This window comes from Amia ocellicauda, chromosome 2 (assembly GCF_036373705.1).
Source record: "Amia ocellicauda isolate fAmiCal2 chromosome 2, fAmiCal2.hap1, whole genome shotgun sequence".
Classification (NCBI taxonomy): domain Eukaryota; kingdom Metazoa; phylum Chordata; class Actinopteri; order Amiiformes; family Amiidae; genus Amia; species Amia ocellicauda.
In genome coordinates, this window is record NC_089851.1 from 17535114 (window position 1) to 17657009 (window position 121896).

At 37.9% G+C, this 121896-nt stretch overlaps 1 protein-coding gene across 2 annotated transcripts; it reads right to left on the bottom strand.

The window, feature by feature from the left end:
• Nucleotides 1–71661: 71661 nt before the first annotated feature.
• alkal1 (ALK and LTK ligand 1) lies at nt 71662–119670 on the bottom strand. 2 transcript variants are annotated; one of them, XM_066719684.1, is made up of 6 exons: nt 118834–119670; nt 117367–117644; nt 88858–88911; nt 87356–87439; nt 86527–86602; nt 71662–72348 (listed from the first exon to the last, which is right to left on the bottom strand). In XM_066719684.1, exons 2-5 carry the CDS (start codon nt 117632–117634, stop codon nt 86538–86540), a joined length of 471 nt encoding a protein of 156 aa, XP_066575781.1. In that variant the 5' UTR covers nt 117635–117644; nt 118834–119670; the 3' UTR covers nt 71662–72348; nt 86527–86537. The 2 variants fall into 2 exon arrangements, with proteins under 2 accessions (XP_066575781.1, XP_066575791.1); XM_066719694.1 differs by having other exon boundaries at nt 87356–87436; nt 118834–119516.
• Nucleotides 119671–121896: the final 2226 nt, after the last annotated feature.

Consider the following 121896-nt stretch of genomic DNA (forward strand, 5'->3'; position numbering starts at 1 on the left):
GTCAGGGGTTGGCCCTGCATGGGAACACGGGGCACGCTGTGATTGGGGGAGATAGTCACGGGGTGCGAAATAATAAATAGGGGTGCCCGGTGCCTGCATGGTAGTTGTAGTGGCAGTAGGAGTTGAGTTGTAGTGGAGTTGGTGTTGGAGTTTAGGAAGAGTTGAGTTGCAGTTGGAGTAGTAGTCAGTGTTAAGAGTTTGTGAGCTATAGTCAGTCAATGAAGTCACTCAAGCCTGTTCAAATAAAGTTCCTGTTTGGTTTGCAACTTGCGCCTCCACTGTTATTGCTGCACAGGGTTGTGGACCTGCAACGAGAGACGGGAAAAGCGGTGCTCGTTACACTATGTTTAATTGTGTTGATAAAACATGTCAATACTTTGAATTTGTAAGTTTTCAAAAACATGAAGGGAAGAATACAAAAACACTAAAATGTGTTAGGGTCTTCTTTTCTCCAGTGTGTTCCTCATGAATTCATTCGTAATTCCTTTGCAACAAATGCTGTTAATCACGTGTACAAATTGGGACTGGCTATATGAATAAAAGCAAACAAAATGTATGGATTCATCACAATTTTGAATTTTAAAATGTGTTTTTTCTTTGCAATAATCATGTTTTCTTGTAAAGAATCATGCTTATTTACAAGCTAATCACTTGCACTTCATGTTTACAGCCAATTATTTTAAAGTCATGACTTATTCATGTTATTTCCTAATGAACACTGCATGATCAAACAATTATAGTAAAGTCTTTAGTCAAGGGGCAAGAATGTATACTGAAATACGTGGGTATAGCTGCTTCATGCTATGCTGTAAGGGTATACAATTATTTTGTTTTAATGTTAGCGCATATATATATATATATATATATATACACTCACCTAAAGGATTATTAGGAACACCTGTTCAGTTTCTCATTAATGCAATTATCTAACCAACCAATCACATGGCAGTTGCTTCAATGCATTTAGAGGTGTGGTCCTGGTCTAGACAATCTCCTGAACTCCAAACTGAATGTCTGAATGGGAAAGAAAGGTGATTTAAGCAATTTTGAGCGTGGCATGGTTGTTGGTGCCAGACGGGCCAGTCTGAGTATTTCACAATCTGCTCAGTTACTGGGATTTTCACGCACAACCATTTCTAGGGTTTACAAAGAATGGTGTGAAAAGGGAAAAACATCAAGTATGCGGCAGTCCTGTGGGCGAAAATGCCTTGTTGATGCTAGAGGTCAGAGGAGAATGGGCCGACTGATTCAAGCTGATAGAAGAGCAACTTTGACTGAAATAACCACTCGTTACAACCGAGGTATGCAGCAAAGCATTTGTGAAGCCACAACACGTACAACCTTGAGGCGGATGGGCTACAACAGCAGAAGACCCCACCGGGTACCACTCATCTCCACTACAAATAGGAAAAAGAGGCTACAATTTGCACAAGCTCACCAAAATTGGACAGTTGAAGACTGGAAAAATGTTGCCTGGTCTGATGAGTCTCGATTTCTGTTGAGACATTCAGATGGTAGAGTCAGAATTTGGCGTAAACAGAATGAGAACATGGATCCATCATGCCTTGTTACCACTGTGCAGGCTGGTGGTGGTGGTGTAATGGTGTGGGGGATGTTTTCTTGGCACACTTTAGGCCCCTTAGTGCCAATTGGGCATCGTTTAAATGCCACGGCCTACCTGAGCATTGTTTCTGACCATGTCCATCCCTTTATGACCACCATGTACCCATCCTCTGATGGCTACTTCCAGCAGGATAATGCACCATGTCACAAAGGTCGAATCATTTCAAATTGGTTTCTTGAACATGACAATGAGTTCACTGTACTAAACTGGCCCCCACAGTCACCAGATCTCAACCCAATAGAGCATCTTTGGGATGTGGTGGAACGGGAGCTTCGTGCCCTGGATGTGCATCCCACAAATCTCCATCAACTGCAAGATGCTATCCTATCAATATGGGCCAACATTTCTAAAGAATGCTTTCAGCACCTTGTTGAATCAATGCCATGTAGAATTAAGGCAGTTCTGAAGGCGAAAGGGGGTCAATCACAGTATTAGTATGGTGTTCCTAATAATCCTTTAGGTGAGTGTATATATACATGTAAATATTGTAGCGATATCTGCTGTATGCTATATGTGTGTTCGCCACCAAAACAACAAATAATCGGACCAAGTCGTGTTTCCTGCAATAGGCTTTATTTTTCAGTACAGCTTCTTAATGCAGAAACACCTGTACACATCACTTCCGTCCTGGCCTGCTTCTGTGGCGGCCCCGGGGCCCCTGTATATGCCCTGTATATACATTAACTACCCCCCCCCCCCCCCCCACCACACAGACATAATCAGCTCCAGGCATCCACAGTCCCAGATCTATTAAACGGTATATTTTACTTATATTTCACCATGAAGATCTTGCAGCCCACCGCCTGCTGCATAAATTACAGTCATATTTTCTTAAAAAGAACACTTAGCTTTCAAAACTAAGGTCCCGCCTCCTAAAGCCAAATAAACAATCAGAGGAATCACACACGCCCCCGGAGCAGTTCTGACCTATGAGCAGAGTTGTTTTTGTAAACATCTCTTCACTGATTGGGTAAATGACTTATGAAAGGCGGGACAAAGCACTGAGCGCTTTTGACTGGTTAGAATAATTTAAATGAAAAACCCGGGAGGAAGTAACACAGGAAACTGGAAACATTATGCAGGCAGATCGGCTGTAGGAGCTTCTTGGTGAAATATCAGTAAAATATAGTATTCAAATATTTACATTTTGCATAGAATTAATACTGGCACTGTTGGTAGGTGTACAGAAAACATTGAATGTTTTGAGATATCTCGAAAAATATATGCACAAACCTTTTTTAAAATCCTTGTATTATTGCTCGGTATTGTGATCTTATTAACAGTTACATTTTTCCTTGTTTTCTTGTAATCTGTTTATAATGTCTGTATAGCGCTTTGAGCACCATCAAAAAAGCACTGAATAAATAAAGGTATTATTATTATTATTATTATTATTATCATTGAATGCAGTGGAACGCGTTGATGATGACCCAGCGGACCCGTGTGTGACTCGATTCACAGTCACATTGGGGCACCGTTTTTAGTAGTACATCCCAAACAGCATGAAACCCCTATACCCACGTATTTCAGTATACATTCTTGCCCCTAGACTAAGGACTTTACTATACTTGTTCAGAAATACCATGCATAATGTACGATAGTTTACTATAATGATCTGCTCATGCAGTGTTCATTAGTAAATAACATGAATAAGTCATGACTTTAAAATAATTGGCTGTAAACATGGAGTGCATGTGATTAGCTTGTAAATAAGCATGATTCTTTACAAGAAAACATGATTATTGCAAAGAAAAAACACATTTTAAAATTCAAAATTGTGATGAATCCATACATTTTGTTTGCTTTTATTCATATAGCCAGTCCCAATTTGTACACGTGATTAACAGCATTTGTTGCAAAGGAATTACGAATGAATTCATGAGGAACACACTGGAGAAAAGAAGACCCTTAATAACCATGAATCATAATGAATTCAATCCCTCTTACTCGCTCGCCAGGGGGTTGTGAAAAACATGAATTAATGTGTGAAGACATGATATATATATATGATCAACTTCATTTTTTACAAATTAATTCCATATGAATAAGAGCCTTTAAACCGTTATGAATTCACATACTTGAATTACAAATAAATTTCATCTGAGTTCAGAAGAATTACATCATGTATTCATGTGTTTTTCTTGTGTTGTACTATCGGAATTCATGAGGAATTAATGCCCACTATTCTAAAGTGTTACCATTTATATATATATATATATATATATATATATATATATATATATATATATATATATATATATGTATGTATGTGCCAGTACCGCAGCCCAAAGGTGGGGGGCGATGTAAAAGTGTATGCAGGGTGGGTGAGTCAGTTTGGGGACTCTGTCTGCCTATCTGTGTGTGTGCATGAGTGTCAATGTGTGTTAGGTGTGGGGTATTATTGTGTTGGGTTAGGGGGGGTTGTCGTGGGTATTTGTGTCTGTGTGGCTCCCCTCCGTCTCGGGGTGGTGCAGCCGGAAAGTAGTGATTGGAGGGGAGGGAGTCACAGGGAGTTACTGAAGATGTAAGAAAGTTAATTAAAGAAACCATTGAAAATAATGGGAACATCAAAAACGCAAGATGGCACAACAATCAAAAACAGAGATGTGATTATCAGAAGAGTGGAAGAACTCTACCTCTAGAAAACCTACACTACCGGTCAAAAGTTTTAGAACACAGTTTGTATAGAAATGTAAGCAGTTCAAGTCCAGTGAATAACCTGGAATGATACAAAGGTAAGCAGTAAACTGCCAGAGGTAAAAAAAAAAGTTTAGGTTACTAAAAACTGAAAAATAATGTACATTTCAGAGTTATATATTGTGTTACTACAACCTCTTAAGCATTATTTGGCAGTGTTACGCGCAGCTCCTGTGCACAGAAGTTACACTGTATTCCTACAAGGTGCACATCATTTGAAACGTATTCTCCTGGCTGCCAGCACGTTTCATTCTCAGACACATCCGATTTAGTTTCCGTGTCGCCTGCTGTCATTCAGAGCCCAGGGGGTAAATGCGCAGTCAGCTCCGAGTGGGGGAGGGGTCTCATTCAGTCCTGTGACATTCAGTCACAGATCACTCAGTTTCCATCTGATTTATTTGCAAATAGGCTTGTTTTCTTCAGAACAACCTAAGGATGATTAATCCAGTATTTATTATTTTATGTTCTATCAAACGCAGAGAAGTTCAGATTAAATTATGTAAAATCATTGTGTATTAGTACACTTTGAGCTCTCTATGGCATGAAAATCCCAGTAACTGAGCAGATTGTGAAATACTCAGACCGGCCTGTCTGGCACCAACAACCATGCCACGCTCAAAATTGCTTAAATCACCTTTCTTTCCCATTCAGACATTCAGTTTGGAGTTCAGGAGATTGTCTTGACCAGGACCACACCCCTAAATGCATTGAAGCAACTGCCTGTGATTGGTTGGTTAGATAATTGCATTAATGAGAAATTGAACAGGTGTTCCTAATAATCCTTTAGGTGAGTGTAGTTGTTCTATTTATAATGATTAAAATATATATATATATATCAATTTACAATTGTATCCATTCAACAGTAAGTAAAAAATGCTCTGAAATCAATAGGAAATTAGATTAACCCTGTTTTCCTTTTCTTTTTTAAATGCATATGAAAAAAAAAAACAAATCTCCACATCAATAACATGCTCTTGTAAGTAGATAATGTTCCGGCATGTAATATGCTGTGCAAACAATTATTGCCTACAGCTTTAAACATATTCAGATCTTGGGCCTGTCCAGTCATCCACATGAGTTTCACAAGACAAAGTTATTAAAAAAAAGAATCAATGTGGCTATAATTAGAAGTGTGCAGAATAAATGGTTCAGTGATTTTTTTTTTGGTTTGTTTGTTTGCTAATCACAGCAGTGTAATTTGCTACTCATAAATTCTTTATGATTATCTAAAATATCAGTTTTTATATATGAAGATAATAAGAGTATTTATTCATGTTTCTGTTAAAATAATTCAATATTTTTAGATATGAAAACAGGTTAAACAATATAAAAATTTACAAATTATGCATCCTTTGTTTTATTATGCAAAGGCCATTAATGTAAAACTAGATATCAAGAGTCTGTCATTGATAATCATTTTTATGTTAATGTGAATCCCTTGGGAATATGCCAATTATAATACACTAGTAAAACTAGTAACTAGCCTGTCCAATGCACCTGTTTTTAACACTAACATATTTAAATTAGGGGAGAACGGTGGTGCGGTGGTTAACGCTGCTGCCTCACAGCACCAGCACCATCTATCTCTCCATTTTCTAATTTATATACATTGAGTATGTGTCTTAAAAGTGGTATGCATTGATTTAATATTTAATTCAGTTCAGTTTGTCAGATTAATTTAATATATGCTTTATCATAATTACAGTATATCAGTTCTAAGAGATTTATTTAATTATGAATAATAGTAATAATAATGTAATTAGTATTTAGCTGATATTTGTGGCTTAGTTTACTCACATTCAAAATCATAATTGCATTATAAATTAAAAGCAAATGTGAAAAGGAGATGGCAAAAATTATGTAATATGTATATAATGCAAACAATACATACATATAACAAAACGTAGTCCAGGATACAGCAAATTAATTTAAAATGTACTTGGTATGTGATTTGCTATAGAGGACAGTGTGATGTAGGATTGTCCTGGTCACAATAGTGAGAAACAGAAACTTCACTGAATCTACAGGTGCAGGCTCCCACATGATCATTGTATGCCAGATTAGAACACCAACAAAAACATTCTAATAACAATTTCTCTGTCAGACTTACAAACTTTGCTGAAATTTAAATCTGTATGTAGGTTCAATATTTTAGAGGAGGCAAAAAACAAGTGATAGGCAGAAAGATGTCAAATACTTTTGCATTTCTCAGTTTCTCTGCATTCCACCTCTATTTACGTAATCCACCATATTCCCTATAGATTTTCAAAAAGTAAAACAAATATTCTCATAGAAACCATATATATTCAGGCCCATCGACAGTGAGGGGACAACTGGGAATGTTGTCCCAGGCCATCGGCCTGGCCTGGGTGTAGGGGGGCCTCCTCAAGGCCTCCTATGATTTGCAAAACGAGAACAATTTTTTTACAGTAATTTGTCTTGCATAGAAATTGTAGTATGATATGTGGTGTACATATAAACAGTTCAATGAATATGTATTTTTATTTTTTACATCATGGGGCATATACAAACTTTCAGTTTCACCTAATTTGTAAAATGGTTTGATCTGCCATCCACTGAGCTAGGAGTCAAAGCAACTTGCAAGGCATAGGAAATGCCAGCAATTAACTCCAAATCAGGAGCACTGAAAATATAAAAATAAAATAAAAAGAACATGAAAATTCAAGTGCTTCTGTTCTGGAAGGTGTTGTTCTCCCCCAATACTTTGGGGCTGGGATCATTCCGACACCTGCCCCAACAGAGACCCTGATTCTACTGTGGGGGAGAGGACAGACTTTTCATAGTCTCCATAATGGCACTCAGAAACCATCTCCCTGGAGGCCTTGGCCGAACAGTCTTCACTGTTTTTCCCGTGGCTGTGGACACAGTAACTTCAGGTTTGTCTATGGAAACTATGATTACTATCACGGATTTAGACCATGAAATGCTAACACTTCATATCTTTCAAGTCGGAAGCACTGCCCAAGGGGGGAGGGGTTCTGTGCACTTCTGTAGGAACCCGATCGAAACGTCACTCAAAGCTGCCACTGGCCCCTGTGCTCGTCACTCAGAACAGGTCCCTTCCACTTCCTGTTCTATAAAACGTGATATCAGCGCAGGTTCATCCTCTTTTGCCATTTCGCCAGGACTCGAGAACGTGAGCTCTCTGTGTCTTGTCTGTGCATTAGACCCTTTATTATTTTTTAACAATTATTCATTTGAGTGGCTTCAGGGGCCGGTTGCACAAAAGGTCTTAAATGCTTTTAAGACAATTTTTTAGGTCTAAGACTTAAATTTAAGTCCAAAATAAATAGGCCTGTTGCACAAAAAAAAATCTAATCGGTTTGGTCTTAAATTTAAGTCAATTTTTTACACCAGGCTTAAATGGGGAAAAATGTATCTCTTACTATAGAAACTGACATGAAACTAACATGGCAGCACATATGCCAGGTAATTTAGAATTTTTAAATGAAGGGGTATTTCATCGAGAGAGGATATTTAAGGACAGACCTTCAAAACCTCTTCAGAATTTGCAAGTAAATAAGTACATTTCCTCTTATGTAGTCAGTAAAACAGATGTAAAATATGCAATATATATTAATAATTGTAACTATACAAATAGGCCTACATTAAAATTAGTATTTGTTTTAAACACCACTCAAAAACAATATGCATATTATGTGATGTAGTTATATTTTTAATATAAAAAGTGCTTCAACTATTATTTCAGATGATGCACAGTGAGGTGTGTCTATCTGTGTAGGTTTACAGAAACTCACAGTAACTAGAGGCTTAAGAAATGTAATGAGCAAAAGCAGAAAGTGTTCGCCCCCCTAAATGTGGTTATTAAAGGTAGATGTCAGCAAGTTGTATGTACACCTGTGTTTTCTTTTTAAAGTGCTTTGGTGAAAGCAACTCTCTGAGCATTTAAAGAAACCCTGCTGAAGTTGCACGGAATCGTCAGGATGCCATGGCGTGGTTTCCTGCATGTTTCTATATAAACGTAGTATACACTTTCTATTATTGATTGTACTGTATTTAAACCTAAAAGTAAAACTAAGTACTTTTAAAAACTAATTTAAAATTATATTTACAGTGCGCACTAAGGCGGGGTTGGTGGAATTTGCGCTTTATTTTTTAATTACCCGTTTTCTTATGATTAGTTGCTCAACTATCGCAAGTATTTTATCTTTGGTGAAATTTATATTTTTTAATTTACAATCAGCCATTTTGTTTTTTCCATTCTTCACAAAAATAATAAGACCAGACTTTGCGGCTTAGCAACATCAGGTAAGCCAGGGATAACGTAGGACCTGCGAGGTTTTGTTTCATGCAATGGTATGACGGTATCACGAGGTCTTATGCAAGTCCAATTTCACAGGACTTAGACTAAGGCTAATACTTAAAGTAAGACCTTTTTAGTGCAACTGGCCCCAGGGCTATATTTGTACTACATTAGTTATTATTGATAGCTAATCTAACTCTGTTTCATCCATGCTCCGGGGCTCCAGTTGCGCTTTCGGTTTCAGTTTCAGCTACAAATACAACACTTTAAAAATAATAGTCGTGTTTACAGTGAGGGAAAACAGTATTTGATCCCCTGCTGATTTTGTACGTTTGCCCACTGACAAAGAAATGACCAGTCTATAATTTTAATGGTAGGTGTATTTTAACAGTGAGAGACAGAATAACAACAAAAAAATCAGAAAAACGCATTTCAAAAAAGTTATAAATTGATTTGCATGTTAATGAGGGAAATAAGTATTTGATCCCCTATCAATCAGCAAGATTTCTGGCTCCCAGGTGTCTTTTATACAGGTAACGAGCTGAGATTAGGAGCACTCTCTTAAAGGGAGTGCTCCTAATCTCATCTTGTTACCTGTATAAAAGACACCTGTCCACAGAAGAAATCAGTCAATCAGATTCCAAACTCTCCACCATGGCCAAGACCAAAGAGCTGTCCAAGGATGTCAGGGACAAGATTGTAGACCTACACAAGGCTGGAATGGGCTACAAGACCATCGCCAAGCAGCTTGGTGAGAAGGTGACAACAGTTGGTGCGATTATTCGCAAATGGAAGAAACACAAAATAACTGTCAGTCTCCCTCGGTCTGGGGCTCCATGCAAGATCTCACCTCGTGGAGTTTCAATGATCATGAGAACGGTGAGGAATCAGCCCAGAACTACACGGGAGGATCTTGTTAATGATCTCAAGGCAGCTGGGACCATAGTCACCCTGAAAACAATTGGTAACACACTACGCCGTGAAGGACTAAAATCCTGCAGCGCCCGCAAGGTCCCCCTGCTCAAGAAAGCACATGTACAGGCCTGTCTGAAGTTTGCCAATGAACATCTGAATGATTCAGAGGAGAACTGGGTGAAAGTGTTGTGGTCAGATGAGACCAAAATCGAGCTCTTTGGCATCAACTCAACACGCCCTGTTTGGAGAAGGAGGAATGCTGCCTATGACCCCAAGAACACCATCCCCACCGTCAAACATGGAGGTGGAAACATTATGCTTTGGGGGTGTTTTTCTGCTAAGGGGACAGGACAACTGCACCGCATCAAAGGGACGATGGACGGGGACATGCACCCTCAAATCTTGGGTGAGAAACTCCTTCCCTCAGCCAGGGCATTGAAAATGGGTCGTGGATGGGTATTCCAGCATGACAATGACCGAAAACACACAGCCAAGGCAACAAAGGAGTGGCTCAAGAAGAAGCACATTAAGGACCTGGAGTGGCCTAGCCAGTCTCCAGACCTTAATCCCATAGAAAATCTGTGGAGGGAGCTGAAGGTTCGAGTTGCCAAATGTCAGCCTCGAAACCTTAATAACTTGGAGAGGATCTGCAAAGAGGAGTGGGACAAAATCCCTCCTGAGATGTGTGCAAACCTGGTGGCCAACTACAAGAAACGTCTGACCTCTGTGATTGCCAACAAGGGTTTTGCCACCAAGTACTAAGTCAAAGGGGCCAAATACTTATTTCCCTCATTAACATGGAAATCAATTTATAACTTTTTTGAACTGCGTTTTTCTGGATTTTTTTGTTGTTATTCTGTCTCTCACTGTTAAAATACACCTACCATTAAAATTATAGACTGATCATTTCTTTGTCAGTGGGCAAACTTACAAAATCAGCAGGGGATCAAATACTTTTTTCCCTCACTGTATATAGTGCCTTATATATTCTGACTGCTTGCTGTGTTGGTTTTTTGTCCACAGGGCTTTTTCTTCCATAGCAGGAGCGCTAGCAGCGGCAGTGAAATCTGAGGCCCAGCTGCCCGGCCTGAGCCTCAGTGTGTTGTAAGAGATCTCGCCTGCGTGAGGTGCTCCTCCGCTGGCTTGCACCCACACTACAGACCACGACTGCGGCTAAATCCACAGAAGAACTGTGGTTAGTTCTCCAAGATGTTTGGGCGAACCTACCTGCCAAGTTCCAAGTGCCAACTGTGTGGAAGTGTACCTAGAAGAATTGATGCTGTTTTGAATGCAAAGGCTGGTCACACCAAATATTGATTTGATGTAGATTTTTCTTCTGTTCACTCACTTTGCATTTTGTTAATTGATAAATATAATCTATTAACATGTCTATTTTTGAAAGCATTCTTACTTTATAGCATTTTTTCACACCTGCCTGAAACTTTTACATAGTAATGTACTTTTACATTCCCATTGAGCAGATGCACAGGAAGATTCTCCACTTCGCCTTCGAGGGCCGAGTGTTCGAGTTTGCTGTTCTCCCCTTCGGCCTGTCGCTACACCACTGACTTTTTCCAAGTGCATGGACGTCGTGTTAGTCCCTTTGTGTTGCCAGGGGGTACGTGTCCTCAATTATCTAGATGACTAACTGGTTTAGAAGAGCCCCTTACGCAGGTACAGTTCCTTGGACTGCTCCTCTATTCCATTGCCATGCTCGCCACACTGGCACCAGAGAGAGTTGCCTCCATACACAAGTGCCTCTCCCTCTTCCGACTAAGATCTCGTGTCAGGATGTCCCTTTGCCAGAGGCTGCTGGGCCTCCTGGCGGCTGCATCACAGACCCTCCCCCTCGGCCTCCTCCAATTGAGGCTACTGCAGTGGTGGTTGAGGTCTCTCAAGATGCATCCTCACTGTGATCGAGCATGCCGAGTCACAGTCACTCCGGTGTGCTGGAAGGTGCACCGTTGGTGATGGAGCCCTCACAATTTGACCCTCGGTGTGCCCCTGGGGCCAGTCTACCACCTCAGCCTCCAAGCAAGGTTTGGGAGCAGTCTGTGACAGACATAGGGTCCGAGGCAGGTGGACAGAACCTGCACGGGCCCTCCATATTAACGTCCTGGAGTTACAAGCAGCACTCTTTGGACTGTCTCATTTCCTGCCATTCCTACAAGACAGACATGTGCTGGTTTGGATGCACAACACAGCGGTGGTCGCCTATATCAACAGGCAAGGATGTCTCCAGTCGTGCAGACTGTACTGTCTAGCACACTGTCTGCTTCTGGGGGTGCAGCCAACGTGCTAGCTCACACATTGCCGCTCTGTCTCCTTTACACTTTCCCAACATTCTCCCTTCTCCAGGAGAGAACGAGTGACAGTTCTGCTGATAGCCCCATGGTGGCCTCACATATTCTGGTTTGCAGACCTGATCGCCCTCCTCCGCGGAGAATCTTGGCAGCTCCCAGTGAGAGCGGACTTGTTGTCCCAGGTGCAGGGCACACTTTGGCACCCCAATCCAGACCTCCTGCAGCTCTTGGCCTGGCCCCTGAGTGGGAGCATTTGATTGCCTGGGGTTTGTCAGACGCGGTAGTAGCCACTATTCAGTCGGCAAGAGCTCCCTCTACGTGGTCGCAGTATTCCTACCGCTGGCGGACATTTAGCACCTGGTGCCAATACGGCAGTCAAGACCCAATTAATTGCCCCATTGGGGTCATATTCAATTTCTACAAGATCTGTTTGGACCAGGGCAAGTCCTCGTTCACACTCAAAGTGTATCTGGCGGCCATCTCTGTATGTCATGTCCGGATTGATGGTGAGCCCCCTCGGTCTCATTTCTTAGCTGTGCAGATTCTAAAGGGAGCTCAATGGCTGCAGCCTCTTTGCACCCCTTCACTGCCCACATGCCGCCTTGATGTAGTGCTGGATGCACTTTTCCAAGCCCCATTTGAGTCACTGAACTCAGCTGAGCTGAAACTAGTGTTCCTTAAGACTGCGTTTTTGCTGGCAATCACCTCTGCAAAACGTGTGAGCGAGTTACACGCCCTCTCTGTACACCCATCATGTCTCCGTTTTGCAGGAGATGGCTCCAGGGTCACGCTACGCCCTAACCCTGCGTTCCCCCCAAAAGTGCTGTCTCCATTCCATGTCAACAGACCTATTGATGGCTTTCCATCCTCCCTTCTCTTCGGAGCAGGACAGTCAGCTTCACCTACTCTGCCCTGTGCGGTCCCTCAGGTGCTATCTGTCCCTGTTAACCCTGTGAACCGTGTCTTCCCTTCCACCGGACTATACCTTCCAGTCGAGCACCCATGCGAGCTGCTCCTGGATTTGCAGACAGTTCATTCATTGTGCACTGTGTTGTGGTGGTGCATGTGTCTGGCCTGTACATCACTCTGTATATATAATATGTGTTAACCAGCAGGACTGTGGCTCCGTTCTGAAAATGTGTACAATGGAGCCAACTCCCACTGTTCCCGGTTGATGGCGCTCGAGTTTTGCTGCCTCGCTCTGGCTGTGTGCCATAGAGCAAGAATCCGCTGCTACTGTCATCAGCTCACTGCCTCCTCCCTTGTGACGATTTTGTTATACAGTAACCCCTCCCCCTTGGGCAGTGCTTCCAACTTAGATATAGATAGGTTGCGAATGCAACCCCGGTTATTTGAAAAAAAGAAGCACTGCCCAAGGGTTGCAAGGTCTTGCAGGAGTCATAGCTCCCAGCAAAAGAGGATGAATCATCACTGACATCACATTTTATAGAACAGGAAGTGAGAAGGGACCTGTTCTGAATGACGAGTGCAGGGGCCAGCTTTGATAGAATGACGTTCAATCGGGTTCCTACGGAAGTGCGCAGAAACCCCTCCCCCTTGGGCTGCGCTTCCTTTTTTTCAGATAACCAGGGTTGCATTCGCAACCTATCGGTTTACTTACTAATAATCATTGGCGTTGCCATGATGAAGACAAATCTCTTTGTTATCCAGAAAGTTATGACACAATACATTCTGACAAATTTGAAGAACAATATGCTGGGTTTTGACATCGGCCATTATTTGTTAAGTTAAAAAATGTTATATGCTTATATGATAGAATAAATCTGGAAGAGTGGTGTGTATCTTACTTATACACTATGACAACACACACATAAAGAAACATACAACTGTGATTTTTAGACATGGTTCTACTTACCCTTTTACTGTGTACATATGCAAAGAATAGTTTTAAATCCAATTTATTCATTGATTGCCACATAAGTTCTTTGTTTCTGTAGACTGTAACAGTTCATTCAAATATGCATCCATGGCATTACTGTCAGTCTGAAACCTCAAAATGTCAATCAAGGCACCCCAAACAAAAATATCTAAACAACAGTTCATCTCATTTGTGGGGGACATGTGTTGACATTCCACAACCTATTTTAAGTAGACATGACAACTAGTTTTGAATAACTGACATTGAGACTGAATTGTGTGGAGTGTCTTTTCCTAGCCATGAATACATACATACATACATAATACAGGGAGATAAAGAAGGCTCTTAATACAGTAGCATAATTTTTAATTGGACAGAGGCATTTGTCTGTGCCAAATGACTTGCTGTGAAACAAGAATGTAGCCCAAAGCTACTCAAGTTATTTGGTAAACATGCATTAAAGAGGAGAATGATTCCTTCAGCAAATCACATGAGAATGGCACTGCATTTCAGTGTCTCTGTTTTAATGTTTGAAAGTGTGGTTTGGTGTGGTCCATTTGACATCCACATTTGAGCTTTAGCTATGTGATGAAAGCTGTAGAGTTTTAAAAACCCACCTGATTTAAATGAAATGTATTAAAAAATAGCCTGCCAGCCACAAACGTTTACCATACAGTTGCTGGAGAAACAAACTATAGTACAGAAGAATGCATATTATTTATTATTTATGTGCAGCAGTTTTCTCTCCCTAACCTTTATTACCTGCTATATAGGCTGGATACGGCTATGTTTGGGGAAATCCAAACGTAGAGCCAGCAGGTAACTATCAGAAGAACAACAACCGAGCTGACATCAGAAAGGGATGTGTGTTGGAGGCAGCGAAGGTCACAGCAAAACGAAACAATGGATTACAAGTGGCAATACGAGACCAGGGCGTGACGGTGTGGATTACGTAGACTTGGAAATCAGCAGCCGGAGTAGAAGGAAGGGGCTCTCCTGGGCGATCTTGAACTTGATCCTTGAAATTAGAGACAGTTATAGAAACAAGAGACCTATGTGCTTTCACTTTGAATCTTTATTTTGCACATGCAGAGACATACACGTTGATGCTTTATTGAGTCTCATTTTATCATTGACAGTTAATTGCGCTTTGCACTTTATTGTATTTTATTGCTGCCTGAGCTGTCCTCTCCCTTCCGGTATTGACCAGTGGAATAAGTACTTACAGAAAGAAGAACACAGTGAATGACATTAGTCAAGTATTTTCTATGTGCAAAGGGATTGTAATTCATATAACCTCACCTGCAGTCCTGTCTGGAAGTCCTGTTGGTCGGCTGGGGCTGGTTCGGGTTGTCTAAGAGAAATGGAAGCAAGACTAGAATATTTAATGGTAAAAAGTGACCTATCGGAACTATAATGTATCACACTAAGACCCCGTTCAAAGTTATTAGGCCGGCCCTGGGCCGCCTCAAATTTAGTCCGGCATTTTTCAGACCCCCCATTCACACTTGCGGTTTTAGGTGGCCTAAGTGCGTTCACATATGCGGGCGAAAAGCCGGCCTAAACGAAATGCATGCCGGGAATAATCAAATCTGCTCAAACAAACCAGTGACGCAGGACATTAGGTCTGCTTACAGGTGTATGCGATGTATTTATAATCACAACTTATTAACATCGATTGGCTATTGTTCAGTTCTATATTTTATTTGAAAGTAATCTTAACCCTTTGCAGCCTAAGCTTTAATAATTAAAAATGTGCTGGTTCAATGGGGAATCTAATTCATATATTTCCCTTATTCTTATCTTATCTTCGGTTCTACAAGTCGAAAAGTGCTGTTATACAATTCACCCGAAAGCAAAGCACCTTTATTAGGACATCTGCATTAAATCACAAGAAATCGTATTAGTCGAAATCGAAATTAGTATGCAATCATATGCATGGAAAGCAGCCTCTGTGACGCGTCTATAGTTATAATATCCTCAGACAGCAGCTATGTGCACTTCCTGCGGTTTCTGTTTTAACTTTATCTTCCACATTGTAAACAGCGCTTTCATTTCAACCTAGTCTCAATCGTTTCCTCCAATGCCGGCATTTGTGATTGTACTGCTCAGCTCAATATAATCGCATTTCGAATTGGATATTCACTGATTTGAATGGAAACCTGCTTCGGTTAAATTTATATAGTTTTAAAGCAAAATTTGGATAATTAATAAAGTTATGGTCCCGTTCACAATTTCACAATGCAATTTCCACGTGTAAAATGCATACTGTTAAATTTCAGACTTCAGTCATACTTAGTACACGAACAAACAATAGCAAGTTTACCAGCTACACACTTTTATTTTAATCGACCAAGTAGTTTGAACTGTTTACATTATAACTCATTACTTAGCCTAGACTTTTATAATGTACACTCACCTAAAGGATTATTAGGAACACCTGTTCAATTTCTCATTAATGCAATTATCTAACCAACCAATCACATGGCAGTTGCTTCAATGCATTTAGGGGTGTGGTCCTGGTCAAGACAATCTCCTGAACTCCAAACTGAATGTCTGAATGGGAAAGAAAGGTGATTTAAGCAATTTTGAGCGTGGCATGGTTGTTGGTGCCAGACGGGCCGGTCTGAGTATTTCACAATCTGCTCAGTTACTGGGATTTTCACACACAACCATTTCTAGGGTTTACAAAGAATGGTGTGAAAAGGGAAAAACATCCAGTATGCGGCAGTCCTGTGGGCGAAAATGCCTTGTTGATGCTAGAGGTCAGAGGAGAATGGGCCCACTGATTCAAGCTGATAGAAGAGCAGCTTTGACTGAAATAACCACTCGTTACAACCGAGGTATGCAGCAAAGCATTTGTGAAGCCACAACACGTACAACCTTGAGGCGGATGGGCTACAACAGCAGAAGACCCCACCGGGTACCACTCATCTCCACTACAAATAGGAAAAAGAGGCTACAATTTGCACAAGCTCACCAAAATTGGACAGTTGAAGACTGGAAAGATGTTGCCTGGTCTGATGAGTCTCGATTTCTGTTGAGACATTCAGATGGTAGAGTCAGAATTTGGCGTAAACAGAATGAGAACATGGATCCATCATGCCTTGTTACCACTGTGCAGGCTGGTGGTGGTGGTGTAATGGTGTGGGGGATGTTTTCTTGGCACACTTTAGGCCCCTTAGTGCCAATTGGGCATCGTTTAAATGCCACGGCCTACCTGAGCATTGTTTCTGACCATGTCCATCCCTTTATGACCACCATGTACCCATCCTCTGATGGCTACTTCCAGCAGGATAATGCACCATGTCACAAAGGTCGAATCATTTCAAATTGGTTTCTTGAACATGTCAATGAGTTCACTGTACTTAACTGGCCCCCACAGTCACCAGATCTCAACCCAATAGAGCATCTTTGGGATGTGGTGGAACGGGAGCTTCGTGCCCTGGATGTGCATCCCACAAATCTCCATCAACTGCAAGATGCTATCCTATCAATATGGGCCAACATTTCTAAAGAATGCTTTCAGCACCTTGTTGAATCAATGCCACGTAGAATTAAGGCAGTTCTGAAGGCGAAAGGGGGTCAAACACAGTATTAGTATGGTGTTCCTAATAATCCTTTAGGTGAGTGTATATAAAGATGTGAGCTAGCGAAATGTAACAGTACATTTATGGCCATAGATCGATATGACATTCAAACAATACAGAGACAGTACTGTGTGCTGCAGCACTGTAGCTGTCTTGGTGCCCGTGTTTACTCTGTGTTTATTCTGTTTATTCCGCGTCTCTCAGACACGCGTCTCTGGGGGGCGTAGCTTGAGTTGTGTCACACGCTGACGCTTTCTACCCGTCCCAGGGCCCGGCGCGTTCACATTTACATTTAGGCCGGCATTAGGCCGGGTCAAAAGATTTAGGCCGGGTCAAAAAGCGGGACTAGTTTTGACCCGACCCTGGGCCGGCCTAAATCTCAAGTGTGAACGGGGTCTTAGCTGACTTTGGTTTGTTGTGCTGCCGCTCAACCTGGAGGAGCAAGGATAAACCCATTATTCACTGCTGGACTGTGTTGTGTGTAATTGGTACAGGGGATTTAAATTGTGATATTTTATATGGTTTTAGTTGATTTCTATTATTTATTTTCTTTTGAGTTTGGGGTAGCATTTTATCACCATGGAGTATTAAAGGCGGGTTTTATTTAGGTTATAGCATTATTATTTCCCCTGGTAAAATTGTGCTTATTGTGTGTGCCAGGTCCAGCCTCTGTGCCCTATTCTTGGTTCTCAAAGTGTACCAAATATACCTGTTCATACTTACCGGTGCCTGTTGTGGTGCCTGCTCAGGAAAAAGTCACTGGTTTGCAACAAGCTCCTTCCCTCACCATAAACTGAGGTGGCATAGTCGGGTTAACATGTACATACTGATCACCCTTAAGGTGTGACATTTTCACACACAACAGTGTCACGTTGTATCGAGAGTGGTCCACCACCCAAAAGACATTCAGCCAACAGTGGTCCTGTGGTTTGAAACAGGTCGTTGATGATCCGGGATCCAAGCTTGATCTTGATCTCAATAGTGTTGTACGAAACAGATCACGGCTCAATCTGAGCTCAGATCCGAGCTCAAAAATTAACCTGCTTTTGATCAGGATGAGAGCTTGATCCAACTTTTTAAAATGCAGGAACTCTGTATACTTCATCTAGTTCACCGGCGTGAAACATGCAGACCACAGGTATGTAAAGACAGGCAAAAACCTTTAGAGGTTTTCCGGGAGGAAGACGTATGAAACCTGTATAGATTAACAGCATGAAGCATATTTAACCTCAGACATAATTGATCCTGTTTTAGGACCTACATCGAAGTGCAGTCATGCCTTATCAAAACGTTTGAAGCTGCATTTAGCGTTGAGATATTTTGAAACCGGTAGGTTTCAGCAAATAGTATAGTATAGTATAGGATAACTAACAAAAATGTGACTTACAATATTTACAAAGATTTGCACTTTCAAATAAACAATATAATGTTGAACCATGCATTCTGCTTTTGTGTCTTTATGGTGAGGTGTAGTTTGTGTTCAATTAGGTTTGTATTTATTTAAATTATTGTAAAAAGTTTTGTAAAAGCTCTTATTTCTCCAGCACCCCCACTGCAAACTACTGTAGCAACTCCACGGCTGTGCAACGCTTTGAGAAGCGCCCCTACACTCCATAGTTTTAAAAAGCTTTTAAGGAACTCTCTTACTCTTAGTTGCAAGTTTTTAAAAATACTCTTGAGTTACTACTGCTGTGTTGCCTGTTTGATCTTGTCTGTTTTGACTGTTTGCCATGGAGCCCTATTGGGTAAGAGAAAAGCACATTATACATACAATTGATTATTGGCTAATTATTATTATATAATTTTTGTAGTTGAGGAGTTAAAGAAATGCACACCAGTGCAATAAACTGGAAAGGCTGTGTACTTTGTGAGGTTTTAATGGATCCAATGTGCCCTGTCCTTGATGGATAGCTTTTCAGATGAAGGGCTGAAAATGATTGTGTCGCATCCAGTGGCAACAATAAGCAGACTGACATTAACATGCATTGGGAAACATAGTGAACAACTAAGCTTATTTAATTAATAAAGTCATAAGCAATAGCACAGTATAGTTTTCTGAAAGGTTTGCGATTGTCATTGAGTCATTAGAGTGGTAGATGCTCAAACAGCCGCACAGAGCGGAGGATCAGTGGAGCCAGATCCTGATCTGCTTCCTACCACGCCTTTTCATGATCTGGAACCTGGATCCGGAGCCTGGATCCGATCCTGTTTTCTGATCCTGTTAGTACAACTGGCCCCTGGTCTGATGAATCCTGATTCCTGCCATTTCACGCTGATGGGAGGAACAGGATATGGTGAAAACTGCAGGAGTCCATGGATCCATCCTGACAGGTATGAGCAATGCAGGCTGGTGGTGTGATGGTGTGGAGTGTGTTTTCACGGCACACATTGAGACCCTTGATACAAATTATGAATTCAGATTGTTAATCTGCAAAGTGGAACTATTTTAGGTGTCTATTATGAGTTGCAAATAATTTTCTATTTAAATATATTTTGACCATCAAAAATAATAAAGACAAAACAAATTTAATTAAATCTTAAAGCTTTATTTGCCTTGCTATTTGTTACACTTAAAAATAGACTGTGCATGTATAAACTAGACACACACTACAGAGTAAATGTGTCAGGATGTGACTTAATGGCTTATTTAGGCATTTGTCAAGCATTTACCAAGCAGCTGAACTTCTTGGCTGAGAATTCAAAAGCTGTTCTTAGCATTTAAAGTCGAATCAGTCAAAGTTAATGTCTTCCAAATGTTTGCCTTGCTGGTTTTTGTTCCAACCTAGGTTTTAATTACTTCATTGAATGGTATATTGCTTTGTTAGGACAATTAAGGATTCAATTCAGCAATTAAGACCTCAGTTGGAACAAAAACCAGCAGGGCAGGGGGTACTCCAGGACCGGTTTGAAAACCACTGGAGTAGGATATTGCTGCAGACACGGAGACATTGGAATGTGGGAGGAGTAACTGTCAATCATTTTGTATGCAGCCAATCACTTTGCAGGAAATGCTTGTCAATTACTTTTTATGCGGCCAATCACCTTCTTCATTTGTAAGCAATTCAAGGAGGAGGGAGAAAAGAATTCTTCCTTGTGTTAGATCAGATTACATGCTTACATTCTGTGTAGCGCCCTGGCTTTAAGGGTGTATTTGCAACGGTCAGCTACACTGTGTCCTATTGACAGGTTACAAATAAAAATGTTAAATTACTGTATTTGCCTGGCACCCCAGAAAACCGTTACAATGTAATATAATGAAATATGATATACAATCATGATCAAGGTGCACATGACATGACGCTTATTTATTTTGTACTATTATTATTATTATTATTATTATTATTATTATTATTATTTTAAACACTTTCTTGCTCAGGATGCATATGATTAGCTAACATTGAACTTGTTAACGTTACTTTTGATGAGTTGAGTGTTGAAATACATCATGCAAATGTACGTCATTACATAGTATGTTATAAGCTAATTTTCTATTATAAATAAAATAAAATCTTCTGGTTAATATAAGATATTCACTTCTGGTCAAATACATTTTTGCAACAGTGATAAGTCTACTGTAATGAGATATGAAATATCATATTTTAGATATGTCTTATTACAGTTCACATGGTGAAAGTATTTATGAAAGATATTTATTTTGGTAATTGTTATGTATGTAGTGTTTTGTCAGTAAGCATTGACAATACTTTTCAACTACCAACTCTCTTTCCTCAGTTTCATATCACCATCAGGTCACCTACAGAGACCCCGTGTGGTCTAAGACTCAGTGGTCTTGGGTGCAAATGGGTTATACCACTGCCCATTCTGCCAGCCACGGGTATTCACGGCTAATACTAAGGTGTTTACTAAAGTGCATTTGCTGGCACACAAAAATAATGCAGTTTTACATGGAGGTATGTGTTCTTTTCATTGTATTTTCTGTACTGTTGTTCTTTGGGTGAGATATAGGTCTGGAGGTCGCTGAAGTAAATGTCTTAATAACAACATTGGAGAACAAAATGTTCATGCTTGTTCTGGGTGCACTTAATTATACAGTCCATCTACTTATTGTGTATTAGGTAAGAAATAATATGAATAACAAATTATTGAAAATGATTTCTGAATATCTGCGTTGCATGACTTCCATAATATTTAAATGTTTAATTTTGTAAGTTATTCATTAGATTGTTTTGATAAGGTAGTCATTAAATAGATTAATGCTGTAAGAGTTGACGAGCTAAAATAACTTATATAACTCCATAAGACATACCAAGTAGTTACTATACTATAAAATTAAGTGCCACCTTGTTTTATACTGTAACCCACTGAGCAATCAAAATTGACTGACTAGATCATTTTATACCTGTATTTATTATTCTTGCAGGAAACTGGACTGTTTTCAGAAACAAAGTTAACTTAAAACAGAATTAATAACACTACATGCCTTGTACATTTTACATGTACACATGGATAATAATGTGCGATTACAATTTTTAGGACATTCCCCAGCAGCTTCCAGGTTCAGTAGATTGCGGAGTCTTCATGTTGATGGTAAGTGATGTGAGGAAAAGCAAAATGTGTCTGTGTAAGATACTGTTGATGCATTACTGTATTGTTGCTTTGTTTCTTCAGTATGCTCTTCACATGACTCTGGAGGAGCCGTTTTGACTTCATAGCTGTAAGCTTTCAACAAAAAACTTTGTGACTTTATTTTCCACTCCTAAACATTAGTGTTCATTTGAATTTGTTTGTATTTCTCAGCATGACCTTCCCACCATCAGGAAATGGTGTTGCTTGATTATGATGGAAAATGTCACTCTTGGGAGGTATGACTTAATATTAAACTTTACTGTTGTTTGATATTAAGCTCACATTTCTCTCTCATTCACCCACCCACACCTTTTTTCTTTCTTTCGCAAAACTTAGCTTTGGCAGAAGATTTGCACACTGGGCCCCAGAAGTCCTTAATACCCAAGAGCAGGAGACACAGGACTCTGCCAATGAGGTAAGTTGACATGTGTCTAGTGCCATGCAATCCCAACATAATATAGAGGGTCAGAACATGCTTGAGCAAAATCACTTCCTAGTAGTGATGACTTAGTGTAGTCAATTACTAGACTACATGAAAACCAGTTAACTATTTCAATACAAAAAAACACATTCGTGTAGATCTTATAAACTTATATAATATATAATATATATATAATATATATAATTTGCGATTGACGTTTATTAATGGTATCGGTAAAAATTGAGGAGCGAGCTGTTATTCCTGAGCTAAAACAAAAAAACTAAAACAACAAAAATGGGTACAGCTGTTGGCTAAAACAAATACATGTGTTTTTGACTTTTGGTATTTTTTGAGCAGCATTAATGAGCAGTATTTTTTTTTTCTGCTTTAACACTAAAGAATAAATAAGTTTGTTATGTATTGGGATTTTTTTAAGAAAAGACAATTACTTATACTTAAACTAAAAAAACTAAAGGTTAAGGGTTAATGTGCTAATTTTTTTATTTCATGTAGTACATTAACCCTTAAACAAAAGTTTTATTTGGATATGTTCAATAAATGTCAAGTAAAAATTGACATTGTTTTTTTTTGTTTTTGTTTTTGTTTTTTTACATGCAGGTATTTTTTTTTTTAATTAAAATACTATGGAATAAATACATAGTTTTGATTTACATAAATCTGATGCCAGTAATTAATGTATATGGTATGCTAGTAATGTTAAACTATCATGCTGTGTATATTTATAGTAGGCCTGTGTGTGCCTTTTATTTTTGCAAAGTAAGAGCAGCTGGACTCTAATTAGGTTAATCAAATACATGAAAAGTTTGGATCACGAGTATTCGCATAGCAAATTATTCGAAATTCCCATCCCTACTTCCTAGCAGAAATATTAACTTATTTTCGTTGTGTTTGGATCCTCTTTTTATGAAGGAGCCAAAACTGATGAGGGATCTCCACACTGCATACAATTGGGTGAAGGAGAACCTTAGGCTGTTCTGTGGGAAAGTGCTGGAGCCTGATATCCTACAGATGGAGGAAGAGGACTAGAAAAGAGTCCTCCAGGAGGTTGAGGAGACAGAAGGAGAGGAGCTCATCGAGGGCAAAATGCCAAAATTTGAAAAAACAGAAGATATGGAAATGTTCCTTCTTGAATGTAGTGACAGACGACGGCTGTGCATTAACTGCATGTTGCTCGCAGACCTGTGATAGTTGTTACCTTGACACACACAAATGCACACACACATACACACTGTATTATATGAACAGTAATGGTTTAATGTTCAGCTAATAAAAGCATGATGTTTTTCATGAATGTGAAATCAGTCCTTTTATTTAAAGGATAACATTGGCCTAACATTAGTTATTGTTTCTGTTAACTAAGCAATGCACCGTGCTTTAAGAAACACTTAAAGTAGCGTATTTTTGATTGATAATCTTTGTGTTTGAACTAGCTACCTGACATAGTGTATAAAATTAAAACTCATTACTGTGGGCTCACTACAATTTAGCAGGTGCAATTAATGTGAGTTAAGCTATTTCTAGCTTTCTGATGTCAAAAGTGATTTGGCATGCAACATGCAAAGTGATTGGCTGCATACAAAATGATTGACAGTTGCTCCTCCCACATTCCAATGTCTCCAGGTCTGCAGCAATTCATACTTGCAACTATGAGCCAAGTTTAATTCACCAATAATAATGCTACTGCTGCTGATGGTTATACTAATGACACCAGTTATGAATTTATTGCACCCCACATCCACCTCTGCCACCCACTTAATACCATAATAGAAGACAGGCCATCTTAACAACTGAGACATAGAGGAGTTCATATGTAATACTATTTGATTTAAAATGACAAATAAAATACAAAATTACACACATTAAAAAGACCAATAGAATAGAGAACAGAGACAAGCCAATCAAACACTGTGTGCTTTGAGGTTGAGCATTACCTGCTTAACTGATAGGACTGAGAGACTATTGAACTGTTGATGAACTGAGGAATTATTGAGTTTTGTATCTGATAGATGTATTTGCATTAAATAAACATATCTGTAGTTCAGTTTTAATACATTTGAAATGCTTGTGAGCCATTCTATTACTCTTGTCTTGAGTACAACTAGTCTGTGGCAACTGAACAACTTCTCTCTAAATAAAATCAACTATTTGAAATTGCCTTGCATGAATAACAAAATGACTATGATATATTGTACTGTTATGCATCTAACTGCCTTCAAGGACTTGTTGTGAATATATAATCATATAATTTACAATCACATATGAAAAATAATGGGTGGATGTTCAAATTACTTTAACTGCTCTGAGGTGAATAAATATAAATAAATAAAAACAGATGTCAACTGAAATAAAAGTGAAAGCAGAAGAAAAATATACATCAACCAAATCTGGTCATTGTAGAAATCAATCACCATTTTCTGAGTTCCCCTGGTGGGATTAGATTACACATCCTCTCTCGTCAAGATTCCCACTCGCTATTTGCTGCCTAGTCCTATGAACCCAAGAGACAAGTTAAATAAATTGACTGACGCCCACCTGCAGCTCTAAAGGAATAGAAACAAGATACTTCGAGAAGACTCTCAGGGATTCAGATGTTTTCAAAAGGATCAGCTTGTCTGTCTTTCCATTGTTCAAAAATATTGTTGTGTTCTTTAATAATGTGATGTGAAAAAAAATATGATGAAAGAGGAATCACCTGTCAGAACTGTGATAACAAAACTTTTCACCAGGAGAAAGTAGTTTTTTTCTTTTTGTACATGGTCTGAAAATAGTCTATCTGTAAATTCTTTATCTAATAGCATTAGAATCCAAATCTGAAGTAACTTTCAAATTCATTCAGACACTTGAATGAAGTGTAACTAAAAGTATAATTTTTTTCTCAATCCAGTTTGGCTTTGATAACATGGTAGAGGTGCTTCCTATAGTACTTTAATGGGTCTGGATATTGTGATGTCCAAACAGGAACATTCATTGTACTGTCTCTGAAATGTCAACATTTATTGTAATTTTTTGTGATATAACAAACATACACAGTGGTACATCTTAATATACTACATACATTATTTTGTTTATGAGTAGTTTAGAGAAAATAAAGAATCTACTAATCCGTGACGTTGTAACATTTATTCCCCTTGGACTCGCAACAAACTGGATGATGGAGCTAAACACTAGGGCAGCAGTAGGATCTGACTGTTTATATGAGAATATGGGAACCCATAATATCAATGACCTGTAAATCTACCAAAACTATTTTCATCCAGCAGTGGATGGTTATGGGCTGATAGAGATTGTTCTCAGCAACAGCACAGTATTCAAATGTGCTGAATATGAAGGTCACTACAGATGACTGAAATTGATTTACCTCAAAATATGGATCTGTCATCTGCACATATTATTTTCTTTGTGATGTTTTGTTCATCTGAAGGAAATTGAAACAAACTCATTCTGTCAGTTTTTTGATTGTTTTTGCAATGCTGACATAAAGAATGAAATGGACATTAATGTTCAAACAATGGTAATGAAAAAGTGATTCATGCTGGAAAGTCCATTTTCCACCAAATTTTAGCTTCTTGACAGAGGACACCAGCTTTAATAATTAAAATATCCTGGAATATTTTGGAATCCTCTCATCTCTCAATTGTTACAAAGTCACTAGGAGTGTAAATATCAAATGGCTATGACATTTTTTTTCAATATAAACTTCACTCCCCGCCCCTACCCCAAATATATTGCTGTGCTGCGTTACCAAAAAGTTAAACTATTGTTTCATCTGACCACAAAACATGGTCCCAATTGAGTTTCAAATGTTTTTTGTCAAACTTATTTTTTTATGGACGTAAACCAGTTGTCTGAGGAATCAAAAGCACATTTTCACTTGGTAACAGTATGCCATTAACACAAACAACGGTATAGAATCAATGGACTGGCAAAATATTTGTGTTGCCTTGTGCGATATATAAATAATATATCTTAAGCAAAAAATAAATAAATAACACCATCAATCTCACTCCTGAAGAACCACTTTTATGCCATATGGGCATAATATGTGAAGTTTTGCCAAATAACTACACTTTAGTAGCCCTTGGTCCCTTGGCAAATATAAATTGAGTAATTGAGAGTTACTAAAGCAAATATGACATATCTTGTTAGCAGGGATCCTGGTTTTCTGAACAAAAACTAAATTATATGAATATAAATTCATAATTCAGAAATACACATTTAATTTAAAATTATCCAATTAAATCAATCCTTGATGTTACTTAATAATAGGGTGAACATATTGGTTTAATAAACTATACACTGTCAAATCAAATAAATAATATTATGTACATACATCATACAGTATAAAAATTAGAAACTATTTTATTAGAATAGATATGTATTCTATACTATTTAATAGCCTTTAATAACCTGAAACCTGAGACTGGAAATGCAGGAAATATGAAAAATATACTGATCTATCATATAGTTTTTCACCACTCAGTTTGTTACATTTTTATTAAGACTTCTAAATACTCTTACACCAGTCTTACAATTAAATTGATTGACTGAAACTAAGAAAATCACCAGTTCTCAAATGAATTGCAAAGTAAATCATTAAAATAAAGGTCTGTTTTAGATATTTATTTTGATGTGGTGTTTCTTGGCTACATTTATGTCTCACGCATCCAAGCTGGATTTCCTTATCAGTCAGCACCTCTCTGCCACCGATAGAAATATTACAAATACAAAACATTACAAGGTTATATCAAATTAAAACCATACATGCCCTTTAGACTGTGCTTTCTGTCTCTGTGCTCAGGTGCTGCACTCCACTTTTAGAGTTCAGGAGGGCAAAAGCTGATTTAGAAATTCCCTCAGTACTTCACTGCAGTAATGATGATCATTTATCTGTTCTCTCCCTTCGAGTTGCTGCTCTTCACCTCATGACAGAGGAATACTCTGTAAAATCCAGCTGCATCCCAGATTTGTCTTTTTGGTTTTACTGAACAGATGTGTAACATCTAACATTTCACCCAGTTAGTTGATTATAACTCATAAAACAAAAACAAACAAACATTAAAAAAAAGTCAACATAGAGCAACATTTCCAAACACTCCAATACTCCTTACCCCGTGGATACAGTTCATTCCTAGAATGATTACATTTTAAAACATACTGTAGGTCAGTTATAAGATGGTATCCTCCCTTTTCCCCCCTAATGGTTGAGATTTTGAGCCAGTTGAGCATTAACATTCAGCCAATATGGATACCTTGTCAACGGCCAGGAGGAATTCTTTCTGTATTCATAATCCTCTTACCGTTGTAATCACTGTCACACAATTAAGCCTAAATAGAAGTAGAATGCCAGAGACTAATCAAAGTGATGAACCGATTATTTGAAAGTTCACATTCTGCACTGCCAGTCCCATTTATTTAATTTGTGAGACAGGGAACCAATGCTAGTTCAGTTACAGCTGTTATTAGCCCAAACTGCTTCACGGCCCTCAAGGCCAAACTGCAAAAGAGGACCTGTCTTATACAATAAGACACACACTTCACAGAACACAATATTAATTCATATACTTAATTTTGTCCCCCTTAACACAAAAATAGTTTTTAATAGAAGACCATCTGCATAAGAAAGATCTATAGGACACGGATGACAGTGATTAAAGAGGTTTTATTTTTCATTGGAAAATTTTTGCTGCTTTATAATAGCAATCAATCAATTTTTATTTGTATAGCGACCTTCACAGGGTAGCCACAGAGTGCTTTACAGACTGGTAAACATACAATAAACGTACAGCAAAATAAAATAATACATATATAATAGAATAAAAATAAAAATTGACCATTAACAGTTTAAATGATCTAAAATAATGTCAATGAAAATTTAAATAAACCATTTGGCACGGAGGAGAGAAAAACAAAAAACTCCTATGGATGGCATGTAGGAGAAAATAAATCTCTGGGGGTCCACGGCTTAGGGCCTAGGCCTTGGACACACAGCAGATTAGTGTTTCTATATCTATGGTATTGTTAGGATTTACTGACAAATATAATTTTGTGTCGTCTGCGTAACTGTGAAAGTTAACATTATGTCTTCAAATTATTAAGTTTGGATTTCTTAAGAAGTGGTTTAATTATATATTTTAAACTATTCTGGAACAGATCCTGAGTATAATGAGGCATTCATAATTTCGTGTATTAGGTGAATAATTAATGGCAGAGATTGTTTTAGTAGTTTAGTGGGTATAGGGTCTAGTGCGCAGGTTGTAGTTTTCATTTTGTTAATTAAGGAGACTAATTCCTGATGATTTACTGCGTTAAACGAGTCCAGGGTAGGCAGGGACTGTGAAGGGCTGCATGCATCGGCTGTAGTATTTTTCTGTGTTTCCAATTCTATTTGTTTTCTAATGCCGTTAACTTTGCTATTAAAATGATCCATAAAGTATATGACTCCATATTTGAATTGTCTTGAAATCCTGATATTGCTGATGATTGCTACCCTTAGTATAGTCCTACCAAACATTAAATATCAGATCCCAAAGGTTAAGATGGTCAAAAATCCAAGTATGGGTGAAAATTTGATCACTAATTTTTACTTTTGATTAACTTAGTCTCACAAGAAAACAATATCCTTCACAAGATGTTTTCAATTATATATCAAATTCTGATTAATGCATCACTAATGCAATATGATTATTGTTTATTCCATGAATATATTAAAACATTTGTTTAGCTTATTTTCTCTATGCAGTGTGCTGTTTGGATTCAAAGTATGTAATCATTGAATCTGGACATTATATTACTTGAATGGTAATTTGATTAAGAGCATAATTAAAACTGAGTTATGTCTGGTGGGGTTGCAGCTAATATGAATTAAATTTATATTGTATTATGATGTCCTACCACCATACATTTTTAGACTGATCCAAAGTTATATTTGAACTTTAAGGATAAAAACATGGCCCCTAATTGATTACTTATATATTATAATGAGAGAATACAAAGTAAACACTGAGTTTTTACACCTGAAAAAATAATTATTTTTTAAAATTAAATAAAGGGTTATTTTGATAGAAAATCATCATAGACAATGGTGGTTTTTACATGCAATTGCATTTTAATCATATATTTATGATGTGTCACATAGAAATGACGCATGGTGGTGCTCATTCCCATAGCTCAAGAAAAATAAATACTTAAGTGTTATTACACTTTGGTGAAGTACAATAAAGTGAGTGCTAATCGACCTAATTAGTCCCATAGCAAACAAAATGTGACAGTCATGACTGAGAATGTCAATGCAGGACGTGATCAGACTGTGTCAGCAAAAACAGTCCGTCAAGAACTACACAGAGAGGATATTGCAGGTGCGTAAACCCCTCATTACAAAGACAAATGCACATTTGAGAGTTCAGTGGTGCAAAAACCATTGGCACTGGTCTACAGAGATGTGGAAAAACTTGATATGGTCAGATGAGTCATCCTTCATCATATTCCTGACAAGTGGGCGAGTGCATGTTTGGTGACACCAAGAGAACGGTACAGGCCTGACTGCTTGACCCCTACAGTGAGGGGGGTCCAGAGACTCTGTTATGCTGTGGGGGGCATTTTCCTGGTATGGTTTGGGTCCACTTGTCCCCTTAGAGGGAAGGGTCACTGCAAATCATTACAAAGTTATTCTGAGTGATCACCTGTATTCATCCTATGGTGAAACATCTCTATCCTGATGGGAGTGGTCTCTTCCAGGATGACATTGCCCCATCCACAGGGCACGAGGGGTCACTGAATGGTTTGATGAGTATGAAAATAATGTGAATCAAATGCTATGGCCTTCTCCCTCAACCCAATTGAACACCTACGGGAGATTTTGGACCAACATGTTAGACAGAGCTCTCCACCACCATCATCAAAACACCAAATGAGGGAATATCTTTTGGAAGAATTGTGATCCATCCCTCCAGTAGAGTTCTAGAGACTAGAATCTGTGCCAAGGTGCATTGAAGCTATACTGGCGGCTCTTGGTGGCCCGACACCTTACTGAAATGTTTTTCATTTGTCACCCGTCTGTATATATATGAGAAATAGTGATACATTATTATCTCTGAAAGCAGCCCAGAAGGGCCATGGAACTGAAGCTATTATTTTCAAATGTAGGCACAACATGCTATGAAACAATAACTTAATAAAACCTGACCTGATCCTGACCTGCAAATCCAGAGGCCAAAGCTCCACTTCATAGCAAAATACATCTTTGATGTTTGGATGGGCTGAGAAGTTTGCATTCCAGGTGATCCAAATCATTCCTGCATTGCTAAACTTTCATGGTATTAAAGCCACTTTCATGTAGAAAGGCAGTGGGAGTGCTCACATTCTCGCAGTACTTAAAGAAGAGACACTTTGGAGAAACAAGCTGCTTATGCTCTTATGGTGCCTCCTTTAAAACAATTTCTTTTCAATCAAGTTCAAACTGTCTGATTTGCAGTCCAAGATCTTTTGGATTTAATACATCAAGAGGAGAAACTGCAAAATACTTTAAGCTTCTCCCTTTCACTGAGAGGGAAGTTTTGTTTGATCTGTGTTTGAAGCAGATGCACCACTTAAGTTTCCTGACTTAAACAGGCTTACTAACAGTAACTATCAGTTGGAAATTTGCATATATTATGATTTTTAAAATGTAAGAAATTAATCACTAACAAACAAATTAGATTTACTGTATTTTGCAAGCAGGAACTGCATGTGTGTGGGTTTGACCCTTTTAAGAATGTTGATCATTACTATAAATTAACATAATATTCTCCATAAATAAGACACAATTATTCATACAAAGCCTTGGGGTTAATGTAACGAGATTAACATGTTGACTTTTGCTATAACATTACTCAAGGGCAAATTTATATAATATGGTTTATCTACAGCCACAGAGAAGATAACTTTTGGGTACAGAATACCCCTCTCTCTGATAGGCATGGTGCAAATTGATTTTTCTCTCTGGTTGGTATTTTTATTTTTGCCATTGGTTTTCTACACAAAAGTATTTTAAATGTGAAAAAATAAAACACAATGACAATAAAAATAAGGCTGGATCTCATCTAAGCTATACAATCCAAAGTGTTTAGTAGATATTCTCCAGTGGACATCTTCATATATACACTAAAGAGAAAAAAGTCCTTAATATAAGCAGCTTTTAAAAATGTAACATTTAAAACTTACCAAATAATGGTGTATGTCAAACTTTAGCATGAAAGCTCTGTCTGGATGTGTCGTGTCATAATATCCGGGATAAGGAAAACTATGAATCACCAGATTATGTCTTTCCCATGGCAACTTGTATAATCAAATATTTTTTTTTTAGCTCCAATAACAGAAGAGATTAATCCGTAGTGGAGATTCCAAGTAAGCAAATAAAAAAGTAAATCTGCAGTGATCACTTTGATCACCTGTGCTGGTTGTATGTAGTGGCTAATGTACAGTAATAAATGTTACAGTGTGTGTATTCGCAAGGTGTAATGTGTAATAATTGCTGCGACAATGTCCAAATGACTACAGTCTACTGAAAAATAAATACTGGCATAATAATTTATAGTGACATTTCTGCATCGTCTGTGGCCAAAGGTAAACGATCTGGAGGCACCTGAAACCCAAGAAATACTAGCTACAAGTAACTGTCTACCATGTATAAAGCTATGACGTTTTCAACATTTTCAAGTTTGGACTTTACAATTAGAGAAATCTGCAGTTTAAAAATAAATAAATATATTTTGTATGATTGTGTGCTTAATCATTTGTATTGTGTTGTGCTAATTGTTCGGTTTTATGTTAAACTGCAGTTTTTTAAATCCAATACCTAATACAAATATCTGGACTGACTATGGCAGCATATAATCAGGATGTGGAACTGGGCATTGTCATTTAGCATCTGAGCACTGAACATTTTAATTTTATTTTACTGTGCACCATTTGTGAACATTTCTCCTTGCAAAAGGTGAAAAAGTAGGAAGGTTCACGAAAATATGTCATGCATAAATATTTGCGTACATAGTAGTAACTTTCTTATTCCACAATCTGCACAAAGTATTTCGATTTTTCCTTTGGAATTATATGGGGTGTTTAAGATACACACTATAAAAACATGTCTGATTGAGGTGAGTGCGTCACCTACAAAAAAAAAACTAGGCACACATTTATTTGTTTATGTTACACTTAATGTCTACATTAATAACCAATATATCCAAACATGATTTCTTTATGCATCCATCCATTGTAAGTATTCAGTTTTTCAGATGGAATTTCCCTAATCCCATCATAGTATTTGTTGCACCTAAATTATAGTAATAATAATAACAATATACTGGTTTAATCTGTGACTTGCTGTGCAAGCATTTTTAGTTGTAATTGTTCTTGATAATTTAATTTCAAAATCCAACAGGTGTGTCTGTAGCTAATCCAGCTCAACTAAAAAAAGTAACAAAGAAATTAACACATTAAGATCTGACTAATTGGAAAAATATAACATATTTATGATGAGTAGTTGTGGCCACTCAATAAATAAACACATGTAATGAATTATTGAGACTGCTGTCCCTGCAGATGCGGTATCAGATTCTCCTCAGTGTGTTCGTGTAGGTCATGAAAAACACTTACTTGGTTACATTGGACATTATTCTGTTAATCATTCTTTCCTTTTTAATTTTTTTAAGTAATGCAAAACAATGTAGATCCAATACAGTTTAAAGCACATTATTCTATTACAGTGCCCTTTAAGTGTTCACATTATTGGCCCCTAAGTGGATTACAAGCAGCAAAGGTCACAAGCAGTAAATTCCAATAATACTTCTTTGAAAGTAACAACAGAAGCATTGTATCAAATGCTACACTGCAGATTTATAAAATGACTTTTGTATTGTTAATTGCGAAACATACTTGTGTATATATTTATATTTTTATTTATATATGCAACTGTATTTTCTGAATACAAATCGCTGTGTCCTCAGAAAACTCTCAAATTCCCTCTGATAAACTAGCATGACATTCTTAAAATTAAACTTGAAACAAATAAAATACACCAACCTGAAAAGCCATTCTATGAACTAAAACTAACCTTAAAAGGCTTAAAATCGCTGAATAACATTTTGGAGGACCTCCAGTTTTTTTTAAGCATAAATAATCTTACTCTGTATATTCTATATTATAAAATATCTCTCCAAGTTAGTTAGTGGGCTGGGTAGGTGGGGTGAGTGCAGCAAGCAGCAACATTGCAGTGAATATATTTGCTATTAAATAAGTTCCTAAACTGATAGTGTTCCAGCTTTGGCCTTGCCATTGAAAGTAACTAGAATTGAAAGTGTGTTAAAATTGCCTGAACTTGTGTTGTGCTCCATTTTGGTTGATAAAATTACTGAAGGACAGAGAGGCCTGGAAGACATCAGTTTCAGTATATATTTTATATCTGACAGTTTTATGATAAGGCAGAAAAAAGATTACTGTCAAAGATAGGAATAGTTTTCCATTACTACAAAAAAAGAACATATACCATAATATGTTAGGTGAAAGTCTTTCCCATTTCCACAGCATATTAATTAATTTATATTTTAATTGAAACAAATTAATTCACACCAATTAAGGATTGTTTTTAGTAGATGCATACAGTAACTTGCATACCACTTATGCTATTAGAAGAATATTAGCAATCACCATTTTGGTAAGGAATGCTTCAGAATACTTTATTATGCACCACCCTTGACCTTAATGACCCCCACAATACTTTTGATTCATGCCTGAAGAATGCTGTGATATTCATCTCATGGTGCAGATTTTGGTTCGTGTAAGGATTGGGTCTCTAAGGTCCCTACCTGATTTACTGTTCACTCTGAAGATGTGTGAATTGAGATGGATGTCAAGATTTTGAACAGGGAATTAACATAAATATTGTATTGCTGTTTTATTGCCTAAATCACTTATTTACAATCAGTTTTGTGATATGGCGTGATTGTGTTGTAGATGTACTACTGTCCTGGGCCCTAACCATAAAGTGTACTGAAAACTCCCTTACAAAAATGAAATACATATTTTATAGTATATACTGGTAAATATATTATAATATATTGGATACACTTCAAAATACAGGTACATTAAATACATTGTAATTACATTAAATCATATAACCGGGCCAGTAATTAAATTGTACTATTACTACATTTTACATGACATTAAACTTAACTTACAGTGTACTTAATGCAGTGAATACATTTAAATGCATGATTACTATCTTGTTTAATTTGTGTTATGAATAATATTGAATTCCACTTAGTTACAAATGTCCCCATTATTATATGTCAAAGTATATCACCTCTCAATGAAAACTTGTGTTTAATCCCATTTTAACTTAAAATTTGTAACTTAAACCTCTGTTATATTGTATAATTATGATTCATTTTCTTAGCAGACACCCTTATCCACAACTTACACTATATCTCCTTGTTTTATAGATACAATTACCCATTTATACACCTGGGTTTTTACTGGAGCATTCTAGGTAAAGTCCCTTACTCAACCTGTCACAAGCTCTCTGACATCTGATTGGTTACTGGCCTTTAGGAGGCAGGACATATATGATGCACCTGATTGGGTAATTTGTTTGGAATTCCAACACTTTGGGTTGTCACTGTGCTTAGTCTTGCCTTCAAAAAGTATATTTCAGTAACCAATCGGATGTTGGAGAGCTTGTGAGAGGTTTGAATGATTTTAAACAAGAAACACATGGCAATGTTATGCAAGCAGGCGATCGGATATAAGATCTCCATGTGGATGCCCATTTATTTCATGGTAGTTTGCCACCACCACATTTTTTTTCATTAAAAAAGCAGTGCTAGAACGTATATCAATCTACTATCAGTCTTAGTTAGATAATATAGATATATATCAGTTTGAAAAAAATGACAGTAAACAGGTAGGTTGAGTTCAATTACAAAAAAATATATAAAAAATAGTGCAATGTGTCAAATGAGCAAATGCCTACTTATTGTATGGTAAAGGCAGGGCAATCAGCCATTCTGATTTGTGTTGGCTTTGTGTTGGCTGCTCCAAGTGCTGTGTGATATAAAGCAAATGAGTGTAAGTGTGTGATATCACCAACCATGACTGCAGCAGTATGATGCATTGTGATTGTCTCTTTTAATGTACTTTAGTATTATAATTTTCAAACTTAATGTGTTATGAAATGTGATTCATGCATTTCACTGCACTGTAGCAATAATGCAACATTCAAATGATGTATTCATTGTTTGAGGCACTTATCTTTTTTTTGTGACAATGGTTTTCCACTCTATACAAAAATTTGCTTTTTTATGTCTGTAAGTGTACAATAAACTAAATTAATCTGACAGCAAAAATGGAATGAGGGACAAAAACAACCTGCATATTTGTCTGTTGCCTTTGCAACACGTGCACAGGCATGATGGCTGTGCTCTCAACATTAGATAAGAGTTTCAGTGTGGCCTAGGGTCTTCATCTCTAAAGCCTATGACATGTAGCAGTAATTTAATATCTCTCAGTAAACGGCTGGGTTCCACCTATGACATGAGTAGCAATTATGTGTGAATTTGGGGGAAGTACTATAAAGATTGATGACACTGCACAGACATGCAACACATACAGTGCTTTTTCACAGTCCATGGTCTTTGGCTTTTGAAAATACAATAACCGTGTGTACCATTGACATTAAGACCTAGTTTTATTGGCATTTGGAAACTCCTTACTATCAAGGTTTTTGTAAAGCGTCCTTTGTAGTGTAACCACAGAGCACTTTACTGATTGATAAAGTCTACAAAAATAAACAAATTTTAAGCAATTTCTGAGATTACAACACCAGTGACATCTGCAGAATCTGAAATATGTTTCTCCACACTGAAGAAACACAATGTTGCAGGATCCACTGAACGCTTTGGCCATGCTGTCAATAGAGAAACTGCTAATCAAGGAGCAGCAGTGCGTATGTGGTGCGTAACATTGAAAGCATACTATGTATTACAATTTTTTAGAGCATTGTCCCACCTATTCTAAAATTCACCAGCTGCTACTGCATTACATACAATGTAATGATGTTCAAAAAGCTGATCAATATGGCAAATGCTGTAGTATGTGAAATGTACCTACAAACCTACAAAGTTTATAATTTAATCTTCTCTTCTCTTATGTGGTCATCTTCTAAGTCTTTTTAATATATGTATTAATATGTAGTATATCTTTGATCTGATTTTCTTGCCATTTTAACATTTTTTTCTTACAGTGATGTCACATATTTTGGATTGTTCTAGGATCCATTCATTTATTTTTCTATCTCTTCTTGTTATTCCAAGCACACATATTGCCATGCTTCTTTGTGTCATTTGCAGTTTCTGTAAGTATATATATATATATATATATATATATATATATATAATGTATGTGTGTGTGTTTAATAGATTTCCAGTGTTTCCTGTGCTTATAATTGAGATTTAAAAGTTAAATAAAGGCAAACCTAACATCCTCCTTCAGTTTAACCTCAGGAACCAACTGCAGCACATACACACATCATTTAATTAATTAAAAGAATCCTTCATTTATATGTTTAAACTCTATTAATTTTAAATGGATCAGATCAATAAGGACAATGTTGACAGTTATATATTTGCTTTGTTTTGTATCCTTCCTATACCAAAGTGTATTTTTATTATTTTCTCTGGGGCAGCTTTCTCTAAATGCTCTAAACAAACAACTGTATGAATGGCAAGGCTTGTGTACTGTACATAACATTTTACTAAGATAATTTAAGTTTCTTTTATCCCCCATTCATGGTTTGAAAATGTATAACTGTCCTGGTGAGTTAGTCCTGGAGGAAACCATGGTTATGGAAGGATGGATTTTGTTTTTTGCAACATTCTACAAAGAAATTGGAGGAAAGCAATTACTTTTTTTGTTTGTTTGTTTGTTTTCAAAAGTTCATGAATCATTTACAAGTCTAGTCAATCTGTTCTGATTTTATACATGAAAAAAAGCTAATGTTTATAATAGCCTTGTAAAGTAAATTTCAGTTGGCACACCAGACTATAAATTTCATGTAATTGTGTTAGGGCCCTCCCACAGGTCTTCCCTCACTGTTTGTGCTGTCTCTTTCCCTGATCTTTCTTATTTGTCTCATTGATAAGTGATATCCTCTCTTGATTAGAAGTGGGAATCCCTGCTCATCTGATACCAGAGGTTTTCCTTCTCCTCTCCTCTGAGAATGGGTTTTATCGATGTTCTGGTAATTCTTTTTGAATGTTTGCGTAGGCTTTCACACTTGCCATCTTCTCAGAGTAAATTGTTTCTCCTTCTACTGAAGACAATCAATGAGTCGTGTTACCTCAATGGGACTGAAAATGATAGAGTATTGATCTATAAAACCCAAAAGCAAAAAGCCCATTGATGAGAGCGAAAGATAACAATTTCCACTTCTTGGGATTCACTCTTTTTTCAGCAAAATATATTTTCCAAGTATGCAGTTCAGCAGAGGAGGTCATCTGTGAAAGGATGTAGACTGTGACATGATTAAGATTTGTTGCCTGCTTAGTGTAGTGGATAGGTCCTATGTCTCTTGAAGAGGAACATTTCATTTGGGTGAATTTTAATATCTCAGATGTTTATTTTTCAATTTGTATACATGTTATTTTGAATCAATGGACATTGAACTTATTATAATCTTATATTAAATTATTTAAATAAAATGGCAACAACTAGGTATGCATGTTTGCATCATCTAGAAAATGTATTTAAAATAATCTTTAATTTAACATTTTAAATTTATTTAAAAGTATTTTTTTTTCCATACTGCCTCCAGGTTGCTGCTGGATGTGGTATAATCCTAAAATAATGGCAGTTAAAATTAAAGGGTACTTTAAAATACTTATCAAAAATGGAAAATTGCATTTAGATTATGCAAAAATCTAATTTACAAAGACAAATATAACTGTGGATACATTTTAATAGAATTTTACATTTTCATTTTCTCTGATGGTCTATGGTAACTTTATTCAAACCTGATGATTTTGCATACATAATTTCCCTTCCCAAGAAAGTTTATTATGTGATAAATTGCAAGACAAATCTGTGGTTTACTAAGTGGAAAAAGAAGAAAACATTGAAAGAGAAATCTAAAGTTAACAATTGTGAGACTTTAAAGCTAAATAATTATTAACTATCGCTCTACATGTTAGTGATTTTTACTGCAAATCAGATTCATCTTTTAAAGAAACAAAAACAAAGATGTTCATATATTCTCAATAGTCAGAAAATGGCAGCTTTAACTGAAAATTTTCACAATAATGAAGACGTTATTGTGTGAGTTACATGACTGGATCACCACTGGTGATCGGTGAGGCAACAGTAATTACTACTCATAAATCTGAAATCTACATCTTACGGTCAAAGCAGATGTGTATCGCTCCAAGGAGGCAGATTTGTAAAACATAAGATGCCACAACTCAAAATCATACTTCTTCTTTATTAACTCAAAGATGGAAGGAAAGTCAAGGCACTAAAACTTAGTTACAGGACACATACATAGTTCTCAGATAAAAAATACAGTGAGGGAAAAAAGTATTTGATCCCCTGCTGATTGTGTACGTTTGCCCACTGACAAAAAAATGATCAGTCTATAATTTTAATGGTAGATGTATTTTAACAGTGAGCGACAGAATAACAACAACAAAAATCCAGAAAAACGCATTTCAAAAAAGTTATAAATTGATTTGCATGTTAATGAGGGAAATAAGTATTTGATCCCCTATCAATCAGCAAGATTTCTGGCTCCCAGGTGTCTTTTATACAGGTAACGAGCTGAGATTAGGAGCACTCTCTTAAAGGGAGTGCTCCTAATCTCATCTTGTTACCTGTATAAAAGACACCTGTCCACAGAAGAAATCAGTCAATCAGATTCCAAACTCTCCACCATGGCCAAGACCAAAGAGCTGTCCAAGGATGTCAGGGACAAGATTGTAGACCTACACAAGGCTGGATTGGGCTACAAGACCATCGCCAAGCAGCTTGGTGAGAAGGTGACAACAGTTGGTGAGATTATTCGCAAATGGAAGAAACACAAAATAACTGTCAGTCTCCCTCGTTCTGGGACTCCATGCAAGATCTCACCTCGTGGAGTTGCAATGATCATGAGAACGTTGAGGAATCAGCCCAGAACTACACGGGAGGATCTTGTTAATGATCTCAAGGCAGCTGGGACCATAGTCGCCAAGAAAACAATTGGTAACACACTATGCCGTGAAGGACTGAAATCCTGCAGCGCCCGCAAGGTCCCCCTGCTCAAGAAAGCACATGTACAGGCCCGTCTGAAGTTTGCCAATGAACATCTGAATGATTCAGAGGAGAAGTGGGTGAAAGTGTTGTGGTCAGATGAGACCTTTGGCATCAACTAAACTCGCCGTGTTTGGAGGAGGAGGAATGACCCCAAGAACACCATCCCCACCATCAAACATGGAGGTGGAAACATTATGCTTTGGGGGTGTTTTTCTGCTAAGGGGACAGGACAACTGCACTGCATCAAAGGGACGATTGACTGGGCCATGTACCATCAAATCTTGGGTGAGATCCTCCTTCCCTCAGCCAGGGCATTGAAAATGGGTCGTGGATGGGTATTCCAGCATGACAATGATCCAAAACACACAGCCAAGGCAACAAAGGAGTGGCTCAAGAAGAAGCACATTATGGTCCTGGAGTGGCCTAGCCAGTCTCCAGACCTTAATTCCATAGGAAATCTGTGGAGGGAGCTGAAGGTTCGAGTTGCCAAATGTCAGCCTCAAAACCTTAATGACTTGGAGAGGATCTGCAAAGAGGAGTGGGACAAAATCCCTCCTGAGATGTGTGCAAACCTGGTGGCCAACTACAAGAAACATCTGAGCTTTGTGATTGCCAACAAAGGTTTTGCCACCAAGTACTAAGTCGAAGGGGTCAAATACTTATTTCTCTCATTAACATGCAAATGAATTTATAACTTTTTTTGAAATGCATTTTTCTGGATTTTTTTGTTGTTATTCTGTCTCTCACTGTTAAAATACACCTACCATTAAAATTATAGACTGATCATTTCTTTGTCAGTGCGCAAACGTACAAAATCAGCAGGGGATCAAATACTTTTTTCCCTCACTGTATATCTACTTGCACAATATATGGCGCGGGCAATCAAGCAACTTGTGCGCCCTCCTCGCATTAATGTGGCAGTGGACCCCTGATCCTACAGGAGCGGGGCCACAGACCCATTGTAATACAACATTATATACAGCTGGCTAGTCTGACACTAGAGTAGCCACAGCTGAGCACAACAAAAAATATAATGTAGGCAGCAAGAACATTCATGCTGCCTCCGTGCAGCACAGGAGCAATCTCACTCAACTGAACAGTACAGAGCGGCCAGCTCCACTGTGCTGTCATAATATATATATCGTTGGGTGCAGGAAGCAGATCATGCACCCTCTGTGTAACACGGGAGCAGTTGTCACCTACTAGCAAAACTAGATGCAGAACAATAGTGGCCTCTACCATTACAACAATATATATACACCACGGGGTCCCTCCACACAACATGGGAGCATTGGCCGCTTGCTCCACTAGCACAGCTAGGAGCGAGGCCACACCAGCTCTACAATGTCATGACAATTGAACAATATACATTGTGGGTTGCAGGAAACAGTTAATGCACATCTCGCGCAACATGGGAACAATAGCCACACCAGCTCTACCAAAAAAAAATAACGTCACAATTAATTATATACACCGTAGGGGACAGAAAACAATTCATACATCCTTCATGCAATCACAGGAGCAGTTGCCTCCTGCTGTTTAGCACAGCTAAGGCAGGGCAAAGGCAGCTCTTACGGTGTTGGGATACATGAACTATGTACACAGCGGACAGCACTACATCAAGGCGCCATGCAGGCAGTGAGGGGGTGCGAGGAGGCCATAGACGTCGAGCTCCCTTCAGAACCTGCACAGCCAGAAAATGAGACCCAGGGGGCTTGCCATCGATCCGAACATGACATGTGGAGATGGCCGCCAGATGCACTTTGAGTGTGAACAGGGACTTGCCCTGGTACAACAGCTTCTGTAGAAATTGTAATATGACCCCGATAGGGCAACTGACTGGGTCATGACCTCTGTCTTGGCACCAGGTTCTAAACATCCGCCAGCGGTAGGAGTACTGCGACCTCATAGAGGGAGCTTTCGCCGACTGAATACTGGCTACTACCGCATCTGACAAATCCCAGGCCATCAAGTGATCCCACTCAGGGGCCAGGCCCAGAGCTGGAGCAGGCCTGGGTTGGGTTGGTCTATAGAGAAGAGCGTGGTAAAAACTCCCAGGTAAAAACTGCCGCAGGGGCAACTTGGGACCACTTTCTGGTCGCCCAGGAATAAGGACATTAGTCACACTCTACTGGGAACAGTAATGCAGAGAGGGGAGGGCAAATGGCACTTCTACCCTCATCTTCAACAATTCTAAGACCGTATACGGAGCGAGGTTGACAGGAGATCTGCTCGTGTACCCTCTGCTGATCATAGGAACACTTGCCTTCTGCCAACTACAGTCACTCGCTAACATGGAGGGTCTTAGGACACGGCGGCAATGGCGGTGGCTTTCTGTACATGACTGGGACCCGAGGTGTGCTGTAGCAGGGTCAGGGTCCACATTGTAACTGTGCCTGTGGTCAGCAAACATACAGGGCAGATGATCTGTCCACTCCAGGGGGGAGGGGGGGCAAGGCTTGATGGCCACAAGCAGTGCAATGGTGGGGGTGACTTTCCATATCAACACATAATTCGTGGGAAGCGAAAGTAAACTGCACAATGTAACCAGAGTACACAGTCAGTACAGTCACCACTATCGATACTGTTTTCCTGAACAGTAAGACAATAGTTATCTTAAATAACAGCAATATGTAATCTAAGAGTAAGAAAAAGCTTTCACTCACATGTCTGGGAGCTATGCCGAGCACCGCCGAGGTGGGCTGAACAGAACGCTGTGTATCCAAACAGCGGAGTGCAGGAATACAAGCGCCACGTTGGCCCGTAGGCTTAACCACACAGTATATGCTGGGTTTCCAGGGACACAGAGTGATGTGGGGTCCAGGGTCCGGTGGGGCGAGGGTAGTAGGTCACCAGCTGACGCTCTTGCTGTGGAGGAAAGCCCTGTGGACAAAACCCAACACAGCGAATATATCACAATAATTATATTAAAACAACTAGATAAGCCCTACGTGCTGTATTTTAAAACCGAAACTGAATGTGAACAGTACTATTTGTGCAGCCAGCCAATCGAAAGCTCACAGAGAGCTCTCACGATTTGATGTTACAAAGACGAAATAGCAAAAGAGGAAGTTCCTGTGCAGACGTGCATCTTATACAAACAGGAAGTAGGAAGATACCTGTTTTGAGTGACGTGCGCAGGGGCCAAGGGCAGCTTTGTATAGAGATGTTTCGATTGGGTTCTAACGGAAGTGCACTGAAACCCCTCCCCCTTGGGCAGTGCTTCCAACTAGAAAGATAACATTTTATCTTTTTGTAACATTAAATTTAGGCCTTGGGCACAGATGCATCTGTAAAATAAACGTTCATAATGTTTACTATGTATGATGCCACTTGCTTGGGTTGAAGAGGCAACTCAGTCAATCCGAGGCATGACAAGGACAGTCTGTGAAAGGACAGGTACGGCTCATTCATATGGGTAGGTGGGGCAGAGCCCCTCTAAAAAATTAATCCACCCCAAAACAGTGTTTCCTCAAACTCATTATCCACATCAATACATCATAAATTACTTTGTATAGAATCTGGGTAATATTTATTACAACCAATGTATCATATTAGACAACAAGTGATGAGTTAAAATCACTATTTCAACTATTTGGTCTCAATCCAGCTTATTGTGCAATATTTGGGCAGGGGAGCTCAGCGCCCCAATGCAGCAGGCAGGTTTATTATGGAACCTAGTGATCAAATATGGGAACTGCAGAAAGCGCTATTAGAGGCTCACAGGCACTCCACAACTCTGAGCCATCTAATGACTGTAAAGATGTTAATCAATGCAGGTAATGTGTGTAACTGTTGAGTTTCTTAAAAACATTTGAATGACTACAATTACAAGAAGAGTTGGTAATTAAGTAACGTGGCCCCGACAGACCCGACAAGAATAAACTGATTCTATTTCTTGTCAATTTAAAATTGAACACGTCCCTTTCATTGTTGGGAATTTTTTTAAATTGGAGTATGCAATTTTTAGACTTTAGTTTATCCTTGAGCCTTTTTCGTAGGGGACACTTTGTTTATAGAATAAATTAAATCTATCTTAAAGTATGTGCAACCTCAGTGTTTTGTGGGCTACTAGGTGCAATGGTCTCGAGAAGGCTATTTACTCTCTGTTCTCTTACATCTTATAGGCTAAAACTCAGTTACACGCTTCCCTGAATTCCATTACATTTTCACATCAATATTCAAAGAATGATTTCAAAAGGGGTGTGGTTAGCGATTCAGGGACCACCACAACAGTATTAGTGGCCACGAGCCGCTACTGGTAAAGAATAATGTTCTCATGTTCCAGCTTTTCTTTGAACATCTTTAAACACCCAAGAGATACAATACTTTTCACCTAATATTTGATGGAACATGTTGGTGTACAGAAAATATTTGGGCTAACCTCAATATGAACTCCAGATAAGGGAGCTGAGAGATGCAGGGTCCTGAGAAAATATAACTTAAGACTGAGTTGGCTATATCTGAAGTCCAGCATTTAAGAACAAAAATAAACCCTGCCAAAGATAAAGCATGTTTTATATTACAATCCTCAAGGGAAAAAAAAGTGTAATAATACACTTAATCATATTGTAAAAGGAGCTATGTATTAAGCCATATGTTAAAGCGTGTGGTTATAAGCTAATGTAGTTTATGTAAGATACTAATGTCAAAGATGCATTTTTAGATTCAAACACTGTGTGTGTTTTTTCACATTTTTATTTTTATTATAATCACGTAATGTCAATTCGCACATTTTAATTGGAGTTCTTCCTAATCAGTCCCTATGCAGTGCACAGCTGTTAAATCAATACATTGAATAATTGAATTAAATTTAGGACGGCTTCAAGACAGTTAGTAGTGGCCACTCACTGAACAGTGCAGGTGAGAGGACACACTGAGGAGGGACAGAAAATGCATGAAAGAGCAGCGAGTGGTCACTGGTTGTCTATCTGATTGTGTTTCTGTGATTTTTATCGATTTTAACTTTTTAATTATAATAAAATAAATGCTTTCTGTCTGACTGCTCTTTCCCACAATGCTACTCACATTTTTAATGATATTCCATAATATTATAATTCCCCTAGTACTAATGATGCCTTTGAATTAAAAGGACACCACGATATAAACGATATAGCATAATATGAAACGATAGAAGTTTTTCTATCGTCGTACGATATATATCGTCATATCGCACAGCCCTACTACTATTCTACCAATTTTAGATTGTGGTGACTACATTTATCAAACTACTTGTAAATCATCTTTGTATAAATTAGATGTACTGTATAATTCATGTGGTAGATTTGTTTTACAGTGCCCTTCTTTGACACATCATTGTCAACTTTATATTGAGCTGGGTTGGTTTTCTTTATCTAATCGTAGACTATACCATTGGTATTGTTTTGTTTATAAGGTCATTAATGGTTTGGTTGCCGCATATTTGTATACTCTAGTGGTAAAGAATAGCAACACATATAATTTACGCCCTAGTGATACTGCCAGCCTGGTTGTATTTTATTGTTTTAGTACTTTTTTTCCTCTTAAATGTTGTACCATACATTCTTTAATGTGTTGTTTGTTTGTCTGTGCTCCAGGACCCCCTTGTAAATGAGGCCTCGGTCTCAATGGGTAAATCTCCTGGTGAAATAAATAAATAAATACAAATCTGGCACCAAGACGTTAGCAGCAGATCCTTTAAGTCCTGTAAGTTGCGAGGTAGGGCCTCCATGGATCGGACTTGTTTGTCCAGCACATCTCACAGATGCTCGATTGGATTGAGCAATTTGAGCTACAGTAACTCGTCTGTTGGATCGGACCACACGGGCCAGCCTTCGCTCCCCACGTGCATCAATGAGCCTTGGCCGCCCATGACCCTGTTGCCGGTTCACTGCTTTTCCTTCCTTGGTTTTCCTTCCTTGGTCCACTTTTGATAGGTACTGACCACTGCAGACCGGGAACACCCCACAAGAGCTGCAGTTTTGGAGATGCTCTGACCCAGTCGTCTAGCCATCACAATTTGGCCCTTGTCAAAGTCGCTCAGATCCTTCGCTTGCCCATTTTTCCTGCTTCTAACACATCAAATTTGAGGACAAAATGTTCACTTGCTCCCTAATATATCCCACCCACTGACAGGTGCCATGATAATGAAATTATCAGTGTTATTCACTTCACCTGTCAGTGGTCAAAATGTTATGGCTGATCGGTGTATGTACATGCATAATAAACAAAATATAAGTATTATCTTGATTGTGCTTCTGTGTTTAGATATTTCATTACTTATCAAGAACAGCAAAAACTGTAACACCAGCGCAATTCCAGATGCATGGCTAGTTCATGAAGGTTCTATTAATGTGTCATAATTGAAATATCCCCAAACTTGTTGTAAGTGGTTTAATTTATATTTTTAGAGGGTTTGCCTTTTGGATATGTAAGGAATCCAATTTGTAAGGAATCCACAGGACCACACTGAACCCTTAAGATGCCAATTCGATAATGGTAACTTTCTAGAGAAACGGGTGACAGAGATGCAGAGGATCAGCGAAGGCAATGAACCCCAAGGAAAAAATAGGTCATTTATAGGTCGAGACCTCGAAACCGAAGAAATAAATGTCCATATAGGGGTATAATTGGAAGAATCCAATGAATATTTATGAAATGGTAATTAATATGCAAGTCTAAAAGATTATATTGGCTACCAAATAATCAATAATTTAGCTAATGAATATCATTCAGTTGGAAGGCACATAGGAGGGGCCCCAGAGCTTCATTCTGCAATCAGTGCTTGTATCGAAATAATCTCTCTGCTCTCTAATAACTTTTTTATGGTTAATGTATCAGTTTATGGTTTACTCCTGAATTGTCAAGATGGCATTGTAGAGGGACCCTTCTGCTTCAACATCTGTCTCGACTAACTTCGTTTTGACTTACGTCTCCGGTCTTCAAACCAATTAAGACTTACCTTTGGGGGATGACTGTAAATATGTCAAACCATTTGGTACAGCTTCACCTCCCCACATCTGTAACCTGTGGCCAACTCTCAGAAACAACAGGAAGGTTTGTTATCAATGCAACCATGTTTACTTATTCCCCTGAAAGTGTCAAGGCAATAGAAATCAAATGTTTTGAGAACCAAATGTCTCTGTCTGCAACAGACTTAACAAGACACAGAAAGAAAGGCAGGTACACACAGGCCCTGTATAAGCCAAAATGAATTAATTTGGATGAATTAAATATAGCTGTTGTTCAATACTAGAAATTGTCGCAGACATCAAAGGTCTGCTAGTGACTTGCAATAGCAATTTTTTAGTCCTTTCAAGAAGGTTTGTAACTGCGGAAAAAATGTTGAAAGTGATGCTGTATGCAGTGATATTTTGTATTATTGATTTGCTTCTGTGTTGATCTAAAAATTAAAAATGTAGGTAGCATTGCTGACTTACTATTTTAGAGGGACTCATCTATCTTTAAAGAGATAAAATGAAAAAACATACTTTTTCCATTGCATTTTCCTTTAGAGACTTCCTGGCGTGAGAATGGATGCTGCATTGAACCCTGGCAGAACTACACTGTTTGTTTAAGAGTTAGTTAATCCTTTGCTATTCTTGTGATTCTCTCAGTTTTGGCGATTAATCATGTCACTTTACCCCATTAGAAATGTACCCACCCATCCATCCATTTTCAATCCACTTCTCCTATATCTAATAGAACTATATAAAAACAATGCTTTTTAATGTAATCCTAATTACATGTAAACTAGTCTAACTCTGGGATGTTACTAGACTTCCTCTGCAGTGCCCCTGAACATTCTATTAAAAATCAATTTAGAAACTTTTGTTTATATACTTGAAATGCATTACCAAGTTATAAACAAGCCTAATTAGCAATTCTGTCACTGTTTAGTTTTAAATTGTATCATTAAGGTCATGAAAGTAAAGGCAGTAAATGTCTGTTTTTTTTTTTTTTTTTGGTAAGGCACAGATATAATGTGCCCATTGTGCTTAACCATTATGACATCTATGAACTGGATACCAACACATTAATTTATGCATCATTTTAGTATGATCAGAAATCCTAGGGAATTAAAGTTCCTCTGTTACAATAAAAAGACTAGTGGGAAAATACCAGTTTGGTTTCCTTCTACATAGGTTTATGTTTCCCTTGCATTCTGTCCCATGTCAATGTAACATGGAAGCTTAGCCTTAATTCAAGGAAAAAATAAATCTTTACAGGGCTCACATCCTGGATCGCTATTTGAAATCTCTGTCACCCTGCCCTCCCCAGATGTATGCAGGAATTAAGTGTAGCAATATAATGGCCCAAGTCTCAACTGGGCTTTCCTTTTTAAAGTGTTCATTATCTTTGGCCAACTGACAGTAATATGAGCTTAAGGTACTGCATAACCTACTTAAATAAACTTTAGGGGGCTTTTTAAAAATACTTCAAATATTTTAATTGGAATGTATTTTTTTTTAATGTTGTTATTCTGAAAGAAAAATAAAAAATCCTTTTTAAGTGGATCAATATAGGTCAGGTTGTAACACAACAAAATGTGAAAAGGTCTGAGGGGGGGATACTTCCTACAGCCACTGTAGGTGTACCAATAACTAATATCTCATTATAACAGAGCGGGGTCAAGGGTAGGAAGCTTGGAGTCAACCTTGACCCCGCTATGTTGTACTCCCAGCACATTTCCATCTGACATGCACTTGCTGATTCTTCCTGAGCAATGTATCTGCTAATACATAGACATACATACATACATTCATTATTATTATTATTATTATTATTATTATTATTATTATTATTATTATTATTATTAATAATAATAATAATAATAATAATAATAATAATGCAACATTATTTATAGTTTCCAGGGAACTGACCACAAAAATACAATTCTTACGTCTGCCAAATGTGTAGAGCCTTAATATTATGGAAAACTACCAATTTGTGAGGAAAACAGAGGAAACAAATAGCTACTCTATATAAATTAAATAGTTCAAGTAGAATAGTTTAATAATGAAATTGCATTTCATATATACAATTTCCTTTGTAGTCTGTTTGCTTTCAGGAGGTTCAAATTACACTTTGGCAGAAATTAATCTGGCTCAATCATCTTGGATAATTTTCCTCGGATAAAGGGTTTCTGACAACCTTTCTCTACAATCAATTGCTTGCCAACCATGATGCAGGCCAATACTGCACAGCATAACATCTTAGGAGGTTTGTAATGATCTTCTATAAATAACAGAAATCTGACAGTCATAACATTTATTCAGTATTTTAAATTAGAAACGTCTCTCACGCCCTAATAAATGATTCTCCACACACCATTTCATAAACATCGACATTTTCCTTTGAATATTTAAGGACAGATGGGCAAATGAACAATCCATCCATTCATTGGTCAACCTATTAGTTTGAAAGACAAGAACAGACCTGCTTTTTTTAAGCAGATGTGCAGGCCAGGCAAGGAGAGCGGAGTGAGCCATCATATGATTCAGATTTGTGAGCAACATTGTTTAGATGGCAACAGCAGCAAAACCGGCTTGCCAGCAGAGCCACGAGACTCGGTGAAATGGTTTGACTGCATCTCCATGAAATGAAGTGTACAATTTCTTGATAAGAGAATGTGAATACAAACCTCCCTTGCTTGGCTGTCTAATGTTTAAATGGAACTTATTCTGCAATGTTATTAACCCTTAAGAACATGATGTAACATAAAGGCCTTGTAAATTTGGATATTCTTGCCAAGCCTTTGTGTCATATATTACACTGGGCTCTTAAGGGCTAAAGGGATAATGCAGGCGCATACAAAAATGCCTCCTTACTTTGCTGCCCTCATTGTATTTAATCATTAAATAATAACAGTATGACCCAAACCATTTTGATAATGCCACAATGCCAGTGCATCAGTACAGTCTGACATGGACCAAACTGCTCATCTTCTTGGTACTGACACAATGTACTGATAAAGGCTATGGGCTGGCAGTGACACCACCCCCAAAGCAGGGTGCTTTGCTGATTATAATTGTCCAAGTGGAAATCTGTCTAGTTTCTGTATTTACACTTTTGACTTTCCAATTTTACAGTGGTGTACAAATCTAAATTTGAAGATTACTGCAATTAATGTAGAGTGAGAACTGCTTAGTATTTCCACGTGTGATTTGGGATATCCAGTTCGAATTGCTGCGATTGTTGTAAATGATGTAGCCGATACCCGATAAGACAAAGGAAGTATAGCACATCAAAATCCTAAATGAGGTTAACATTCAAAATGTGTGATAATTAAACATTTTAAAACATTATAATTTAGTTGCAGCGCACACATGCAGACAGCTTAGCCCATGATTGGTTAGATAGTAGTACCCAGAGCCAATCATGTAATAAGCACAGAGTAAAAGGGGGAAGGAGTTAAGAGTTGCTTGGAGGTCGTGAGTAACAAGTATGGAGGAGAGTGAGGGAGAAAGGAGTGCAGATGGTGTATTACAGAGAGAATACATATACTCTAAAACAGGGGTCTCAAACAGGTTGATCGTGAGCTACCAGTAGCTCGCAGGACACCTATGAGTAACTCGCAAAACAATTTTGGAAATACATGCATGCATTTAGCTGGCTTGTCCATTGAGCAAGTGTTGGGCAACCACACAGGACAACAACATGTGGGGGCAGCGCCGTCTCCAAGTTTACAAACCTGTCAAAACATCAACAACAACAAGTTCACATCATGTATGTCCCGCCTCCTAAAGGTAAGTAACTAATCGGAAGCATCATATACACTCACCTAAAGGATTATTAGGAACACCTGTTCAATTTCTCAGTAATGCAATTATCTAACCAACCAATCACATGGCAGTTGCTTCAATGCATTTAGGGGTGTGGTCCTGGTCAAGACAATCTCCTGAACTCCAAACTGAATGTCTGAATGGGAAAGAAAGGTGATTTAAGCAATTTTGAGCGTGGCATGGTTGTTGGTGCCAGACGGGCCGGTCTGAGTATTTCACAATCTGCTCAGTTACTGGGATTTTCACGCACAACCATTTCTAGGGTTTACAAAGAATGGTGTGAAAAGGGAAAAAAATCCAGTATGCGGCAGTCCTGTGGGCGAAAATGCCTTGTTGATGCTAGAGGTCAGAGGAGAATGGGCCGACTGATTCAAGCTGATAGAAGAGCAACTTTGACTGAAATAACCACTCGTTACAACCGAGGTATGCAGCAAAGCATTTGTGAAGCCACAACACGTACAACCTTGAGGCGGATGGGCTACAACAGCAGAAGACCCCACCGGGTACCACTCATCTCCACTACAAATAGGAAAAAGAGCCTACAATTTGCACAAGCTCACCAAAATTGGACAGTTGAAGACTGGAAAAATGTTGCCTGGTCTGATGAGTCTCAATTTCTGTTGAGACATTCAGATGGTAGAGTCAGAATTTGGCGTAAACAGAATGAGAACATGGATCCATCATGCCTTGTTACCACTGTGCAGGCTGGTGGTGGTGGTGTAATGGTGTGGGGGATGTTTTCTTGGCACACTTTAGGCCCCTTAGTGCCAATTGGGCATCGTTTAAATGCCACGGCCTACCTGAGCATTGTTTCTGACCATGTCCATCCCTTTATGACCACCATGTACCCATCCTCTGATGGCTACTTCCAGCAGGATAATGCACCATGTCACAAAGGTCGAATCATTTCAAATTGGTTTCTTGAACATGACAATGAGTTCACTGTACTAAACTGGCCCCCACAGTCACCAGATCTCAACCCAATAGAGCATCTTTGGGATGTGGTGGAACGGGAGCTTCGTGCCCTGGATGTGCATCCCACAAATCTCCATCAACTGCAAGATGCTATCCTATCAATATGGGCCAACATTTCTAAAGAATGCTTTCAGCACCTTGTTGAATCAATGCCACGTAGAATTAAGGCAGTTCTGAAGGCGAAAGGGGGTCAAACACAGTATTAGTATGGTGTTCCTAATAATCCTTTAGGTGAGTGTACATTCTGCCCCCGGAGCAATTCTGTCCTAACAGAGTTGGGCTGTGTCCCAAATCGCACACTTGCTCCCTACACCCTTTGACAAGTGTACACTTTGCATGACGTTGTGCTGACGTCATAGAGTGTGCACTTGAGTGAGGAGGGTGTAGGGTGAAACTAAAAGCGCTCAATGGGACACACTTCAGCATCAGCATTCAGCGCCTTTGTCTGAAAAAGTACCTATGCAGTCTTTTCTTGTATTTGTATTTAATTAAAATAATAATAATAATAATAATAATAATAATAATAATAATAATAATAATAATTTTGAAATACACTGTTCGTTAATATCACCTCCTAGTATTATAGGATACTACTTCAGTAATTAATTAAATGATAGTTTTCAAAACATTTTTTGGTTTAGCTTTCTAATTGTGTATTTAAATTATGATTATATAATCATTTTATTTTATCTATCTATGTATTATTTCCTTGATACATAATTTAACAATTTCTGCTGTCTAGCTAACATGACATTTATATGCACCCGCCGCTGCTATATTTTCCCAGTTGACTTGTCTCCGGCTTTAACGCAAAGAGTTCTGGGACTTCAGCGCTAAAACACTTCCGCATAAGTGTGCTCTTTTGTACACTTCGTCGAAAGGAGCATTGAAGGCACAAACGGCTCGATTAGGCTCGCTTCACTCGTTCCCTAAGGGTTCGGGACAGGCCTTAAGATGGCCACGGTAGTACTTCCGCCCCACAAGGGAAGGGAATGAGGGAACAAGTGTGCGATTTGGGACACAGCCTTGTTCCCTCGTTCCCTTCCCTTGCAGGGCGGAAGCCGTTTGTGCCCTTCAATGCTCCCATCGATGGAGTGTACAAAAGAGCACACTTAATGTTTAGCGCTTAAATCCCAGAACTCTTTGCGTTAAAGCCGGAGACAAGTCAACTGGGAAAATATAGCAGCGGCGGATGCATATAACTGTAATGTTAGCTAGACAGATGTAGAAATTGTTAAATTATGTATCAAGGAAATAATATATAGATAGATACAATAAAATGATTATATAATCATGATTTAAATATATGATTAGAAAGTTCAGCCAAAAAATGTTTCAGGAACTATCATTCATTACTGAAGTAGTATCCTATAAAACTAGGAGGTGATATTAACGAACAGTGTATTTCAAAATTATCATTATTATTATTATTATTATTATTATTATTATTATTATTATTATTATTATTACTATAATTAAATACAGACAGATGACAAGGAAAGACTGTGTAGGTACTTTTTCAGTCAAAGGCAAAGGCGCTGAATGCTGATGCTGAAGTGTGTCCCATTAAGCGCTTTTAGTTTCATCCTACACCCTCCTCACTCAAGTGCACACTCTGTGACGTCAGCACAACGTCATGCAAAGTGTACACTTGTCAAAGGGTGTAGGGAGCAAGTGTGCGATTTGGGACGCAGCCCAAGTTTCCAATACCTTGCTTCATTGATTGCGTAATTTACTTCCTATTGAAGGTGGGACTAAGCTGAGTGACAGTTCAGGGAGAATTATTTTAAAGAAAAAGCCAGGAGGAAGTAATACTGATGTTAGGAAACCTTGTGAAAGCAGCTATCGGCTGAAGATGTTCATTGGGAATTTGTGAAATATGAGTTAAATGTGTAGATCAAGTACTATGTGAATGTTGTCATTCGAAGCGTTCATAATCACCAAACAGACCCCAGTGCAGCTTATGGGAACCAAACCGCATCATTCTAGTGGCCTTGAGTTTGTCCCATTCAATGCACCGAGGACACTGACAGTCAGATCGGACGCTAGTGGTGAAAACTAAGGCCGATTCTAAAAACTCCCTTTGCTCCATGATGACTGAACAATGACTCAATGGATAGCCGACAACATCTATGGACCATGAACTGACTCAACAGCTGGATTTAACAGAGTCTGTACAGGCCTTTGTAGGAGAAAAGTCAGGCAGGTCAACTTTCATTAGTGGTAAGAATATACTTCTGATTTCTTTCTGTCTGGTGAATGTTTTAGGGGAAGTCATGTCTGTGCAAATTAGAATGATGACGTCTTTATTGTGCCTAAAGACATAATTTAACCTCCAACAATGGTCAATGGCTGTACTGCTACGTTTTTGGAATGGTGTGTCGCAAGTTTCTAACTAAGGAAACACCGGGAGGAGGCAGCGAATAGTGTTGTTACTCAGGGCCCACAAATGGCCATGGGCTGCATTTTAGCCCTTTGCACACTGGATCCGATGATACATTTTAATTGCATTATACATTGTAAAAAAATATAAAACCGCTCCTTATTTCTTCAGTTGACCCGTTGCAAACTCAAAATGAGTGACAGAGCCTTCCATAGCACTGCGCCACAGCTGTGGATAGCACTTGATAGTTTGAAGACATTTCTTAACTCACCTTTTTAAAAAATCTTTTAAGGATCTCTGTTAGTTGCTTGTTTATAAATCCTTTTATCATGTTTGTATTGCGTCTTCCACTTTATTGGCTAACCTGCTTGTTGTCTTATTTACATTGTTTTGTTAAAATTTAAATTGTGCTGCTTGTGTTATTTTTCCTTGCATTTTTGAGTTGCTACTATTTATTGCCTGATTTATCTTATTGCTGCATCTGTTTTGACTGTTGCTTGACTTACAGGGCTCTGGGTATGAGAAGAGCACGTTATACATAAAATGTATTATTATTATTATTATTATTATTATTATTATTATTATTATTATTATTATTATTATTATTATTATTATTGTAGTTGAGGAGGTAAAGAAACTGTAAGCAACAACTCAGGCCTGCAATGTTTCTTTATTTTGTTTCGTTCATTGAGTGTGTGAGTGTGTGGTCCCACATTATTATTATTATTATTATTATTATTATTATTATTATTATTATTATTATTATTATTATTATTGTTGTTGTTTTTTAATGCAATATTCTGAGTTTGCATGTTTCATTTTTAAATGTTTTTGTGTATATTTTGCAGTTCAATTATAAACTGTGGTCATTTTAAAAGTTATTTGTTTTTATGATTTGTATAAGTTCTATATAAGTGGTAAATGTATATTTAGTTCAGGAATCTACTCTACTGATGTTCTACAGAATCTCACAATATGGTCCGATTCAAATCTTAGCTAAGATAAATTAGTATGTGTGATGGACAGGCCACCCTATTCAGCATGTGCTATTCAGCACCACATCAGCATGTGCATTGTCAGGATTGACATTGATGTACGCTTGCTGAGCAGTGTACAGCACTTCTCTCTGAATGGAATATGGAAGAATTTTCTAGAAAACCATTGTGTAATTTCCCCCGCCAGTGTGTGGGGCTGGTGCTAGCTAGGTTGTGCCTGGTCACACCAGACACAAAAAGGGGGCGGCTCAGAACTTTTTTCTAGCAAAGCCAAACTCTGGTTTGTGGTGCTTGAAAAAAACAGTAGTGTCAAGCTAAGAAAACAATTCATTGAACAACGGATGGTGCACTAGAAGTTTTGTCACAGTGATTTAACTGCTTGAGGAGTAATCACTATTAGGCTGAGTACAACATGTACGAGAGGTTAATTAAAAAGTTCCTATTGCTCACAAAAAAGGATTTATCTATTTTCTAACAAACTACATTCTGAGCTGTATCACACAGACTAGCTGACATGCATTCCCTTCAAACAAACTTCAAAGGAGCGAAACAACAAAAACTACAGAAACTACTTTCACAACCCCCAATCCCAACTTTACACGATTCACTGGGTCTCAAATTATTGTTATAATGTCCTCAATGGAGGGGTAGGAGTTGCATGTGGGAGGCCAGTTCTCTAGAGTAAACACTGCTTTACTCCATATGTAAAATAAAGAAAAATAAACTTTTAAATCAGATAAAGTAGTTAAGCATTCTTTAAAGATGTATTTCATGCAAAGGTCATGTCTGCTTATTTTCATGTTATTGTGCAATCACATTATACAATTTCAGATTAAATCCTGGACAACCTCAGTAAATTAAGCCCCATTCACACTGAAATGCCTGCAAATTGCAGGCAACATTTGCCTGCTTTTTTCCTGTTGCACCCTATATACACTGGCTTTGAATGCCAGCAAATTGCAGGTAAGTATCCAGAACACGGAGAATGCCGTCAACAGCGGATATGCGTCACAGGATGTAACATGTTTCATGCTTCCGTTGTTTACACTAAGATGGTGTGCGAGATGGAAGAAATGCATTTGCTGCTTTGTCTCTTTTTTAGTGATAGAGATGCAATGGATGTTGTGTTTCAAAATGCAAACCAAAATGCATGGGCTGGCAAAACAAAGGCTGCAATACAAAGCCAGGTGGAGGACTCTCCAAAAACATTATCTGCACTTACGATCCATGGCAGTCTACAGATACATGTCTGAAGTTGTAACCTTGGGGTCGACATGCAGTAGCAGCACATGGGTTCGGGAGACGAGACTTGGACCAATATTTTGGATGGATGTTTTGGCCTACTTTGACGACAATCAGTGGTAAGCCCATTTTCGAGTGACCCACATTACTTTTGAATACTTGGTTGAGCTCCTGGAACCATACCTGGGACATAGAATGACCAACTCGCTCAAGTCTATTGAACCTCGAATGAGACTTTCAGTAGTTTTGTAACAATTCGCTCGGAATACCGGACTATCTCATGTTTGTTTGGTATTGCCTTATCCACGGATTGTAAACTGCAGCTCTAGTGATCAACCTTATGAAGCGATTTATATGCCTCCCAAGTGGAGACTGTCTGCGAGAAGTAATCGATGGCTTTGAGAGATGTGGATACCCCCAGTGTACAGGCGCTATCGAAGGAACTCACATCCCCATCATTGCCCCTCACAAAAACCCTAAAGACCCAACAGAAAGGGATGGCACTCTATCATCATGCAGGCAGTAGTTGACCACAATTTCTGGTAAGTGAGCTGAAATATGTGTGTTGTTGGAATGTAACAGTATGTGTATTCATATTGAACCAAGATACAATAGCAGGCAACACAGCAACACAAATAATGGGTTAACTGTAAAGGGTTAAGTTACACGTCAATGGATGTTAATTAGTATGCATTTTTGATATCAAGAATTTAATTTCTGATATCCAAAATACAATTGTTGATATCAGCAATTGTATTTTTGATATAGAATTGTATTGCTGTAGTATGGCTGGGGAGATGGCTGAGGGAAGTGGGACAGAGCTTGCTGGAACAGGTTGGTCTGTGTCTGCTGCATATCACGCATTATACGCAAACATTGCCTCCTTCTCCTCTTTCTGCAATTCATCTCCTGCTCCTCTCTTTGCATCTCCCACTCCTGCTCCCGATGTTCCCTGTCCATGGACACCAATTGATCCATGAACGCCTCACACATGGCTCGAGATGCCTGCTCCAGTTTTGTGGTCTTCTGTTTTTTCTGGGGGCCCTTCCTGCACAAGTTGTTTCTTGTTAAAAAAGATGGATCAAAATGAGAATCTACAAACACACAACATATGTTTAAACTTGTTAGAGACAATACTTTACAATTTGACATACTGGTGTATATTCCTGGTAATAGTCGCTCACCCCCTTTTGACATAATTTAATCAACTTTACACTTACTTAATTTACAGTTTGCATTTATCACCAATTTGCATATTTACATTGCGAAATATAATGTACAAAATTGCTATAGCCCTCCTTTCTCTCACACACAAACATTCTTTTCCCCTACCCTAAGGTCAAAAGGTCAACCTTTTTATTTTAAGGTCACCAGTCAATACCCACACTTACACAATTGTACAATATGTAATTAATTTTGTAAAACTGTAATATACCAGCAGTTGGCTACTTAAAGTTCAACGTGTAAAATAAAAAACCTTACATTGAGCGACCGCCCAAAACATTGTTTACATGCAGGTTATACGTATTCCTCCCAGTATATATTACTGGAATATTACATAATGTAAACTGTGTTCTTTCATACTTACTGCGGAAAGTTTGAGTCTTCATTGAATACATTTTCAGATTTGGTGCATGAGGAAAAGTCTGCGCAACATGAACATACCTTGGTGTAAACAAGCCGAGTGTGAGGGAGCTCACAGTGGCTACCAGGTTAGCCGATGGGCTGCTTCCCCATATGTCATAACACAAATCGTGAAATGCCCAGTCTTTACAGTTGAGTCCAGTGTGGTGGTTATGGTCATTAATTCCATGGAACCGTGACTTCAACCACTTTCATTTGCTCAACACTTGTTGTTTATTTTTGTGGATGCCTCTGACAGCTAGCACATCTGAAATTCGTGAATAACCTATGGCATCCCTCACCATGCCCGTGTGTTGCTTCTGAATTTTCTCCTCTACAGGCATATTTAAATGTGTGACAATTTCTCTGTTTTGTCAGTTTGCAATTGTTTCCTGACTGTGCCCTTTGTTGTATGCAGAGCACCAATCTTGAAAACAAGAAATGGTAATAAGGGAAACGCGAACATTACGACTACTATTCTGATTGGTTACGTCAGTTAGTGTGGACAATTTGAGGACGTGACAGGTCATTTGCCATCATTCGTTTTTCTGTTCCATTCACACAGATCAAATGTCGGTAATTAAACTAGGACTCTTGCCTTAAAGTTGCTGGTAATGAAATGCAGTGAATATTGTGTTGGAATCAGTCTTACGCTTGAATAATTTATAAACAGATTAGAATAAAATACAGAACAGACATTCTTATATAGTGATAGTTTTTTAACATTAAAAATGTTATCTTTAATACATTAGCTTTACTTATTAATAATGCTGAATAATTTCGCTCTCAGAAATCTAGTAGTAGGTGATCATGAATTTGGACACAGAAGTAGTATTCCAATTCAATGTTAAATGTGTTGGAAAACCTTGACAGGTACTTGCTGTTTTGAAGGCAAAGGGTGGTCACACCAAATATGGATTTGATGGAGATTTGTTTTCTGTTCACTCACTTTGCATTTAGTTAATTGATAAATAAATATAATCTATTAACATGTCTATTTTTGAGAGCATTCTTACTTTACATAATTTGTTCACACCTCCCTAAAACTTTTGCACAGTACTGGTTATAGTATATAATAAATAATCCTACCTAATACATGTATTCACATAATTGTTTAATTGTATAATACAATGAGAAGCAATATATAAATTGAAGCAACAAGAAAATTGTATAATTATTATTCAGCAACAGTGATGCTGCAGCTCATGTATGCTCACATAACCCAGTACAAATCCAACAATCTAGGACAATCCTAATAGATTTCATGAAAATGCTTTTCCAATCACATGCAATAAATTTCCTTGAAGCAACATCCATTTTCCAGTTCTTCGCACACATTTGAACATGATTTACCATCATCTTTATCATTAGTAGACACTGCTCCTAGCCTTACACCTAATTTGAGCAATATCCCAATAGAGAACATGAAAGTTGGAAGACAGTCTCCCAACATCCTCTGGGGGAACTGTTTTGAAATTGAAAGAGATAACCAAAGTTGCATCTGCAACCCAACATTATTTGAAATGAATGAGAAACCTTTCACCCAACTTTCAGGGGTCATTCTACTGGCCTTATATGGCTAAGCAAACAGGGTGTTTCTCCTATGTGCAGTGTACTTTGGCTGAATCAGGGGGTGGGCCTGCACCGCTATGGTCAAACACCAAGTTGAACCATAGAAAACACACTGAGATATCCCCTGTTGCTCTGCATTTCCTCCCACTCAAATGTGCTCCAAAGTGCACTGACAGGAGTTGTGCCGAAGTACACCATACTATACACCAGTGGATCGGATCTGTGCGGCAGACCAGGGACCCAGCCTGGCCTAGCGATTGTATTTTGTATTTTATTTTTATCAATAGATGGCAATTCCAGTGACACATGCAACCTTTTTTTAGAGTGTTCAGCAAGATCTCATTATCAAGAGTAACAACCACAGAATTTGATAAAGTCCAAGTATAGATTAATAGATACAATGCCAGAATTAGCAGCCATAAATATGTTACACTATTAGGCTTAATTTGTGATATACCATCTTATAACAGATTTCAGTCTGTGGATAAAAATAATTCAGTAAAGATCAACATATCAAATCAAGTGATTTAAAATACACCCATCACCAGCTCTGAACATGTGACTAAACTGGAATTAACACAAATAACTTAATGTTTTTAAAAACTCGAAATAAAACCCACAAAAGCCAAGGAATCTATAAACAACTGTCCTAAAAACAGTTATGAAAGCAATGCAATGAATAGGGTAACTGGAAAATCAGTAATCAGCACTGCATTCCACTGGTGATCACAGAAATTGGCATGGCACACCCATGGCACGACTGTGACATCAAGTTCCTTGGTTCTCACTTCTTATAGTATGCACCTTGCTCTAAGTGGAAATTTCTTGTGTATATATACACTGGGATGGAAAATATTAATGATAGGTTTTAAAACTTAAAATTGGGTTTTATTTGGGTATTTTGCATTTGTATTCTTTCATTCTCTCTGTAATTATTTAAAGTTTTAGCACATGCTGGCACTAAACCAGAAAGCTTTGTTTCAGTTACACAAATGTAGCATGCTCAACTATGAAATTGATTAGCTAATTCAGTTTTCCTAGGGTATTACAGTCTGTCCTGCTGTAATCCTTCCATTTTGGGTTTTCAAAAGTTTATTTGGAATTCTTTATTTTGATTTGAATGCATTTGCCCTTTTGTCTGTGCAGCAAAGATGTAAATGTAAATTATTTTTTTAGGTGTACTACACCACTGAAGGAACAACCTTCAGATTTAGATTCCTTATTTAGGCACTGGGATGTTAACCAAGAGAGGAATAACCGGTACATCAATCTATGTTTAATTAAAATTTAGGGGGGAGTAATTGCTCTAAAATGTATAAAAAATATAAAATAATAAAATATTAAAACGCATCCCACAGATGCTCGATTGGATTGAGATCTGGGGAATTTGGAGGCCAAGTCAACACATTGAACTCGTGATTCATCAGACCAGGCCACCTTCTTCCATTGCTCCGTGGTCCAGTTCTGATGCTCACGTGCCCATTGTAGGCGCTTTCAGCAGTGGACAGGGGTCAGCATGGGCACCCTGACTGGTCTGCGGCTACGCAGCCCCATACGCAACAAACTGCGATGCACTGTGTGTTCTGACACCTTTCTATCAGAACCAGCATTCACTTTTTCAGCAATTTGAGCTACAGTAGCTCATCTGTTGGATCAGACCACACGGGGCAGCCTTTGCTCCCCACGTGCATCAATGAGCCTTGGCCGCCCATGACCCTGTCGCCGGTTCACCGCTTTTCCTTCCTTGGACCACTTTTGATAGGTACTGAGCACTGCAGACCGGGAACACCCCACAAGAGCTGCAGTTTTGGAGATGCTCTGACCCAGTCGTCTAGCCATCACAATTTGGCCCTTGTCAAAGTCGCTCAGATCCTTTGAGGACAAAATGTTCACTTGCTGCCTAATATAGCCCACCCACTGACAGGTGCCATGACAATGAGATTATCAGTGTTATTCACTTCACCTGTCAGTGGTCATAATGTTATGGCTGATCGGTACACATAAAAAAGCAATAGTAATAGTGTTGCAGGTGGTCTGGTGACAACGGTCTCCCACGCTATGCCACTTCAGTTGTTCCCAGAGGAGGGGACCCTCACACCACCCTTTATACTCCCCCACGCAGGCTTGTATCAGGATCTTGGCACACTGACCACCATTATTCAATAATAATAAGTTTATTCATAACACATAGGGCAGGAAGGCTGTGTGAGAGTATTACAATAAGGAGGCTTCTAAAATGCCATTAATACTGTGGGCTTAAAAGTAATTCTGAAAATAATAAAATAATTCCTAAAAACAAATTTCCTTAATCCTTAATCTAACTATAATAAGAAGAAAATAAAAAAATAAACCAAGAGCCTATCTAATAAAATAACACTTCATTTTCTCCCAATATCAAAATAGAAATGGCAGCAACCCAAGAATGTGCAAAGATGCAGACAATAGATACAGCTCACTCCCGGACATCTACCTCCTGGAAGCTCTGGGGCAATCAGTCCTTTCCATATAGTCTTTCTTCTTATTGCACCTTCCTGTTCACAGCTTCTCTTCAGCAGTGAAAACACTTCCCCATGGCTGGACCCAGACCTGGACTCCACACAGGAACCCGCCTCTCTCCTCTGGACTGAACCTCCCCCCAGCTAGATCCATTGTCGTCCCTGACATCCTCACATACGCAACCCATCAAATTTAAGTAGCCCCCTCCCTATACCTCTGGGGTCTGACTCCATAGTTCGCCCGCTGAGACCTGTGAATCGGCTCAACTGGAGCCGGTTGTACACCACCCACCCCACTGGCAGATCTCCAACTCTAAGGTTTTGGCCCACCTCAGGCTCAGCAAGGGGGGCAGGCTCAGATGCAGGCACAGGCAAGGGGCAACAGACCGGCTGTAGAGGAACCGGCCACCATGCCAATGCTGGGGCTTCCTCTTGGGCTTCTCCCCCTAGGGGCCATCTAGCTTCTGGTTTCCTACTCTCAAGGGGCACCTGACATAGATGGCGGCGATGTATGGTTCACTCTGGGCATTCCTTTCCCTCCAGTCGAATTCGATACACGGGACCCTCCCCTCCTAAGGGAGATATAAGAACAAACAGGTCGGGGACCCAGTGAAAGGCTAACTTCCCCGATTGTGCCGTCGGAAGTTTTGTACAAAAACCCCCTGTCTGGGCAAAAAAGGAGCACTCTGTAAGTGTCGAATTGGTCATTCACTATCCCAAGACTGGATAATGTTACCGGCCAACGTCTGGGGAACCAGCTGCAGCAGAGCCCCTGTAACCTTATGTACCGGAAACCGCGTCCTCCGTACAAACATCAGACAGACGGGCGAGTAGCCAGTCGACTCGTGCACCACATTGTTATAGGCATGCACCAGCTCAGGAAGTTTCTCAGACCACTGATTTTGGTCAGCCTCCCCCAATGCCCCTAACAACAAGAGCAAAGTTTGATTAAGGCACTCGCAAGCTCCATTCCCCTGAGGGTGATATGGGGTCGTTTTAACCGAAATATATGGGTAATAATCTCTGGCCTCCCTAGCAACAGATGGTCAATGGCTAAGATTACTAGGGGGTAACATGTAACTATAGAGAACAAAAGTGCTCCCCTCAAGTGATCCAAGGATTCTATCTAGTCTATTTTAAAATGTTCCCAAATTGTTGGCTTCAAGCACATCGCTGGGGAGTTTTTTCCAGATTGTGACAACTCTCTGTGTGAAGAAGTGTCTCCTGTTTCCCGTCTTCCATTTGTGTCTCCGGTGCATGTGTCCCTGCTGATCTGGAAAAGCTCCACTGGTTTGATGTGGTCGATGCCCTTCATGATTTTGAAGACTTGAATCAAGTCCCCATGTACTCTTCTCTGTTCCAGGGTGAAAAGGTTCAGTTCCCTCAGTTTCTCAGAGTAGGACATTGCCTTCAGACCTGGAATACGTCTGGTTGCTTGCCTCTGAACTGCCTCTAGAGCAGCGATATCTTTCTTGAAGTGTGTCATGGATCGTGGGAGGGGCAATCGGGACAAATGGAGCACTTCAGAAGATAAAGGACAAGGGAATGAAAAGGGGCTCGCACCACCCCTGCCCACCCCACACGTCCCTGTAACCATCCATTTTGGACTGAATCTGTATCCAATGTGACCCAGTCTACCACTTCTAAGTGTTGCCTCATACCTTCAAGGTTTGCTTTTCTAAAGTTGTAGACCATTGTTTTAGACTGTGTCCTTGTGTTTTGAAAGTATGCCTCAAAGCTAACCATATTGTGATCACAGTTTGCCATTGGTTCTCTAATTAGTGTCCCTCTGACTCCATCTTGGACATTTCAATGCATGCACTCTCTCTGGTTGGTTCCCTGACAAATTAGTTAGAAAGCAATCATTTACCATCTCTATTTCTGCTTCTGTAGTCCCAACTAGTCTATGTTTGGGAAATTGAAATCCCTCATTATAACAGCCACATCCTTGCTACATGCAGTCCTCATTACACTGTACATCTTTCTGAATATCTGAATTGGGTGGTAACACACTCCTACCACTAATCCTCTGGATCTTTTATTCAAAAGTTTAACCCACAAAGAATCTGTTTTGTTACTGGGATCTAATTCTTCTACCTCAATGTAATTTCTGACATATAATACTACCCCACCACCTCTTCGATTATGCAGGTTTCTCCTAAACTGTGTGTGTCTTTTCAACTTATATTCGTCTCCATAATTTTCTGTAAGCCATGTTTCTGTCACTCCTACAACATCATAGTTACCTGCCAGCACTGTGGCTTCTAGGTCTAACATCTTGTTCCTTATACACCTGGCATTGAGGTATAAACATTTCAGGACTTTCCTACTAGTAGTTTTCTTTAGTGGAACATCTCCTTGGTCCTTAGTTTAAAAGATTCTCTATTACTCTGCACATACGCTGTCCCAATGCATTAGCCCCCCTTCTGTTTAAATCTAGACTGTCCGGAGTGTACAGGTCCCATCTATCCCAGAAGAAAGAAGAAAAGCTCTATAAATCTAAAACCCTCTTCCCTACACCAAGATTTCAACCACGTGTTTAACTTTCTAATCTCTGCCTGTCTCCCTGGCAGGCACGTGGTACCGGGAGTATTTTGGAGAGAACTACCATGCTCTTAAAATTAAATTTTGTAACACTTTCTCAAAATTCATTATAAATTATACTTAGTTAACTCTTCAAAGAAATTTTCAATTTATTAGTATTAATTCAAGCCAGTGAAACTGGATATGCTCTATTGCTCTGGTAAAGAACTCAAGGGATTGCGAAAATGAGAAAGGCGGCTGAAACTCAACCATGTGTCTTTTATTGACAAAATGAAAACACACAGAAGTCCACACCAAACACAGCAGAGAATGTATGGTTATAAATATATTTTTTAATCGAGTCCGAAAAAACTGGGAGCAATTTCAGTACTATGTAACTTCAATATTTGTCCCTTTTCCTATTATGACCCTGTGAGTGATTTCAATAGTATGGAATGCATGTTGCATTTAAACATTTTCTATGAGTTTTGTATGTATTTTGGATACAAATATCTAATTATCACTGTTTTTGTTTTAAATAGACTACTTTCTTGTGTCATTGATATGAGTCATTTTATATTGTACTTGTTAAAATGTATGTATTTAAAACGGTACATTTACATCACCCAAATCTCAACTCGAATCTTTTAATCTGACCTTTACAATCCTTTTTGTCCCTCCACTAACCATTTCTATTTCCATTCCCTATGACTCTAGAACCTTCTCCCTCTTCTCGAACAAAACCATTGTCACGCTTGACCTCTCCTTCCTACTGTCAGCTTATATCTTCACTGGCATGCTCTTACACTGTCTTTCTTGGCAACATATACAGAATGTGGCCACTCACTGCTTACTCTCCTCAGCTTTTATTACACTCTCTTGCATTTCAAGACTGGACTACAGCAGCCTACCTGCTTCTGCCATTCACTCACATCAGCTTATTAAACAATTTGTTGCTCGCCTTATTTATCTCTCTGCTATGATACTGTACTTATACATCTCTATGTCTTACTATAGACTGGATTCCTGTTGGCTTCACAAAGCACACAAAATAAACAGGCACAAGGGCCAACCAAAAAGATACATGAAACATAAAACAAAAGACATGGGATGGTCAACTGACTTCACTGTGGGACAAGAACAACACATCAAACCAATCAAAACTGCAAGCACAATGAACAAACCTGCTTTTCCCTCAGAGGGCGGAGGCAGGAGTGGTAGGATGTCCCCCTCAGGTGGCTCTCCCTCAGTCACTAGGGACTCTGATGATTCCAGCCGGAGCAACCAGGTGTGCCTCAGCTGGACTCCTCTCAGCATCACATTCAGGAGCTGCTGAGGAGTTGCCGGTGCACACCCGTGTCCCACTCCAACTCCTCCTTGCCAGATGTGGGAACCCCCGGGGACATCTGCACCAGCTCCATCCACTCTACACTCGGGACAGCAACTCCTCCCCCTCTGGCTCTCGGGACGGTAGCATCAGCTCCACCCCCTCTGGCTCCTGGGACGGCAAACTGCATGGCAAAACGACACTGCACAAGTCACAAAGTAGCCTATTTGGGTTTTATGATTGACATGTAAACAGGTACCCACAATAAACCTCACGTATGTGATCATGAAAACAGTTGGTTCGGAATGTCCATTCAGAATGAATTGATTCTGAATGACCAAATATTGTGCATGTATACATAGTCACTGAGAGCAGAGTGGAGGGGAAGAGAGAGTGGAGATTCTATCAGAAAGTGACGGTAGGAGAGAGAAAGGGGAGGGAAAGGGAGAATGAGACAAAGTAGTGGTCTGAGATGTCCAGGAGGGTCACAGAGAGATTAGAAGTGGAGCAGCCTCTGGAAAAGATGAGGTCCAGCTGGTGGCCTGCCTTGTGAGTAGGGGGCAGGGTGGCAGAGCTATCAAAGAATGCGCCCTGTAGCAGAGAGTACCTCACCTACGTAAAGCTATGGCCATGGATCCCACTCTCCAAAGGTGAGGCTGAAGAAGGGGAGGTAGTGAAGACGGAGAGGGCTCCCATTGCCAACAGCAACACTGCAGGAGGACTTACAGTGTTTTGCATGGTGTATCAGAGTTGGGCAATGGTGGGATTGCTTTTAATTGTATTTTAGCACGGTATGTTGCACACCACCTAAATAGCAAGAAGAAAGCAGAATGCAGGAGTTGGGTACTATTATCGCAAGTATGTGGTAAAAACTGTTAGTACAAAACTCAAAGCAGATAATCAAAAAGGCAGTTTTTTCAAACATGTAATCACATGTTCAATTGACTAAGTACAACACACAAAATTACACAGACACTTTTTCATCACACATAATGTACCACTCAGTGTGTCATCAAAGAAATACCTTTCATATGAAGTAATTGTCTTTCACAATGCAATGCTCGCAATACTTTTGATATGCTTCTCTTCTGATTTGCGTAAATACATTTGACCAACATTTAATCCAACTGCTCTTAATGGTTAATCACTGAACCGTTTGGTAAACCTATAGATTTTAAATTGGTTTGTCAGCTATATACAGTATATGGATTTTGCGAAATACACACATAAAATGTGTGTTTGTATGAACATCTAAATTACATGTAAACACACATAAAGACTACTCGTTATTGTTAATTGATTTCACATAGTGGTAACCACAATTGGTCACCATATGAAAGGGGGGGTGTAAACACTGGCAATTTCTTTCAACATGGAGCAGGATAGACAGCAAGGAATAGGAAGAGCTCGTGGACAAGGGATCTGTCAGAGAGGTGGGCATGGGCACCAACAGAGAGGTCAGAGAGGTGGGCATGGGGCCTCTCGAAGGGTTGGTTGTCAGAAAGACAGAGGCAGAACTGTGTCTCTAATGAAGCCATCAACGTTGATCATGTGGTGAACCGAGGCCTTACTATGGCAGAGGCTGCCAGATTAGTTGATCCAAATCTAAAAAGATCAACTGTCAATTCTATCACCTGAACCTTTCGCCAAGAAAACCTCAAACATCAAACATGTTACAGTATTCTTACAGTATGATCTATTGACAGTATACTCTGTTCTATGCTTAGAATTGACAGAAAACCCCATAGTGGTGGCCGTGGCCGTGTGCTGACCGACCAGCAGGATTGGGCAGTGGTGGTGAAGGCCAGGAATGATATACGGCTGTCAGAAATAAAGCAGGCAATTGAGGAGAACAATGACACCTTTGACAATGTGGCATCCATCAGCCTACCAACAGTAGCCCGCCTTTTGAAGAGGCACCAGGTATCAATGAAACACATTTACCTGGTGCCTTTTGAGAGAAACAATGACCGGGTGAAACAACTGAGGGCTGAGTATGTTCAGGTACAGCATTATATACTGTATTACTGTTACTATTTGATGCATCGCCTACTTCATATGTATATTGTATATGTATATAACTACACTGTAAAAATAACTAACTGAAATATATTTTTTAGAGGGTGATGGTGCTTGATGCTGATGTGAACCATCACAAGTATATTTTTGTTGATGAAGTAGGCTTTAACCTGGCCAAAACTCGTTGTGGTGGATGGAACCTCATTGGCCAATGGTCTACTGTCCAAGTGCCTGGACAACGTGGAGGAAACATCTCCATGTGCACAGCTATCTCTATAGATGGTGTGGTAGGCCATTACTTGGTTCCTACAATGCTGAACATCTCATTGAGTTTCTCAATAAAATTGAGCCGGCCTGTCAAGGTGAAGGGGTCACCTATGTAATTGTATGGGACAATGTCAGGTTCCAACATGCAGAGGTGGTTCAAGCATGGTTTCAGGCCCTTCCCCAATTCATGACCCTCAACCTGCCCCCATACTCCCCTTTCCTCAACCCTATTGAGGATTTTTCTTCAGCATGGAGGTGGAAGGTCTATGATCGCCAACCCCTTGAGCGCGCCACTCTCCTTCAGGCCATGGATGAGGCATGTGATGACATCAGTGTAGACCAAGCATGGATTCACTAAAGTTTGTCCGAAGGTGCATGAACAATGATGACGTTCGAGACAAGAATCTATGGCCAAATGCTCAAGACAGGCTTGATCCAAATTAATGTGTGCTAAATGATATGTTTTATTTTCATTTAGTTAATTTGTTTTATTTAACTGTGTACATTTGATTATAGAGAGTATAGCTATGTTACAATTATATCTGAAAAATAAAAACAAATTTGCCCAAATTATTGTAGAGGATGTCTTCATTGATCACAACTTGATTACACATAGGAAAGATATTATGGAAATGATAGATTCTGCAAATGCTGGGTAATGTAAGTGTATTGCCTAATGTGAAAACTGTGTAATGTGTCTTTTACAGTACTGTAGCATATTACTTTTAGTACTTCTAAGGGTGATTTGAAAAATGTATCTTGCATTGTTTGTTATTGGATTCACTGGTAGTTAAAACGACTAAACTGAAAAGATATCATTATGTTGTGTTTTGGTGATTAAACCATATGTTCTCATGACATTTCACGAGAAACTTACATTTTGAATCAATTGTTGTGTGGTGAGAGATGTTTACAATTCAAATTAATGCACAATGGCAAGTTTTGAATGAAAGACTGGCTGTGTTACAAGTGTGATGAGTTTGGAGTTATGTACTAAGAGTTGTGAGGTTTTACTACATACTTGCGATAATAGTACCAAAGCAATCAACAAAAACTGTAAATAGAATCATCTGGCAGCTCTCTTCCTCAAAGCCAGTCCCTTATTCTCATCCAGTAGCACCAGCTGAGGTCCCGGTGCTACATTTAGTAATGCACCTGTTTTTAATCTTGAATCTATGAATGCAAATAAAAAAATACACCTCATTCTGCCGATGTATATAATAAACTGAATTAAATGCAATACACACATTGCAATGCAGTGTGTCAGTGTTTTGTTTTACACGATGGCTCAGTGTGAAGAGTGCCAAAATTAAATTCAATGCCGGGGCGGCGACTGGATGCGATTAAGGGGCAGGGTTATAGGCGTGGTTCACCCCGGAGTTGATCTGATTGAAAATCGCTCCCCAATGAAACCTCCACAGTCAATCGGTCTCCCTCTGTTGACGTGCAGTCAAACTAGAAGCAAGTCTCTGAATCAGTAGCAGATTTACTGAGGAGCAGCAGAACCAGGATAGTCCGGCCTTAGCCAGGCAGTAATCTGAAACTTAAAAAAAAACACCACACATTTTGGTATAGATATACACAACAGTGTAATGTATCATGCTTATTTTTCATTAACTTTAGTTAATTTAACTTTGCTGAAACATTTCAAGACTCAAATTTTACCTAAGATATTTGCAAAGCCGCCATCTTAAAAGATGAAATTCAATGTGGACAAGTGCAAGGCAATACATGCAGGTAACAAAAATGTCCACTATAATTACACTATGGGAGGTACAGATCTAGATGAAGTAACGCATGAGAAGGACCTAGGAGTTTATGTGGACTCCTCACTTTCTCCATCCAAACAATGTGGGGAAGCAATAAAAAAGGCAAACAGAATGTTAGGGTATATTGTCAAAAGTGTAGAATTGAGAACAAGGGCAGTGATGTTCAGACTGTACAATGTACTAGTTAGAGCTCATCTGGATACTGTGTACAGTTCTGGGCTCCACACTTCAAGAAGGATATCGCTGCTCTAGAGGCAGTTCAGAGGAGAGCAACCAGACTTATTCCAGGTCTGAAGGGAATGTCCTACTGAGAGACTGAGGAACTGAACCTTTTCACCCTGGAACAGAGGAGACTACGTGGGAACTTGATCCAAGTCTTCAAAATCATGAAAGGCATCGACCACATCAAATCAGAGGAGCTTTTCCAGATCAGAAGGGACATACGCACCCGGGGACACAAATGGAAATTGGGCTTCAAGGCATTCAAAATGGAAAACAGGAGACACATCTTTATACAGAGAGTCATCACAATCTGAACAAACTCCCCAGCGATGTGGTAGAAGCTGAAAGTTTGGGAACATTTAAAAATAGACTGGATAGGATCCTTGGATCACTTAGTTATTAATGGACACCAAACGAGCACGATGGGTTGAATGGCCTCCTCTCGTTTGTAAACTGATTTATCAGGGAAATAATACAAACATAAATAATTGACTGTGTCCTGTTCTATAAAACTAACCAGACTTCTTTAATGATTTTACTATCCCACAATATACAGTAGTAGAAAAAAAAATATATATATATAAATGACTAGATGATGGTGATGTTGAAATTATGCCTGCTGTTTCCAGTTTGTTTCCACTCCAAGGAATACAGCTTTTAAATGTATGCACATTTTTGAATCAGGAAAGTGAAAGCGATGCAGTATATGTGCCTGAATTTGACTGCCCAATGTAAAGTAGTGTAGGCTCTGCAAAATACTGTATGCACAACCAAAACAAACACCCCACCATGACCACAAAGGCCACCCTGACATGATGTATCAGGACAATAACTTTTTTCCCCCCCGAATTGAAATATTTGCTTTCCAAATCAAATGTAATGGGTTTGTTCAATATAAATCTAAAGAATAAAGAATCAGTATTGGCTGGAACAATATAGGGAACTCCACTGAAATCATAAAACATCACTTTAACTGTCATTTTTACGCTTTCATTTATTTTCCTTGTCATTCAGGTTTTTCTACTATTGAATTACGTGCTTGAGAGATATAATCATTGCTGCCATCTGCTGCATCCTTCAGGAAATGTATGTACTGGGGAACGATTAGGCTGCTGCACAAAGAAAGGACTTTCATGCCATACCCCCCGCAGTATGTAGCTCTAGGTGAGAAATACGATTCAGTGATATGTAGCAGCGCAACTATTAGAAGAAATTGTGATCTAAAATTTAAGAGGGAAACCTAAAAGAGTTGGACAAATTTAACTTTAATTCAGCTTTTCTTTTCTTTTTTCTATGTAGACGAGTGGAAGGAATTCATTAAGTACTCTGTCTTTCATCGTAATTATACTATTTTTATATTTCACACACTTTTTTTTTAAATTAAGTTCTTGCTTAATCATTCCTTCCTTTTTAGCTTTCTACTATGTCATGTCATATCTAATTAAGTACCATAATGTGATGTATACCAAAGACCTATTATATAACTTTATAATCACATGCAAACCAACTGAGGAATTCCCTAAGCTGTTCAAGTCGAATAGCTAAAAATCCAGTTCTCAGACAGACCTATTCATAGTGTCTGGCTTCAGCGATGTATATGCCTAAAATACCAAGAAAGTGTTAAAATATGTATAAATGATGATGATTTGATTGTGTTGATGTTTAAAAAAAAATCTCAATGCATATTTCAGAAATATCAAAGGTTTACATTTTACTAAAACAGTAAAACTACCTTGCTGGAATGCCTTTGGCAAGGGAAATAACTTTAATAACAACCTTTTTTCCAACAATCAATTTTCTTGATACATTACTAGCAATGTTAATTTAAATAATAGTGTGACATAAAAAATGCTTGATTAATAATATTTATTCCTTCAAAACTGCATTGCAGTCTTACAGTCTTTTTTCATATATTTACATAATTGTTTAACATTTTCATAAGTGCCAATACAAACGTAAGTGATGATAATCAATAAAAGCTATACACATATTCTGAATAGCATGGTAAGTATTTGAGTTACATTTCTCTGTTTGCAACTGTATATTCACAAAGCCTACAATATCCAGTAAGATAATTTGAGAGATAGACAAGTTACAGCTTTCTCATTAAGGTCAGTGCAATAAGTGAGCATCAGCCTGAGCAAACATGACATTATTGTGATGAAACGAATACCTAAATAGTAGATCTGCTTACACTTTGTGAATATATATATATATATATATATATATATATATATATATATATATATATATAATCACTGCCGATCATTAAATACACAGCATTTTAATAAATAATTTTGACTTGCTTCAACACTAGGCTGTAATTTTATAAATCAAAAAATATCATTTTTTATTATTAACACAAATAATGAATGTTTCAAATATATGAAAATAAAAAGCATTCATTAATAAAACAGTATTGTAAACAAACCAAACAAAACAAAACAAATGTCATCAAGATGTGAGTTAAACCATCTTGGGGAAGATTCCAAGGCACTTTCTAGGCAAATAAGAGTTCCATCTTCAGTTAATTTGTACCTGAAAAAGATAAGTAAAACAAAATAAATAAAACAGAATTCATCATACTGAAATGTATAATCTAAAAAAAAAAAAAGTATTTTTGTGATCCACTCTTTATATGAACTTTTAAGATCAGATTAAAATTATCTCTGAAAATAAAATGGATTCCAAATACATTGCAAGTAAATTATTTTGGGTCAGCTTTACTCATTGTAACATTTACCCTTTCATTGCCCAAGGGCAGATTGTGTTGTCTTGTGAGGCCAAAAATCCCATGACCATATCATGGCACAAAAGGGGCACTGACAAATGGAAGTGTAGAATAGTTTCTGCCAGTAGATGAGAGATCATTCAAACTTTAATCCTCTCCTGAAGAGTTTTGTTTTACTTGACTTTCCAGACAGTCTGGTACTATGCCTCTAAACTCACCCCCTCTTAAATCTTCAAGGCATATGACTACATTAGTGTACAGAACTGGAAATCCAACCGCAACTCTATACGTTTATGTGTTGTTGGATTATTTTTTTCCGCTGTACTTTGAACAAGATGTTAGTATGTAATAAAGGCATTTATTTAAAAAAGAAAAGAAAAAAAAACTGCACTCATTGACTTATTTAAGTTATTTAAGTTATACAATGATTTATTGAACAATCTTTAAATCATCTGTTGTACCTTGTACCATAAGTTGCCTTACTAGCATTGGAAACTTTCCTCCCTCAGTTGTTTATACTATCTTATTTAATTGAATACATCATGCAAAGTCCCAAATTACTGTGGTTGGTATTTGGTAAAATGCCTTTCAATAACAGTACATGGGTGCAGAGAATATACTTGCATACCAAAAGGAATCTTCAGGAAATGGCAAACAAACATTTAATTTGTTTTATGTAGATGAATATCAAACTTACGTATGGAAAGAAATACTAATCAAAACTGTAAAGATTAACAATATACATTGTACTTACTTAATCTTTAACTAAAATATTATTGGAAGAAGGAAATTGCAGAACAATGAATCTACCATGCTAGAATGTTCTGACTCACAGGAACAACTCTGTCATAGTAATTCCTGAGCTACTGGGACTGTTAAAGGACAGGAATATACAGTGAGGGAAAAAAGTATTTGATCCCCTGCTGATTGTGTACGTTTGCCCACTGACAAAAAAATGATCAGTCTATAATTTTAATGGTAGGTGTATTTTAACAGTGAGAGACAGAATAACAACAACAAAATCCAGAAAAATGCATTTAAAAAAAAGTTATAAATTGATTTGCATGTTAATGAGGGAAATAAGTATTTGATCCCCTATCAATCAGCAAGATTTCTGGCTCCCAGGTGTCTTTTATACAGGTAACGAGCTGAGATTAGGAGCACTCCCTTTAAGAGAGTGCTCCTAATCTCAGCTCGTTACCTGTATAAAAGACACCTGTCCACAGAAGCAATCAATCAATCAGATTCCAAACTCTCCACCATGGCCAAGAGCAAAGAGCTGTCCAAGGATGTCAGGGACAAGACTGTAGACCTACACAAGGCTGGAATGGGCTACAAGACCATCGCCAAGCAGCTTGGTGAGAAGGTGACAACAGTTGGTGCGATTATTCGCAAATGGAAGAAACACAAAATAACTGTCAGTCTCCCTCGGTCTGGGGCTCCATGCAAGATCTCACCTCGTGGATTTTCAATGATCATGAGAACAGTGAGGAATCAGCCCAGAACTACACGGGAGGATCCTGTTAATGATCTCAAGGCAGCTGGGACCATAGTCACCAAGAAAACAATTGGTAACACACTACGCCGTGAAGGACTGAAATCCTGCAGCGCCCACAAGGTCCCCCTGCTCAAGAAATCACATGTACAGGCGCGTCTGAAGTTTGCCAATGAACATCTGAATGATTCAGAGGAGAACTGGGTGAAAGTGTTGTGGTCGGATGAGACCAAAATCGAGCTCTTTGGCATCAACTCAACTCGTCGTGTTTGGAGGAGGAGGAATGACCCCAAGAACACCATCCCCACCGTCAAACATGGAGGTGGAAACATTATGCTTTGGGGGTATTTTTCTGCTAAGGGGACAGGACAACTGCACCGCATCCAAGGGACGATGGACGGGGCCATGTACCGTCAAATCTTGGGTGAGAACCTCCTTCCCTCCGCCAGGGCATTGAAAATGGGTCGTGGATGGGTATTCCAGCATGACAATGACCCAAAACACACAGCCAGGCAACAAAAGAGTGACTCAAGAAGAAGCACATTAAGGTCCTGGAGTGGCCTAGCCAGTCTCCAGACCTTAATCCCATAGAAAATCTGTGGAGGGAGCTGAAGGTTCGAGTTGCCAAACGTCAGCCTCGAAACCTTAATGACTTGGAGAGGATCTGCAAAGAGGAGTGGGACAAAATCCCTCCTGAGATGTGTGCAAACCTGGTGGCCAACTACAAGAAACGTCAGACCTCTGTGATTGCCAACAAGGGTTTTGCCACCAAGTACTAAGTCGAAGGGGTCAAATACTTATTTCCCTCATTAACATGCAAATCAATGTATAACTTTTTTTAAATGTGTTTTTCTGCATTTTTTTTTTTGTTATTTTGTCTCTCACTGTTAAAATACACCTACCATTAAAATTATAGACTGATCATTTCTTTGTCAGTGGGCAAATGTACAAAATCAGCAGGGGATCAAATACTTTTTTCCCTCACTGTACTTAACTATACTTAATGTGAATGGTAAAGCACAATATAAAGCTGATGTTATATAGTAATTTATAAATGTCTGATGGCTGCTAGTGTATTAATTTGTTTTAGTGTTCTTGCCAAACTAATTTTCAGATGTCATTATGTAGTCAAATGTATTTCAGCTGATTAATTGAAAACATAAGTAGTAATTAACTTGGGGGTAAACATGAACACTGTCCAGCCCAGGTATTGGTGATGGTTGTAAACCTGTGGAAACATATGATTACAGGAGGCCGATGCAAGATATGTTTTCAGCATGTTTTCCCAAATCTCTCTGGATTTAGCACAGTACTTGTTTTACTTTTGTTTCAGGAGATTGAACTTCGAGGCAGTCTCTACTAAACAACCCAGTAACATTTTCATGTGGAATGCAAGTTCCCATGTGGAAATATTTGTATTTATTTCTGATTAAATTTATTGTTATTTCTAAATACGATCAACTCTAAATTTCTATCTGGCCACAAACCTGATTCTCTCTAACATTTTTCAAGATGCATCATCACTGTACAAGTAAATAACTACACATGAAAACTTAATTTATGGGTCATTTTATTTTCCATTACCTCCTAATGTGCACTAAAGGTAAAGCCCTGAAAGGAAGTAGTAAATCCAAACTTTCCAGATCCGCAGTTTTCTGCTGTACCATGTTATACAAACAACAATTTAATTCAGAGACACACTAACTGTTTAAATAAGGTTGGGAAATCAAAGATACATTTCTTACATTTTTGAAATTTATGCCAGTGAATTCCAACAAGCTTAGAGTAATAAAGATATGTATAGTAGTAACTGGTCGTACATTAATGCTGCAACACCTATTCCATTTGCTAGATCCAACTTCAAAAGCAAATATGCAATTTGTAGTATCTCCAATGTCATAACAAATTCCTTCGCTTTCACCAAAAACAGAAATAATCTGTTAATCCGATTTATACTCTGACCTTTTATTATCAGAATTTGTGCATTTAGCCCCATCGCTCTCAGTATCGTCACAGACAGGTACAGTTAGGGAAAAAAGTATTTGATCCCCTGCTGATTTTGTACGTTTGCCCACTGACAAAGAAATGATCAGTCTATAATTGTAATGGTAGGTGTATTTTAACAGTGAGAGACAAAATAACAACAAAAAATCCAGAAAAACGCATTTCAAAAAAGTTAAAAATTGATTTGCATGTTAATGAGGGAAATAAGTATTTGATCCCCTATCAATCGGCAAGATTTCTGGCTCCCAGGTGTCTTTTATACAGGTAACGAGCTGAGATTAGGGGCACTCTCTTAAAGGGAGTGACCCATGGTTTCTCCTACCACTTCTATGCTGATGATGCCCAGATCTTCCTGTCTTTTCCCTCTTCTGACCCTCTCATCCCCTCTTGTATCTCTTCCTGCTTGTCTGCTATTTCCACCTGGATGCACTCACACCACCTCAAGCTCAACCTCTCCAAATCAGATCTCCTGTTTTTCCCCCACTCTTCCTCACCTTCTGCTGACCTCCCTATCTCGATCCCCTTGGAATCCACCACACTCTCTCCTTCTTCTTCCACTAAAAATCTAGGAGTGACCCTCGATCCTGCGCTCTCCTACACCCAGCACATCACCACGCTGGCACGCACCTGTAGATTCTTCCTGAGCAACATACGCCGGATCCGTCCCTTCCTCACCGACTACTCGACTCAGCTGCTCGTCCAGTCACTGGTCCTCTCCCGCCTGGACTACTGCAACTCCCTCCTGGCCGGCCTGCCTGCAACTACTACGCGCCGCTCCAGCTCATCCAGAACTCTGCGGCTCGCCTGGTATTCTCTCTCCCCTGATTTGCACACGCTACTCCACTGCTCCGCTCCCTCCACTGGCTCCCGATATCGGCACGCATTCAGTTCAAGACACTGACCTTCACCTACCACTGTCTCGACCACACTGCACCAAGCTACCTTCAGACACTCGTCTCTCCATACATCCCCTCCAGACCACTGCGCTCCTCCAGTGCCAGAAGACTAACTCTGCCTCCTCTCCACTCCCCTTCCTCCAGAGCCTGCTCCTTCTCATCTCTGGCCCCTAAATGGTGGAACGACCTGCCCACCGAAGTCAAAACAACAGAGTCCTTGACCTCATTCCAGCGCTTACTCAAGATGCATCTTTTCCAAAAGTACTTGTAATATTAGTCCTTTTATCCCTGCTAGATAGCACTTCACAGTTTTTATTATGCTTCTTGCGTTCTTGATTGTTTTCCTCCTTGCTCCCTTTCCCATAACCCCTGACTGTGACCCTACATCTTGACAGCACGTAGCTTTCACCGTCCAGGATGTAGGACCTCACTTACTGTACTTGTGTAAATTGTAAATTGGAATTTTTAAAATGTATTATTTTTAATTGCTATGTTTTAGTTAAATTGAATTTGTAATGATTGATGCCTTGTACTTACTGTATTTTTGCACTTATGTTGTAAGTCGCCCTGGATAAGGGCGTCTGCCAAGAAATAAAAATCATAATAATAATAATAATCACCAGCAGGTGGAGGCGCCATTCCGACACCGGGGGTCCTCCCCGAGAGAGGAGGTCCGCCGCCATGTTGGAGATGCCCGGGAGGTGGGCTGCTCTGATGGAGCGCAGCTAAGGCTGCGTCCATAGAAGCAGACGACGCATTAGCCGATATAATGTGTGCGACCATAGACCTCCCTGACCTCCACAAGACAGCTCTTCTCTCTGTTGAACCGAAGGCCCAACTCAGAGAGGCAGTCGAGGATCAGGCTCATGTGGCTCTGAACCTGCTCCCTGGAGTTCGAACAGACCAGCCAGTCGTCTAGATAATTGAGGACACAGACCCCCAGGGGGCCAGCACTGCGTCCATGCACTTGGGAAAGTGCGAGGGGCTAGAGACAGGCCGAATGGGAGAACAGCAAACTTGAATGCTCGGCTTTCAAACGCGAAGTGGAGAAACTTCCTGTGCGCCTGCGCAATGGGGATGTGAAAGTAGGCATCTTTCAAATCCACCAAGGTGAACCAGTCTCCAGGCTTGATAGCCTGAGACATGGCGCGCAGGCTGAGCATCTTGAAACGCAACACCTTGAGGTGGCGATTCAGGTACCTCAGATCCAAGATGGGGCAGAAACCGCCATCTTTCTTGGGCAAAAAGAAGTATAGGGAATAGAATCCCTCCTGCTGTTCACCCGGAGGTGGCACTTCTCAGATTGCGTATTTCTCCAAGACAGCAGCGATTTCGACACGAAGCACCGCACACTGCAATGTGTCCCTCACTCCCCAGTAGGCTGTGGGACCCCTGAGGACCTCGCATCCGGGTCCTCCACCAGCTGGGCTATGTAGAGGTCCAGCAGGGACTCTGTATTGCGGAGGCAGGCCATCTGGGCTCCAGCCTCATATGCTCGGCGGACAGGACAGGTCCCTTGGCGTCCCAGAGAGGCGGGGCAAGGACACCAATGCTGAGATGGTGGAATTCACCTTGGGGAAATTCACCAGCCCCACTTCCTGCACAACCTGGGTCCTGGGGTAGACCTCGCCTGTCCGTGCTTGGGCGGGGGCCGTCGCTGGGTGGTCCTAGGTGGAGTGCAGCTCCGCCAGGAAGTCAGGCAGTAGTGAGAGGACCCGTGTGGGCCACTGAGACTGCTCCCCTCTCTCAAACCTGGAGGGTGGGGGGCGGGGTCCACTGGCCAGGGAATCTAGAGGGACTCCACAGCCCACTGGGCGACTGGGCCCAGAACTCGGCCTGACAGCCCACCGAAGCAGGGACAAGATCCTCACCTGTGGGGGGAGGAGAGGGGGAAGCCACAGATCAGATCAGATCCCTCAGATCTGGCTCCAAATCAGACCCCCCATGAGGGCTGAAGGAGATGATGTAATCTTTCCAGGTCGCATGCTGACTATCCTCCTCCACAGAGTGGACAGACAGGCTCCCCTCAGACTCCATAGACACTGCCACTGGAATGGCAGGTGGAGGGGGGGGAAGAGGGGGGGCTGCTTGGGCCACCTGCGCCCCTTATCCGCAGAGCTCCAGCCCCTGTGCCAGCATCTAGGAGGAGATGAGACTGACGGTGAGGAAGAGAAGGGGGAGGGAATCCGGGGATGCCTCCCTCTCTGTCCCCTAATTGTCACAGCCAGCAGTGGGACAGATGCCCCAGCAGCCGCTGGCCTGACAGAGGGGCTAAGGGATAGGTGGAAAGCAGGATCCACCGAAGCCCCGCCCTCGCTTGGAGAGGAGGACAGCCTGATGACGTGGCGGTGACGTGTACCGGGGACACTGGGTGCCGCACTGTTCAGACTCCGGAGGGCTCATGGTAGAAAAACTACCAGCCGAAGGAGGGCATGGATGAGTGAGTGCAGCAGAGCTCAATTCAGCAAACTGGAAGAGCGAGACCTCCTACAGCCACAGTCGCTGGCTGTACTGTAGGCGAAAGCCGGCAGAGGAGCCCCTCTCATGTGCGAGGTCTCTTACGACAGACTGAGGCTTAGGCCAGGCAGAAAGGAAAAAGCAAAAAGCTGTGGAGGAAAAAGTCCTGTAGACAAAAACCAACACAGCGAACTAGCCTGAATAATAATAATAATATTAATATGAAATGACTAGTAGTCCTGTGAAAGCCGAGATGAACCGAGGCCCTGACGGACTTCTGTGGTGCAGACGGAACAAAACAGTGTGGCTAATTTAAATAAAATTAAAATTAGCACAACAACACACAACTGTAGTGAATCAGTGGGTGGATGGTACTATTTGTATTACCAGCCAGCTGAAAAACGTAATTTCTGTTTTTTATTCACAAACACAGAAGTGCTCACCTGTCTTCACGAACCAAGATAAAGGGCAAAAAGAGGAAGTCCTTGTGCACCTTTTATACAAACAGGAAGCGGAAGGATCCTGTTTAAGTGATGGACACAAGGGTCGATGGCAGCTTTGATAGACAAATGTCTTCAATATGTTCCAGCGCACGTGCTGAAAACCCCTCCCCCTTGGGCAGTGCTTCTAACTCGAAAAGAAAATGTATGATTTGTTGAACTAATTCAATGGAGAAGATTAAATCAAATACTAATGTGGTATATTCCTCTAAATTTATAATGAATAAATTAAAGTGTTAACATCCAAGCACTGTCTTGTTGTTGCAATGTGTGTTGGACATTGAAAGGTGTTGCTAAATGATCAGGAACTTGTGTAACATTACAGGATTAAAACAATTGAACAATTAAGAAAAGTCCTCTAATAAATGTTAACACATTTGTAACCCTTGATAATATTCAACACTAATTAATACAAAATATTATCTATTTACAGTAAACAGTATATGTAGGTGAAGTCACAAACCTTATATATGATATAGAGTATCCTATAATTTTAATATGTACAGTTTCCTCTTCTTTAGCTTTAACGGAGGGTCCTCTGCCAATTTAATGTCTCTGTCTCTTTCCAAACCATATCGAGCCTGAAGGATCCACTTAACACTATTTATCAAAAGCAATTTAACAAGAGCTCAGATACAAAAGTCAGACTGAAAGATTCACATCCAAAATATATTCTGTGATCAATATAATTCATACCAAATGTTCAAACCTTGATCCACCCACTTATCCCCTGAAGCTCACAACAATTCTTTCCATTATTGTTTTCCCTTTAAGAATTAGAAAACTAATGATTTATTGTATCATGCATACCCTGGCATAGTTCCAATGAGGTTGAACGTACATGGTAGGCAATTATTACATTGCCAGGTTGTCTGGGCCTTTTGGCAATGTAGTAATGAGGTTGCCCACAGTATGGGCAATCTGGGTTCAATCCAGAATGCCCCCCCTTTCAGATTATATTATGTAAAGTTTTAGAAGGTAAATTCTGCATGTGAAATAATCAAACAGACAAAGAGATGACAATGGTGATGTTTACAAGCATGTGGAAACCTCCTGATTGCTGTGCCATTATTGCACATTCATTCATGTGTACTCATAACACTCATAATACTTTCATTAAATAACACGCTACATCCCCCATATAAAGATATAAACCCTTTCTCAGCATTTATGTGAGTGTGAAAGGACACTGAACTCTTTACTCACATGGATTTTAACATATTTGGTGCTACCCTTATTCTATTATTTAGGCTGTTAAAAATAAAAACATTTGATTGTTGTAAAAAGTATTCTTTTGAAATTGCATCCATCTTAAATACTTAATAATAAATGTTACAATGCAGTGGCTTGTGCTTTCTGTAGCTTAGAGAAATAAGTGAAAATATCCATCTGCATGATATATAAATCTTAAAATCACACAGAACTGTATGACTCCCTGTCTGTGTATTTTCCCAATAGCCAAACAAACAGAAGTGTAGAAACTCAAAACTGGGGTCAGCCTTAATCTGCATGTTAGGTTATGGGAATTACAGTTTCAGCTTTTTCCCTGTCCCTGATTATTGATGGTGCTGTTTAAATAATTACATTGTTTGATTGAGTGCTGTGCTTGATAATCAACATCTGTATTTTTCAGAAATGTTGATTATAAACTTATAAAGAGGATCAAATAATATACTTTGATTTTATGGTACCAAGGTTCATAGGATATTCTTAAGGAACTGTTTTTCATTTATTTTACACTACATTCCCTATGCCTTTGATACATTTCAATAACTTTTTCCAGAATCATGAATTATAGGAAATTAAACATACATGTTCTTCAGTTGTATACCCAAAACTGTTTAGTTAATTTATGTATAGGAATTTATGATAGAAAAGACTTCAGTGTTTTCAGATTTTTTACATTAACTATTATCTTCTTATAAGGATGTCTGCTTGTTTTAATATGCCTGAAGCAACATTTTTTATCATTACAAAAAGTTCCTGCACTGATGCCAAGCACTAAAGTTCAAACCTGGATGCAAAGGAATACAAAACACATCATGTTCTGTTAAAGGGAAACACATTACATTCCTAAAGTTATTGTTTAAAGTGTCTTGGTGTACTTCTATGATGTAAATGCAAAATATAGAGCACTTTTCCAGTTCGATTCTATCATAAAAGCAACTTTTAAAACTTTACATTTTAAAACTTAACAAATAATGGTGGATGTCAAACTCTAGCATGTATGCTCTTTCAGGGTTATCTTTCGAGTTAGAAGCACTGCCCAAGTGGTATTCACTGGAACGTATCGAAGACATCTGTCTATCAAAGCTGCCATTGGACCATGTGCCTGTCACTCAAACAGGACCCTTCCACTTCCTGTTTGTATAAAAGGTGACATCTGCACAAAGAATTCCCTCTTCATTCCACCCGGCCTAAGCCTCGGTCTGTCGTAAGGCAGCTGCGGCTGTAAGAGGTCTCGATCTTCCAGTTTACTGTGTTGTGGTCCTTGCGTGTTAAGCCCTGCTTCAGCTGGTGGTTTTACTACCGGGGGCCCTCCGGATCCCGAACAGCATGGCGCCCAGTGTGTCCCCCCCCCGCTGGTCGAAACCCCTGACGGGACTCATGCACCATGGTGCACGAGCAAATGGCCATTCCCTGGCAGTCATTGTGGCGGCACTTTGGCTGTCCCAGGCGAGGCGAGTCCGGACGCAGACAGGAACCAGCTGATGGATGCCCCCATCTCGCCCGGGTTCACCTGGCTACAGCTCGCCAGAGTGTACTCCAAGGCAGCACCTCTGGATAAGGCCCGCAGACAACCTGCAGGGCCTGGACGGCCAGCCTCCCAGACAGCAGCAGCCCCGCCCTCCTGCTGACCTTCACCAGTGCCTCACCAGCAGGCAGGCGCCTACCCAGGCCTACCACGATAGAGCCAGGCCAAATGCCAGGAACCATGTTACTAGGCTTCATGGAAGGCACAAGGATTCTTGTTGCCCCGTGGATACACTATTCTTTATTTCTTCCCACTTCACCGGTCATCGCGTCTGGGCAGCACGGATGTGGCCCCAAGGGGGCCCTGTGGCTTCTAGCATAGAGTTGGTACGGCTCCTAGTAGGTACGCCTTGGGGCAGGCTCTCTTATCAGCTTGCTGCCCCCTCCCTTGTAACGGTATGGTTATACTGTAACCCCTGGTTAACCATATAACTGTGGTTATCTGAGAAAAGAAGCACATCCAAAGGGTTGCAAGGTCACACGGGAGTTCTTGCTCCCGGCAAAAGCAGAAAGTCTCTGTGCAGACGTCACCTTTTACACAAACAGGAAGTGGAAGGGTCTTGTTTGATTGACGGGCACAGGGGCGAATGGCAGCTTTGATAGACAAATGTCTTCGATACGTTCCAGCGAATGCGCACTGAAAACCCCTCCCCCTTGGGCAGTGATTCTTTTCTCAGATAACCACGGTTGCATTTACAGGATGTGTCATGTCATAACTTCCTAAATAATAGAAACAGCGGAAAACTACAAATCACCAGATTTGTCTTCCTCACTGCAACTCGAGTCATTACAGTCAGTTTAGCATTGATGTCTTACCAAACAATAATAATGTTGTGATTTTTATTTTTATTTCAAAGTGTACAATCACCTAAACTCAGCACTGTTAAAAGAATATTTACATTTGCCTGATAAGATCACAAAAACTAATCAGTTTACCTTATTTTTTAAAATATTTGTGCATAAACATTTACTGACATGATTGTTGAAGCTTAGTTTTTTCAATATTATTCATCCCGTTTGCCCAAGATGTCATATAAATCAGATTTGGCATTGCAATGTCCCTAGCCATTTGACATACCTGAAACATATTAGTCCTTGAACACTGAGTCTATGTAATCGCTTAGAATTATTACATGCATTTTGGTAACACTATATCTAAGACATCTAGTGCTAGTGCTAGATATTAGAGTAAGAGCTTATCAAATTACTTAAAAATAAAAACAACAAAAACTTACAAAAATGTGATGCTTCTGAGAGTTTTCATACAGTTTAGCCACAGTATATATTTTGAAAAGACAATTTCGGTGCTCTCTTGGCTGTTTGAGCATGTGGGCATGTTTTTGTTGTAGTGCATGTAAATGTAGTACAATGTAAAAAACATAAGAAATTGAATCAAATTTATAAATATAGTGGCACTGTGAGGGGATGGACACATCGCCAGGGCTCAATACAGGTGGGGTGTAGGAAACAGGCGCACACAGACAGGGATATGGTGAAAGGCAGTGATTTATTATGTACAGTGCCGATAGTGATCAAAACAAATAGACATACAATAAACAAACAAAAGCCCAACAAAATGGTTCCCTCTCTAAACATGCAACTAATAAATACATACCAAAAAACACAGCCAGTCCAAATTGCAATCAATAATCAAAACAAGGTCCATAAATGAAGTCAGTGACCTTTTGATTATTCCTCTCTGTCTGTGTCTATCTGTCTCTCTCTCTGTCTCTCTGTATTTACAATATACTGCTGACCCTCCTTGAATGTAGGATTTTCCAATGCAAATTGGCATATAGGCAGAAAACTGATAGACACCAATAATCACTCCAATGAGGAAAAAATCTGTGTATTGGTCCAGGCGCCATCTTGTCTCACAGAGATTCCTCTCGACTGCCAAGTTGCTTAATCTGGCCTCGAGCATCTGTACAGTGAATGTCTCTATTCCTGTTTTGGTCTAATTCAATGTTTAATTTAATTTTGTCACCATTATGGCTTGCAAACAGACTTTGTAGAAGAATGCAAGACTAAGAAATGATATGACATTTTGAAAAATTAACAGTAGGAAATTCTTTTGCTTCTCTTGCACATGAATATGGAGTCAATGAATCCACTATTTGCACGCTTCGTGGTTGTAAAAAGAAAGTGCTAAAGCATCCTCTCCAGTTAGGACTAAAATGTCTCACATGTATGGGCTCAAATTAACGCCATAAGTATCGCATTAAAAATATATATATATATTGTAAACAAAAACAAAAAATTTAGAAAAAATTGTTGAGATCAAAAATAAAAAAATCAAAAGGCAAAATTTATAGATTTAAATTTTGTTTTTGATTTTTTTATATTTGATCTCAACATCAATTTTTTCTTGTTTCTTTTTTTTTGTTTACAATATTTTTTTTTTTTATGCAATACTTATGGCGCTAATTTGAGCTCATACACATGTTCCTAGGAGAAATCCTTACACAGAAATGACAGAGACACTACTGACATAGTGAAAAAAATGGTTTGATTGTTGATGGTAATGCCATATAACTGAAAGCTTTAGTTTGCATGTAGATGTAATTGCTTTGAAGCCAGCAAGCAGTGATCCAACTGAACATTCATTCACATTTTCCTCATCACCTCACAGTATAATTAATTATATATTTTATATTTTATATATTTTTCAAACTCTTATGTGTTCCTGAAACCTGTTATACTGAAAATGTAACTTTCTTCAACACCGTTATTTCCTGGAATATCACCCATGCATTAGAGAAAGGTCAACTGTACTATTAAAATGTGTATTTAATTTGTTGACATGGTATTACTTTCCTGCTTTGCTTGTTTTCAGGTTAATATTTTACATCAGTGTTTTCATATATACCATGTTCATAAGTATTTTTTTTGTTTGTTAATATTATGATGCAGAAATGTAATATAATATAAAACAACAAATCCTGTTAAAATATAAATAAATACATTTGTTCCTGTCTTTTGTTGTTGTGTGCTTTTGTTCTGTTTGGGTACTTACAACACATTATGTTTTCATTTCAGTTTATAATAAACTTGATAAGCAATAATATCTACAAGCAATTTTTTTTTTGTGTGGTGCTGTCACTTCAGGGTGGAGTGTTGGGATGCACTTGTTTTTAAATAACCACAAATTACTTTGTGCAGATTGCACTGTAATAAGAAAATTACTATTTACCTATTTCCAAAAATCACACACTATGACATATATTACTATGCATTAGCCTATTCATACAAACCAGCATGGGTGAGTGGGATGATTCAAGTGATGCAAATTTATGGAATGCACTGCTATATAAATGATTGCTGCTGGGTTTTATTTTCCCCTTTTTTGAATGTGGGATTGTTAACTTGCAGCAAATATCTCTATGGTGCATTAATCTCTGTAGTTGGAAAGGAGAGATGAAAAACTCTGTCTTCATTGTTTTTCCCACAGTCGCTAACACAGCAACACTTCATGTTGTCGACAGAAACTATAATTACTATCAAGGATTAAGACATGATTGAAGGATTGAAATGCTAACACTCGGTAACACTTCGTAATATGACTTGAGTTTCCTCTGGGTAGACAACATTTCTGCTTTCCAAGAAGTTATGACATGACACATCCTGAAACCCTGAAGGAGCATACATCCTACTGACAAAGTCTCAGACAGACAGGACAAAACATGCAAATCCAAAGCGTGCTTTGCAAGAGCAATGAAACACAAGGCTAAATATGACAGAGACTTGAGATGGATGCAGATTACAATTTCATCAGTTTTCATTTGTTAGGATGTTTTATAACTATACACTTTCTAACAAATAATTTCCCATGGTGGGGCAGGCTCATATCTTAAGATTGATATAGACATATATACTTACATGTCAGATTTCTAAGACTGTGTGCAAAGTGGACTCATTGCTAGCCGCGTTAGTAATCTTGCACATCTTTTGTAATCTGTAAAAAAAAAAAAAGAAGTCCATGAATACTGTATTTATTCAAAGAGTAAATCAACTTTTTTGTAATAATATTTTCAGATTAATTAGAAAATGATTGTCACAGTGACACTGTCCAACAAAATATGTATATTAAAATATTTTAATTTCAAACTACACTTTCCAGCAACCAGGGAAATCTATCGCAGACAAATAACTGACAGATGTCATGTCTCATGCTGACACATCTGCCTGGAAATCCTAATGATTGTCTGGAAAAGGTTAGCCAGTTCCAGATGCTAGATTAGAAGTAGGGACCTCTGGGGGCAAATTATAATGCAGCACACCTATATAAACCTGATTTAGGAACAGCTACAACTGCACCCCTGCCTGCAGCTGTGACACAACAAACTGCCCAGGTGGTCAACAGACCTCTATAATCCAATATAGCAGGTTATTATACCTGATTATGCTTTTGTCCATTCAGTTGTTTGTCCATTTGGTATGTTCTTTTTTTTAATATTGTTATAATATAAATATTACAAAACGAAACTTGGACTGGCATCCATTATATTTCAAGTAAATATGTATTTAATTTATGTAATTAATGTCAGTACTTACTAAAAAAAACATTCCTGATACTTTTGTCTTGGAAGTAATTTATTATGAAATTCCACATTTTCTTGAGGTCCTTAAAATATCTTAATCTTAGACCCACATTATATAACTTATAATGTACATATGTAGATATATAACAAGTAACATTTATACATACATGCTGGTGTCGAACAGTCCCTTGTATTGTGATAAAGTCTGTGAAAATGTGTTCTGCATTCAGATGAGAACTTGACTGGTCCTGCTTGAAAGCAAAATGAAAATTACTCTTTAACAGGGGAAATCTCTTACTATGTATGAATGTTATTTCATATCACTATATCAGTTCAACTGTAGCTGCAAAACCCTTGCACTGTAAGTACATAATAGAGTATTATTTTGAATCTGAACACTAAAAGGTTATAAATGAGAGAAGGCCACTAGGCTCATCTTGCCGTTTCATCCAGTGTTTTCCAGAAGGAACCCAAGGAGGTCACCTCAACTACATGGCTGGGCATGTTGCAGTGATCCTAAAACTGATCCCAATGGTACTCAGCTTGTGACCCTAGCCCTACTAAAGGTTTCTCCTTTAATGCTTATTCTTTGTTTAGTACACAATAGCCAACTCTCAGTATATAAATCTCCTTCGATTACTTCAGATTTTAGCTTGAGAATTATCATTTTGTTTGGAACTTTATCAAAAACCATTTCCAAATCTCTGTTTATATATCATATCATATCATATGCTTGGTTAGTGTTTAATTGCCACAGCTGCTTGTTCAAATAAATCTAACAACAGATGTGCTTATTAACACAAAACATATGTTTTAATATTGCATGGATGTGCAAACAATACGTACACCTTGTATACAATTTAAGATGAGGAAAATATTAAATATATACCAATCATGTTTTAAAAAAACTTTTTTTTCCAATACAATTGTTTTTTTTAGCAGTAACTGTAATAAGGATTACAGTATCAATTGTCAATTTAAATAAATAAATAAATAAATAAATAAATAAGATGTAGCTCACCTTCTACCTAACATTTAATTTGACCTGATTAAATTAATCAGTGAACATATTTACCTATGCACCTAAGAACTGCACTATGCTTCTCTTACTACAACTGCTTAAGATCAGGATAATCAAGTGCTAGATCACGTGTTTACTAAACCACACTGTTTAAAGCCACAGTACATGGATGTTAACCTCATTGACAATGATGTTTTACTTTGTTAAATGGAAAATCCAAATAGAATTTGCTGGCTCACCTACTTAACTATAACTCAGTGTTGGCTTTTATGTAACAGATGACTCTTTCTTCTACTTTTTTATTATTATTGTAATTGACAGGTTGTTTAAAGTGACCAAATGTCCTGTGTCTATTACATATTTAACTACAGTGTGCAGCTACAGCATTGCGCCTCAAAGTTCCCTGCAACTTCTTGTTTTGGTTTCTAGCTTTGAATGACATCTTATCATACCATCAATATTTGGCTAGTAATACACTTAATATATAGCTATATATCAAGTTAGCTTGAGGTTCTTGTGCAGTTTTCAGATCTATCTAACACAATGTTTACAATATTAATTATCTGCTTATGGCATTAGCTAAAAGTAGTAATTTCTATCACAGTAGTGAGAAAACACTTAATCTAAAATGGGTAATGATGTTCTTACCTGTGAAATGTTTTATAAACTTGTCTTTCAGGTTTACATCTCTTGGGACAATTTCTGTTAACAAGAAAAAAATGCTCTGTAGGAAATAGTATACGCTATACAAAACATAGTTTTAAATAAGTGATAACATGAAATTTCGTGACATATAGACAATGGGAAGTATAAAATGACTGGGTATATGGTCTGTATGAAATCAACAGATGCCAACTGTGCAATATTTTAATAACTCAAACTTAAACTTACCAGTAAGACCAATGCTATTAGGAATGTGATTTGATTTTTATGTATATTAACAGCTTTTTTAAATATACAGTTTTTCCATTTAGTCTTTTATTTATTGCTTTGACACCTACAGAAATAAATTGAAAAAAAAAAAAAAAAGATGTATTATTTTGCAGAATCCTTTACCCAGGGCAAGTATAAACATCTATAGAGTAATAAAGATAATAATGCATATATAACTTTTATTATGTTTGTTATATTTCTTGCAAAGGTTGGAAGACGTGACATTTGAGGACCATGTGTTTGATGTCAATGGGTCTATTCAGTTAACATCATGGTTACTTCATAATAAGATACTTGGCTCCTTTAAGAAAATCACTCAAGAAAGTACTGACCCTAAGTTGACTTTTACAATTTGAACTGATATGCCTGAGTATATTGTTACAGGGTAGACTAATTATTGTTGTTTGTTTCATGAATAAAGAGGGGATTCATTAAGAATAATAATCTATCTTTTTAAATTAAACCATTATAAACATATTTTCTAGTGCATTGTTTATTTGCAAAGCTATTCATAATACAGATGTATTACAAAATAAAATGGAATGTCTACAATGCGACACGAAGTGAGAGGATAATGCGTTGCACACACTAAAAGCTTGGGTACAAATGAGCAGGGTGGCACTGCTAGTGGGCTGGGGTTGAAGAACAGACATGCAAAGTAAGCGGTGGCGTCACAAAACATAGCCTATAATAATGGAATGGAGTACAAGTGATGATACAACGATAAGGCAGATTTTCAAAATGAGGGTCTCCTTCTGTTTCTTTTATTAGACCTCAATGGCTGGAAAGATAGTTGGTTTTGTACCAGTATAGTGAAAGAGCTTGAATTTAAATGATTTGATTAAAATTAAACTTTGACCCACCTGCTGATAAAAACCTGTTCTAAATGGTGTTTTTTTAGTTCGTATCAGCCTTCTTTCTTCTATTTGTGAAGATAAACACTAGCAAATACATGATTGCAGTTTGCAGTTCTCTATTTGTGGGTGGGTCAAAACTTTAATTTAATCTGACCCAACTGACTGTATTTGACAGTTCAACGAGCTGTATGGCCTTCAAACAATCACCTTTCAAAGGAGCATATTAATGATGGAAATATCATTACTATTATATCAAATTATCATGTTTACCTTAACAAGCACCTCCCAGAGACTCCTACAGTCTGTGCATCTGTAGTCAAGGTGGGTTTTTTTCCTTTCTTTTACTCCTATTATCAGTTCTCCCTTGATGTATGTTTTATGTTTTACTCCAAAATTTGTCAAACCAAATGTCTTAAGATTGATTCAAAATAAATCACATACATTTGTCTGTTTTAAATTGTCTTTATAAGAACATTATGTATTCCCAATAATTCCCAATCAAATGCAGCTAAGAAGCATTTTATTCTCTTATTTGTTGTTTTTTCTTCAGTAAAAATGCTGAATGATGTAGGAACACACATATGTTTTATTTTTTATTTTTTTTGCAGTTTAATAAAACATCAAAACATACATTTATAAAATCATGTGTTAATTTTATATTGAAAAAATATATGAATTAAGACATTTCTAAATTTCATTAACTAACTTTCATTACCTGCTCTTCATCAATCAAACAAATCCATTTAACAATATTATCTGTCCATCTATCTATCACATATACAATTGCCTTTAAATCTATTTCTACCCTTGAAAAGGTGTAATATGGTTTTCATAAATTCTATGACACATTCCTTTTTTTTAACATGGACCAACTGAAATGTAAAAACAAATGCCGATCTGAATCATTTATATATTTATAATGTATCCGGCAAAAAAGTAAAATGTTATTCCAAATGCACAGTGTTCCTGTGTATTCACACCACAGCAATCAGCAGTTTTCTATTGATTCTTCTTCGGCTTTGATAACTCTGAGATGGCATTTTCTGTAGGGTTTTAATCAGCTCAGGCATTCTTCGGGAGGGATTTGTGTCCATTCCAGTTCCTCTGGGGATGGGGGGGCTGACTTTTAATTTTACAAATTAAAGGTCTGTTCAGAAGCATGTTCTGTATGAGCACTAGTTCAGACAAGCAGCATCACACAAGACACTATACACTCAGTGTTGTTTAGATTATCATAACTGGGCCTTTGCATTTGTAACACTTTGGAAACATAATACAAATTCCAATGTTTTTTTAAATTTCCTGTTCCAATTATGGTTTGGATGAGGAGATCCTAGAAACTGATTAAAACAAGATGTCTACTCATTGTTTGGTGATAATGACATGTAGCTATCATTACTGAATGCCTTATAAACACATAAATCATGTTATTATTCAGGCTTTAGCTATCAACCATATGAAGTAGTCTAGTACACATCAGGAACTGTAAATCAATAAAGTTGTGACAATATATTGCCTAACCTTCCAAGACCAGCCCAAGGCCTGACCTCAGTCCTATTGATCCATAATGAAATGTGTTACAGTCTACTAGAGGTTTAAAAAACAGAAATCTACCAGGATTTGTTTTGGCCACAGTTTAGAAACAGGCATTTCACAGAATTGACAAAGTTTTTTCTGTAAGTAAACAGAACAGAGTATGAACAGAAGCCAACATGAGATTTAATTTGCCTATATTTGTATTTTGAGTATAATTCACATATTCAAATGTTTATAAGTACTATTATTAATACTAATAGTAATTTATAAGCATTGTATGTAACAGTTTTAGGCATGTACATGTATATCCTGGCTTCAGTCATCCCTGCTAATTACTTCCTTCTGACATTTGTAATTGTTACATGTTTTTCATAATTGGGCATGGTACCTACATTAACTTTCTAAATATAGATTTATAACTTAAATTTTGTATTCTGCAGATGGTCATTCAAATATTCTTCGAAATGCATGTTTTTGAACTATACTCCTGATGCAATTAGGTCAAGCAGTTTAAACAGGGATCAAGTCAAAGCCATTCATTCACAATGGAATTCCTAATCTGGACAAAGTGGAATACTACTTCAAGATCAATACAAATTCTTAAATAGCTTAAATGTTTAAGAACAAGTTTTTAGATGTGGTCGATTAGTATGAGGGAATGCAAGTTGAGAAGCTATCATATTTAAAAAAACACGTAAATAATTGAATTTAATACATTCCCGATTCAATTATTTCAGTATTGTGAAAGTTCTGTAAAATCTGGCACAGCAATAAATGTGCGTGCAAGGAAAACATGAACAGTCCTTTCCAGTTATATCCACTTGATAACAACATTCATTAGTTAATGTTTTATTTTACTCTGAGAAAAATATTATTTGAAAAGGTAAGAGATACTAGATTTCCCTTCAATTTGTGTAAGTAGACTATCACTTAAGCCGTTTTAACTGGATATATTTAAATATTTCTACCATAACACTAGCACTAATCCTGAGCCTATCCCCAAATTTCAAACTATCCATTTATTTATACTGAAGGGTTCCTTTTCCAGCAACAGCACCATGAGCACCATGAGTTCCCTGAAACAAACGACATAATTCTCTGGAAAATATTTGAACGTAAAATAAATACTCACTAAGAGCTACATTTTCTTTTATGGTTTTGTCTTAAATATCAGTAATCTCACCACAGCATTTTATAGATTGAAGACAATTTGTTGCTTTCCAATTTCCTTAGCTATGGATTCACATGATCTACAAACATCCTTCCTTTTTTGTTTAAGTGCCTATTTTAACCTTTCTCATAGTACACACAGATTATGTAATAATAATAATAATAATAATAATAATAATAATAATAATAATAATAATAATAATAATAATAATTACACAAATCACTGCAAAGCTAAAAGAGGAATGAGTATATACTGACAAAATGAGAGTAAATCCCAGTACCATTATCGGCTATATATATGCTGATGAATTAAGCACTAAGAGATCTCTGAGGATATTAAGGCTGAGAACATAATCATTATTGTTGGTAATGAGATCAAGCAAGGTCCAGAAAAGTGACAGCATCTATATATTGTGTTTGTTTGATCTGAATGTCATTCTTACAGATGGTACAGAACAGACTTGTTAACTAATGACCTTTACAATCAATCAACAAGAGGTTTTCACTTAAATGACACGGTGGTTATAAAGCCAGTACTGTTACATTTAGTTGGAACCAGAGGCTGTGAAATGCTGTTTTAGGGTAATCAAGACAAACACTGGGTGTACTTATTTTCACTTTCAATAGCCTAACTCACTGCAATATTTTTCTGTGGCTTAAATAGTATGTGTATACATAGGTACAAATGATATAAAATAATAGGTTGTATTTCTTATCTGCATTTATCTGTTTTGAGTAAAAGCCAATCACATGTCCTTGTTTTAAGTCAAAAAAGTTATTTGGACATGTCTTGCAGGGACATTTATTCTTTTATTGTAAATTGACCAAGTCAGAAAACTTTGAGATCAACAAAAGCATCACTCACACTTAAAATCCATGTAGCCATACACTACCATTCAAAAGTTTGGGGTCACTTAGAAATTCCTTGTTTTCCATGAAAACATACATGAAATGAGTTTGAATAGGAAATATAACAAAATGAATAGGAAATATAGTCACTGACAAGATTAGACATTATGATTTTTAATTGAAATAATAATTGTGTCTTTCAAACTTTGCTTTCATCAAAGAATCTTCCGTTTGCAGCAATTATAGCCTTGCAGACCTTTGGCATTCTAGTTGTCAGTTTGTTGAGGTAATCTGAAGAGATTTCACCCCATGCTTCCTGAAGCACCTCCCACAAGTTGGATTGGCTTGATGGGCACTTCTGGTGTACCATACAGTCAGGCTGCTCCCACAACAGCTCAATAAGGTTGAGATCCAGTGACTGTGCTGGCCACTCCATTATAGACAGAATACCAGCTGACTGCTTCTTCCCTAAATAGTTCTTGCATAGTTAGGAGCTGTGCTTTGGGTCATTGTTCTGTGTAGGAGAAAACTGACTCCAATCAAGCACCAACCACGGGGATGAGCATGGCGTTGCAAAATGGAGTGATAGCCTTTCTTCTTCAAGATCCCTTTTACCCTGTACAAATCTCCCACTTTACCACCGCCAAAGCACCCCCAGACCATCACATTGCCTCCACCATGTTTGACAGATGGCATCAATCACTCCTCTTTTCATTTAGTCTGCGTCTCACGAATGTTCTTCTCTGTGATCCGAACACCTCAGACTTAGATTCATGTGTCCATAACACTTCTTTCCAATCTTCCTCTGTCCAGTGTCTGCTATTTTGCCCATCTTAATCTTTTCTTTTTATTGTCCTATCTTTGCAACTCTGCCTAGAAGGCCAGCATCCCAGAGTCGCCTCTTCACTGTTGACGTTGAGACTGGTGTTTTGCGGTCACTATTTAATGAAGCTGCCAGTTGAGGACCTGTGAGGCGTCTGTTTCTCAAACTAGACACTCTAATGTATTTGTCTTCTTGCTCAGTTGTGCACCGGGGCCTCCCACTCCTCTTTCTATTCTGGTTAGAGATGGTTTGCGCTGTTCTGTGATGGGAGTAGTACACAGCATTGTATGAGATCTTCAGTTTCTTAGCAATTTCTCAAATGGAATAGCCTTCATTTCTTAGAACAAGAATAGACTGACGAGTTTCAGAAGAAAGCTCTTTGTCTAGTCTAAAGATCGCCAGTTGTATTGCTTCTGTAATCAGCACAACAGTTTTCAGCTGTGCTAACATAATTGCAAAAGGGTTTTCTAATGATCAATTAGCCTTTTAAAATGATAAACTTGCATTAGCAAACACAACATGCCATTGGAACACAGGACTGATGGTTACTGATAATGGGCCTCTGTACGACTATGTAGATATTCCATTACAAATCAGCCATTTCAGTTACAATAGTCATTTACAACATTAACACTGTCTACACTGTATTTCTGATCAATCTGTTATTTTAATGTACAAAAAATTGCTTTTCTTTCAAAAACAAGGACATTTCTAAGTGACCCAAAAACTTTTGAACGGTAGTGTATGTCTAGTCAAATTACTGTTATGTCTTCATTTTGCACTAATATGAATTCATTGTGGACCAAACTGATTCTGATGGTCCTCATATAAGTACTGTTATATTCATTTATTTCATTATGAGTTTAGAAACAATGATCCAAAGTAAACTGCAAGTTATCAACAGCTGGTAATCCACAGGTTAAATTTACAATGTATGTATTTTTTTCTTTTTCATGCAAGTTATTCAAGGTTTCAGTATTTCAGTATTTACCCATGGATAACCTAAGGACCACTACAAAATATTTGATCTGTGGCCCACCTGTAGATCACTTCATAGTCCCTGTGGATCACCAGTAGAGCACTGCATTACCCTGTCCCTGTGGATCACCTGTGAATAACAGAGGAACAATTCTAAGTCCTGAAGTCAGTATTTGTTAGAATATCTTTTAGTGGTTCTACCAAAAACTGTATTTTTAATAATATAGTTTATAGCTACTTCTTGGCTTGGGACAGTATACTATAAATAATTACATCTGTTCTATACCTGTGATTGTTATTTTGTTTATTAATTGTCAATAACATGGTTATATACATACAAATAATTAAAAAACATAAGGTTTATGAACCAGAAAGGATTACATCAACAACGCTGATTTTTCTTGTACAATCATCTGCCAAATCGTAGGACAAATTACATTTATATTTTCTAATAAATCATTATTTCACCTGAAAACATTTCGGGGTAGGTTCAGAAATACTTTGGGCTGAAGTGTAAACTCAAGCAATAGTGTTATTAAAAATCCTGTTCTGCTAAACTTTAGTGATAATTAAGCACAAACAATTGCAGTGTGAAATGAGTTTCTCGCTTCTTGCTCAATCCTAAATTAGTTTCACATATCAATGCAGTGGGAGTGGTCACATTTTTGTTATGAAAAAACAAACAAGAACCTGCAAGAAACACCCTGCTAATGCTCTTGTGGCTCCGCTTCACTTAGACAACTTTAAAGAGTCAAAGCGTAAGCAAAGGCACTCAGCAAACAAAGTAAATAAAATAAAAATAAATAAACACAAGCTTGCTGCAGGTATACATCAAAGACACCTTCATTTCTAAATGGTGTAAAAATTGTGTTTACAAAAATAAGGAAGAAAATATACACTGAACTTAATAGAAACATGCAGTTTATTACTTTTGATGACTCCTGATATCCATATACAGTTAACCTTATACATTCATTAATAATAAGTTTAGTTGGACAAGTGTCTACCTCCCTTGTAATAGCAATCCTACATTATCTCAGGTGTGAGCAATAACACCAAGTGGCCTCCACCAGTGGCCTTGTAGTAATTCATATTATTTCAGGATCATTTCAGGATTATTTAAGCAGTTCCTATAGGTTCTCTCTACTTGGTTGTTGGGTAGAGGAGATTGGTATTAAAACATATCAAAGGCCTTTAACATCACTTGAGCACGGTCAAAAGTGGACGATGTATATCACCACCAAGACCCTGGATGACTGAGCAAGGAGAAGCCTGATCAGAGATGTAAGCAAGAGGCCAGTGGTAACTTTGCAAGAGCTAAAGGCTTTTATGACCAAGACTGGTCAAGTATGCATGTGCCAACAATATCTCAAGCACTCCACAAATCTGGCCTGTATGGTACTCAAAAAAGCCCATCTTGAATACCATTTGAAGTATGCAAAAAAAACACTCAGGAGATTCTGCAACTATGCGGTAAACAGTTTTGTGTTTTGATGCACCTAAAATTGACCTTGTAAAGCGTTATGTTTGGCGCAAACCCAACACAGCACATCACCCAAAGAACACCATCAATACTGTGAAGCTTGGTGGTGGCGGCACCATGTTATGGGGATGTTTCTTGTCAGCAGGGACTGTGGCACTTATCAGAATAGAAGGGAAAATTAATGGAGCAAAGTACAAAGGACGAAAGTTCACATGTCCAGTAGGACAAAGACCAGAAGCACACAGCCAAAGCTACACTGAAGTGATTAAGGAACAAAAAGGTAAATGTTTTTGAGTGGCCCAGTCAGAGCCCCGACCTAAATCTAATCAAAAATCTGTGGCATGACTTGAAGATTCCTGTCCATCAATGCTCCCCAAGTAGCTTGACAGAGCTTGAACAGTGTTATAAAGAAGAATGGTCAAATATTGCCAAATCTATGTGTGCAAAGTCCCAACAGACTCCAAAGGTGCTTCCACCAAGTATTAACTCAAGGAGGTGGAGTCTTATCCAATTATGATATTTTAGTTTTGTATTTTTAATATATACATTTTTCACAATACACACTTTTTCACAATTCCCCTTAACAGTGTGGAAAATCCTAATCTAAGTGCATCAAACACTGGCACTGACAACAAAATGTGCAAAAAGTTCAAGGGGGTGTACTCACAGTTACCATTCATACATGTGTTCCCATGATTTGTTGTGTATAGTGGGTAATATACATTTTTCTGTAGTCCATATATGTTCAGGGTTCCTATCCAAATTATACAACAGTCAATGCATATGTTACATCCTGTCAAAATAGATTATAATATATTTATTAACAAAATAAAACATGCTAAATATATAGGTCTGTAATGTTCATACAAAAACCATGGCTTATTAAATACAATTTCTAAATAATGCAGTGGTGGAACTGGGATAGAAATAGAAAATAAATCAATACACACTGGGATTTGTATCTGTGACACAGTTGCTTTTTCAGCAAGAGGTCATGCAATGCGTGTCAAAATTGTTAAACACAGTGTGTACAGGGCATGCATTAAGTTACTGTAACAACTAAGGGTGTTATGATTCCACACATTTTCGATTCGATTTGCTTTCAATAGTAGTGTCACAATTCGGTTAGATTTTCAATTTTATTTGTAATTTTACTTGTCTCACTTGTCTCCAATGAATAACCTTTTATTGAAAAAAAAGAACAATTATTGTATCACTGCCAGGAAATCAACAATAACAGTATATTAACAATAAATAAACAGTAAGGACTTATGAAAGACACTTTAATGGACTTTGGGCAGGATTCAATCAAAAATGTTTGCGCTGTGAGTCGCTTGCAGAAGCATTAGCAGCATTGTCTACGAATGGATCTCGCGCTGCTAAACTTTCGTGGTAGCTTCTTGCAGCTCTTTTCTTGTACAATGCGAGGGAATAAAATTGTACTCAGTCGTGCTTTCAGTTTTAGGTAGATGCTACTTTCTTCAATTTTGTTATGTAAACTCCATGACCCCATTTTGTAGTCTGCTATTAGCAGCTGGTTAAAGTTGTATTTAATCCCACTCAACAATATAATAGGAGTGGTTACATTTTCACTGTATTAAATCAATAAAATATCTGTGAGAAAATAACAAGAAAATGCACCAGACAGGTATATCCAACAGAAGGGCAAATGTAATGCCAGCCAGTATCCAGGCCAGGTTAGCATACATATTCTAGTTAAAATATATCAGCATAAGAGCATTCACTGTTGTCACTCTCATCCAGATACCACCTAGAAATCCATCCAGTGTATCTGTACCGTATAACCACATGCAGTAACGCACTGACCACAGATTTAATGTGTATTCTAATGAATGCATTTTGTAATCGAACTTCGGACAAATCAGTAGGTTTTCATTAATTCATGCATCTTTATTATCTCTCTCTAATATGGGACTGAAGCCAAGTTTTAAGAGACTGCATCAAATGACACTGCTGTCAAAGCGGCTGTAGCGTAAACATACAGTATAATTATTATTATGAATATTTACAGGAATAAGTAAAGAATATGGAGATGTCATGGTGATATTTATGGAATATTGTTACACGCATATATGGTTCCCTAACTTGCAAGCCAACACATCCAGTGTATGAGGTTTGTGCACTGCACATTGAGTGGATTAAATAAATATATCTAGCTTTATCCCAGGCACAGCATACAAAGCGGAACTGATACCTATGTTTTCCACTGTACTGTTGTGCACTGTTACATTAACAAACACACAATACACAAAGCAGGCCAGGTGGCTGTCAGATCACCGGCACCACCCCAACCCAGACATATTACAAGGTACAGTATACTGTAAAGAGTATTTATGTATGGATATGCAATTCAGACAATGGTACAAATGTAAATATAGCTGTGTAACACAATCATATATTTAACATGTATGTTTAAACATTTAACACACTGGTTTCTACATTACATATTTTGTCAGTGTGCACAGTGCACACATTCTTTGGAGAGATATGACGAGTGTGCAGGGGATCTGCACCGCAGATTCTACTGTCATGATAAGTACTGCCCCTTGTGACACCACACAAAACCTTTGTACTTTCTTTTTAAGTACATGACGAGTGATTTACACATCAGTGTTCAGTTTCAAACGATGACAATAGAAAATCACATTACAATAAAGGCATTTATATCACAATACCGTGTCCACAGCTCAGATTAAATCAACACTTCGATACACAATTGTACACAGTTGAAAAAAATAAGTTGCTAGTTTCTTCTGATCTTCAATGTAACCACTATGACGTACAGTTTTGTAGCCGGTGTGTCACCTGCACCACTACACATATGTGGACACTGAATAAAAGATTTACATTGATCTGTTATTCACGTAACACATCACCATTGATCCACCCACTAACAGATAATGCCTAGATAAGGGCGTCTGCCAATAATAATAATAATAATAATAATAATAATAATAATAATAATAATAATAATTATTATTATTATTATTATTATTATTATTATTATTATTATTATAACTACACAGCTGTCATCAATGGCGGCTTCGGTTTTTATTTTATATTTTTTTATTTTACTCATATTTATAACAGCTGTGAAGTACAGGCTTGTAGTTCATAATCAGCGGGGAGATAAATGCTGTCAATTTACTGCACAATAAACTGTGTAAACTGGTGTATAAATCGGTATGCACATATCTTAGCAGACATATACGATTATAAAACATAAAGAACCAGTTATAAAAATAGCATAAAACTGAAATATGACATATTATGCAATTTGAAAGTGCTTTGAAATGCCTCCATCTGTCTATTACATCTGCGTATAAATGCACTTTTCAACACTACAGTGCGCTACACCTAATACAAAATAATTAGCATTAATGATCAAACAGGTGACTGATCAAGGCATTGATGCAGAGACCTGGGTTTGCAACGTGATCAACATTGAATTCCAAGGAAAGTTAGAAACTTGCTGAGCGAACCAGGACAGGCAGAAGAGAACTATATCAGGTGTGATTCTTGAATTGTGTATAATTTGTGACATCTGCTAATAAAATAAATAATGATTATAATAAATTAATATATGATTTTCAGTACTCAACAAGATTATAATTATTTCACAAAGACTAATTTTACAAACCCCAGACTGTCAGCTATATTATATTCAGTATAGCCTACCGCATAAACTGCTGTTCCAGCGTTTGGAGGAGAAAGTATTTATAACGTATTCATTTTGAGGAGTTTATATTTGAAACGGCGTATATGTTTTTAATTGAAATATTTAGTAACATAAGAACCGATACATGGAAGAAATTCACATAGACAGAGATATTTACTTTTAAATTGAAATAAGCCACACAAAAAGCAGCTATGGCGGTTCTAGTTGCGTTGTTTTGTTTTTGCTGATATTTGAACTGCTTTTGGTTTGGTGAAGCCAAGTAAATAAATAAATTGCGATCCTGTCTTTAAATTCAAGTCCTTTCAATCAATCTTTGATTTTGATTAAAAAAACGTACACCCCTAGTAATAACCCTTCAATATCTAAAACCACTTACCACTTACACAAGGATGTTTAAATATTCTTCTATCAGTTATTACTTGTCACAACACTCAGAAGCATTGTTATGCAGTCCAGTACTTCTTGTTCCTTAATATTTTTTGGAAACAATATCACTTTCATAACATTGACTGTCTAGTGTTTGGTGTTTGAGTTTAGTATTATACATTTGGACAGAAAACATTTGAGTAAATAATTCAATAAAAAGTGGTATAACTGTATGCCAATGCAGTGACATGGCACCAGAATAGAATTATTTATACTATATTTTATTTAACTTCAGAAAACACTTCCCTTAATTTTGATATTGAGATCCGTTTGTAAAACCTCCAGGTGACTGTTGTGGCAATAAATATCCTATATGACACAGGCTTGAGTGCATCAGACATAGTGGTAATAAATAGATTATAGAGATTTATTTTAGGCTGTGGTTATAATGCTATTACTGTCAGATGCATAATTCCAGAAGGATCACTGATGCTTGCATTCAAGACTACAGTAGTCCTTACTGGCAACCCTATTCATATAGTGAGCTTATCTTCTTAATTTGAAATTTGAAATTTTTCTTCAATCCATGATCATTATGAAATATTTAGATACATAACACCCCACAATGAAATAATGGAATATATTGTACATTTAAAACATTATGTTGGCCATACCACTTTGTCATTTTAAATGGTTAACAGGAGGTGAATATCTAAGCCTATTATGTCAGTAATTCTACTAGAACGAATGCATCACAAAAGAGATTAATTTAGTAAGTGTCCTTTATTTTAAATACAAAATAGTAATACAAATAAGGAAATAACCACAAGATGACAAGTTAGTTCAGGAAATGTCTCTTAAATGATGCTTCGCTTGATCAGAATGAATGTACAACCTTTGTGTTGCTGCTCTTAATCAAACACCTTAAACTTCTCTGTTTATCGCTGGAGTTTATACTATTTCAAATAGATGCATCCTTATTTTAATAATTACACATTCAATTGTAGTAGTACATCCTGAGACCTTCTAATTAAGGAGTCTGTAACATTTAATTATGAGGCTTTTGAATGCAAACTGTCAAACATCCTACAATCAGAAAGGTGCATAGTATGTGCTATGTGCTTACAGCAGTTTTATAAATAGGTGGTAAAAAACACATGGGTTTGTTATTATTGAAGTAAACATTTGCCATTGTTTGCTTTAATTACTAGAGCATGGAGGGAAATTTGGAAAATTCCAAGGAATAATAATTCAATTAAAATAATGAGAGCAGCAAGAAAATGTTTTACTTCCATTAGCACAAATTTAAAATAGTTGCACATGTATGAATCACAAGGTTCACAGATGCATAAGCAATTGCAAGGGATGGTATTAAGGTATTACTTTGTATGGTTATGTTAAAGTCAGCATGAATTATGTTAGGTAACCAGTTAAAGCTACAGTAACACATAATTATGCTCAATGTGGCTCTGAAGTATAATCCCATATATTTAAAAATGTGATCACTACAGTGAATGTAAGATAAGCTTATCACCAACATGAGAGCTTTTACCAGTACATCATGTACATAATTTTTTACAATCTATAAGCAATCAAATTAAAGAAAATACAGAGGGAGTACATTACAGTTTATGGTTATTAAAAACAACTGGAATTGATAGGAGACACTGCCCTTGGCCTTTGAAACATACCATCTCCAAAACATTGACCATAATTGTCAAGTATCTCACAATTTTATGAATAGCAGTTACATGTATGCATAAAGAGATAAGAAACACGTGCAGCTGTGAAGGATAATGATGCAACTATGATACTAATGGCAAGATGTTACAGGAAGGAGCTGCAAATTCCCTTGATAGAAAACTAAATCCTCAATAGGAACCAGTTGTAATTTCATTGATAGAATGAAAGACATAAATGTTTGTCAACAAATTGTTTTGGTATTAGTAAATCATGATTGAAGTGGATGGAAAACATCCAGAAAGACACTGGCAATAATGGTCTCCACTAAAACACAGACAAAAATCAAATTTTCATGCTTTTTTCCCATGTTGCCCCAGTGTCTGCTTGATTTTCCTAATCTTATTTGATGTTTTTGACTTGAATAGATGATCATGTTCTTATATACTTCTATACTCTTCTTACCCAGGCTGCAAATATAATTTCTGTAAATTTTGCAAATACTTTTCTGAAATTCTGCAAAATTATTCACAAAGCACATTTACAATACACAATACTTAAACAACAAATAAATCATTACATTACTTGTCATTTAGCAGACACTCTTATCCAGGGCGACTTACATTTGTACCCATTTATAGAGCTAAATCAGTAAAGAAGAATCCATTTGTTAAACATAATCTCATAACTATAGGGATTGCATGTCAGTGTGTTATAGCAAATAAAAGGGGAAATCACATTCCCAAGAATCTTAGACTCACACATTTTATTAGAAATGTGTGACATAAAAACATTTAAAAACACATTTTTATAACAATTATTGTTTTTGTTATTTATTAGTAATATTTAACAGCAGACAATTATTATTGCCAGATACATGTCAAATTCCTGTATCCACAAATGGGTTTCTTTCTCTTGGTCTTTTGATATACAAACTCTTCATCAAGCATCATATCTTACTGGCTAGAAGTCTAGTAGTAGTAGTAGTAGTAGTAGTAGTAGTAGTAGTAGTAGTAGTTTTTCTTCTGCCTTCAAAATTACATTGCAGCTACTGCCCTCAAACATCATACACACACAGATAATGCATCAAAACTAAATTGAATTTAGTATGTGTGTATAGATTTTGTCAACAAGAAAAACAATTTGATTTCATACCTGCATTTTGTGTCAGAAGCATGATTTTATCCCAGAAATTCAGTTAGTATCAATCATCATCATTGTGGCAGTCAGACAATTATCTGAACATTTAAGGCTCACTTTTGCCCCCACAAGTCTGATAATAGCTAATAAAATTAAAAATCTTAGTTTTGAACATAGTGTACACAATAAAAAAGTTAGTGCAATTACTTTCTCAGGCGGACACAAAAAAGTTTTCAAAAATGTGTTAGAAAAGGAAACCAGAAGGCAATGATAGGGGATCTTCAACAAATTCTAGCATTAATGTTAGCTAGTAGCTAGTAGTGTATCTTTGTTTTAATAAATACATACTAAATCAATTTGTTTTCAAATTGCAAGGGACTGAATGATTACAAAATTGGTTAATTGATTGGATGAAGTAAAATCTGAGGTGTTTGGATATGCAAAGCTGCAATATGTTGAATAGTATATGTCAAGAAGAAATTAATCCTCTCTCGAAGCATGAAGGTGTATATTTTGCTTGTGTACCTCCAGTCCTGGTGCCTTCGTTAGAATTTAGGCATGTGTGGATTCCAGTGTATACCAGGATATTTTCTGTTTGGAAAAAATATATATTTTCCAGCAGGGGCAAATTCCTAAGCATATATCAAAGTCTACATCCAAATGGTTATGGAAGCATAAAATCAATGTTCTTCATTGTTTGTCATAATTGCAACACCTAGATGCAATAGAACATGTATAGTATTATATAATATAGTATTCAAAAGCATAAGCTGTGCAACCTAGAGGAGCCAGAAGGATTCTGCATGAAAAAGTGCTCTTGGGAAGTGCTTGAAGTTTTAAAAATAAATAAATAATGCAAACCATTTCAGAACTAAAATTAAGAAAATAAAATAGAGAAACAGTTTAAGGTAAATTATGCAATTGCAGAGGTCTTATTTCCTTATTAACAAGTGTTTTTCCACCCAACATTTGATTTTCCTCCACACTAAAATGAGACCCTACAATTTTGAAATTATTTCTAACATATTAAACACTTTAACTACCACATGTGACATACTGTCCATGCAATGTTTCTTCTAGGAATCAAAGAGTATGCCGAGAAGACACATTGCAATGTCTGAAAGAATGATGTTTGCTACCACGTAACTTCGATATCAAAGACTTTCTAAGTACCCTTTTAAATGCAGGCATGCAACTTTTAACCACAAGCATATAAGACCCCCTTTTTCATAATCAAATATATGATTCTACAAACAGATCATCATAAGGCTGGGAATCCTCTAAATGAGATAATAATATACTATTCCCTATAAATGTAAATGTACTCTTGTCCCACTATCTTCATTTGATACATCCCTAGTTTCAGGGGGAAAATGTTGTAAATTGTGTCTGATTTCTTAAAATAAAAAGATCAGCTTCCAGTCTATCAAGTGCCTGGAGGGCAGTAAGCTTCCTGTGACAGCATTACAAGAAATGGTAACATCTATACTTTACAAATAAACAACCAAGGAAAATCACACTAAGTTCTTGCTTTTTAAATTGATAGACCCACTTAACTATTTTCCTTATCACATTACGAAAATTGATATGAGAAATTGATATGAAACCAATAATGTTGCATGTTGCCTTTCACTGGAAGGGGAGTGCTTTCTCATCACTTAACCAAACCAATAAAACTTCAGCTATAAATCAATTTGCATGTCTCTCTCATTATTATATAAAACTTGAAATCTGTTGCACATTCAAAGCAAAGCAAAAAATTCAAAGCAATAAAAACATAACATCCATTCCGATAGTTGCAAAAATACTTATGAATGTTTCAAGCCATATACATGTGGACCCGATTTCAATACATAGGTATAAATAGGTATGATCCAGTCAGGTGTCATTACTGTGACAAAGAGGATCACCATCATTTACATTCAAATGTGATGGAATAACTTTTTTGTAACTTCGGCAAGTAGTTTTTTTTCCTTGAAATTCATTTGGGCCGATAACTAAGACAAATTCCTTCAAACATTGCTATGATTCAAGTTATACTACAACAGTGAATGATTCACCAGAAACAGTATTTTTTATTTAAGCACTGTTTAGATGATTTGAGACTCAGCCAATATATGTATAACATAAAATCAGTACTATTATTGTGCCTTAATTAGGGTATATATTTTCAGAATAAGGATATAAATTGTCTAAATCCATCATAATTATTGTATTTAAAGCACAATATTTAATAATCAAGTGATGATCAAAATCACATGAAGCAAGATGGAGGCAGTGGAAGTGGGAGGCTGCATAGAACATTTAAATTGAGACAAACAAGATCTTATTTTTTTGAATGAAAAGCAGAGCCTTCATTTAAATATACAGATTGGTTTTCCAAAACATGTTAGAACATATGTAAGAGTTAAAGGCAGATGAGGTTATTCCTTCCCTTCCCAATGAGTTTACTTCCCTTTTTAAGTAAATAGAGTTTAAATGCGGTCAAGTAACCATAGTCCGTTACCATTAACCCTGCAGAATGACATATCCTTACTGAAGCCTGAAATTGGTCACAAGGAAAATATATCCCATACATCAACACAGTGCTAACTCCCCAAAGGAAAATTCTTGGAAAGTCTATGGGAAGCATCAGCTTAATTTAACCTGCTATATTTAATTAAATTAAATGCTAAAGAATTTCTGTTTTTAGCAAGCCACACAATGTGAATCCTATATGGCAATTTGCAGAAGTACAACATCAGAATAATAAAAGTACAAAATGCCAAAACAGAATTGCATTTGGAAGGGTTCCTTCAAATAACTTAGATATAAATTAGAAGGAAAATGTGATAATCTGTTCCATCCACAGTTTAACAAGCCTCAACATACCTCCCATATTCTGTCCCATGTCTGAAGCCAAAATGCATGACATTTAACACTTAAATACATTTTAAAAACAGAACATGTTTAATTGGTATACTCAATATATATTTAACATGTCAAAATATGTGATTTTATTGTTAATCTTTACCTAAACTTTCATTTGAATTACCAACCTATGTCAGACTCTGCATTAGACCGAGAATTAATTAAAGCTTGTCTTCCATTAACTCACCTTCTAAAGATCATTTTAATTTCAAATTATACAGGGAATTGATTAATATTATTAATGATTTGTTCAAATTAAATTAATCAAACACCTGAAACATGCTGTAATTTAATTGGAAAATAACTAAAGAAAAGCCATATTTATAAACCTTTAATCAGTGCTGTCACATCTACAGAATAGGTGACTAGTCATATTAAGTAGAAACCAGTAGTACTTCACTGATTATTCAATTGATCAAAAGGGGAAGTAACTAGTCAGCAAGACTCAAAATTTCGTAAATGTTTCCCATCCTTTATAATGAGGTGTCAAGCCCAACTTTGCCGACAAATAAACCAAGACCACAAATCACAAACCATAATTAATCATTTGTTTGCATGGTTAATTAAATTGTGGTCACAAATGTAAGAAGCATGTGTATGAGTTAATAAACTTTTGCACAAATTAATATCATGTTGTTTTTCTCTTCAGCTGTCATCTCAGTTATTTTAAATGTTATTTTACATTAAAAATAAAATGATGTAATCTTACAACACAGACATTATAATGGATTTGTTTATGAATCCTTTTTCATGGAGATATTTCTCTGAAAAATTGGACATTGTTAAAAATGGGAGACATGCAGATCCCCGAGCTGACAGACACAGGAAGGGAAGGGATATACTTGGCACTTTCACAGTTAAAACTGTGAAAAGTATCCATGGCTTACAGGTAGCCTGTAGCTGTACTGTACTGTCTTTTGTTCAGTACAGAAAAGGCATTTTTTGGAACAGTACTGGCTAAAGCAATCTGTTATATCTAACAAAGTCCGCACAAAAACATGATCAGATTTTATGAAAGTAATCTGGTAATCAGGTGAGTAATCTACATTTGTATAATTTATGTCAATTTCATTAACAAAGTTACTTAGCTCTCTTAATCTTTTGTATCCATATATGTACAGTACATAATGCAACATTGCAATACAGTGTTTCAAAACAAAACGCTAACATTTGAGGTGGATGAGGGTTGTGATAACTCTGCTTCCCCACTCAATTGTCACAGCATGCATGATAGTCACATAATACTATTTAAAGGATTATACTTGCTTTATCAAGATATCATTCTCTACAAATCAAAAGGAAATGCACTTATGCACAAAATACTGATTAAATTCTTTAACATGCTCATTTCTTCTGATAAGGACAATTAACCTAATCCATAATTAGATTTTTTTGTTTTTGTTTCGCTGAATAATCAATGAAGACATAGCTAAAATAGTTATCAAATTTATACACCTCCTCTAGAAAGTCTACATCGTGTCTCAGAGATTCATGCATTTATAATAGGATTTAATCTTATCTAAACACTATACCCTATACCCTATACCCCCCCTCTCCCTACTCCTCCCTCGTCTCTCACTGCAGATGATTTTGCCTCCTTTTTCTCTTCCAAGATCACAGACATCCGCAAGCTCTTCAACAGTCCCCCCTCCTCTCCCATCCCACCCAAGTCTCCCACCGACCAAGCTTCCTTTTCTTCATTCTCACCTCTCTTGGTCTCTGACGTTTCATCACTCCTCCTAGGACACAAACCTACAACGTGTGTCCTGGACCCTCTCACCTCCTCCAAGCGACTGATCCTGATCTACTCCCCTTCATCTCCTCAATCCTAAACTCCTCACTCCTCTCTGGCTGTTTCTCCTCTGCATTTAAACAAGCTGCTGATATCCCACTCCTCAAAAAACCAACCCTCAAGCCCACCTCTCCTCAGAACTACCGCCCTGTCTCCCTACTCCCCTTCCTCTCAAAGACCCTCGAGCATGCTGTCCACCATCAGCTCACTGCATTTCTTTCCCATCACTCCTGGATCCCCTGCAATCCGGCTTCCGCACAGCTCACTCCACTGAGACTGCTCTCCTGGCAGTCACTGACTCCCTCAGCTGTGCTTGGGCGGCCTTCCTCTCCTCAGTCCTGGGCTTTTTTGAGTACCATACAGGCCAGATTTGTGGAGTGCTTGCGATATGGTTGTCATATGCACACTTTGACCAGTCATGGCCATAAAAGCCTATAGCTCTTGCAAAGTTGTCACTGGCCTCTTGGTAACCTCTCTGATCAGTGCCCTTCTTGTTCAGTCATCCAGTTTAGAGGGACGGCCTGATCTAGACAGGGGGATGGACACTAACCAACCAAGCTATTTCAGTTTTCATTTTTTATGAATTTTCTATAAATTCCAAGGATATGTTTTTTTTCCCTTGGAAGTTGTGGGGTAGAATGAAATAGAAAAAAACTAAAGCAATTGTTTATAATTCCAGGTTATAAAGCAACAGAGATGAAAAGCACTGTATATTATATTACCAAAAGTCTAGCCAGAAATCTTTTAATACCATGATTTATTTAATTATTTATTCAACAGGATATGTTCAGTCTGATTGACTTGCAGGGGTATTAAGTTATGGGTATTTTTTTTATGTTTTTTTGTCACATTGTTTTTTTAAAGAAAACTGTGTATGAGACACATCTTCCTTAGTACTGCTGAAATTGATACATTCAAAGCCAATAAAGGCGAGTGAAATAATTGCAAAAACAACTAAAAAATGCTTGGGGAGTATGACCTTTTTATGGTTTGGCAGCAAAAACAAAAACATAAGATTGATTGGAAAACAACTTCTACTGAAATGAATTATTATGTCAGCTGGCACACAGTATATAGTCAGCAGCTACATAAGCTTGCAACTTGGCCTGAAACCATTTGTTCTATTCATTTTGTTCTATTCATTGGCAGTGAGACACTCCCTAAGATTATTTTCAGACATTTAATAATGGCCGTGTCTTTCTCTCTGTCCCGAAAGCTAACAGACAACAACAAAAAGGTAAATAATGACACCCAGTCATATTCCAAACAGCCCTACATCATCGCCTGCTCTCTCTCCTCTAAACGCACTGGCATTGCTTTATATGTGGTAAAATGTGGCACATAAAGACTGATACTGCATTTACACTGCACGATCACAACTAAACTGGATTTGGTCCACATGCCAGCATGATTCTTATCATGTTGTATAATGTTTACACTGCCAACGGACCTAAGCCAGTATGGGAATATGGGAGACGCCATATTCACCCAAACATGATCAACACGGTTTCTCCTTCACTAAAGGAGGATGTTTACTAAAACAATACCAACAATCTTGCTAGTTTGCAGTGGTGTTGTAAAGGTTAATCTGGAAACATTCATTACAAATACTCTTGATCAATGGAGAAATAAAGCAACACGTTGAATAATGTTTTGGTTATTGTAAACACCATTAACCAATGAAAGAGCAAAAAAGAGATTGACTGATACATGTCTGCATTGTGGCATAATCTTTGTTTTCAAAACATCATGTTTAGACAACAGTGCATTATTTTACACAATAAAAACACAGTACACAATAAAAACTACTACTCAATACATGGCAAGAACGAAATGTGTGGACAAAAATACAGAAACAAACCTCATTTATTTAGAAATTGCCCAAATACATCTGCATAGTGTTTGAAATGTTATCGACGTGTTTTGTTAATGTGTAACTTAATTGCCTTTGGTAGAGGAATGCAGTCTTTTAAAATAAATCCATAAAATAAATGTATCATTTAATAACTTTATATTGTCTAATACAATAATTATGAATTATCAAATTAACTTGAACGCATCCTTACTTAATTATTTAAAAAAATGTTAGACAACATTTAAATAATAAATAAAGATATGTCATGTATTAGTTTTCACCAAATACAACAGTTAATGGTTTGAGAAATGAGTAGTCTTTTTCAAAAATGTTATAGACTTGTTTTGTTTTCTTCTGCTTGGGGGAGTTGTGAAAGTGCCGATCAAGTCAAGATGGTGTTTTGCCTAATGATGCTTACATTGTGCATGAACAGTCCTAAGGCCAGCTGCATTTACACTGCAGTGAGGATGAATTTATGCCATCACAGGGACAACTCTTGAGCAGATTGGTTTTAGATTGGATTTTAGCTCAACTCAGGTCTGACTGTAATGTTTAGTCAGGCACAGAGCCATCCTAAAAGTTATCAGGGTAAAAGCTGGATAAAAGAACTCACACCCAGTTCATTCACACCAAAACAAAAAAGAACAAGACAGAATGTGTGACTTAAAAACAAAACCACAAATATTTGAAGTGTAACTATTAAGGAAGGAGATTTAGGAGTACACATTGGCCATACTAATGCAAACTGCACAGCTCATATATGGAATGAGACTATAAAGGAAACACTTTACAATAATGGGCACTAATTCTTAATAAATTAATGTTTGAATCCCACAGGAATGACATATGAATGTCTCATACACTTTCACTGAGTTTTTAATGTCTATTTCAATGTCTGTGTTTCCCTCCACTTTTAGGAAAGTCATTAATACTGTGTGGAGAGTAATGTGTTCCCATGAAGATTCTTTATTTATGGGTTACTAAGATGTTGAGGAGTAACAAGAGACTGTCAGCTAAACAGGGTCTTGACTGCTTAAGTCTTGTGAAACTTAAAGTGCAATACCTGCTTCGGTTTACATGGCAATTTACATGTATGTTATATAGGAGAAACTATTCACATTAGAATTAATGATGAGCTACCCAAGGCATGTGCTTTTTGACTATGATACGTTTTGAGCTATATCAAACTTCATGACTATGCAGGCTGATTTCAAGTGCATGTAAAAGATTGAACATCTTGAGAAGATATAAAAAAAACTATAAAAAGGGTGATGTTTTACTGTCATGTAGTAAAATAAATGTGATGTTCTATGTATTTTGTAAAACTAAATATAATTTCTCAACATTTATTTCTCAAGGCTGAGAGCCCTTAGCAATCTCCAGCTGTGGCTTTATCTTGCCTTTTAAAAGAACAAGGTGGACGTAGACCTTTCTCAGAAACCCCACATACTCACATGAGTAATATATACACAGATGTAACTACAACGTGTCTGTAACTTGTAAAGAGCATTTTACTGATCTTCTCTATATGCTAAGGGGCACATTGGATCTTTCATATAATTATCAATTATCACTAGAAAACATGTAAAATGTATGTATGTCGTATATCAATAAAACAGTTGTACATATATACATCCCTTGGCTTAGTAGTTTGTATGCATTGGATTCAATTAAATAATTAATTAATCAAATGGGAATATACATAGTACTAGAAAATTCAGATAGAGCACCAGATTTCACTTCTTATTACAGTTGACATACCTTCTTATCAAAGGTAAAGGAAATAGGCCCCCCACAGACATCAGTATCAGGACTCATCCCTATCACACACAAGTCAAATATAAATGATATGTGAATTTGTATTAAATGTTTCTCAATAAACAATCTATACCCTAGCTGTAATAAGTGTAAACACATGAAGAAAATAACAAGAAAGTCTAAAAGTCTGTCCTAAAATGGCAAAAAAGTAGCCTACTGTGTCTTATTTTTGGAAAGACATTTTCAAAGTGTAGACACTGTTCTAAGCACTGGCTGCACAATATTTAAAGTTATCTAACAGAGCACAGGGCTGCCGCTTTACTAGAACATTCACAAGTTCAGAGACAGATGGTGCTCTGATGCCTTTTGTCCTCAAGTAACCTCCAACAATATCCCAGAATGGAAATATGTCCAAACACTGTTTAACCAAAACTATTTTAAATACGATGTTATCAATTCTCACGATTCAGTCTCTGATTCAACAAAGGACAGTAGTAAACATAATCAAGATAAAAGTGCAACAATATGGTTCAATTGGCTAATAGAAATATGTGCATGTTCAGCAAATTCCTTAAAACAATTCCAGGGTTCAAGAAGGGGCCTCCTAATATATGCTATTTGTTGATCATGGTGCAGTACAAAACAGAAACAATGTCTGGCAGATTCTGTGCATAGAATAAAATGCTGCACACCATGTATATATAAAAAACAAATGTTTGGGTCTTTTCAATAAAACTTTGCAGTAATGAAGACATGATAAACACATTTACAGAATATCTCACTTTGTTGCCTTGCAAAATTGTGAATTGCAATTCGGTTTGCAGTCGGTAACTTCAAGCTGTCATTTATACTACTGCACTCAGATACATCTAAGGAATAATTAAGTGATACGCTAAGAATGTATAATAAAATATTATGTAATAATGAGGGGCAGGTATAACCATTGTCTAACTGTATCTCTCCTTTAAACCATAAATTAAAAAACAACACAAAATGCCTTTTGTTTCTCTTTTATCATCCAGGAATTAAATATGCACCTAATGAATTCAAATAAATGCATCTGTTATATAATTGGTCCAATGATCCCTTGTTGGAGCATATTTTGTATTTAAGTTGATGTCATGATTAGTTCATGTTTCAAATACTTGATGTGATACTTGAGAATTTTACAGACACTTACTCTTGACACACAAGCAGATTTGTTTGCCCCAACTGGGTTACAAAACAGGCTATGAAGTAACTAATTGTCTCAGAAGACCTAGCTGACTGAAGCTAGAGACCAACACTGAATTTAACAATATTTGAAATTACTTTGCCATATTAAGTGAGATATTGGAAAACATGCACGGAGGTCCTAAACTATATTTAAACACTGACACATTGTGCATCTCTCACTGTTCTTCTTGGGCCACTGTGTCACACGGTGTTATTTTTCAGATTGGTGTACAAGGTCTCAACATATAATGAAATCAATGGTGGTAGTAGAATTTTGGTCTAAATGCCATAAAACGCACTGGCAGTAATGGTGCCCCCTAAAATAAAAGCAACATAAGCAACTAAATAATTTACTGTGGAGGTTTGTCACTTTACTTTTTATAATAGAGTGTATATACACCAATGGAACTAGTTGTTCCTTACAGTAGAGATGCAACGCTCTGACTGTGGGCGGCTGCTGTGTCTTCAGGTTCTCATCCCACCCGTGCTCTTAACTTGAACAAGACTTCACAGTCATGAAGGTAGTCGTGATTCAGAGACCTATCAAACCTGTTCCATCATAGTCCTCCAGGACCAGCACATGTCTATAACAGTGATCTTACAATCCTGTTTTGAGGAGCCTCAGTCCAATTAGTTGTAATGGTCACCCTTAATCCTTGATGGTCACCTACAGATTTAGTTTTTAGTGTTGCTTTTGGGATCAATTTTATTTAGTTGACTTTCACACAAAATATTTGGTAAAGTGTCCTTGATAATGGTATTATGTAATGTTCATTGTATCACCTTTTGGATCTATACTTGATGAGTAATAATTAATAAATAATGGAATATCAAGACTGATCATTGGCTCGAGTAGACATGCCTCTCTTGTGGCTTGAATTATGTCAATGTTACATCACTCCCAGGGAGCAGAACACATCATTACATACCCTGTGACAAATAGAACACACATTTCCACATTTCTATACTTGACAAACGTGAGAGATGATCAAGGGGGCAGGATAATGTCACCTTCCGCTCCCTGCATGTGATACATAATCCAAATACTAACAAGGAAATAAGACTTTTTTTGTTTGTGTCATTAGTTTTCCCCAATAAATCTGATTCAGTTGACCTTTCATTGATCTCAACCAACAGAAAAACGATATAAAAAGAAAAATATCTAAAATAAATCATAGACTGACTGTTCCAATGTCCAAGGCTAATCCTTTCCTAACCAGCACTTATCCCTATGTGCCCATTGTAAGGGTGCACTGAATTGACACTCAGCGCATGTGGCAAAAATCTGTGAGAAGGTTTTTAGCTGAGGTCATTCTACTACTACTACTAAGGAAGCTGTGCAGTTACAGGCCTAGGGGATTTTGTGTGTTGTTGCTATAAATGCACAGATATATTCAGCACAACTGTACATTTAAATAATTAAAGTCATAGAGAAAAATCTATAGTCCATTTAAACAGACAATGTGTTATGTATAGAAGAAATTAGGTTTAAACTTTTAGTGCCAAAAGGATGTGAAATTGTAAACATAGAGTATATATTTGTAAAGGAAAAAGAGTTTGGGAAGGCCATACACAGCCTAAATATGTGACATTACAAAGAAGAAGAAGGAATGAGATATCCTAACCTCTCAAACGCCCTAAGGTTGAATAGTATGAGATGAGCTAGGCAGTGTGAAAACAGGAGCACAGTACCATTAAATATGCTCAAAGATATCATGAAGACTGAATGAAGAAATACATAAGAAATTACACTGCATGATGTGGTGAGAAAAAGATAGAATATGTATTGTGTTACTGATATGGATATATTTGGTGAGAATTGTACAGTAAAATGTCAACAATATATCCCCTCTGTTGAATAGAAAATTGATGATATGTTGTCATACAAATAAGACATGAGTTCTGATTTGTGCCCTTCAGCTATTTTTCTTATATGTCGTACCAGAAGTGTGACTGCTAACGAATATATATTGATTATAGAGAACTTCTCTTGCAGTATATTTCTTTCATGGTTTCTTTTTTTAGCAAATCTGCTGCTGCTACACAGATCCTCACACTGTTTCTTTGTATTCAGCTCCCTCACTAGAGGCAATACTACTCAGGTGATGATGTACTCACAATAGACAATGCTTCACTCGGTCAGATATAGAATTAAGTATCTGATTTTAAATGTTCTAAGAATAAAATAGTGTTTGTTCATGTGATTAAAATGGCTTGTCTTTAAAGTTAAATTCAAATATGTGAATGAAAAAGATCATAATTATCAAACTACAAGTGTTTAGGATTCCCATCATGGGATTCAGTCAAGACTGCGCTTGGGAATCTTGCTTTGCACATGATAGTTACCCTGGAATTTTACTTAACCCTTAATGACTAGCAAGCTCTTAAAAAAGCTTAATTTTACCCTTCAATTAAGGGCTGAGATAGTTATCTTTAGGACCCTTTGATGCCCTTTTTCCTAGGGGCAAAACAAGTGAATACAAATGTAACTGCCAAGGGATGTTTTGCTTTTAGCATATAGCACTCAGTTCATATTTCCTATAATAAAATATGTATGTAATTCATTCTGACCATGCTTTTCCTACTTTAACAGTAATCCCCAGATTAAAAACCAAAGAGGTATCTCCTAGAGCAAAACTGAACTGCTGTTGTGTTCACTCAGAAAGTGTAATATTTCTTTGTGTCAACAGCATGCGGTGTTAATGTTAATTCGTGCAAGTGATAAACAATGCCCTGTTATAAAGGCAGTCTTTCACTGAGATATTTATAATTAGCAAATACATCACATCATTTCGACTTTGTTAAAGCAATAGTATGCCCTGGGTGATATGTACTCAATTATCCTTCAGGGAATTAGCACATGACACGGAGATAAGTTGCTAGATCTCTCCTAGACTAGAATCAGTTAACCTGCTGTCTTCTTTACAAATGTCTTTCATCGGCTTCGCTCAATCCAGTAAACGCCTGCTTTTCACATTACTTATAATGTACAATAAATAAAAACATATCAAAAAGTGGTATCGGATAACTATAATTAAATTTCTAGCAAATGTAAACCAATCGATATGTGTAATCTATAAAAAAGAGTCTGATATGTTGCTTCACGTACTACATAAAAAGCGCCCCCAATTCCACATCACTAAAGGAAAGTATGAACAGGGTTTAAGGTGGCTCAATCTATGTGCTAATTCAGTCCGCTGCGGTTTATGGAATATAGTAATATTACCCCACTGATGATCTCTTAGGACGTGGGCATAAAAAATACAGTAAAAAATCTCCACTGATGCGTGAGCTCTGGAGGCAAAAAACATCCTGCTAATGTTACTGAAAACACGCAGTGACAGTCAGAAACGCGACTGTAGACACATCTGTGGTAGAAGAAATCCTGCTCTCATGGGCTGTCCCAAATACTGTGCTGAGAGGATTGATTCCGTCATAAATAATACTCAGTCCTAGACTGTCCAGTTAATGAGGTCAATTTAAGAACAAACACCGCAGTAATGGGCAGTTTTCATAAAGCTATTTCTAAGTGCGGTTTAGCCTGATGTTTCTTATTATAAAGTAAGGTGCATTTCATTACACAGGTGACAACTTCATTTACCATGTTAAGTATTTAGTATTTCTACGTTTTCATACGCCTATTATTATTAGTAGTAGTATTATTAGTATTATTATTATGAACTATACTTACAAATAGATTATTCTTACAAATTACAAGTCATATGTTCTCAGATGTTGTTCAAAATATTAAAATATATTAAAAGATAGCCTATTTATCGAATAAACCTTCGATTCTTACATGGGAAAAAATCGAGAGGGGGAAAAAATCTCCAAATTGAAAATAAATAAATAAATAAATAAATACTGTTAAATAGTTTACATGTAATTTCCCAAACATGCAATATATCATTCTAACTCTAATATACCACCAACGAAGCCCAAGCGTTTAAGTTACCAGCAGATTCATAAAACAGAAACTTTGAGACATGGCTTAAGTTTCGCACATCTTAACTACCCACAGCAATCCCTGTGCATTAGCTCTCCAGTCAGACACAATAAATAGCGGATTAGAGATTGCCATCATCAGCTAAAAATAAAATGTATCAGCTTACCTATGGGTCTGTTGTTGTCCAGCCTGGGAAAAAACAAGGCCTTTTCACGAGAAGAAAACTTGTAGTCTTGATCCACAGAGTAGACGCCACTAGTATACCGCCTGGAGACAAGTTTGTCCCCCTGGTTGTCCCCAATGACTTGTAAAATGAGATCTAGAAGTGTCCTTCTTTCTCTTTGCCGGGCTTCCTTGCTGTCCATGCACTGGCCCGAGGTGACCAGCAGAAAGATCATGCTCACCAGTACGGGCCATTTCTTCTCAGTCTGCATCGTTTATGATCTGCATAGGCAAAGAGACAGAATAAATATATTCTCAATATTTACAGCTTCTGTCACAGATCCACACTTTCCATTAGATTTATTCAATTTATTTCCGTAATGACTTGTTTGTTTGTTTAATTGTTTATTTGATTATTTATTCATATCCAGTCTATTGACCATAATTGAGTGCACAGACTCCCCTCCCACAACACTGGATCCATCCCATAACTAACATCTCTTTAGGACGCATTTATAGCCACGGATTAGGAAAAAAAAAAAGGTATTACCAAAGCAGTGCATTGCAATCCGGGGTTTAGTTCAGATTTACTTTGCATTTATCCGCATATTATGACTGAGAGTATTCAGCACTGAACGCACAATTTTCTCAATGGATTCGTAATCATTTATAAACTTACGGACAAGTGGATTATACTTTTTATATGGGAATGCGTGAAGAATGGATAGAAGCGTGCAGTCTAACTTTCAATAGAAACACGTTTTTCTTTAAATGCAAGTAAAACAATGTAAGATACATATATATTGTTTTTGTAAGCGTTTGAAAGTACTAGTTAGATGTTCCTATGAAATGTGGTAAACTATAGTAAACGCTTAAACTTTACACTCCAGGCATACTCGTTAAGTACATTCTCTCAGCCAGATTTGTAGTGCGTTAATTAATTATCAATATGACATGGAAAATGACAGTTTTAAATAATTTCCTAAAAAAAAAAAAAAAATGAAAGCCATAGTAGCAGGCTTTTATTTTAGAGAAGAAAAGGGGTGTTTTTATTAAATAAATCACTATCTGCACAAGAGGTTGAGAGCGTTTATATTTATTAGGCACAGCTGTGGTTGTTTTGTTTTTTGCCTTTTTTGCTTTTCTCCCCATGGACAAAACACACGCAAATGTTAAAGCATTCACTGAACTGATGGTTGTTTTTCAGACAAAACTAACTTGAAGTCTCCAATGATGTTGTATAGCAGTAAAAAACAAACAAACAAAAAGTGTGAAAGCATTATTATTGACAGGCATGATGGATGAGAACTATTATGATGTACAATCTGAACCTTTACAGTGCTTTCTCATATGCTACAAAAAATGTTGGGATTAAACAGAGGAAAAAGACATACAGTAAAATGAGACGAATGCTTTAAAAAAATAATAATAACATGTTACAACACAGTAGTTTTTCTGATACAAAACTTACACTTTAAGGTCTCGATGAATGCTTATGCTCTGAAGTCTGGACACAGTTGGATTTAAAGCAAACCTCCCCGGTGCAGCCGATTTGGTTTTTGCTGAAGAAAGTCTTGTCTTGTGTCTTGCTGGAAACCATGCGGCTCAGTTATATATCAGCAAGGACTAGTTCAGTGCAATGCACTCGACTTTGGGTGGGTGGTAGGCAATGAAGACATCTTTGGTTTTCTTTCTTCAGCTCCTGGTCGCTCCCTGTGGCACATGCCCCTCCTTTCGGCAGTACATCATCATCAGAAGTGTGTATTAAGAAATGTTTCTAGTTCTTCGAAAAACAGAAGATCCTACTTCTCCAGCGAGAACCGACCTGGCATTGCCACACAGCTGGGATTAGCACCACTGGTTTTGGGGATGTCCATTGAAACAATGCCAGACACCTGTGAATTAGAAATGCTTTTCTATATCCACGATTCTCAGAGACCTGCTAGGATGGAAATGTCTCCGACTACTGAGGCTGACTTTCCTCTGCAGCTGACCTGTTAAAGCACTGAGCTACTGCATTGCTCTGGGACGTCCTGAAAGTCTTGTGACTTTGTGCGAACAGCAGAGGGACTTTGTCAGTGTAATTACTATTATAACAAATTGATATTTATGCTTTGGGTGTAAGTGGTAATGGTGACATTTGGGTGCCATCCAGGTTAACAGCTATTCATAACAGTATAAATTAATTGATAAAGCTTTTCGGGACAACCAGTGTCCACATCACATTATTAGACACATTATTATTTTTAATGGTAGTGTGTAACTGTTGACAAATATGCTCTCAGGGGGAATTTTTAAGCATGTGGTTCTATTCACTGGAATGTAATATAACACAATGTTTTCCTGTTTAATGTTAATACATATTTGTAAATGTAACTATGTTGATCCGTGGGAGAAATGGCTGATGAACCTTTGCCACACCCAGGAGATCGCAGGGAATGTGTCATATAGGCTACTGATCTAACGATTGAGTGACTGTTTCTCAAGTTTCTGTGTAAAATGTTCGCCTTCAAAAAGGTAACGTCTTGCAAAAGTAACATAAATGCACATTATAATAAGTTGATTCGTTTAAACATTTGAAAACCTGTGTGTATTGATGAACAGATGCATGGAAATGTGTAGCATATTTGAACGATGTAAATGCGTGTGTAGATTACATATGAAAATAGTACACGATACATCCCCGATACAACTGTTACTAGCAAAATACTTATAATAATTACAGTAATAGTTTTATTACAAATACCCTTTACACTTGTAAAGTCACTGCTTTCACCATTGCATAGTTGATCAAAGCAACACACACGTTGAATAACACTACTATGGCAAAATATAAATAATAACTTATCAAGAATTAAAGCCATTACAAAAATCAAAGTGTACCTCCTAATATAGTATTATTGAGATGTAACATGAATCAGCACCCATATAATGTAACAGTTTAAATAAAACTGTAAGGGTATCAAGACCAATGAACACACTATTCAGCTTTTAACCAGGAACAGATCTTTTATTCAAACACCACTCTTACACAGCTCTTAAAAAGAGCTCTAGACTGTATCTATATAAGACATGTAAGGAAAAAGAGGAAGGACCTGCTAGTCCAGGGGGCATGAATAAAGGTGCACACAGAGGGATGGGGACACACAGGTCAGAGCACACACATACACGATGGTCCACACCCAACTATGTACAAAGCTCACTGCCCACTCCTCCATCCACACAGTCGAGCCTGAATGCGCAAGGTTGCCCCTCCCACAATGCCCTGCTTGTGCATAAATATGTTGCAGCCTTTAGTGCCGGAGCCATCCAGGAGAGGGCATTACACTTCCCCCCCCTGAGATCGAGCTGTCCATAACTCCCCCACATAGGCTGCAACAAGGGCCCCTCACCCTTGGGAAGCTGTCCAGCTGGGAATCTGACCTGGCTGAGGTAGGAGTTGCAGGCTGACATCCGGTTCTTGGGGTAGAGAGTGAGCAATCTCCCCCTGTGCCATCTTGTCTGATGCCATCGCTTGCCCAGGCTCCCAGGTACTTCTGGTGACCATAATCATGGAGCCCCCAGACACAGAACCTATTGCTGTTGTTCCAGAAGATTCTGGCAGGGATAGTGAGCAGTCTCCCCCTGTGTTGTCCTTTCCGTTAATGGTGGTGGTGGTGCACATTCTGGGCCACGGGAGATGGAGGAGGTGGGCCAGATGCTCTCTGAGGCTTGGCTCCGTCATGGTATCACTACTCAGGTTTGTTGAGTCTTCCGGCAGCAGCTGGGATTTTGCTGTCCCCCTGTGGGAGTTGCTCAGGCTCCTGTCACAAGAGGGGCTTCTGGATGCATTCGCTGCACTCCTCTGCCTCATTTATCCTCTCCCAGCAGAGCTGCTTTGTGGATTTACCTTTCATTACTCTGTTTTGTCCCATGCCTCCCTGCTTCTGACACCAGTGTAACTGTTTTGCTGAAAATGTAAGTGTTTCAAGACCACCGACTAGACTGCAGCTTTTAACCAGGATCAGCTCTTATTCAAATACCACTCTTAACTCTTACTAGAGCTATAGGCTGTAACAGGCAATATCCAGGGGGTATACAAAGGCATACAGAGGGATGTGAACAAGCAAGACAGAGCATACACACATACACATAATTATGTAAAAAATTCACTGGCCACTCCTCCAGTCACACAGTCCAGAGTTCATGAGACTGCCCCTCCCATAATGCACTACTCCTGCACAAGTAGGTAGCAGCCTTTGGAGCCAGAGCCAACCAGCAGAGGATGCTACAATAATAATAATAATAATAATAATAATAATAATATTAATAATAATAATGATAATAATAATAATAATAATAATAATAATAATAATAATAATAATAATAATAATCTCCATTCTTCTATAATCTACCATGCTATCTCCCTCCACCTCACCTAAGCATCTTGGAGTCATCCTAGACCCCCCCCTTTCCTGTGCACAGTAAATCTCCATTCTAACATTCATCTGACACTTAAGAACATCAAAACATAAGAAAGTTTACAAATGAGAGG

Coding starts and splice junctions, on each gene's coding strand:
- alkal1 (XM_066719684.1), bottom strand. CDS start 117,634: ATGCAGACTGAGAAGAAATGGCCCGTACTGGTGAGCATGATCTTTCTG. Junction 88,912..117,366: donor GGACAACAACAGACCCATAG/GTAAGCTGATAC, acceptor TCTTGTTAACAG/AAATTGTCCCAAGAGATGTA. Junction 86,603..87,355: donor GGACTGTTCGACACCAGCAT/GTATGTATAAAT, acceptor TTTTTTTTACAG/ATTACAAAAGATGTGCAAGA.